We start from the raw sequence: 104672 nt of genomic DNA, 5'->3' as shown, positions 1-104672 counted from the left end.
GGTTTCGGTAGGAGTAAGCAGATAACCGTGCTCAATACTGTCTCGGACAGCGCCCCTTTGGCTGAGGCCCAAGTGTGCAAGGCCAAGGATACGCAGCTACAGCTTTCAGAGCGTTCTGAGGCCTGAAGCCTCTTCTCGGCTCTGGCTGGGCCACAATAATGGAAATGCAGGAAAACATGATGCAAAACGTGTAGGCCTCAGAGCAGATTTGTCGTTTCTCTCATGGGAGACTGGATTATGGCAGGCCACGTTATAGCATAAGCATCATGATAGACAGGCCATGGAGGGGAAATACATAGGTTACATGCATGTGCACATAAGCGTTGGGGGGGCACATGGGGACATATAGGCCTCATAAATTTTATTTTCCTCATTCCCTCCTTGTCCCCTAGTGGACCCCTTATGTAACATCTATTTTCATGAGACAGTCGATCTGTTCTTGCAGCATTATCTTTCCATTTTCAATGCTCTGTAAATGGGGATGTGGAACACATGCAGTAGCACACAGGCCGCAAATGGCCGGGCCACACTGCAGACATAGGCAACAACTGAATATCATTAATAGTATCAACCCACAGACGGTCAACACTTTCCATCCCCAAGCCGATATTAATCCCCAGAGCCAACTGGACCAAGTCCACGTGCCTGGGTCTTGGTGTATGCTTTGGGCAATCTTGTGGAGTCTTGTTATTGCTTTGTATACAGACGGTGCGTTATTAGGAATAAAAGAAATGATATGTAGCACGTCCCACCCCAGTCCAAGGGCAGTTGCACATAGGCTGTCTGGCCACAAAAAAAGTAGGTGTGTCGTGATGCTCTGAAATAGGACTTTCCTTTGTCTTTAAACACTATTATAGTATCACACTCGCTGTGCCCCAAATGTACTGAGCCTTCTTTTCTGACACACAAGTTCCCTTTTACTGGCAGGACTGTAATTGAGGATGGACCTAAATTGTGTATGGGCTTAACATTCAATAAAGTCAAGGGTCGCATTTCTTTGCAGATACTCTTCATTTTCTAGATCTGTACCTTTTCTTTGGGGAAGACCTTCTTCATCTGGGAAACATGCTTTATTCATGACTTTATTCAAGTTACCCCATACCCAGTCGCCTCTACACTCCTTGTCTTGAAATTTTTTGGCATCACCGTTGATGGATGTCATTAAGGCAAACCATGCTCCGCAAGAACCATTATGGGAGAATGGAAATGGGAAAAGAGGCAACACTCCCTTCACATTCTGATACGGGGGAAGTCGGCCACAGACCCAGCAGTCTGTAGCATTGCTAGTCTGATGTGAATGGTGCAGCGTCTGAATAAAGGTATTGTTGCGTAAGGCAAGTCGATATGATAGCTCATGGGATGGCAGATCACTAAATGTGTGCTTTATGGTATCATTAGTGGAGGAGTGTAAGAGTGAAGCAATAGGAGGAAAAATAGCATGTAGTATTAAGCTGATACATATTATCGTGATGCATAGAAGAAATAGAAAACTCAAAGTCACTATACATCTACCACGTAATATTTTACAGTATTTGCTTTTTATCTTGCTCTCTTTTTTTTTTTATGATATTGTCCAAGATCTTATGCAAGCCAGAATACACGTTCAACCGCTTCACCACCTAGTGGACTTAATTGATCAAACGGGTTCTGACTCTTTAGATCTAAGTTTACTCCTGCTGAGGAGTCTCCTCTAGAAAATGGTGCTCAAAGTCTGAAAAGTTATTTTCCTTTGTAAAAGAGTGGTGAAGGTGCAACCATCCTTTCCGCCCTTTGACTTTAACGGCCGTCCTCGTGGTCCAGAGCACTGACTTCGGCGCCTTCCATCCAGGAGCGATGGAGTGTTCCCTGACCTGGGTGTTGTCAGGGAAGGCGGCAGCAACCTGCGAACGACAAGAGAGTAGTGCAGACATCAAGGAAGCCAGGTAATCTGTCAGCATGTTACTATCAACATCAGTAATCTTTTTAGGCATTGGAGGGAGATAAGCCTGTTCTAGAATGGGCTACCATTCGCATGTAAAAGAGGGCAACCGGCAGGGCTACCATCCAATCTACACCTTTGTCTGCGCAAATCTTTGCTAGTTTTATCTTGAATGTCTGATTATGTCTTTCTACAAGGCCTGCTGCTTCAGGATGTCGCACACAATGGAACTTCCAGGTATACCCTAACAGAAGGGACACCTGCTTCATGAGTACCAGGACATATTTGTAACCTCTACATCTGTTCATTTGGATATAATCCATTTGGAGCACTTCAAAAGGGTGGTCAGGTGGATGGAATCCACCTTGTTCCATCGGAATGCCTTTACCTGGATTGAATTGGCAACAGATCATACATGTTCTGACCTTTTGTTTCGCTGCTGCACGCAGGTGCTTGTTGAACCATATATTCTGTAAGCTGTCTAGCATTGCTTTCTCTCCTAAGTGTGCAGGACTATGTGCGGTATTTATGATCACTTGTACCATTGAATCAGGAAGAAACCATGTTTCTTTGCCCTTAGTCATCCAACCCTGATCAGTCAGTACCCCTCCTTGTTCCGACCATTTCTTTAATTCGTCTAGAGTAGCATGTGTCTGTATGTCTTGTACATCCCTGGAAGGATCCCTAACTGTCATGGCTTTGGACAGTGATAGTATCTGTGAGTTCGTCATGTCTAGTGGGGTCGGAGCTGTCTGTTTAGCTGTTCGGTCTGCCAGATCATTGCCTTGAGAAATGGTATCTGTGGCTTTAGTATGTGCTTTGCATTTCAGGATAGCTATGGCTGTTGGTAAATGTATAGCTTCCAGAAGTGCTTGTATAAGGGGGCCATGCTGTATCTTGGCCCCATGAGAGGTCAAGAAACCTCTTTCTCTCTATAGTACCCCAAAATTGTGAACTACCCCGAATGCGTACTGTGAATCGGTGTAAATGTTTACTCTCAAGTGCTTAGCTCTTCTGCATGCTTGTGTGAGAGCGATGAGCTCTGCTGCTTGTGCTGACAGTATGTCTATTCTTTTAGTCTCTATGATTTCAGTAGCAGTGGTCACTGCGTATGCTGCTACTAATTCTCCCGCCCCCGTCCTTATGCATGAGCCGTCAACATAGAGTGTTAGGTCAGGGTCTGGGAGTGCAACATCTGTCAAGTCTTGTCTTGGCTTAGTCACGGTATGTATTACTTCAACACAGTCATGTGGTGGAACGTTTTCTGTACTGGAGGGCAAAAGAGTAGCAGGATTCAGTATGTTGCATCGTCTGATCTCTATGTGTGGTTGAAATAACGTCAGCTCATAACCTGTCAGTCTCGCTACAGTCAGGTGTTGCGTTTGTGTTCGGTTCAAGAGAACCTCCACTGCGTGTGGTACTTGTACTGTCAGGGGGTGGCCCAGCACTAGCGAGTCACTTTGTCTTATGGCTAAGGCTGTTGCTGCAACAGATTTTAGGCACGCAGGCAAAGCCTGTGCTACTGGGTCCAATGTACTAGAAAAATAAGCACAGGGCTTGTGTTTTCCTGCATGATCTTGTGTTAGGACAGAGAGTGCTGTTCCATCTCGCTCTGTCACAAAAAGCATAAAAGATTTGTTGTAATCAGGGATTGCTAAAACTGGTGCTTGACATAAAGCTCTTTTTAATTCTTCAAATGCCACAGTGTGTTCTTGTGTCCAAGGGAGGACATTAGTAGAAGCTGTCTCCTGTGTTGACAACTGTATTAGGGGCTTGGCTATGTAAGCATACTGGGGCATCCACTGCCTGCAATATGAAGTGAGGCCAATGAATGCACGTACCTCCTTTTGTGTCTTGGGCTGTGAAAAACCAGAAATCAATTGAATACGTTCCGGTGCCCACAACTAATTCCCCTGAAAGATCACAATAAAACATGAGAAAAGGGGAAAGCACCATACCTATTTCCTCGGCTTAATTTCTAAGGGGGCTAATTTCTAAGGGGCTTAATTTCTAAGGGGCTAGCGGGAAGCGAACCTCCTCAGGGAGCCAATATTCTCCTCAAGAAGCCAATATTCTCCACCTTCGGTGCACCTGAAAACTTGTACTTGTATGCATGCTCTTGAACATACCGGTCTCACAAGAGAGACACGTCTTTACCGTGTTCATTAAATGAACCCGTCTTGATTGCAACCCCCATGAGAAACTCACCGGGAAGCAGAACTTGAACTTGAAGGCCTCGGATACTTGACGCTGCGCAGGGAATGGCGTATCTTGGGTGGATCTCTAGAAACCTCGGACACAGCTCTCTCGCAGGTGGGCTCTGGGTTAGGACGATCCGCGATCCTCACCGCCTCGTATGGATGCCTGGTCGCAGTCCTCCTCCTTCGTTGGCCTGAGGGAGTTGGCGGGAAAACCCGCGACGTGCGCACTTGAAGTCCGTCACGGCTGTGGAAGGGGGCAAAACTGGACCTTCATCTCCGGCGCGTGGGGAAAGAGATTGAACTGTTCGGGCGCCATTATGTCGTAAATAAAATATTACGCTCTCATAATTTCATAATATCAATAAGATCATGCATAAAGCAAGAGGCTGAGTCTGTGGTATCAGGTTCAAAAAGGGCTTTATTCCAATAACTCGAGTCATAGGGAGAATAGTACCATCACCACAAGGGATCAGGAAGGGTCTCAAAGTATTCTCAGAATATTCTCAAACTTTATTCACAGAGTACAGTATATATACATTTGATATTATACGTAAGCAGAAGAGCAAGAGAGAATGAGATAAGAGCATGTGGGCGTGTAAGTAGGCGTGAAGGTGGGCATCCACTTGATGATAATAGGTAATTTGTCATAGGTGGGTGGATGCCTGGAGGGGGTTGCGTGATCAGCTGGAACTTTACTGGAACTTTGCCTTACTTGTGCTCAACTCGAGCATGACGTGTAACTGACGTGGGGAAGGGTTGCTATGCAACCAGGGAGTCTGGAAGTTAGGCCTTCAGTGTCAAGACGACCAGCACATCTTGTATTGTCTGATATCTAAAGTCTGGAGCAGGGACTGATTCGTGACATAGGTTGCCCATCACCAAGAGCCGATGTGGCATCTATTTCTTCATTTACTTCATTTACTGCAGAGGCCTTACATGGGGGCTATGGGCTTTTTACTGACGTGAGCTTTGCAATCTCACAGAAAGAGACAGAAAGGCTTTCTCCTTTGCAGATGGGTTATGTTATGTTTATCCCTCCTTCTCCAGGCAGGAATGCGGTTTCGGTAGGAGTAAGTAGATAACCGTGCTCAATACTGTCTCGGACAGGGCCCCTTTGGCTGAGGCCCAAGTGTGCAAGGCCAAGGATACGCAGCTACAGCTTTCAGAGCGTTCTGAGTCCTGAAGCCTCTTCTCGGCTCTGGCTGGGCCACAATAATGGAAATGCAGGAAAACATGATGCAAAACGTGTAGGCCTCAGAGCAGATTTGTCGTTTCTCTCATGGGAGACTGGATTATGGCAGGCCACGTTATAGCATAAGCATCATGATAGACAGGCCATGGAGGGGAAATACATAGGTTACATGCATGTGCACATAAGCGTTGGGGGGGCACATGGGGACATATAGGCCTCATACATGTTATTTTCCTCATTGCCCCTTTTTACACCTTTCTGCAACGCAGCTCTGTGGCGCTACCTGGAGATACCTGGTGGGCTAGTTGGATCCAAGGGACACTCAGGATTCAAGGGGACTTTATCCTCCAAATTAACACGGCCACAGGGTGTGTTTGCACACATGTAACCTCAGGCTTCCCCCTCCCTTCACCAGTGTGCAAACGCGCCCTGTGGCGCGTTTTAAGAGGTAGTTTTAATACCCCTCCCCTCATGTACTAGGGGCTTACAGAGGAGGACATGGTAATCGCAAGGGTACCCCGACGCATAGTGTTCCCTAGTGTATGTAGGTGTTTTAACTGTATTCTAAGTGTCTTTTAGCATAGCTCTGGCTCTAGGACTGGTTAGTCAGAGTAATGTTACTTCCAGTACCCGTCTGAAAAAGTTGAGGGTACAGGATGATTTTGCAACAAGCCCTCTTTCTGCTCCTCTGTTTTTTCTTTCTGCACGTCTTCCTTCTTCCTGCACTTTTCTTCGTCTTTGAGGACTTCTGTTGCTTCTTTCTGCATTTCTTTTGCTTCTTTCTGTGTGTTTTTTCTTCTTTCTTCACATGTCGTACCTCTGTAGGCATTGGTAGAAACTAGCATTTAAAAAACCTTAGAAATTCACTGAAAAAAACACAGGTTTCAGGCAAGTTATAGTTACAAATTTGGATTTAAAAAACCTTTGAAATTCACTGAAAAAACCATCGGTTACAGGCACGGTATAGTTAGGAAATTAAAAAAAACTTTCAGGGGCGTTATAGTTAGTTGGACATTTCACTCGTGCAAAACCATAGAAATTCCCCCGTTATAGTTAGTTCAGCTAACTATACCTCGCGCGCCCGCAATGCACTGCTGATGACGTCACATATTACATCACTCATGACATGATCAGTGACATCACTCATGACATCACTGATGACATCTCAAATGACATCAATGATGACATCATCCTTGTGATAGAGTGGCAGACCTCCTCTCACGCTAATATGACCTTTGATACACACACTCAAAAATAGAAACTAACATTTTCAAAACAATGGACATACCAATACCACTTACAACACACCTATTCATTAATTCCAAGATCTACACACACATCCACTCATTCACCAACAGTCCTATACAGTCACTCATACATGTACTCACTCATCATATGTACTCATACACTTACACATCCTGTTACACAGTGACACTCATCCATAGAGTTACTCACACACATAGTCACACATGCAAAGTATGAAACATCCATTAAATTGCATATACAGTTATACACACACCACCACACTTACTGCTACAGAAACTTACACATACTTAGGGGCATATTATCAAGCCAGGCGATAAATTTATCGCCGCTTTAGTGGCAGAAAACTGCAGCTAAAACGGCGATAATGGGCTTGTTAATATGCTCTATGGAATTCCAATTGAAGCCCATGTTAGATGTCCTTCACATCTAACATGGGCTTCCATTGGAATTCCATAGAGCATATTATCAAGCCCATTATCGCCGTTTTAGCGGCAGTTTTCTGCCGCTAAAGCGGCAGTTTCCTGCCGCTAAAGCGGCGATAATTTCATCGCCTGGCTTGAAAATATGCCCCCAAATCTCTTAAGCAATCACTTATAGAAACACATACTAATTTATACAGGAACTCTTCGAATCTCTCACTCTCACATATTCCTAATTTCTTCCTGGCTGGCTTCTAGGTTCACCTGAGCGAGCTTCCAGAAGCGGGAAGTTTGGTTTCGGAAGGCCAGCATGGAACTAAACTCCTCCTGGGGAGTTTTCCTGGGGGCTGCCTCCCAGCCTTCCTTTACCAAACTCAGAGGTCCTCTCACAAGGTGACCATACAGAAGCTCACAGGGACTGAACCCAAGAGACTTCTGTGGTACCGTCCTGTATGCAAAGAGAAGGCACGGCAAGAGGACGTCCCACTTACGCCTCATGGGTTCTGTTAGACCCTTAATCATGCCTTTCAAGGTCTGGTTGAATCTCTCCACCAGTTACCGCTACCTTGGGGGTGGTAAGGGGTGGTGAACTTGTAGGTTACACCACACTCCTTCCACAGGGATTTCATATACTTGGATATGAAGTTGGTCTCCCTGCCAGAAACCACCTCTCTGGGGAACCCTACTCGGGAAAAGATCCCCATTAACGCCCGGCCGACCACTGGCGCCGTCGTCCTGAGAGGGATTGCCTCCGGGTACCGGGTGGCATGGTCCACCAAGACCAGGATGTACCTGTTGCCCATGGATGTCTTGGGATCCAGTGTACCCACAATGTCCATCCTTACCCTTTCAAAGGGCGTTCCAACAACTGGGAAAGGTTGTAGAGGAGCTTTGACCTTCCTCCCTTTCTTACCACTTGCCTGGAAAGTTTGACAAGGCCTGCAATGTCCATCTGACTGCCTTCACATTTGGGGCCAGAAGAAGTGGGTGACAAGCCTGTCAAAGGTCTTGTCCTGCCCTAAATGTCTTGTCGTAGGCACATAATGAGTCAGACCTCATAGGAAGGTCCTGAAGCGCTGGGGTACCACCACTACACGGGCTGACCCAGGCTCAGCGACCTTAGGCTCGCTGTACAGGAGATCATTCTCCCAGTAGATCCAATGTGATCCGGACTGATCACCAGTCGCCTGGGCTGTGGCCTGCTGCCGCAGACCCTCTGGAGAAGGGGACTCTTTCTGCTCCTTGCAGAATTTCTCCCTGGAGGGACCCCCTTTTTGCTGCCAATGGGTCAGCTCAGAGATGTCCCCCAGTTCAGCTACCTGCTCCCCTGTAGGCACCGGGGCGTCCCCCTCAAGGTCCTTTTCCTCCCGGTCCGTGGGAACTTCTGGGTCCGGTTACCCACGCCCCTTGCCCTTTCTCTTGGCAGGGACTTGGGTCACTGTTTCAGGCTCCAAGTCCTCTTGATCACCCTCTCTGGCTGCCATTGACCGAGTGGACACGCATGCCCACTCTGGCAACCCAAGCATCTCCAAGTGAGACCTGAGCTCAACATCCCTCCAGAAGGTCTGCTCCAACTAGCAGACAATCTACAGGCATGGAAGGGCTCACAACCACCCTCAAGGGATCTGAGAGCCCCCCCCACTCGAAGGGAATCTGCACCACCAAACACTGGCACTCTGAATTGTCTACAGCAATTACTTGGTGGAATGACCCTGGGACTACCTGCTTCTCGGAGACCAGGTGACACCGGACTGAGGTCACACTGGCTCCAGTGTCTCTGAGAGCCTCTACCCTTTTCCCATTGATGGTCACCCAGGTGCTGTATTTCTTTGTGTTAGGGGGCACCTGGTTTCCTGGGACCATCTCACTGTCCCCTTTGAGACGTGGGTCATTTCTGCAGGATCCTCACCCTCCTGTGGGTACTCTTCCTCCCCAAGTGCTACACTAGCCAACGCCTTGGACTGCTAACCGGTGGGTGGCTGTGCCCCCTTAGGGCACCTGGTGTCCCCCTTCATGTGGCCCACCTGGTCACATGAAAAACACTTGCAGGGCCGGTCTCAGCAGGCTTTCCTGAAGAGACTCCTTACTTCTTATCTCCGGGGGGATGGGATCCTTTACCCTACGAGTTAGTTTGGGGCCCTTTAGAGAACTCCTGTGCTTTACCCTTCTCCCCCCCACTTTTCTGCTGGGGACCCTGCCCACCTTTGGCTGAGTCTACCCCAAATGCTTTCTTGTGGACCCGCGTACTCACCCAGCGGTCCGCCTCCATAGCAAGCTTCCTGGGGTCAGTCAGCTTACTATCAACTAGGTGCTGGCGCAGATCTGCAAAACATAGACTAGACAAGTGCTCCCATGCAATTAAATTGTAGAGCCCTGATAATCCGTCACATTACTGCCTCTCACCCAGCCATCTGATGACCTGCAGAACGAATCTACACATTCCAACCAAGTGTTGACGTCAGACTTTTTACTGGACCTAAACTGATCCCTGTACTTCTCAGAAGTGAGCCCATACCTGGTGAGGAGAGCGTCCTTCATGTCAGCATAGGTGCGGTTCTGCCCCTTACCAAAAGCTATCAGGGTATCCCTAGCTTCTTCCAGAAAGAGAGTCCACAACCCTGCCCCCCAGTTCCTTTCAGGGACCTCATTCATATGAATAGCCGCCTCGTACCCTTGAAACCACCTTTGTATGTCATCCCCCTTCTGGTACTCTTCACCTACATTCTTGCGAATGTGCACAATCCTATCGGCCTGCACTGAACAGTTGCTGCCACCCTCGTGCTGGATTTGCTTTTCAATTCCAGCTCCTTGAGCCCACGCTCATGGTCTAATACCATCCTCTGTGACTCCATCTTGAGCCTCTCAAGCTCTATCTCGTGCCTCGTAGCTTCCCGTCTGTCCTCCAGCTCCTCTAGGGACAAACCACTGCTCCCTGGCCTGGAGGGATTCCACCCCCTCCCAAAAGCACATCCACCCTAGGAATAGGCTCCTCCGCCTCTCCACTGAGAATACCAGATTGCTCGCTGGCATGTCTGTATCTCCTCCTTCCTAGTGAGACCTCTGACTTGGACTTTTAGGTTTTTCCAAATCGCTCTCAACTCCTTCACGTTGTAGGATTCCAACCTATCCTCCTCAAAGGCAATTTCCATGGATGTAACAGATGATGCTCTTGATTCAGGCATGATGAAGGAGCAAGTTCAAGCTAGCAAGGTCAAAAATAGGCCAAAAACAAAAGCATGTGGTATGTAATGGTCTGCGATATGGTAGTAGTGCACACCAATCACTGTAAGTCAAGTGCAAGTGCAAGTCCTATCCTCACCGCTGACAACCAATGTTAGAAATTGGATTTTTGGTAGACTAGGGCATGTGCCGAAGTCAGGCAGAAACTACCACTCTAGTCAGGATAAGGGAGTTACATTCCTAAAATAACCCCTGCTCACCCCCTTGGTAGCTTGGCACGAGCAGCCAGGCATATCTTAAAGGCAATGTGTAAAGCATTTACAAAAGGACACCACACCAGTTTAGAAAAATATTCAATATTATTATATATTTAAGACAAGACCAAAAACGATAAAAATCCACAATACAGTACTTAAAAATCTTCAATTATCAAAATATGCTTTAAAAAATAGTTACTTGATCTCGATAGCTCCGTCCGGGGTTATCACGGCATCGTAAGCAAACAAATCCAAACAGTTCTGGTTTGGCACGAGCAGTCAGGCTTATCTTAGAGGCAGTGTGTAAAGCATTTGCACATAACCAACAGTAATACAGTGTAAGCACTACAAAAGGTCACCACACCAGTTTAGAAAAATATCCAATATTTTTATATACTTAAGACAAGACCAAAAACGATACAAAAATCCACAATACAGTACTTAAAAATCTTCAGTTATCAAAACATGCTTGAAAGACAGTTCCTTGATGTTGATAGCTCCATCCGGGGATACGTGGCGTTGTGAACAACCAAATCCAAACAGTTCTGGCTGACCGCAGCGTTGCTGGCCAGCTGCGGTGTCGGGAAGACCCACAAATAGTACCTTTTCAAAATGCAGGGCGTCGGCGACCTCTTATTGAGCTTCCGAAAGCACGGCGTCCGCAGGCGTCGGTGCAGGAGTTGTCGGGGCCCTTGAAGTCACACGTGTTACAGATCGAACTTCTCTCTGATGAAGTCAGGAGCGCTGGCATCAGCAGGCGTTGAGTGCTGCGGTGCGAAGTACAGCGGTGCGGTGCCCTCAGGTCACGGTGCGAGCAGCGGCTGGGTGGCAGCGTCAGATGACGTCGTCCGTGAGACCAGGGTCGCGGTGCGAAGTGAATGCGGTGCTCGTCACGGTGCTGGCAGGTCGCGGTGCAAGCAGCGGCGTCGTCGTTGCTGAAGCACTGTCGTCGACTGACGAACTGGAGTCGATGGTATCGGTGTCAGTAGGCCAAGGCTGCGGTGCGGGATGAGGGCAGTGCGTCGTGTAACTTTACGAGTGGAGCCCTCGAACCACGGTGCAAGAAGCAGCGTAGATTTCGGCGTGGAGCGGTGGGGATACCCAGGAGTCGTCGTGAAGTGAGGCGGTGCGGAGTGCGGTGTCCACAGGTTCGAGGTGCGAACAGAGGCTCGGTGGCGACGTCAGCAGGCGTCGTCGGTGAGCCAGGATCGCGGTGCAGCGGCGCCCTTTGTGGTGCCTTCAGGGCACGGAGTCGACAGTGGCGTCGTAGACGTCGTCGAGTTGCTTTTCTTCTGTTACAACACAAAACACACAGTTCCCAGTGCTGAGGGCAGAACAACTTGAAGTCTTTGCTGTTCCGGAGACTTTGTGAACTGGGGCAAGCTCTACCTCAAGCCCTTGGAGAAACTCACGAAAGTAGATTGCAGAAAATCCAGTCCAGTCCTTTTACTGCCCAAGAAAGAAGCAGCCACTGCAGGCCAACAAAGCAAAGCACACAGCAAAGTGGTAGTTCCTCCTCACAGCTTCTCCAACTCTTCTTCTTGGCAGTCTTCTTGGTCCAAAAGAGTTCTAAAGTTCAGGGGTCTGGGCCCCAATATTTATATTCCAGAATCCTTTGGTCTCTGAGGCAGAGAGTGTCTGTACCCAGCCAGAACCAGTTCTGCCTTCTCTGGTGTGACTTTCTGGCAGGAGGTGGAGACGGCATTGTCAGAGGCAGACCAGGCCCTTTGAGGTGCGAGGAAATCTCCTCCCCCTTCCCCAATTGCAGCCCAGGTCTATTCAGCACTTTCCTGACCCACCTAGACTATCTGGAGCCACTTCGGCTCCCCAGCCTTTTGTCATCCAAAACCCAGACAGGCAATCCACATTCCAGCAGAGGCACAAGGGGTGACTGAACAAGAAAATACCTACTTTCTAAAAGTGGTATTTTCAGAATGTAAAAATCACCTTCACTAAAAGATGCATCTTTGGATTCTGAGTTCAGGCATACTAAACTTCATCTTCCTACCTAGTTCCCAGGGCCAGTTATTTTTATAGGATGTTATAATCAAACTTCCCATTCTGTCATATGGGGAACAGGTAGCCTTGCAATAGTGAAAAATTAAATTGGCAGTAATTCACTATCAGGACATGCCACACACACCAAGGCACGTCCTACCTTTCACATACACTGCACCCTGCCCACAGGGGTACCTTTGGCCTACCTTAGGGTTGGCTGACATGCAAGAAAAGGGAAGGTTAGGGCCTGGCAAGTTGGTGCACTTGCCAAGTCGACATGGCAGTACCAGACTGCGCACAGGCAGGCCAAAGTCACATTTATGGGCTGTTTGGGTGGGTGGCACAATCCAGTGCTGCAGCCCACCAACAGCATTTGATCTACAGGCCCTGGCACACGCAGTGCACTTTACTAGGGACTGACACATAAATCAAATAGGCCAATCATGGAAACACCAATCCATAACACATTGTACCACAGGAGCACTTGCACTTTACCACTGATCAGCAGTGAGAAAAGTGCACAGAAAAACGAAGCCAGCACAAACAGAGTCAAAACTGGGAGGTCAGAAAGGAAAAACTCAGGGGAAACACGCCAAAAGATGCAAAGTCTAACACTACATTTATGCTTGGCATGAGATAGAGGGTTGGCAGTGACTTCCAGGCCAGCCCTAAACAATGGGGAAAAGGTTCCCAGCGCCAACCCTACCCTTATGGCAGATGTCTTCAGCCACATTCAACTTGGGCTCTGAGGTCTCGGGGGGTGTGTGAGGGGAGTGTACTTTGGTAATTCTAGTGTATTCTCACATCTAACAATAAAACCAAGTTTGGGGCAGTCACTGTAACCCCTCCCTCCCCCATAAACCCTGACCGAAATCTGGTAAAAGAAAACAGGGTATTTCGGCAAACGAACATGGATACACATGAATTGATTAGGCATTCTGTTTTTGCCCTTCAAAGTGTGACAGAACTTTCAAGTACGCCTCAAGCGTTATAGGTAAAAACCCCAGCAGACCAGTCAAGCAGAATTTCATATCCAAATGACACTGAATTGTCAAAAAGAATACTCACAGCCCCACCAAGCATAATCGGTCAGGTTCAGAAGGGTCATCTCTGCTCAAGGTGCACACTAAGATATTGGAGAAATGTAGGGTTATATGTTTTAGCCCCCCCCCCTCCCAAATATGTACTTGAAAACGAAGTGTAAAACTAAGAAGCAATGATGCTACCTCTGTTAAGCTTGAGACCACAACGGTTTCTTCATTTGGGCTTCAAACAACTGAAGTTGATGTTTCTCTTACGGAAAAGAGGAGTATAACATTGTGAGCATTCAACGCAACTAAAGAGCGCTTTGCAACTCAGTGCAGAAATGTGGAAATACGCTATTTTGTCAGTGCTTTTGTCAGCAGCCGGTCTATCCATCACCTTGAGAATACATTACTCAGCCATTGGAATTTGTGGAGATGAGTATATTTCAGCATGCTTAATGACCAAGAAGCGTGATGGTGGTGGAAACATTTGATCTCATCCCAGCCTTTTTCACAAGGTGTACTGCTGAGTACTGAATAGGGTTCTTGTAGCTTCTGATTGGCCGGAAGACTATGTGACACCTTCCTGCAGACCTGACTTTTCAGCCAACTCCAATTTAGGAAGAATCTCCAGCCTCACCAATGTACACCGATGGTCCACGATAGAACAAGATACTTGCCTTCAGTAGCGGTTCTTCTCTGATGGCTTCTCCATCTTCCAGTAAATTTACCATCCTTTCAAAGGCTTACAGGTGCAAGGAAGCATCAAGAAAGATTTTCAGTATACAAAGGAGATCAAAGTCGGTACTGGCATCACGGCTCTACCGGTTTTACTACAACAGCACCATAAAGGCATAGCATTGCACCCATGACATCAGTACAGAATAATTTTTATGTACCACAGAAAGCAGGAGAAAACAGCTAAGAATAAAACATAATAAGAAAAGATTTAACAAGAAATTTCCCTGAAAAAGTGGCTCGATTTAAATAACTTCTAATGGATACTTCTCCCCAAAGATTCCTCATCCTTTGACTTACTCCATTAACAGTTTCACCAAAATTCAGAGGAAAACACAGTTTGGCCAAATTCTGAGTTAATCGCCCTGAAGAACAAAACTGCCAAAAAGATTCAACATTGGAGATCTTGTCCAATATGCCACACAGCCAGGGTATATAGTGCAAGCACCTGATCCTCCTTTGAATAAATGAGGTTTGATAACACCAGGATGGCCATTTTTCAATTAATAACACGGACATACATTACAAAAATCAGCTTGCTTAGATTTTGCCTGATAATTTGCTTAGCTATTGCCTGTGAATTTACCACCTAGCCATTTTTTTTGAGGCCAGAGAACAAAAACATGTTTTTTAGTCCTGCCTTTCTAAATGTCCACTCAAAAAATGCATTTGCCTGGATGGAAAGGTCGCCTGCATGGCTCCATAGTGTACATACCTGTGAAGAGTTCCCCACAGTGGGTTTCGGCTGCTTTTTTGCCTCAGCCCACACAACAATCATGCATGCATGCTAAGATTGCCACTGGAGTGGTTGGCAGACGTAGTGTGGCCTAGGCAGATGGGCTACTCTATAGAGCCTGTGGACCTGGGTGCCAGCTAGAGGCTGGTAGTCCCACAAACACACAGACGTTTTTGTTGTTGCTAGTTTGTTAGTGGGAAGGTCAAGAAAAGTTTAGAGTCTTTTTGTTTTACTGGCCAAATGTGGACCAAGATGTAGAGAAGTTCTGCAGGATCATTCCCAACTTGTCAAATGAGTGGCAACTCTATTTAAGAACTTATAGACCGCATATGAATCAGGACAGTGGAAGCTTCTGTTATACTATGCTCTAAGAAGAGTGATGACCCAGACGTGGGGCACAGCCCAGGAAATGCCTGTTACATTGACACAGAGTGTAAATAAAAAGGGACTCGCAGGACATTGCGAGAGAATGCAGGCGTGCAAACGGGGGCGCTTGAGGAATGGTGGGAGTATAGAATAGGGAATGAGATGCCAAACACTACATGGGCAAGTTGTGGAAGCACAATGAAACAGTCCTCAAGGAATTCCAAGTTCCAATTCCCTCAATTTAAATCAAGTACGCCATACTTACTTGGCCCTGAAAAGGATTGATAAAACGTACATGGGAGCCGTCAGACTTGCGGCGTGCAGGTCCAACTGCCATATCACACCTTTGGCGGTTGAACCACCATTGCACTGACGCAGCAGACAGGGACCCGAAGTTGTGGGGCGGCAGTCAGGGCCTCAGTAATATGCTGGTGGTGTAGCTGCGGCACTGCGATGTATAATAGGAGTTTCAGGATCGCCAGCAGTGTCATGGAGGTCTGTACTCCAAGAAAAGGCTGGCGGTCCTAAAACAAAAGGAGCCCTACAGGGCTCCCTGTTCCCCATTTGCATGGGGATGCATGCAGGGAGGCACAACATGTGCCCCCCTGTGTGCATGCACCCCAGTTCCTGCACGGCATGGACTTTATAGTCCATGCCGTGCAGGAACTTTTTTGGACTTTCTCATTGCAGTGCCCATTTTCAGAGGCACTGCCTTTGGATCATCAAAAAAAGCCAGCCAGACACAAGGAAACTGGTAATCTGGCAGACGGTGGGCACACGGGTTTGGTGGTCCCCTCCTGCACTGCCAAACTCATAATCAGGCCCTAAATGTCCCAGATGTACAGAATAAATAGCATATTTATATCTTGTGACAGCCCAGTTTTGAACTGCCGTAATATAGTGTGAGCCAGAGGTGATCACTAGCCCTCTCCCTAAGAACCCACTTCAGTGCTTATTGGACATCCACCCGGTCACGAAAAAATACAAAATGCAATTGTTTTCCAAGTCTTCTTTCTTTAGTTTCCTCCAGATTTGTGTGTTTGGATTAAAAGCTGCAGGGTTCTGAAGAATGTTTTATTTCTGATCTTATTTTATTCACTGTAGAGAATCCAGGAAGATTAAAAACGAATTTGTTCTTTTAGTAGTTTAATTCTTCCCACTGACTAGTAAAATGGCTGGCTCATGTCTCTTGTCCTATATGTAATATCACATTCAACCGCAGACACATCAGCTCCACTTTCTAACAAGTTTGTATTGATACTAAGTCAATTACCAAGGTTTTAAACATTCAATGTTATGTGTATTTGTAAAGTGCACCATTGCCCGCGAGGGTATCTGGTGTTGAGTAGGTGTGTGTGCCTAGCCTTACCTATGGTAGGTTGGTTAATTGAAAAGCCCAGTCTTCAACTTCTTGCAGACTTCAAGAAGAGAGGAGGAGGCTCTAATGGGGAGAGGGAGGCTGTTCCCTGCTTTAGGATCGATGTAAGAAAATGCTCATCCTCCTGCTTCGGTTCTGTGTATGCGTAGGATGTTGGCAGAGTAGGAGTCCTGCAGAGAGGAGGTGTCTGGATGGTTGGTGGAAGGAGACGAGACTGTTCAGGTAGGTGGGGCCAGAGTTGTGCAGTGCCTTGAATTTCTGTGTGAGGAGTCTGAATTGAGCGTGTTTGTGTATTGGAAGCAATATAGTTCCCGGAGGCATTGCGTAATGCGAGCTCTGTGTGCGAGGTTGTGGATGAGTCTCGTTGCCGTTCTAGATGGTCTGTAATCTTCTAGTGAGTTGCTTACCGACCCCGACATAGCGGGTTTTCCCATAGTCCAACTTGCTGGTGACTAGGGTGTGAGTTTTTTTGTGTGGCTCATAAGCCATTTGGAGATCTTCCTCAGCATCTTCAGGGTGTAGAAGCAGGATGCAGTAATGGCTTCGACTTGTGAAGTCATGTCGTTGGCTGTTCATGATTTTTCTGAGGTTCCTGGCATTGGGCAGAGTTCGGCCGGCCATCAGTTGAAGTCTCATGGGGAGGTGTCCTTGCCGAAGATAACTACTTCAGTCTTGTCTGTGTTGAGCTTGAGACAGTTGGCTTTCATCCAGTTCACCTCAGTCATGCAGGCGGTGAACTTGTTTCTTGTGTTGGGGGTCTTGTGCAAGAGGAACAGTACGAGTTGCTTGTTGTCTGTGTATGAGAATTTTGATGTGTGCGATGATGACTCTGAGCAGAGGGATCATGTATGCGTTGGAGAGGGTGGGGCTTAGTGATGAACCTTGAAGGACTCCGCAGATGAGTTTGCAGGATTCTGAGGAGTAGGGTGCAAAGCTGACAGCTTGTATTCTATGTTTTAAGAAGGAACAGATCCAGCGGAGAGTGGGACCTTGGATGCCAATCTCGTGCATTTGATGAGGCCAGGGAAAGGCTGCAGAGAGGACCAGGAGAATGAGGATGCAGAGAGGTCCAGGAGAATGAGGATGCAGAGGAGAATGAGGGCTACCGGGTCTCCTCTGTCAAGGATCATGCAAATGTTTTCTGTGGCAGCATTGACTGCTGAGACTGTAGTTGGGCCTAAATCCAGACTGAATGGGAGCGAGCATGGCATTGAGCTGGTGGTTAAGGTGGTCAGTGTGGCGTTGTTTGATTAGCTTCTTGAAGACCTTTGCCAGGTATGGTAGAAGGGAGATGGGTCTGTAGTTGAAAAGCATGGCTGTGTCAGAGGATGGTTTCTTGAACAAGGGCATGACTGTGGCATGTTCCAGGTTTTTGGGAATGTGGCTGAGTCAATGCAAGGTGTAGGTACAGGTACCTGTGAAAAGAGTACCCATACACATAAGATCATGGGGGAGGGGGGGGGGGGGCACAAAAACCTTTTACATACCAACCAAATTCATAGCTGCAAGGTGTCCCATTTTTATGTGCGATACACTTGGTTAAACCTAGCTTTTTACCCATTTTTATGTGCGATACCTTCAGTTAATCCTGCACTTTGCCATTTTTATGAGCCCATAGTAACAATGATGGAAGCAAAATTTTAAGTCCCTGAATACAAAGTGATATCTGTTAAAGGGTCAGGACTGGCTTACAGTGAGACATTTGCCATGGGGACACTTGGCAGCTATAAAGGTCCGCACAACTGTAGCGCCACCTTAATGTAGTATGGCGAAAAGTGCAGCAAAGTCAAGCATGCGTAAAGCATCATGTTTCAGGTGCCTTACAATACAGGGTTACAAAATAATCCGCTGTAATTCAAATGTTTAAAGGTACCCCCAAGGTACTTTTCTGCAGGTTGACCACCCCTACAATGTCAATATTCAGTAATGAGTTGGTGAATGACCTCTAGCTGTGTTCAGGAATTCATTTATTAAACATTTGAATAAAGCACACTCACTTTTTCAGTCCATTAATGGTCTCATAATTGGGGGGTTAGGCAGCTGAAAAAACACTGATAAGTACAGATTTCAAAAGGTTTGAAAACCAATCAGAAAACACTGAAATCTACAACAATAACCCCTGAAAACATGACAGCCTAAATACGCACAAAAGTGTTTGAGATGGAAGATGAAGCAGGGGCAGCCAAACACTATTCAATTTGTGTCAAACCCTCAACCTAATAGCTGGACAAACCAACTTTTGGAGGTTCTGATGAGCTTTCATGGACAATGTAATTTGGCACTAAGCAAAGCCACCAATGTTTAATGACCGAGGACAAAGAGAACATCAAAATCAAAAAGACAGGATCCGGACGGGGTCTCACTAAATGGCAACACCCGTTGCCCAGACACTTCACATTTGTTAGTTGGTCTTTCATATTCACATTTGCATTGGCCAGTGCAATCTCCGATGACTTCAACACGAGCTGATGAGAAAAAAAACTATGGGACATCATCTCATGGGAGGCGTTTAAGCCACTGCCATTTTTTTGACTGCAGTAGCAGAGTCAGGCAGTGGGAGCAAACTGTCCACATCTGAATCATAGTCCTCATTCGAGTAAACAAATGTGGGGACAGGGGCACTATGAAATTCATGTCATATATACCCAATACCCGAATGGATCCTCCAACCGTCACATAACATTCATGTCATATCTACCCAATACCTGAATGGATCCTTCAACCATCACATAACTTGTTGAGCATGTACTCCCAAAGTGGTCTTCTTCAAAAGCTAATAAAGCATCACATGGATTTGCAAATGCAAGGCCTAACCTAGCCTCCGTGATGGCGCCACTGCAGGCAGCAGGCAAGCGATCAGAGGCTTCCAGACATCTGTGGGAGTCACTTTTTAAAATATGATTTGATCAAATTCATTTTCACAGAAACTGATTTCACTGGTCATGGGCACGGTTACAATTCTATAGAAATGAACAGTAAGGGTGTAGACTTTATTGGGTGCAATTAAATTGGGTTATAGTAAGACGACAGTATCAGGCACTGGACACGTTATTGCATTTTCTTAAGTGAGGTCTTCAGGGGGTAAAGTAGAATTTCTCACCCCATGCCTTCCTTCTTGGTCCTTGGAATCCCCGCCAACAATAAAGGCTTGGTCTCACACTTCTGGATGCTCTTGGGGTGAACCTGAGCCATGCTTAGAACTCAGACACCACATTTGGAAACTCACATATCCAACCTGCATCTGGAACAGAGTTTAAAATCCGATTCAAGGGTAAAAGGGCATCAGGCAAAAATGCTAAAAAAAAAAAAGTCCAATATGTGTTGCAGGAACAGATCCACGATGTCAGAGCGGTTACGGACTTGTGTTTCAAGATAATTTTCTTACGGAGCATGGTTTTCAGCAGTGAAGTATAGTTAACCATGTGGCCACAGGCTCTTTGACACTTCTGGTCACCAAGAGAATAACAAAAACCAGGCCTTTGACTGCTATCCCTCAGGGATGTGCAACACCATCCCAGATGAGACCTTCTGCATACAAACCTCTAGGGAAAAGCTCTTCAGGTAATATAGCATTGATGTGTAACCACGTGTCACCTCCTTATGAAGTGCACTCCCCCCCAGAAATCTGTAAACTCTCTACCCAAACTTTACTTGTCATCCGCATCCCCCACACCATTGCCTGCATAGTTGCATGTTTCTATCCCCCTTCATCTACACAGTGTTTTGTTGCTTGTAACTAGGTCCACACTTTATTCATGAATCCACATATATTCAGCTATCTGTGAAACTTTCTAAACATATACTCTGACATCTGGGGTACTGGCCCCTCCAGGTCCAAGTATGTTTCTTCAAGGGAAAGGCCCTGTTCATGGAAGTGGCCAAAACCGGGAACACAAAGCCCCCCCCCCCCCCCCCCCCCCCCCCCCCATGCGAGCTGAAGTCAAGTTCCCCATTTTTAAAACAACTTAGATATTGGCTTTTTATCTACTAATTTCCAGATTTTGTATTTTTAATTCTCATGTCTGGATTGTTATGCTTTACAAAGCCAAGAGGCTTATATGAGTGTGAGCTCTTCAAGTCCCCTTATCACAAAACACTTCAAACAATGAGGGATCTTTATTATGAATGTGTTGGTTACATTCATCGTACACACTGGAAGGAAGGGTTTGATTGGGAACAACCAAGAAGAGCCCAATTTAGTTCTCAGGCGTGTTGGAGCAACGTTTGTTCTTTGCATACAGAGTTCATTTGTTGATGCTGAGAAAGGTCTCATCACTCAAGAGAGTTGTCCGTTGGGGGGGAAAGAGTACGGCAGTCAAAAAGAGGATTTTAGATGTGCGTGCCTGTATACCTTGGCTAAAATCATTTACAGCTGGCGTAAAAAAAAGCATAGCACTGCCATTTTCCAGTCTCCCACCAATTTCACCCTTTGAGCGAGATGGCAGTGATCTCATAAAAACATTGCACTCATCCCACAAGTGAAAGTTAATATGGTCAATGTATCATTGTCTTGTCTCAGAGGAAGTCCTCTTTTCCAGCAGTTTGTGATCAACACCTTTCCTTATCTGGTGTCCGAAATGACTACCACTATCTACCTGTGATAAATCTGAAAATGGCATGTACACCACTGTTTTTTTTCTAATGAGGAACAGTGAGCTCAAAGCACAATGAAGCAGATTATGGAAACAAAGTTGGGGACACTGAAGACGCTCCACAAAAGCCTGTCGTGGAGGACCGCAAGCAAGGTGCCATCAACAAGTTGAGTGCACGGATCAGTGGTACACCCTTGTCTTTAGAATCTGTGAAGGGTGGAAGCTAGATGCAAAGATGGTACAGCGAGTGATTAATAGCATCCTGAGAAGCAGCTGCTGCTCAAGCAGTGAAGAGCACCGACATTGGATCAGATTCTAGCACCCACTTCTCTACTCAGACAAATACTCCACGGGACTTACAGCAAGGGGCGTTAATCTATTATCCGTTGTTGGCACGGTTAGAGAACATGGGATACTCCTCTACTGCAGCATGGAACAAATCTTGTTTGGAGACAGGAAACTTATGTTTGGGTCAGCTTGATACCAGCAGCAACATTCCTTTCTTCGGTGGCAGAGCCTTAGACCCCATAACAGAGCATCCCAGAAAATGTATATGACCTGTTAACAAACCAATGGAAGAGCTGCATCTTACCGGGGTACCAATCTACATACTAATCAATGTTATCCTCCAGCATGCATCCTGGAAAGGTTCAGGACATGGGGTTATTGTTGGCTGCATTTGTGGCAGAAAACACAGGGACGAGCTCAGCTGATAACTAGCTTCAGACCTTAACCTTGCAATAGGAAAAGGGTAGGAGTCTGTGTTAAGACTTAATCATGAATCTAATCACAGCTATGAAAGAGTTAGATAGCTCAAGCAGTCTGAAAGAAGGGGCAGCCCACTAAGGTTAACTGACCGGATTCTGAAAAGATGACTCCACGGACTGATGCCAAAAACAACAATCACAGCATAAAGCTGAACTCACTGAATAAAAAAAAAGTTAGAGACCTGGTTTTGGCAAATATTTAGGGCTTCTCAGCCTCCCCCAAAGGCCATATCTCACTCCTCAAGACACCTTGCCTGTCTTTGCAAATGTAGAACTCTCACAATCAATATATTTCACATAGGAAATGCTACACATTTAAAGAATTTCTGTACACCTCTACTTGATGACAACTCAGACTTAGCGACTTCCTTAATCAGAATTACTCCGTAGGCGCCAGCTGCTCAGCACGGCCTTGAACACAGCCGACCTGCGATTAAAATACCGGTCTAGTCTCAGAGTCAATGATACTAGTCTCTGTTGTGAGCAGTTGCTGCTGGCACCGGGTATTTCCCCTTCCTCTGTGGTGCACAGCACACTTTTTGCATGAACTAGGAGGAAAAGAGAAATTACACAGAGACAGATGGGTAACTGCACATAATAAAAAATATTCAAATGCAGGAATCTAAAAAAATAAAAAGACTCCCTGAATATTGCAAAAAGTACTGGGCCTGAAGACTGATACTGCAAGGCTAATACGAGGGGAAGTATAAAGGTTAATGGTGTGATGTTGGCAAGGTTAATTAATGGTACAATGTGGTGGAATACAGACTATCCAAAACAAGCTTTTCTGCTTCCCATTGGTGTCCAGGGCTTGTAGCATTTCCAGAACCCAGAGAAGATCTGAGGGAATAGCCCTACTCTCGAGGACCATCTGCGAGGCCTCATAGCTATGTTAGATAGCATACCACTTATACACTGGCCTTATCCATAGCCCTTTTTCATCGCTTGCATTCCATTGCCAGTAAGAGCAGTTTGATTGGTAAACACCGAGGTTGGCGGGCTGCGAAAGCAAGTGATACTTACACAGGTTGGCTTTCTAACAACTCTCTGGCTTACTTCTCCAACCAGTCGATCTCAAGCTACCAGTATCTCCCAAACACCTTCAGAGGAGCTTACAGCCTTGAATTCATTTTTAATTAAGCACATGGTCACAATTGCCTTTTAATGTTTAAGGAAGACTGTTTATTTTACATTATCATCATTAGACTGCAGCTAGGTGAAGAACTGAAGCACTGAGGTATTTAACTATTAAACAAAAGTCCTTGTCAGCTCAATATTGGAGAGTGAGAACAAAATGTTTCTGAATGCTTTTAAATGGGAGAAAATTAGAATGTAAAGTTACCGTACGGATTAAGTTGTCTCTTCATTAATTTTTTCCCATTTCAAAGAGCTGTATTTACAATCAACAGGCCTCCTGCTCCCAGTGGGCACTGTGCCATATGTTTAACTGCAAAAAGCAGTAATTCTTTTAAATGTACAGAAAAATGTTCCATATTTGAAACATTTTTGCAGAACATTTTTCTGCACTTCATGTTTTTTACATGGGAAAAATTTTAAATGCAGAAAAATGTTCTGCTAAAATGTTCAAAGTATGGAAAATTTTTCTACACTTAAAATTTCTACCATTTAATAAAATGGTTGTATGTTTGTGTTATACATTAACGGAGCCACATATGGTGATGGGTATGTCCTGTGCCACAAGTACATATGATACAGGCTCTCAGTCACCCATACACATAGCACATTCATTGTACACATTTTTATACATCCCATAGACCACGCTCTCACTGACACACATGGCAGTCCTGTCACAGTGCCCTAGTCAAAGTATTTTGTTCAAACCATATATCTTGCTCTATAGACATTAGCCTTAAAGTCAATTAAGCTGTGTGGGGGTGTCTGGTAACATTGTTTAGACTGCAGTAGCTCACTATGGTTTTCACTGATCAGAAGTAGCTGTAACTACAGAAAAGGTTGGAGACCGAGAGTCTAGCACAGCCCTCTCCCACTCACAAAGACAGCATTTCAAGGACGTACTGAGAAGGCGCCATACTCTAAACATGTACAGAGTTGGCTAGTTGCAGGGAGAGAATAAAGAACATGTATTGGGTTTCAATGGCCTAGGTATGTCAAAACGTGAAGCAATGTAAAAGATAATGCATCAGGCTGAAGGTAATTTAGCAAAAACTCAAGAACGTCACTGTGCACACAGTTGTTAATAGAAGCAATTGTACAGAAGTGTCCTCCCACCTCAATAGAGGGAAAGGGTCTGAAGGGGGGAAAGCAGCAGGAGGAAAATGTTCCTTACATAAAACCATGGCTTTGCAGCATGCATTTTGTAGATACAAGTTCAGTGGTATGACTTTACAGCATTACCCCATCTCCACATAAGGTGGCAGGGCAGAAACTAAAGCAAACATCTTCAGAAAAGACTGACAGTCTTGTGCTTCTTGCCTGTCAAGTTTGTGGAACTGCATCAAATAGTACTGCTCTCCAAATTTCAGTGAAAGGAATGTTTCTTGGGAATGGCATTACCACCAATCCAAGGGAGTCGCTTACTAATAAATCAGAATGGATCTACGTGCATATGGCTGTGCCACATTTGCAAATGGGTTAGCACCTAGATGGGTGGAGAAAGTGCAACAAAATGCTGTTTGTCTGCGGTATAGATTAAGCATCTGCTTTACTATTGGTGGATGGAGATGCAACCGTATTGTAACGTCATGCAGTCCATACAGTTGCCACATATCCCATCCACTTTATTACAAGTGCATTATGCCAAGACTGGATATCGGTCAAGTTGGTGACAAAGCACATTAGGATAGAATACACTTGAAATTCTGCGGACAGGATATCTGTCACATTTGTGATGAGAAACATTAGGATATAATGCACTTGTAATAAGGTTCATGGGACAGCAGTCACATATTTGACAGCATAACCGTCAGGCACACTGTAAATTAGGCCCAACGTTAAGTTATAATTTTAGCAAGTGCATGTAAAGCTCTTTAAGCTAAATTCTAGTAGTTGGTAAAAATGCACGCACTTCAATAAACAGAATAATGTTCAAAAACCAAAACCTTAAAAGCAATTGTGTGCATGCGTAGAAGCAGAGTCTATAAACTTGTAACGTATGGCTCGTCAATATAAGTCTTATATTTCAGTGACTGTGTAGAGATGTAATTGTTGCCAAGAACACAAACTTCATGGTAACTCTTGCAGAGCACATGCATGCATTGATTCAAGAGGTGGTCCCATGAGTTGTGCGAGAACAATGTTCAATCACATGTTGATGCTGGACGTGTCCTTGGTGGAATAACTGTCTACCTACAACAGCTTTAATGATTAGAACTCTAAAAACCAATTCATACTGTGCTTCGTAAGGAAGCTGCAATTGCACGCAAATTAAGTTGTATTGATGTGCAAGTCAAGCCTGACTAGTAAAGATTGTACCTGACAGTATCTCATATCTAAACATGAAGAGGATCAAACTTCACTGCAGCACAACAGCCATCAAATAACATCCACTTTGCTGCATAAAAAGCTATTGTAAGGGAGCGCTCTTTTGGACTATCCATGCATTGGTTGGGGAGCTGCGAGAAAACACTTTCTAAAGGGTATAGTTTTGTAACATTCATAGAACGCTTACTATCCCTATGCAGGGGCTGAAGTGCTTACCAACATGGGTAGCACACTACACCATGTAAGGTGGGTGGTTGGAAGAGTGCTGCCTTTGTTTTGATCTTCAGAAGTATTTCCTTGTGCACGAAAAGGCCAAGGTGCAATCATGGTGTTAGGGGGATGATGCGCCAGATGGAAAACTGAAAGCCCCTTCAGTTGTTTTTAATGATTATAGGCCACTTAACTGGCTACTTCACTTGTTGTCAATTCTGACATTTTGTTTAAAATGTATGGTACTAAGCAGGCATAGGTTGGAGTGAACTGGTGGAGCGAAATGCTGGCCTGATCTTTTGTCAATATCATCCCATTTCCGATGGTCATTGTGAGATGTCAAGCAGCAGTCCTAGTGTGTCACGTGTTAGGACCCCCAGTGGTGGACTAAATTACAATCCTCTGCTTACGGGTGGCAGATCTCTTCTGCTATTTCATGTCTGTACATCTGGTGATGGGTGGTTTATTGCTGTGGATCAGTAAACTAGTGAACAACGAATATGACCCATAGCAGTTTGTGAGTGTAAAAGTGTCAAGAATTAAATGGGTATTATAATGCCGAAAGACACGGCAGGCACGGGATGGGCATTAAGGAGAGGGTCACTTGTAAGAAACAGAAAATATATATGTTTATGTGGTGTTCAGGGAAGACAAAGGAAGCTTTTTTGAGACAGCATGCAATATGAAGATGCAAAACTGTAGGAAGAAACATTTCAATGTGAAATAGTACAGTAATAGAAACAGACATACAGTCTACCCACTGCTAGGCTCTCTAGACCACTGCTTCAACAAGGACAGCTAATCAGCTCAGGGGTTGGAATTGTAAGTTAAAGACTGCCTGCATAGTAGTTCGATTTATTTTTGAGCTGGACACTTACACTAGAGTTCACCTCTCCAGGTCACTCATCCATTGGAGCCCAACACTTTCTTTTGTTGAGGCAGCCTCATTTCCACTGATTGTAAGAGGCTAAAGACACTGGTTGTGCCAGTAATTTTGATTTAGGGTGTTGAAAGTCCTAATTGTTTCAAATGTCTTCTTTATTTAAAGGTGTCCCTACCCTAGAAACAGTTTGTCAGTTTGGTAGAATTTGAATACTTACTTGTTAGACCTGGCACCTTGGCGTGCGTCTCCCTTCTATTTTTTTGCTGTTGCCTCATGTGTTTTTGCTGGTGTTAGATGCTTTGGGCACTGTGCCACTGCTGTCCAGTGCCACAGTGCAAGTGCTCCCTACTGTAAATTGATATATGAATTAGTGATTCCATGATTAGCTGGTTAACCTGTCAGACCCTAGTATAGTGTACCAGGCGTGCCCAGGGCTGGTAATCCAAATGCTGCTGGTGGGCTTGCAGCACTGGTTGTGCCACCCACAGAAGCAGCCTGTAAAATTGTGTCCAAGGCCTGCCATTGCAGAGCCTATGTGCAGTCTGGTACTGCCATGCTGACTGGGCAAGTGCACCCACTTGCCGGTCCCTAAACCTTCCCGTTTCTTCATATCAGACACCCCCATGGTAGGCCCAAGGGCAGGGTGCATTGTAAGTGTAAGGTAGGACAAGCCCTGGTGTGTGTTGCATGTCCTAATAGTGACTAACAGCCATTTTCGTTTTTCACTATTGCAAGGCTACCTGTTCCCCATAGGCCAGAAGGGGCAGTTTGATTACATCTTATAATCCTAACTGACTCAGGGAACATGGTAGAAATTAGAGTTTAGTATGCCTGAACTCAGAATGATAAAATACATATTTTAGTGAAGTTGGTTTTAACATTCTGTGTTTGAAAATGCAACTTTTAGAAAGTAGATATTTTCTTGCCTAACCATCCAAACCTGCCTCTGTCGACTGTGCATTCCTTGTCTGGAGTTTGAGTGCCAGGGGCTGGGGGATTCCAGGAGACAGGGTGAGTCAGCACAGGGCTGAATAGAGATCTGCATCTAGATGGGTGAGAGGAGTTGCACCTGAGACCTGAATAGGGCTGTGCCTTCCTTCCACAATGCTGGCTCCACCTCCTGTGGTGTGTCTGATGTCTCTGCCCTGCACTCTGAAAGGAAAGAAGGAGTCTTGTCAACATAGTGCTCCAGGACTGACCAGAACTGGTTTGGACTAGGCAAAGGCCTCTCTGCCTTCAGAGAACAAAGACAAACTGAGTAAAAATATTGGGACCCAAACCCAAAAACTTTAGATCACTTTGGGAAACAAGAAGAAATCTTTGCTGAGGAGAGGAACCAGAAGAGACTGAGGAGAGACTATCCCTAAGCAGAATGGCTGCTTGAGGGAGTGGCCTGCAGTGGTTGCATGGCTGCCAAAGTAAGGAGAAAGGAACTTTGTCTGTACTTTATTCAACTTGTGAAGGATCTCCAAGGCCTTGAGAAAAGAGTTTGCCTCCTGCTGAAGTCTCAGGGACAACAGACTTCAACCACCAGCTCCCCAGAGTTCTTTGGAAGTGCCTGCAGCTGTATTGGGGCCTTCTGAGGGACTGCGTGTCACAAGGAGCTGGAAGCACGACTCATGAAGCGTGACGCATCACTGAACAAGGGTATCGCCCCTGTAGCTGTCCCATCGCATCGTAAAGAAACGTCTCACAACATCGAAGTAGCATGTCGCCACTGCAGCGGTCGCATCGAGCCGAAGTCTCTCTCATCACCGGAGAAGCGGGCCGCCGCCGCTGTCGTATCACTGGACAAGGGTGTCGCCGCTGCAGCATCGAGCCGAAGCGCCTCGCACCGCTGGAGAAGCATGCTGCCACCGCATCACTGAACAAGGGTGTCGCCGCTGCAGCGTCGAGAAGTCTGGCATCATCGGAGAAGTGTGTCGCAGGGCCTCTCGCGGCTCAGAAGAATCGTTGTCGCCGCACGGCCGTCGGTCATGCACACATCGTGTCACATCAAGAAGACACCATCTTTGTTTCATCGCACCGGATCTTCATTGCATCACAGCATTGCGGGCCGCTTTGCCATGGAAGCACAGTACAAAACCGACGCATCACCAATCCTGCGTGTAAGGAACAGACGCAACACTTTCGTTGTATAGCATTACGCATCTTTGTCGTTCGTGGTCTTGTGTTATATCTATATAAAGAATACTTATTTTTTTATATAAAACTTGTGTAAATGTAAATGTAAATGTAAAATCCACTTTTATAGCGCAACTATCACTCCAAGGAGTATCTTGGCGCTTACCCAACTCAGATGTACGAGACAGGGGGAGAAAGTAGACCTCATTTGCACAGAACACCACTTCTCAAACCATAGCTATGCAGGCTGACTCCGTCATAGCGTATACCCAGGTTTTTAATGCTTTCCTGTATTGGGTTTCATCCGACATGGAACGCAAGGGGAGAGGGAGCTTGTTCCAAGCCTTGGCGCCCAACACGAAGAGGGATTTGCCCCCTTTGGTCGTCAGCCTAAATTTAGGAATCACTAGCAGATTCTGGGCCACAGATCTTAAGCAGCGTGCCGGGAAGTAGCGTTTAAAGCCTTGGGTTAGATATTTAGGGCCACGATGATGGAAGGCCCTAAAGGTAATCAAGAGAACCTTAAAGAGAATTCTTTTTGCAATTGACAACCAGTGTAAAATATCTATTGCTGCAGAGGCTGAGGATCTGCGGGGCCAGCCCAAAACCAGGCGGGCTGCTGCATTTTGGACCAATTGCAGTCTGTGAAGGACTGCTCTGTTGGTACCCGCGTATAGGCTGTTGCAGTAGTCCAGCCTAGAGGTAATTAGTGCTACTGCAACAGTCTTCCTAGCTGACAACGGCAAGAGATCGAAAAACTTTCTCAAAGTCTTGGATAGGTGGAAACAGGTGCCAGCTACCGCAACAGCTTGTTGTTTGAAGGACAGCTGATTGTCAAATTTAATGCCTAGGTTCCTGACGGATGTGATGGTATTGGGAGGAGTTGCCTCACCGTCAGGCCAGCAATCTTTTGGAGAGAATAGATTTGTCTTCCCAACCGGCAGAATTTCCGTCTTATCGGCATTACATTTAAGATGATTGTCTGTCATCCATTTAAATGTTGCTGCTAGGCACTCTTTGAGATTTTCTTCGGTGTGGTGTCCATCTGTAGTGTTGTCACTGGATTACTGTATGTGTTCACAAATGCTTTACACACTGCCTCTGAGATAAGCCTGTCTGCTCGTGCCAAACTACCAAGGAGGTGAGCAGGGGTTATTTTAGGAGTGTACCCCCTTACTTTGACTAGACACAAGGGTCCCTATTTGTCGAAGGTACCTACCTCTGCCAACTAGAGACCTCCAAATCTAACATTACTTGATCAGACACTTCTGGGGCTTCCAAAAGCAACATGCTCTGATTCTCTGTCCACTACAAAGCCCCACTCCCTTAGACCTGTATTCCTCATTTTAGTGGCATAATCAATCTCTTCTTCAAAAGCCTTTGCGATTTACTGGAGTCATTTCTGTATAACCTGTGGCTCGGATGGAAACAAGGTTTTCAAATAAAATGCTTGCTGCATCATTCTGTGTTGCATGACAGTGCTGTCATCACCTGCCCGCAATACTGAATCAGAATACAAGTGATGTTCCTGGCAAAGATTATGGTTAAAATGTAGCCACCACCTGACCCAGCATGCTCCTCCCTACATTGTGCGACACCTACTCTCAAGAACCAATCGAGACCTGCTCACAGTATTCTTAAAGCGTTGTTTTTTGTGACAGCGTTGAAATCTTCCCTCAAAATCCATTCAGGAGACAGAAGCAGCTTCAAGTCTCTATATCCTCCTTCTCATTGGACACCAACTCACTGCAGGACATCCCTATTCAAGGATGTGACCAGGGCAGACACCAACAAGCAAATCGTTTTTTTGTTGGACTAGATCCAGGACCCCAGACCATTATGTAAAACATTATGCACCTCCAACATATAGAAGCACTTCACATAGCCATAATCAGACCATGAAAACACAAATACTTTCTAAACATCTTCCACTCCCAACCTTACCCACATACCACTCACTACAAGAAATGCATCACTCATAGCATAAACACTAATTTGGGATAATCAATGCTTACTGTCAGTCGCACAGGCCTAGAACATTACTGACAACACCCAACACAACCTTAATGCACTCTTCATCACAGAAAGATGGCTCTTACCCACCTCCATACCAATCGGAGCTGTTCTTATCCCTGTGGTTAGTAGCATCCGATAGACAGACCGTATCTGCAGAAAGGGAATTGTCATTCACAGGTCATGTTGGCTCTGCATACTCGCAACAACAAAATTGTTCCAGCTCCTCTACCACTTCCTGCCATCAGCAACTCATGGTCTCCTTTCATCTGATCTAAAGAACCACCAGCCACGACAACTATATAGAAGAAATCTCAGATCTCACCCGTTCCGTCCAGCACATCCACCATATACTCCTTAGAGACACCAACTATCCAGAAAGGACAATGAAGAAACTAATCTACAAACGCCTCATTACTCTGGAAGACAAGAACGCATTACTGAGCCAATACATTCCACAGTCATTAAACCTGACCATATCCAGTTAGCATCTCCCAGCCTACTGCTATGCCCCAATATCCCAAGACTGGACAGACCAATTTGCAGCCTATTCTCCAGCCTTCACACCAAACCATAGCAACGAGGCAACATGAAAGAAAAAAAAAACTAACTTTCAATCTATCTATCCTGCAAAGGAAAAATCAATCTCTACTCCGCTATAAAAGCAGATCAGCAAGAACACAACTAGAAACTGATTTCACCTAGTGCCTGAAAAGCAGCCTGACAAAGAGTTCCTCTTGTTCTCCATCCGTACCAAACCACCAGAGTAGAGCCTTGCTCGAAGACTGTAAGCTGCAAGACTTAAACTCAAATCTGACTAAAACGCCTTTGGATTTACCCTCAACACAGACCTCACATTCAAAGAAAACATCATGAGGAAAACCAAAAGGTCACATTACCAAGTTCCTCCTAAAGAAATTGAAACCACTACTTGTAGAAAGTTTCTTCCAGACCATTCCAGAACAACAGTGGAAGCCTTGGTTCTTGCCCGTATGTCTGGAAGCAACATTCTGCTCAGTGACCTCACAGATGGCACTTTGGGACCCCTGAATGCCATCCAACAAATGAAAACCCATCTCAACGGTCTGAAGAAGTTGTAACCACATCAACCCAATGTTGTTCACTTAGAAGGCCATCAGTCCCTACACCAACATTCATGGTTAAGAAACTAACCACCTCTGGTGGACATCGCCAAACTAAAGTTGAAAAGGAACAGAACATAAAAGACCAGTTGGAAGGCCTTCACTACAGACCATGATCTGGAAATTATTCTCTTTGAAGTCAGACCTGCGATTTGGGAAGAGTTTGTAACCACATTTCACAAGGAATCTTTCTCCTGCCACCAGCATAGTCCCAATGCAACCACGTTTCCATTTTTTGCAAACATTTGTATTCTTCCCTGGATCTTGCCCTTGACGAGTGCTCCATTATTTTCCAGGTAGGTTTCTACATACATAATCAATGACAATTTAGGACCACAGTGTAAGTCTGTGTCCCTGTACACTGAGTGGCAGGGGCACGTTTATATGCTATTCAAGGAATAGCAGAAACAAAGTGAAAAACAAATTATACTCATATTCCATAACTAAATGGTAAGAGAGCACAGTATGCATTTCCACAATATATGGGTTACTTAAATATGGTGCTATACAAATACCTCATGCATATACATATATGGGTGATCAAGGCAGTAGTGTTGAGGTGACACCCATGAACTAAAGATGCCAATGTTTACTGCTTTGCAAAATTCTCCAGTTGCCTCTCCTTCCAGAGTGAGTGTCACACGTACTGCGGAGAGGCAGCTCCGGATGTAGGATTAGGTGTTTAAATTCAGCATCAAGTGCTAACTGAAGCTTACCCATAAAATGAAGCAAACATTTTTTAATAAAAATTATCACAACAGTGGCACTTCACAGGGATTCTAGTCAAAGGAAATTCAGAGGCTGGTAAATAAACCATTATTTTCCACAAGATCACTGCAACTATGCCCAGCCACTTTACAATAAACAAGTGTTAGCAAAGGAAATAGGAATCTCCTTTGGACTTTTTTTTTTAGCTTTGCTGTACAGGATCCCCAAAACTGTGGGTAAATGGCATAAACAAAAATAAAAAAATACTATACTAAAAAGCCTATGACAAGGCCGCTCGCATCATTTTGTAGGCGCCGCACTATGAATGCGCATGATGACAGAGAAGCTTTGACTATATTATTTACCAATCAAAGGTGGATGGGAAAATAAAACTAAAACATGCAATAGCATTTTTTGGAGTGTTGGGAGAAGCAACAAGAGTGGAGGATGTACCATGGGTTAATGGGGGAAGCAACAATGAGGGGCAGGTGGTGTTCGGAGAAAACCAAACAGGCAAGAGAGAGCAATGTGGAGCGTGGTGTGGAGAAAAGCAAATGGGCAAGAGAGAAGGAAACAGAGCTTATTGTAGGCAAAGGACCTTCGGGCGAGAGCATCATGGAGACAAAGAAAAGGGCGAGAAAGAGCATTAGCTAAAGTGGGGGGAGCGAAGCACACCAGTGTGACAGCTGGAAAACACGTGCACTCTTCGTAGAGTGCTCAAGAATAAAGTTCCCTAAAAGTGAGCAGTGAAAGGACACATGCAAGGGACAAACCGAAGATGAAAAAGGCACACTATTGAATAAGAAGCAGACACATAGGAGAGAATACATCCTACCAATGATAAGCAGTGGCTGGCTGCAAGCCTCTCTAGGTTCTTGGTAAACCACAATATGTGAGGTCTGGAATGCTCAAAACTGAAATAGAAAAAGCATATGTGCACCTAAAAACAGGCCCTCAAACCAACTGTCTGTGTTATTTACAATGTTTATTGAACTGATTAGCAATACCACTTGGTGCGTTACAATAAATTAGTGAGATGGTACATTCTAATCATAGAAAGGATAAAAAAAATAGACAAAAGGAGAGAAGAAATACAATATATGGAAGAACACAAAGCTGACAAGGAAAATAAATGTTTGCGACAGTAAACTTGTGCAACTGTATTCATACTATACATAAATTAATGATCAAACCAGTCATTCTAATCTCGCAACTTCTTTCAAAAAACAAGGACGAGGGAGGGTTTGGGAAGGAGGCCAACAGATGGAAGGGATTGTCAAAAAAAAGGAAAATATACATATCTCACTCATTTCAGGTAACCATGAACTATTTCTTGCACAGACTCCACAAACAAACACTCCTGTATTCCTGGGTCACAGATGGGTAATGTAAGGTGGTCTGGCCTCCTGTGTCAAAGACTTAAACTGCCTGACAGTTGAAACCCACAGTCTAATTTATCAACCCACTCGCGGCTGGTGTTAAAAGAAAATTAAAAAAAAAAAGTGCAAAAAAAAACAGAGCTCCTAGTACTAAGGATAGCTGGTCAAAAGCTCCAGTGATCCCCCAAATAATCCAGGATAAGAGTGAGTGGCAGCAGGAGAGCCTTTCCCCTGCCCCAACCCCCTATAATATAAACAAGCGAGAAGAAGTACTCTGTCTATTGCTACTGAGGCCTCAAAGCAGGGAAACCGATCCCATATAGCAGATCAAAGCAGCTTCTGGAGTGGCAACAACCTCAGTAGGCCGCACCGCGTTCCCAACCAGGGCAGACCGTATGAAGTAGGTTGCCAGTCACTGCGTGCCACATTCGCCCTACTGCTGGGCAGCTAGGGTCAGGAAACAAGATTGACAGGTTGGTGCGAGCTGACATCGTTCTATAGGCAACCTTATTGCTGCCTGCCAGCACGGCTGCAAACATATTTAGTGGCTTGGCAACAAAACGAAGATCCTCATAACAAAAAGTAAATTTTACAATTCTTAAATAGCGAATAATAAGGATTTGCTATTTCAAAATTGCAAAAATACCAGGCCACATGTATGAAGAATACATTCGGTAAAAGGGGTCACACTGACTAATGCATATGTACAAATAGGTTGGCTAAAAAAAACATACAGACTGGTAGTGTCCAGCAATTCGACCTACCTCAATTCATTAATATGCATGAGGTAGGTCGTAAATTGCAACCAAGTACTATTGGTTACAATCACAGAGACTGCAGCCTACTATGATAGGGACTCGAGACCACCGTGTTGGACTGCTTTTTGAATAAAGCAAAAAAAAAATTCTATTGCAGCCCGTTTTCATAAGAACGGAACACAATGCATTTATGAAAATAAAAAAATTAATTTATACAAAACTGTTTCTTAGCAAACTGCGCTTCTGTGTAACACTGCCTACTCCCCAAAAATTTTTGGTAAAAATTCACAAAGGGGAATGAGTCACTTCCCGTTTAAGGATGGGTGTCCAACTCCATTGTGGTAGCGGTTAAATATTAATGTTTTGCGACAGGATTTTGGTAAAAAAACATTTTGTTTCGGCTTCTCGCCTTAATCAATGGCATTCATTGATAGATGAGAGAAGACGAAACGGGTTGGTCTTTGTTTGAATAAATTGAAATTCAAAACTATCCTCGTGAGTGCACGACAAATCGGGTTCTTTCTGGAAACCTTGTGAATGTATATTTTGCATGCACACGCGGAGCCAGGCACTTAACTCGTAATCAACCTACAAAACTATTACAAATGTTTTTACTCTGGTCGTTACATTTCGACTTAACCTCATGCCTATGGAGTATCCATCAAACCCAGAACGTAAACTGAATAAATTCTGCTCACTGTCTGGGTTGGTCTTTAGGCCGCCAATAGTGGGAACCCATCCATTCTTTTTCCAATGGATTTCGGAGCATCAATAGTAACGTGGGCCAGGGGTTGCTGGATAGGTAGCATCTGGCAGCCTGAGTGTTGAAAACAGTTATTGGGCAATTTAATGAGTCTTCTAAGAGCAATCCCACTATCACAATCTTCTCGTGACACCAGCTTGCTTTGTATGGTTCCCAAAGGCTCCCATGTGGCACAATTATTTAGCTTAAACCACCACACTCACATAACAGTATTCATTAATGCAACATTCCATGTTACACACGACAGACTTATCTTCCTTCAGACAACTTCCCCATTAATACGAAAGGCTGGGTGCATCATCTTCAATATGCATCAGGCAGGTCTTGAGCTTGCTTCAACTTATTCAAAAACTTTCCAGTCATTAATGTTCTTTGGTCCTCTTACTTTAGCTCCCGAGTCGATCCCTTTCACCCAGTACACCACCAAAAATCTAAAAGTTTCTTCGGGCACAAACATTCCACTGCATAGACTTCAATGGTATTAAACATTCTTAAACTCAAATTACGCCTAGCCCATAGCCTTTGAAACCAATTATCTACACTGAAAATGCATCTCAGAATACCATGAAATCGTCATAAGGCAGAATCATACAGGAAATATCCACAAAGTTGATGCTGCTCTTAAGACATCCTGGTCTCATTCAAACGGTGTCTCCCAAAAAGTATGAAACACTACAGTTAGGAGGAACTGTGACTTTATAGCCAGAGATAACATGTCGGTTGCACCCGAAATCCTTCAATGCTCTCTAACACAGCACAATTTAAATTTACAATGCTCAGTGAATCTCTTAATGGTACATTTCCCGCATTAGTCAAATGGATTTCCAATCGCAAACCTATTAGGATCCGGATTCCTCCTATGAAATGAATCCTTCACATCCGCATCTGACTGAATCACCTGATATTAGTTCCTTTGAGCTTGGGGCCCAGATTATGGAACTTGATCAATGAATCTTGTAGACTGCAGGAGAGCCAGTTACCTAGGGGCCCAAGCTATAACAATGTTCACTTCAGAGTCTTTGATTAACAAATCCTTTTATTTGCTCACTTGCCCTTTCACAGGTTTCCGGCCTTAGTCACTAGATTTGCAAGTGTCTCTTTTGGACTAGAAGCAAACAGTATCGCTGGTCTCAACTGACGGTTTCATATAACTTTTTAAAGGAGTTGCAATTACAAAACAGGAGTTACTAGTCCCAGAACATTGTTAAACGGCAAAAAATAAAATATCTGAAGCAGACAAAGAAGCACTTTGTTACAGCTGGATTCAATAAACACCAAAGAGAATAAACGAGATCTAGCAAAGTGAACTAAAAATGTGAGAAATGAAATAAGTTCTAGGCTTTTAAATCCAGGACGTGGGCAGAAGAAAAATGTAATCTAAATGTCTACTGATACCACAAGACAGTATGGTGCCTTGCATTATCGATAGTGCCACAAACCTTGCATCCTACCTGCAGATATACATTAAAGGCAAGGGGCCATGGAGCGCCTCACAATGGTTTAACAGCTTTCAATGTCAGAAAGGACAGATTGCACTAGTAAAAGTATTTTGCCAAACGAAAGTTTAGGTATTAATTGACTGACAGAAAAACCAATGTAGTGATCAGTTTCATGAGCAATGCACTTTCAAATCATTCCACTGGCCAAGATTGACGAATCCTACATCTATTGGCAAACATTGTGATCACCTTGATGACGCCAAAATTAAATTCTGCATAAACAGTTCAGGTAAGAAGTTTTTTCCTATGTGGATGGCAACCACTGCCACATGAGGTTTCCAATCTCGACTTAAATATTGGTTTCAAAAATGTGGTTTCAGTGGGAGTAAAAGGATTACAAATGGAGCTAATAGCTCAAGTGCTTCCCACTTGAAGGGAGGAAGTGTAGGTCAGCACAGAAACAAAATGAAGAGATTTTTAATCCTCCGTGGAGGCAGTGATGGTTTCAATACAAACAAAAACAATTGTCCAAATACTAGCTTTCACTCTTAAACTATATTTTAAACCTAAATATTCTCCATTTGTGAGAAGTAGAGTGAATAACAATTTATTGCATTAACACTAATTTTTATTGAGCTCCACTGTTACGGTTAAATTAATGCCTAAAAAAGAAAGCAGCAAACCTCCGAAGGAAAGGTGGTGAAGGGACTGGTGTCGCCTTAAGCTGCAGAGCAAAGAAACATCTTTTGTAGGCAAGTAAATATCAATCTCCTCGTATTAACCACTCGAGTCAGAGTGCAGCCATTCTTTCCTCCCCTCTCCCAGTAGCCTTGCCCAGTCAGTATGGATCTGAACTCCACGTACATGAAAAATTACATTCTTTTGTAACCTGAAAGTACTTTGAAGTATGCCAGGCACAGTTCATTCAAATTTGTGAGTGCGCCTGCAAGCTTCCTTAAGTGCTAGAGGAGATGCAAGCCCACACACTAATGGGGAGATCACCGGTCATAACATTAAAACAAGGACCACTGGATGGTCAGAGGAAAGAAGGACTGCAGCAGAATAGAGAAAGCAAAGGCAGTTTTAAACTTACTGTCTGGAAATAGCTTAGTAGCTAATGTGATGCAAAGCCTCCTTAGACAAAGGGATGGCCACCCAAATCCTCAACAAACGATATGGCTATGTCTGGGTAATTACTCTGGGCAGCATTTTTAAACTGAGCTATTGCTTATTTTTAAATTAGGTATGGCCTGTTTGCGCCAATTTTACCTGGAACCCTTTATCACTAAACAAAGGTCTTTTTCAATAATCCATGGTTTAGAGATCATAAATGTGTGCAAAATCACTGCTTTCCATTTAAGCAGAAGTGTACTTGGCCAATATTTGAGAAACTCGAGAATAAACTACTGTAATCAGTAGAACGTGGAGAAGCCACTACAGATGGAATCTGGTGCTGGGGAGTTGCTTGAATAAGTATTGTTGTGAGACAATTGCTCACCTTCTTTCAATAACTCCCTATGTGCGAAGCCAAGGTACACACTCGGTCAGACTCCGATCAGCTTAGTGACCCTCGCCTATATACTGCAGAAAAGAGTCACGCCACTCATTATGAGGACGTGAGAACATATTAGATGCAAAATACTTTCTAAAAAGAATCGTGTACAGCCTGCAAATCTCACCCTTTAAATGACCTGTCACAGAGATCACGTGTTTTGGCATCTCAATTTTTTTCAAGTATTGCCATGCAACTACATAAAGACTGTCTCGTGTAGGATTTCCTGCTGAAACCAACTTATGTGGAACTGCATACGTAAATCTCATCTTCTGTTTGTGGATCTTGAACAAGTGGAGTTCCTCTTGTGATAGGAACACTATTCAATCTGTAAAACAAAACGAGTAGATTCAGCAGTGCAGCATTTCTGGTTTTAGCAACAACAACAAAATCCAACTTCTGTAAGACCTCCATTTGCGCCACTTGATTTAGTGATATACTTTGAACAGGATAAATTATTCCCGTAAGCAATTCGCACAAGTCAGAATATAAAAAGACAACCTTCGGTTTATTCTTTCTAACCATCACACAAGCCAATTACGAAAACCCTCCCTTAGTCACTGTCAGTTCCGTGGCTTGAACTTGTATTCAAGTAGTGATGTCCACACCCTCAACAAAAGTCCTTTTCTGTGTGCACTGCTGCAACGCAACATCACCCAAAGTCCCACAGTGGGTCTGGTTTCTTTGAGTCCTCAATTACAGTGGACCAAGGCGAGTTTCTCCTTTGGTGTGCAGCACCTCATGATTAAAACATCTTTTGTCGACTGGGCAAAATGGCTTCTTTGATGAAAGAGAAGATGAGTAGGATTCCAGAGCGTTTACCCCTCTTCCCTTTCGTGAAGTAGTTTGATACAACATCATCTGTGAAGAGAGATACGTAGGTAATTTAAAGATCTGAACCCAGTGAAATCTGTGCAGAGCCACTTTCCTACACCAGGTTAAACAGTGTAAGCACTAAACCAAAACACTCGGTTGACATTCGCAATTCCCACCATAAAAAGTATGAGAAATCAAGCCCAAAGTCATCATGCAGATTATCGTCTACCAGCGCTCGCTAGAAATCGGGACCAGCAAACTTCATAACCAAACACGTAATTTTGATTGTGTTTAAAGGGACAGGAAAGTACGCCAACAGCATGGTTACCGCAATTACTTTTACATCTAGGATTGACTCAGTCAGCAATATTACAAAAACACAGAGCATTCATAAGTATTTCCAGCAAGACAATGCAATGCAGTAATCTGCTTTAACTTCTCATGCAGAGAGTCAGTACTTCACAAGAAGGTTCTGTCATTGAGAGGCTTCAAAATGAAAACATTTTATGAGAGCCAACATGAAAATGAGTTTCCCAATGGGTATGAGTAAAATCCGAATGCAGCAAATTCAATTTGAGTTGTGTAAAAAAATTGTTGGATATTACATCCATGAAGGCAGTGGTAAAAATGTATATTTGCAAATTTGGAGCATCGAGTTTTACTCTATAAATAAAAAAAACAATTATCCTGGACTTACCTCCTGGCTGCACTGTGGATGGAAGGACATTTTCACCAGCAGAAAGTGACACAAAAAATGCAAATGGAGTTATCCACAAACAGAATGTGAAATATGCCAGAACCTGCCAAAAGAAAGATCACTATGAATGCGTAGAAGCAAAAACATTGCTTATATACGTATACACTATAGGTTAAATGTGACAGCCTAGTTTCAAAAACAAATGGCAGCATTTGATGTCACGACTAGGGCTGTGAAAACTGGTTTCTTGTGACGTGGGTACGAAAATGAGAGGGAACCTAAAGTAGTGTGACTTGGTAAAAAGAAATTACAAAAAAATGGTGGAATTCACCCGACCCAGCAGAGGCCTTTTCCTGTCTTGCAAGATGGGCCTACCAACCCCCACAAGTAAGGTACAATTTTTAAGCCAAAGAAACGTGGGACACACTTGCTAATGGGATGTTTGCCCAAGGTAATTAATGTGGGGGGTGAGATCTTTCCACAAATTGTTGACGTTTGCGTGGTTAAAATAGTTGGCAAGTCACACTTCCTTATACTCAAAAGCACTGGAATTATGCGGCAGGGTTGACTAAATAATGTGCCAAGAAAAGGCCAATTATGCGGCATAATACAGCACAGCTTTTAATAGTACTTCATTATTTGGGAATTTTTACACATGGTAATACTGACAGGGCAAAGAAGTCCCCTCATTAATACCAGTTTAACAACCATATACAGAAACAAGCAACGGAATGACAACCAGTTAACTTTTAGTGCAGCACCTTCCACTGTATGCAAACACGGCACCTTTTGGGCAACTTTAGACCCGCTTTAGCTAGAATTTTTTTTTTTTGTTGAAATCTGTAGTATATGCAGCAGATGATGCATTATGTGGCAAATACATAATTAAGCGAAGAAAACAGTAGAAATGCACAATTCCAGTGGCCCTGCTTATACATTCCAGAGTTTCCACATTTCGAAAAGGTGCAGGGATCGTTTTTTTGTGGCAAAGCAACCACTGCCACAAAAAATGCAGATGTACCACTTTGCTAAATTCAATGACAACCCACAGATCAAAATTTAATGGAGGCGATTTTTGCCTGTTCCATCTATACTTGTGATATAAACACCCACACATGGATACCGTAGGGGTTTGGGGTGATGAAGGGCATAGCAAAAACCAAAGGAAATGATGGACGGAGTGTTGAACATTGCTTTGCTCACCATAAGTTGGCAGGGTATGCTCAGACGTGAGTACCTTGCTCACTTTGCCAATGGATTCAAGCAAGCCTGGCTGAAGACGGCTGAAATGCCAGAAACCGGTCCTAGGAAGCTTGTTTCCGGTCCAGGGAAGACATGGCTTGGCAGTTCGGGCTGGACTGTTCCCATGAGGCACAGGGTCAGACTGATTTGCATATGGCCATGTCTGAACTGGGGTGGCAGAGTGGGCTAAAGAACGGTGATGGATTAAACCCAGATCAGTTGACTGGGGGTGAGTGCTTGCAATGTTCAACACTCCGTCCATCACTTCCTTTGGTTTTTGTGATGAAGGGCATACCTATGCTAACTGGAGCTAATTCTATGAACAAGCGATGAGGGTATATAGCTTATTAAGATTTAAGCGCGTGGAGGTCTAGTGATGGGAGGCAGTTCTGTGAGGATTATGGAAATCAATTGGGGCCAGATATAAGAAACCCAGATGGCTTGCAATGCATGGTCGATGATTCCATTGATTGTAATAACTCTTTTCTTTTAACAGTTGACGAAGTGCAGACGGCAAAGCCGCAACTCTACCTTGTTCTTCAAGTTAATGCAATGTAACCAAAAGGCCTAAACTTGAAAGGACTACTTCGTATCTGGTTTCCATCCTGCGTGTTAGGTTTTTACCCAGACAGGCCATTGCTCACCTTTCTTCACCCTGCCATGATCCCCCAAAAGGAAGCCCAGAATCAACCATACAACCAAGAGCTTTTCTTAATTTCATAGAACATTAACTGGACAGGAAATTTAAATGACGTACTGAAGCTTTTAAAAAATAAAAAAGCCTGCGTTACGTCAGACACACAAGTGAATATTTTTGTTCGGTCATCCAAGCTGCACAGCAAAACCAACAGCACGTTAATGTCATTAACATCAGATGCAGAGATAAATTTGCCTTACCTCTGAAAATGGATAATATTCCTCTGCAAAGTACTGGAAGGCTAAGTAGTGATTCACCACGACCAACACTGCAAACCAAAAATAAATCTTAAATTACGAGGCGAAGGGATTAAGGTTTACATTTGTTTACGTCTCTTCGAGCGAAAAGCACCATAAAGATTTTGTCCCTACACTAACCAGATACTCCTCTGTAGTTTTGGCTGCCCCATGAAAACTTTGATGATCTCAAATCTATTTAAAATAGGCAAGGCATTACAAAGGTTAAAAAGGCAGGGAGAGAAACACATTAAAGGACATTTAGATTTTCTTTGAGGGATATGGTGGGGTAAATACGTTAAGTTTGAGTAGTTTTAATTCATAACTTGTAAGGTAGCAGGGAGGCAAACTTGAAAATTCTACCAATGAGAACTGTACTATGCATACAAACGTCAACATGCAGGTCCATACACATCCTTGGTGGCTTAAATAGCCCAGGATTTTTGTAATGGTTTTTTCCCCTCCAGGGAGAACATTCCAGAATGCAAAAAAAAGTAAAAGGAGTCAGAGAGATGTTCTATACATTTGAAGGAAGAGAACGCTAGAACCTTGCTAATACTCTTATGAACATTCCCATACAACAGTTCTCAGAAAAGACATAAGGAAACATTACATTTTATTAATTTGCTGCCTTATATTGTGAACGCCTGCTACTGCGCTAACAGTATAAAAATCCTGTAACAACAACTAGGGTCCTGCATGATTAGGTCTGTGACCCAACTAGGATCACAAACGTGATTCACAGCAGCTCAACTGAAAACTCTACAGCATCTTGAAAGGTTATGCACACCACCACACCTGGGACCATATAAAACGCAGATGACTAAGAGCAAAGTCGGTTAACGTCTAATCCTGTTCATCTAACAGGCAGCCACAGTATTTGCCTACCTTGGAGTTCAGCAGACATGGTGTGCAAACTAATGGGATTTGTATGTTCAATGGAATTGCAGACCATCTGTGAGCGCCTCTCTCTCCCTCTAGAGAGAGCCTCCACACAGGTCTTTTGTTACCCGGGTCCTGCTTTCTCATGCCTAGGCCGGTCATACCTTTGAGTTGGCAGAAGATGCGGAGGTGTATCTGCTGGTCATTGCAGGACTCCCAGATTGTCTGGCGTTGTATCTAGCTGCTACAGAGGTGCGAGCTAGATCCCTGAACAGGGGAATTGAGAATATGACAACAGAAAAGTGGGAAAAGAGCTCCTATCTCTAAGAAAAACAAGTAGAAGCCATGGAATGGTCAGGTAAAACCAACCTAAACCTAAAAAAATAAAGGAATTTACAGGTAAGAGCTTTCCTAAACTAAGCTGCAGTGCTCTGGAATCCTTGCTCACTGAACATGAAAAACTGCCTGGCTAACTCTGTGGTACAGGATGGGATAGTGCAGTCTCTTGCACTCTTTAAAGTGGCATTTTTTCAAGTGCATTTATTTAATTTTCAGTTTAAAATTCACTTTGGGATTTTGTTTAATTGGCTTCAGAGAACAATGTTCTTGAACACCTATTTAGTTGGTCAAGTCATTTTGAATTTGAAAAATCTATTTTAAAGTGTGTATTGGGAAAGCAGCTGTAACGGATTAAGTGCTCTTTCCATAGGGCTCTAGACATTTGTGCTCTAAAAAGTACTCATTTGAACGGCTTTCAAATTTTCTTTTTGGCGTTAACGGACCCTAAAACTGCCACAAATGTCAAGAATTTATCTTACTACTTTTTTTCGTGATCAATTCAACTGCTAGGTTTTAAATTGCACTGGCTTAATTGTCTCGGTATATATTTATCTTACAGTACACTTTACCCATATTACAAGCTACACTTATAACAATCCAGAGATGTGGAGAATCTTAAATATTTCTATTTTCTAACCAGAAGTATTTTTCTCTACTGTATTTAACATTTATGTTGAAAAGTAAAGATCGGTCTGGATTTGATACTTGCACCAATCATTGTTGTAGAATGTTAACATACATTGCCTTTTACAGAATTTAATGCCAAACATACTGTACAATGTGTGGCAGTTTATTACGTTTACTGGGTTGCATTTCCTGTCCCTTCTGTGTTAGGTTATGAATTAATTCGAATCAAAACCACCACTCATGGTCAGAGAAAGAGTAGTACTGATTTTAGCAGATTTTTCCAGTACACCTCACTTGCACACTACCATATGACTTGTTTTTTGGTTCCACTGGGGTATTGAAGAGATGTTCTTGCTGATTCAACCACCCTCCAACTTTTTTCCCAAAAGAAAAGACTTAGTAGTCCCCAGTCCGCAATCATCCTAAACATATACCCGCTTCAGCCTCCCCCTTCTTAGTACAAATGTACAGGGTAAATCAGTCTGTTACAAAAAACAGTAAAGTATTTTGGCAGTTATTTATTTGCCACAGTACAGTCTTTTGTTCTGAGCAACGTGTATGGTATTTCAAGTCTTTTTCCAGTTTTTGTCTCCAAAGCTCCTCCAAATCATTTTTCGTTTATTAATAGCTATCCTGGAAAATTACCAGACTGCTCTTGTTTCTTTAGAGAGTTTCATATTTTAATTCCTGCTCATCTTTAAGCTTGTGCGCGCTTTGTCTGTCCCCTCTTCACATGCTAGAGGGCCCAACAGACACTTCATGGTATCCACTAACTATCTTTAGCTAGTCTTGGGAAAACGTCTCAAAACATTAGAAACATAGCATAGTCAGAACTTGGCCGTGAAGGCATCTGCAGGACTCTTTCACATTACGTAGCACATGTAGGATATGACTTTACTGAGAAAGAGCGGTCCCCTCTCAATATGCAGTGTCGAGTGTGTCTCTTGCTATTGATCACATGTTGCGGATTGCATGCTCAACACCAGCTTTAGAATTGAAATGTTCTTCACATCTGGTAATCACTTGCTGCTGCTCTGAGGAGACTGCGCTATCGGGTGGAAAGCATCTGGCTTGTGCTATGCTGGCAACCCGAGACTGTCCATTACGGTCCTTTCACTGCACAGCTGGCTTTACTTGTGGTGGCCTCTGCAACTTTATAGATCAATTCTAATGAAAACGGTTTGCCTTACCAAATGTTATTCTCAAAAACCGATTATAGATTTTGAGGATAGCAACCTGAAGCAATACTGTGGCGAGGAAGCACTTTATAAGTTCCATAAATAAATAATTTGCTCCTTGATTGTGCTAGCTCCACCCTGACTCTTGGAGACATACAAGCCCCACCCCCCCACTCAATCCCCATTTCTTGCTGAAGCATCATGACAAATTACATGAGAGTAAGCTGTAGACCAACAACATTTCTCAGTTAAGGCCTTTTCGAGTCGATCTACTAGTTGGGCCAGACAACCACCAATGTTTACAGAAACTCTCACCAACTGAAGAGTAAAGTAAGCAAGGACACACTGATAAAAGGTTAATGGCAACCTCCCAGACTGAACAACGATGTTGCCTCCTTTCTTAACAGACTAACTTTTGCATTCAGTCAACAAAAACTGTGGCTTAGACACATACACAATATACAGCTACGGAACACAGATGGTTAAAAATAACATTAGACACCATTCCGACTGGGTCCAAGCACACTAACGGACAAACTATGCATACTCCAAGCACTCAATTGTTAACTGGCATGCCATCTTGAAGTTTCACTGACAAAGGTTACGATTCTGTTATAAATTCATATGGCTTATGTCGAATAATGTTTATAATTTCAGTCACAAAGTAAATACAAAAGGTTCAGTGCTAAGCAATTTTAAAAGAATTCACACACTTTAACGAATTTACCACACACAATCAATGTCTAAATATAGTCCTCACTACACTAAGCACTGTAAAATTACATGTAATTCAGCATGTTATTACATAAAAAAAGAAAATGCTGATAGTTAGGCTGTACATCATTCTTATCTTAGGCAAGTAGTATTCTGGTTAGCAGAGAGTGAAATAATTCACTGAAGAGCAATGGGTAAAATTCGCCCTTGAAGTGTGCCCGTGGACAAATTAATTTTCCAAAACCACTAAAATTCACCATTTTGGGTGAACTTCAAAAAAGGGTGATTTTGCACCTGAACACAGAAAACTGCCTCCTTCAGGTACAGAACGACACTTTTTTGCCTTTTTAATTGGCTGCAAGAAGCAAAACAAAATGCTCATAAAAACAAACCTTTTCCGACTGGTTGAAAGGCAGGCCAATTTTCAGCAATCTGATAGCCCACAATTTCAACCAAACAGAATAAGGCCGGATTTTGGGACCATTTTGTTTGGGACAGGCAGCCAATCGGAATACTTTTGGATAAATTACCCATTACTCGCACGCGGACCGGTAATCTGACATCTGTCCATTAACCGATGCAGGATTCCTCCTGCTTGTTATATTTGACTTCAGTTCAAGCCAAGCAGAAGATAATCTCCGAAAAAAGGTGTATTTTCATACGCTTACTGAGTACTACAGAAAACAAATTACCCAGATCAAGTAGCAACATTTTAAAGCTGAAATGCAACTGTATAAATGAAAAACACATTTCAATTTCGGCTTCTAAATATTTATGGTTATAATTTCAATTTTAAAAAAAACAGCAATTTTTAATCTGCAGAGGAAATTGGCAATATCTTTTGCTTGAGCCATTAGCTGAACCTTACCACATGATAGTATGAAGTTTGGAGACGTCAACATGATGAAAGGGAAAGTCCGCAGCAAGCCAAAATATACCAAGTTTGTAAAGAGGCCAACGCCCACCATCAACGCAGGGAATTTCTCAAAGAGGTACAGGCCTATGAGGACTGCTGTGGAAAACTGCAAGGAAGGGAAACACTTGGAATGAGGAAATCCTTCAGATTCTTCCAGAACAAAGGACAAACCTTTCGAGAATGTCTCTGCTGAACAATTTTCTTTCAACACTTTAAATTCTTTCAGGACTTGGACTTCTCAAGATTAAATTTACAATCAATAAAACTATCAGAAATCCCACACCTGTGAAGCGCTTAAACCCCCCCCCCCTCCCCCGTTTGTTACTATGCCCCACTATACTCCAAGCATTCAGAATGCAATAGGTCTCACATTTGCTAGAGTTTACGCGACTGGCATTGTTAATGGCAATGCCTTTTTATTTAGGTTTAAAAACCAAAACATAAATAAAAGACAATGCCAATAGCTCAAACTCGCGTAAATGCGAGACCTATTGCATTGCAGATGGGCGCAGTGCTACAGAATAAAGTGTCATAAAGTTTATACTTCAGCAGGGCGCCCGCTTTCGTATCATCAGTACAGGTGCCCCGTTTTATAAAAGCATGGAGCCAGTGTTAACATGAAGGCGTGCTCTGTGCTGAAGAAAAAACTTTATGAAACTTAATGCTGCAGCACGGGCCGCGCTTTATTAAAGTGTGGTGCCAAGTTGATAATATGAAGGCGGAAGCAGTGCGGAAGCATAGAGCAGGGCGCCCGTGTTGATAATAGTAAAGTGGGCGCCCTGCTGTGAGAGAAAGAATCGTCGGCGGAAAGGAGGAACGGCGGCGGCAACGTAAAGTTAAAATTTAAAAAATAAAAGTTTTCCCATGCTGCAGCTGAAGACCTAAAGCGTAAGTAAACTGTACTTTACCGGTGCGCCTCAGCCTTGAAGACCGGTGACGTAACGGTAAAGACAACGAATAAGGAGGAAGCAAAGGAGGACAGTGGAGTGAACCAATGGTAGGTAGCTGGAGGGGGAAATGTCAGAGTATTGATTACAGCAGGTAATGCAGACAGCGCAAGCCCTCTAGCTCGAGCTAAAAAATACTTTAACATACAAAGAAACAAAGCAATAACCCAAACAATTGATCCATTATCAAACAATGGGACACTGCTAGCCCAACTTCATTAGCTATGCTCCCAGTGCAGCACTTGTTTAACTGTGGGTCCTTGTATGTTAGGTCACACATAGATACAAGACCACAGAAACATTTAACACACCACGACTTACCCATATTATATATTTGATAATTCGGCTAGTAGCCACTGTATATTCTTCGATCAGTTCTGCCAAATAATATAGCCCAGCCGCTAAGCAGAAGGGGGGAAAAAAAGGGACAATACTTAAACAGTGCAAAAATTTAAAAGTTGCGAGTGAAGTTATGTATCACCGTTGTTTTATAAGTATACATCAAAGCAGGAGATCCAATGAACGAACTGGTCATTAACCTGATTTAAGAACAAACAAGCACTGGCATAAACAGGTTCTGCCTTGACAGAGCTATTGTCTTTGACACTTTTTCTCTTAAAAAAGGTGCCATGATGTATACATACATGCTCATGCGTCATCACACCGCTGCCAGTAAACGTCATGATGGTCAACAGTCCTAGTGTTACCATGCGTGGATGCGCAGGCGTCATGAAGCTGCAGCCATTTCGTTCTTATTCATGATAACTTTCCAAGAAGGTGGACAACCACCGTTGAGCAGTAAATAAAACCACAAAAAGTGCAAAACCTAGAAAATGAGCTGTTGCAATTTATGTACAAAGTAGCAACCTGGGCAGCTTTCAGCTCCTCCACCTTTGCCCCACAAATAATTTTTATTTTATTAAAGACGGAGAGGTGGATGGGAGAAAGGCGGTGGTGGAGGGTACAGAGGGAGGGTGGCAACGATAGGGGGAAAAAAAAGCAAAGAAAAGACAGAGAAACAACCCAAGCAGGACAGGGAAGAAATGGGGAGCACCAAGGAGAGAGTGGAGGGAGTGGAGAGAAAAGCAACAGACGAACTGGGCAGGTGATTGAGGTGTATCACAGAGCTCAGATAGGGGATGAACTTCAGTATCGAAGAGGCATACAAAAGAAAGCGCAAAAAAACATGCAATCGCAGAGTGCTGAAAGAAAAAAAAACAGCATTGGCAAAGGCAATTGGTTTTGCATTTGCTGACAACTTTTAGACTCAGTTTTGTCCTGAATTTTGAGAAACGTTCTTGAGGGAGCTGCTAGGTCCTCACCAAAATAACAAATAAAAAATAAAAATAAAGAAAAAAACACAATGGTTTAAAGCCAAATCACTATTGCTCTTTTAAAGCACACATTGCCACAGTGGTCCCTGGCTCTAAAGTGAACTACTTTCTGCGCAGAGGTGCCCTTGTGAAAGGCCAGGATGCGATCACTCACTGTGAAGTTAGTCAATGGCTGAAATGACCCATCACCACATGCTGTAGCGTGGGAAGAAAAACGTGACAGACCAATGGATGAATAAACAACATAATAGAATATACATGTATCCCCATACAGAGACTTTTCTTTTACTAAAAACGAAAAGTTTCTTACCTGTCGGTGTAGTTTTGCAGCTTGAAGATCTTTCTGGATTCACTATGCTGTGCATTATTCCGCGATCTTGTGGTTGGGTCCGGATTCGTAGTCTTTTCTTTGTTTTTTTTTTTGTAGCCCAGGTGGGCGTCGACGTCCACCATTTGGTGCACCTCCCGTGACGTCGTCGTGCTTCCTGCGGAAGTCCCACCTTTGGGGCGCCATCTTCGGGTTCTTTTTTCCCTGTTTTTTTTTAATTTTTTTTTTTAACCCTAGGCGATTGATTAATCCTTTTGTCCATATTTCTGTACGTATCCACTTATTTGATCCTATCCATTTCACCCCCTCTTCCTCCAGCCTCATCTTCCTGGCGGAGGTGGGTGGGTTCGCTAGTGAATCCAGAAAGATCTTCAAGCTGCAAAACTACACCGACAGGTAAGAAACTTTTCGTTTTGCAGCGTGAATCTTTCTGGATTCACTATGCTGTGCATAGACTTTGTAGCGGTTTTCCTATTTTTGTGGTGGCTGGGTGGAAGATGATCGCTGGTCGTTGAAAATGTGTTGTAGCACCTTCTGTCCGACCTGTGCTTCCTTATTCATTTGAATGTCCATGCAGTAGTGCTTTGTGAACGTGTGCACAGATGCCCAAGTTGCCGCGAGACAAATGTCCTGGATGGGCGTGTTCGCCTGGAAGGCAACGGTGGCCCCCTTCTTCCTTGTGGAGTGAGCCTGGGGCCCCTCCGCTAGCTCCTGTCCAGCCTGTTTGTGACAGAATTGAATAGTGAGGGCAATCCACCTAGCGATGGTGCCCTTGGTCACTGGTCTACCCATGAAGCTAGTAGCAAAGGACACAAACAGCTGCTTCGACTTCCTGAGTTCCTTGGTTCTTTCAATGTAGTGCATCACCGCTCTTCTGGCATCGAGGGTGTGCAGGGCCTTTTCTGCGTTTGTAGTCGGGTTTTGGAAGAAACTCGGTATCTGGATACTCTGATTCATGTGGAACGCCGACACTACCTTGGGCATGAAGTGTGGGTCCGTCCTCAGGACTACCCTGTCCTTGTGAATTTGAATGTAGGGCTCCTGTAGCGTTAGTGCTTGAAGCTCGCTCACCCTGCGTAGTGAGGTTATGGCCACTAGAAAGGCAGTTTTCATCGTCAACATTTGTAGATTGGCCTTGTGAATGGGTTCAAACGGCGCCTTCATGAGCTCCGTCAGAACCACGTTTAAATTCCATGCCGGCGGCGGCAACCTTTTCGGGGGTGCCAATCTTTTGGCTCCCTCCATGAATCTCTTCACCACCTGCGAGCTGAAGAAACTTCCACCCTTCTCACCTCTGGTGTAGGCAACGATCGCTGCTAGGTGCACCCTTAGGGAGCTCGAGCAGAGGTTACTCTTTAGAAGGTGTGTGAGGTACCTCAGCACAGTTGAGTCTCTTGTCATTCTGTTTTGCAGGCCCTTTTTCCTGCACCACACCGTGAATCTCTTCCACTTTGCGCTGTAGCACTTTCTTGTAGTAGGTTTCCTTGCCTCCCGTAGCACTCGCATAGTGCTCTGAGGTAACCTTAGGTGTGCGAACTCTAGGTCTTCAGGAGCCATGCTGCTAGGTTGAGGGTCTCTGGCTCTGGGTGCAGGACCTCCCCGTTTTGCATTGAGAGCAGGTCTTTTCTCCTCTCGAACCTGTACGGATTGCCTTGCGCCATTTCTTGAATCTGTGAGAACCATGTCTGCCTCGCCCACTGTGGGGCCACCAGGATCAGAGTCATGTTGCTGGTTCTGCACTTGTCGAGCACTCTGTGCAACAGGGGTATCGGTGGAAAGGCGTAGGCAAATGTCCTCCACCAGCTTATCCATAGGGCATTTCCCTTGGATTGCTGATCTGGTTGCCTGGACGCGAAGCTTTGGCATTTTGCATTGTGGCGTGTTGCAAATAGGTCTATTGTGGGAGTCCCCCATCTCCGGAAGATTTTCTCCGTTTCCTGGCCATTGAGCTCCCACTCGTGCGATGCTGACGTCTGCCTGCTCAGCCAGTCTGCCTCCACATTGTCCTTCCCTGGTAGGTGAATTGCCAGTAGATCTATCTTGAGAGGTATGGCCCATCTCCAAATCTCCTGAGCTAGGGATGAGAGGGGAAACGACTGTGTCCCCCCTTGTTTGTTGATGTAGAACATCGCCGTGGTGTTGTCTGTCTGTACCAACACCCTCTGGCCGCACAGGTGTCTCTGGAATGCCTTCAGGGCTAGCAGTATCGTTTTCAACTCAAGGTAGTTGATGTGGCGGACCGCGTCTGCTGGAGCCCATAGACCCCTCACTCTGAGGTTGTCCATGTGCGCTCCCCATCCCTTCTGCGATGCGTCCGTGGTAATGGTCACTGTTGGGCTTGGTGGTGTCAGGCTTCTCCCCGTTGTTATGTTGTCTCTGTTCCACCAAGTTATCTCCTCCTGCACTGCGTGCGTTACAACCACTAGATCCTCCCAACTTCCGTTTGCTTGTGACCATTGCTGTTGCAGCCATTCCTGGAATGGTCTCATGTGCAGGCGTACATTCGGCACCAGCTGGATACAGGACGCCATCATCCCCATCATCTTGCTCACCGCCCTCACTGTCAGAGCTCGCCCCTTCTGGTAGAGCTGCGTCTCCTTCAGTAGGGCATCTGTCCTCCTGTCGCTGGGCACTACTGTACTGTTGAGGGAGTTGATCTTTGCCCCCAGGAAAATCTTTACCTGTTCCGGTTCCAGCGATGATTTTCCCCAGTGGATGGAAAATCCCAGATTTGTGAGGGTGTCTGTTACGCGTTTTGCGTGCCTCTCGCACTTCTCGCGTGAGTTTGCCTTGACCAGCCAGTCGTCCAAGTATGGGTATACGTGTATGCCCTGCTTTCGTAGGTGTGCCGCTACCGCCGACAGGCATTTTGTAAAGACCCTTGGCGCTGATTTTAATCCGAAGGCCAGGGTTGTGAACTGGTAGTGTTCCTGTTCGATGTTGAATCTTAGAAGGCCCTTGTGCCTTCTGTTTATTGGGATGTGAAGGTAGGCATCCTTGAGGTCCACGGTGACCATGAAGTCCCCTTCTCTTATCTGTGGCAGTACCTCCTGCAGTGAAGTCATTTTGAACCTTTGCGTTCTTATGAACTTGTTTAGGTAACGGAGGTCCAGTATGGGTCCGAGGTCTCCGTCTACCTTCGGAACCACGAAGTAGTTTGAGTAGACCCCTTTGTTGCGTTCCCCGAACGGCACTGCCTCTATGGCTCCCTTTTGTAGGAGTTTCCGCGTTTCTTCTCTGAGTATTGCCAGTTCTTGGGCCGATCTCTGTCTTCCCTTCGGTTTCCTGTTTGGAGGTCTTTTCTCCAAGTCTACGCAGTATCCGTACTGCACGATGTTCCGTATCCACTTGTCTGTGGTTATACGCCGCCACTCCTGAAGGTAGAACCTCAGCCTTCCGCCCACTGGTGACGTATGCTCGTAGGCTCTTGAATCTTCTCTTCCCCCTGATGCCACTTTTTTGCGCCTCACCCTTGGGGACCTGACGAGGGTAGGCGTCTTCTTGCGTGCTGAGTCACTTCGAGGAGGGCTGATCGCCCCCTCTCCTCCTTTGGCCACGTCCGTTCCCTCTCCCGCGAAAGGACTGGCCCCGAGGTGGATATTGCCAGCTTTGCTTCTGCTGACTTTGTCCGTGACCTTCGCCCTGCTGACCTTGTTGGAACGCCTGGTGCGATGTCCCTTGTTGGCTTGCACCCCTACCGTAGGGTCTCCTCGAGGGATTACCTCGTCTCATTCCCCTCAGCTGTAGGGCCCCCATGGACCTCGCTGTCTCGTTTTCCTTCTTGAGCTGGGTGAGCTTTTCGTCCACCGTTGCTCCGAACAGTGTCTCTCCGTTGAAGGGGGTGCCAAGGATGTTGTTCTGCACTTCCGGTTTGAATCCCGAGATTCTTAGCCATGCATGCCTCCTCTCTGTGACCCCTATGGCCATGAGTCTTGCTGAAGTCTCTGCCCCATCCAACGCCGTTTTTATACAGGAGTTGGCGATGTTCTTGCCTTCATCTACCAGGTGAGAGGCTCTCTGGCGGTATTCTTCGGGGAGGTGCTTTACTAGCTCCCCCATCTCATCCCAGTGTTGGTATTGGTGTCTATTGAGGAGTGCATTCGAATTCGCCATGCGCCAGTGCATTGCGGCGTTCCTCTCGACCTTTCTGCCTGTGAGGTCGATCCTCCTGCTCTCTTTATCCGGAGGCGGGCCCGAAGTTGCTGGAACGTTGGCCCTTCTCCTGGCCGTGGAGGCTATGATGGAGTCTGCGGTGACGCTACCCTTGATGTAAGGTGGGTCCAGGGAGGAGTGCTTATATTTCTTCTCTGTCCTGGGCGTGATCGACCGGCAGGTGGCAGGCTCCTTGAAGGCTTCTCTCCCCTGGTTCATCACGCTTTGTAGCATGGGGAGGAACTGACTCCTAGTCTGGATGGGGAGCAGTGTTTCGACGAGAAAATCGGCTTTCGGCCTCTCCTCGTCGAGTTTGACGCCGAAGGCCAGTGCTGCGCTCTTCACCACCATATTGTATACCCCGATGTCGTCGGGTGGCGAAGGCCTCGAGGGGTACGTGTCCACGGGCTCCTCCGGGTTTTCGGTGTTGAGATCGTGCCATTCGACGTCGTTGCTGGTAGATGCCGCCGATTCGAAGAACGACTGTTGGTCTTCTTCCTCGGCTTCTTCCTCATAATAGGGCTCCTCTTCTTCTTCGAGATCCCTTGTCAGCCCTTCGGCGTCGAATTCGTCTTCGACCTCGACGACGTCCGCCGATGAAACCGTTGGAATCTTGAATTCCTTCATCCTGGCGTCGAACTCCTTCTTCCTTTGAAGGATGTTCTCCATTTCGGCCTCGAGCCGCCTCTTCTTTTTCTCCATTTCGGAGATACTTTCGGCGTCGACCGCGGGTCTTTTCGATGAAACTTGCGTCGACGTCGAACGTTCTTTCTGCGTCGATCGGCCCGTTTCATGGGATGATTTCGACGACCCTTGCCTTTCGGCGTCTTTCTGCACCAGGGAGTCCTTTTGCAAGGATCCGCTGGGCCTTTTGTCCGAAGTCCCCCCTTTGGACGTCGAAGTTTTCGGCGCCGGGGCTCCCTTCGTGGACCTTGACTCAGTTTTCCTCGAGTCACCCTCGTGTTTGAGGTGTTTTTTGATTTGCGCTCGACGATTCTCTTACCTCGTCTTCTTTTTTCTTGTCGGTCTCTACGACCGTGAAGTTTTCGGCTGTCTCGGCGACGTTGTCCTCGTCGTCCGTGTCGAGGCCCAGCTCGTAGAGTGTCGGGGGGTTTCCCTTTGCCATCCATGTTGGCGTTGGCTCTTCTCTGCCTCTCTCTCACCCTGAGTGTCTTCGGCGCGAAGGCTGAGCAGGCGTTGCAGTCGATACTCTGGTGATCCACCGGTAGGCAGAGGTTGCAGACCGGATGCTGGTCTTTCTGCGCGAACTTGTGGTGGCAGTTTGGGCAGAACTTGAATGGCGTCTTGTCCATTTCGCTCAGGGTCTCTGAGCGTGCATTCTCCAAGGCTGTCGAAGAAAAAGGCTCGCTGGTCCTCTTTCTTCGCGCTCCTGATGAAATCTGTTCTATTCCGGATGTCTTCTCTTGATTCTATCGATGAAACTCGCTTTTCTTCCTTCTTCCTCCGAGTGAATTTCTGGAGCTTCCCGATGACGATCCAGACCCAACGGCGGAAAAAAGAATCTGAAGATGGCGCCCCAAAGGTGGGACTTCCGCAGGAAGCACGACGACGTCACGGGAGGTGCACCAAATGGTGGACGTCGACGCCCACCTGGGCTACAAAAAAAAAAAAAAAACAAAGAAAAGACTACGAATCCGGACCCAACCACAAGATCGCGGAATAATGCACAGCATAGTGAATCCAGAAAGATTCACGCTGCAAAACTTAAAGATTTAAAAAGTAGTTCCATAAATAGTAGTAGGGCGGAACAAACAAGATAAAGAAGCAACTCCCGACAATAGTAGAGGAGACCTAAAAAGGCATGGACCCACAGAGACAAAACAGATTTGAGTTTGTGATGGCCAAGTGATCACAAATGGCATTCGTTTGTGAATGCTTGTACCATTCCATTTTAACAGTAACGTTATGGTCACTGTTGTGTTTTCTCATTAAAGTGTACCCTATTTGTGAGCACTGATTTATTGATTGTGACTAGTATATACTGTGTATACTCGGGAACCCTGGTTTTATCATTGCACTATGTTACCTTAATTTATTGCGCCTTGTGTGTTTTTTACTGTTTGACCTCATAACTACTCAAATATATTTATATAATACACAGCACTGCAATCTCTGCATAAAAACAAATTTAAAATCGGCGAATTTTGATGCACCCAGTCATCGATTATAAAGAAATTATATCAGAACACAAATGTAATAATAATTTGATACAGTGGAGTTCTGATGTCCCAATGTCTGATGCCAGAGACATCAGTGGAGGGGAAATGCAGTCAGATCACCGAGCATAATTAAAGAGCAGTTTAAAGAAGGAAAAACAAAAAACATTCATATATTTTCTTTCTACCATTTTATAGCTGCAAACTGATAAAAATAAAGGCGATATTTATGGCAACATGTTTATTTTTTGCACTCTTTGGGAAATTATAGAAAAGTTAAGACTCTTTATGCATATTCATATGATTTTTTTTCCCTTTTTCACAAAAACTAAACTTGTATTAAACTGCTCTTTAAATCTTTTTGCAACAATTATGAAACAGCTTTTTAATGAGTTTACTTTTGCACTAGATTTTATTTTTTATTCTTAATGTTTGCAAAGATCCTTTTTCATATAAAAGAGCTACGCACCAAAGTTGTAAGTGTTTTGTACGAGACGTGATGGTATGACCATGTATTCTAAGGAATAAAATATCCCAGCGTAAATGATAGGGATATTGCAAGTCACTTCGGAGTTCCATAATCTTATAAAGGTTATATGGTCATGGAACTCCGCAGTGACTTACAATAGGTGACCTGTGACGCACCCAATCACCTATTATAAAAAAAATATATATATATATATATATATATATATATATATATATATATATATATATATTATCCGCTCAACAATAACAACTTATTACAGTTGAGTTCTGGTGTCCATACCAGAGCTAGCAGTTGAGGAGAACGGTACATCAGGTGCCTAAGCATAATCAAAGCATTAGTTTAAAGGATAGAAACAAAACATGGCTTTTCTTTCTTCTGCTCCGTTTCTGTCTAGCTGTGACAAGAAGAAAAGAGATATTTATGGCAACATGTTTATTTTTGCACTCCGAAGGTAATCATAAAAAGGTTAGAATCTTTCTGCATGTTTCTACACATTCCGATCAATTATGCCTTTTTAAAAAAACAAATGGCAAAATAAACAGATTAGAATATGTTTTCAACATAAATATCTGCAATATGGATTCTATGTGTATTTTTCATGTTTGGAAATCTTTTTCTATGAAAGAGATGTGCACCAAGGATAAGAGTATTATGGGTGGTGTGACCATGTATTACAAGGAATAAAGTATCCCCTGCAGTACATGACTGAGATACTGAAAGTAAACTCGGAGTACCATAACATTATAAAGAAACTCTGCATTGGGCCACATTCCACTATATTGTCATTGAATTCTTTGGTGACTTGCAATATTCTTATAATCTAAGGCAAGGGGTACTACTCCCCCCCATCCCCCATGTATATTACAGAGTTGTGTACTGAAAAATCCTCACCTCTGGCTAAACAAGATTATTGTTAATCATGTAGTACTGTACTCAGACTAAATTCTACATCACCACCATCTGAGCTATGAGTAGAGAAGCCCACTTTCAATGGACGAGTAGCTTATGTACCAGCTATTGGGAAAAACCAATAGACCTACGTTTAATGGTATATCATATGTATATATCAATGGCTGATGGGGCAAAGAGGAAATGTTGGAAAGGCAGGTTTTGCAAGCTCCCCCCCCCCCCCCCCCCCCCTTCACAGTTACTGGCAAGTGGGATGTGTGCTCCAAAAAACATACGTGGGACAGGGAGGCTCTAGAGTTAGTCTTCCCTACTGTCAGATCCCCTTCACCCCAAAACCATATCCTTCTGGTTGTGAGTTTTTATACCTACAAAGCTAGGCGAAGATAACTAGCACTAGCAAAGCAAATGGGTTGTATGGGAAATATTGGCCAATAATTTTCAGCTATATTGTGCAACATTGCTAAAGAGGAATTGAAATACATAAGTAAAAAAAATTAAAAATTAAAAAGGACTGACACCGCTATGTTTTGTGGGGGCACTTTTTTCATTTCATTTGGTAAATGAAAAGAAAAGTGTAGAAGCAACATGGCGGCCGCAGGCAGAGGAAAACAACAAGTTGGCTGTGGGTGTGTTTAAAAGCAAATGACAAGGAGAGATAGCAACGTGCAGCACGGAGTGGGAGAAAAGCAAACAGGCAAAAGCGCAAGGTGGCGTTCTGGTGAGCAGCACATGGGGAGCAGCACTCCAGGGCAAGTGCATCATGGGGGGGGGGGGGGGGGGGGGGGGGGAAGAAGAGGCATACAGGCAAAGGGGCAACACAGTACAGCAGAGGTGGGGAAGGAAGTACACTAGGAAGACAGCCAGAAAAACATGCATCCTCCGCCGCAGCTTCGATGGATGCGGGGAGTGTGAGCGAGGGAGGCAGAGCACTGGCGTTTGAAGGGTTGGTGGTAGTTCAGGCGGTGGTTGATGTAAGCAAACACAAGGAGATGGACGGAGCGCTGAAACTTTTCAGACACTCACCCCCAGTCACAGATCTGGGTTGAATCCATCATCATTCTTTAGCTCACTTCGCCACCTTAGTTCAGACCCAGCTATATGAAAATCAGTCTTGGCCCTGTGCCTCATGGGAACAGTTTAGCCCGAAATACCAAGCCAGGTCTTCCCTGAACCGGAAACAAGTATCCTGGGACTGGTTTCTGGGTGACACCCTTCATCAGCCAGGCTAGCTTGAATCCAGTGGCAAAGGGAGCAAGGGACTCACGTCTGGGCATACCCTGCCAACTTAGGGCAAACAAAGCAAACACAAGGAGATGATGGACGGAGCCAAAAAGAAAGCATTTAACTAAGGTTCGGTTCATTCTTCTGGAATCAAACTTTTCACCTACAGGTTAAATAGCTCAGCCACCCACGGTGCTGTCTCAATAGTGAACAGATGTACTGTGCATGTGCTCCAGCATTTATTGTCAAAGCATATTCTTTAGGTGTGTTATGGGCATTACTTCAGAGGGTTGCTGCAAGTGAGGTAAACAAAGACGGTCTTTGGAGTAGGTTTCTAAAATTTAGATTTCTCTGCTGTCAAACTTGATTTGTTGATGTATGCCGGTTCCTGGTCATGAAGGTCGTTGAAGGTGTGTATCAGCATTTTGAATTATCTTTTCTGGATGGAGAGCCAGTGGAGGTTCCTGAGGTGGGGGTGCTGTGGGTCCGTTTGGGGAGGACAAGTCTGGCAGCCGAGTTTTGTATTGTCTGGAGTCTCTTCAGGAGTTGGGTGGCGATTCCTGCATAGAGCATGTTGCCGCAGTAAAGTTGGCAGGTTACTAGGGCTTGAGTGACTGTTTGCCTGGTGTCGACAGGGAGCCATCTGAAAACCTTTCGGCGCATGCGAAGGGTGTAAAAGCAGGCGGAGGCGACTGATTTTCTCTGGCCGCTTCATTTGGAGTTTGCCGTCAAGGATGATGCCAAGGTTGCAGGAGTGGTCTGTGGGTGTGGATCAGAGTTTGGAAGGCCACCAGGTGTCGTTCCACTGGGAGGTGTCATTTCCAAAGCTCAGAACTTCCGTCTTGTCTGTTGAGCTTCAGGCAGTTGGTCTTCATCCAGGAGGCAAGACTCATCATGCAGTTGTGGATGTTGGTCCTGGTGGTGGAGGGGTCTTCAGAGTTCGAGAGTATGAGCTGGGTGTGGTCTGCGTAGGATACGATGTTGAGGCCATGGGTTTGGACAATGTTGGCCTGTGGCACCATGTAGGTGTTGAAAAGGGTGGGCCAGAGGGATGAACTTTGTGGGACGCCAATGATGATGTTCTTGAGTTCAGACATGGAAGGGTAGTAGGTGGATTTTCTGGGTTCGTCCGTTAGGAAGAATGTGATCTATTTAAGGGCATCTCCCTGGATCCCAAAGTGGCAGTTTTTCTCGAAAAGTGTGTAGTGGGATACAGTGTTCAATGCTTCTGAGAGGTCTAGAAGGATCAAGGCTGCTGTGTCTCAGAAATTTAAATACAGGCAGCGGCGCAGTACAAGAAATGAAAAGGGTAAAGTGCTGCTTTACAAAGATCACAGGAGCCAAGGGATCCATGTAGGTAAGTTTTACTTCGAGCTTCGTACAACACGATCAGCAGGGCAGCTAGGATGAAACAACTGCTCACATTTAAAGAGATACATTCCACCCCTACATCCTACATTCCACCCCTACATCCACTCCAACCTTCCACTCGCGAGGCACCAGCCAGACCCAACACATCTTCCTCCTATACAAAAATAACAATGTACAATATTATGTGGAAAACAATCAATCTTATCCTTTAAAACAATGAAGACATTTTCCAGTAGAATAAATCTTCACGTTATATAGTCAAGCAACCAAACAGCTGTTTTCCTTTCCTTCAGAGAACTTGTACACACCCGGTTCCTGTCATCAGAACCACCCCGAGTTGCTTCTCGTTTACATCCAAATTCTTCATGCTGCGTGTAACCACTGGTCCTTTTTGTACAGCCAACTTCTCTTTATTCCACCATTTACCATCCGCCAACCGGACCACACACTCCTTCACACATACCACTTTCTTGGGAAATGAACATTATGACTTCCCATTGGGAATTATACCAGGCAATCTGACTCACTCAATCCCCTTCTTTGACTTTCATTCGCGCACATTACTCTCAGAGACATATTTCCTTTGCGCATCCACTTGTTTCTTGCACACACCTTTTTTTCCGCTGACACTTTCAAACCATTCATCCACAGATGCACCAGTTTATTTGCTGCCTCCCTTCTCTTGAGTAAAGCAAAACGTGACATTCCTGTGATCGCACTGGGAGTCGTACGCAACTCCCACACTAAGTCTTCTAATTCTACTTCCTTTTTCCACTCTAATCCATTCACCATTGACAACTGTACATTATCCTTGATTACACATTTGCACCTTTCTGCGAAACCGTTGCTCATGGCATGGTACAGGGAGGTAGTCACATGATTTACCCCTAGTTGTTCATGAACTTAAATTCTTCCTATGTGAATTGCAAGCCATGGTCAGTAACTAATTGAGAGGACCCGCCTGCCCCCCTCATGCGTGAATAAATCACGTAAAAATGATACCACTTCCCCAGTGTTGGGTGACCCGACAAACTACCTCTGGCCAAAGAGAATAATAGTCTACTAACACAACACAAGATCTGTAGCTCTCTTTCAGCATATTCATAAACCCAATGATGTCCACGCTCAGTTTGACGCACGGTTTCTCTGGCACAGGCATCGCTTCTGTCAGACACGGGACCATCACCTGTGACTCATCGCTCACAGCACACGCTACACATACTCTTACCCAATCTTAGAAATCCCTGTCCAATCCAGGCCACCAAAGAGTGTCCCCGATTCTCACCTTCAGAGCTCTGATGCTTACACATCCCTCATGAGCCAACTTGAATACCTTCCCTCGCACACCTTGAGGCACCACTAGTATAGTAAACTGACAGTCTAAAAACACACTTAGACATACTCAATTCCTCCTTGAACATTTTCAGAGCATCATGAAACTTTTCCCTTGGCCATTCTTTATCCAACAATAAAATTAAACTTAGGTAGCACCTTATCCAGTTGTAATGCTTCTTCCCATTCTTCTTTCCTTATACACCCCTTCTCATCCGTCATGGTACCCGCCACCACACAAAATTAATCTTCTTTGCCCTTCACTACACTCAACACCATGGGTAAACATGAGATCAAAAATATTTTTTCCCCTGGTATGGACTCTAGCTGAAATTGAAATTCCTGAAGCCTGTAATGCCCTTTGGCAATCCGAGGAGTCGCCTTACAAGCTCCCAGAGTGGATAATAAACGGACCAAAGGTTTGTGGTCCATTCGTAATGTGAACTCCAAACCCCAAAGATACTTTCCAAAATAATTCACACCCTAACACCACACTAGGGCATCACGCACAATAACAGAGAATGTTGCTTCAGCTCCCCCTTAATGCACGTGACGCAAATGCCACCACTTCATCCTTACCATTTCTTAACTGCAACAGAGCACTCAACCCGTATTGACTGATCAGTCACCACTCTGCTTGGAACATGTGTATCAAACTGCTTAAGTGTTGTAGCATCTGCAACTTCTTTTATCACACAAAATTCTTTCTCCACCTCTTCTGGCCACTCAATTTTTTTTTTTTCTTTTTACAATGCCCTCATACTTTATCCTCTCAGCACACTTCGGTACAACCCTTGCGTAAAATTCTAGCATGCCCAAAAAAATATAAATAATCCTTATTCTGGTGTGCAGGATAATCCTAAATGGCCTTTACCAAGCTTTCTTTTAGTTTTACACTTTTTTCTGATACCCTGTGACACTGGTCACACCAAATTGGCACTTACTCACGTTCAACATGACCCCTTTATCCTTCAATATAGCTAAAACCGATGCCAAATGTTCCACCTCATCCCCCACAAAAAAACAATATATCGTCCCGGAAGCATTTCACCTGGTCAACACCCTTGAACATGGCCTCGATCACATGTTGAAACACAGACGAGGCCGAAACTAACCCAAAGGCATGCGTTACTTTGAACCTAAATACCCCATTGGGTGGGACAAAGGACGTCAAATGACAAGAGTTCCTGTGCAGCACAATCGGATAGTACTGGGAAGACATATTGAGCGTAGTAAAAACTTTTGCCCCTTTAAGCATGGTTTGCAGGATATTGGGTAGAAGAGGTCTATCGACCCATATCCTCTCATTAAGGTCTCAGGTCGCTATACATCTTCAAGGTACCATTAGGCTCCCTGGCCAAAACCACTGGGGAAAGACACTCCAAACTCTCTATGGGTTCTATTACGTTCTGTTGACATTACTTCTCCAGTTCTTCTTTCAACTCCTCCCTCATGGCAATGGGGACAAACCATTGAATCTGATGAAGGAAACCTTTCATTTTACCCAATCCACCATCAAATACTTCTGGAAAGACTTCCATCCAGGCACACTTCTTTTCAGATATCAGTCCCACCACATCCTTCCACAATATATCTTGCTCAAGGTTGTTGGGATCTAGCATGATACCCAGTTTCCTCCCAACCCAGTAGATCTGAACCATCTGCTGCTACATACACTGTACTCTCCGCCTTATTCCCTTTAAAATGTAATCTTGCACCAAACTCCCCCACCACTTCAATGGGCTTGCCACCTTATGCTACAGATTTCACTCAGAACTTCCGTAACAGTACAATGTGTAATCTTTACCGTTCTTTCACACTTCAATGTGAACAAAGAACCAGAGTCTGCCATCATATTGATGTTCGTTCTGTTGACCTCAGTTACACAATGACTTTTCCTAATAGCATTTTCACTCATTAATGACACTTTCTTATTCTCAAACAAGAGTTGGTCCTGTTCCTTTTCACCACCATGAGTACTACACTACCCCAATCTGAATTAGTTTGACAGTCCAGATCAGGACTGTTCCCCAGAGTATTTACAGTTTTTCGACCTTTTCCTCTTGTCCTACTTTGCTCTACACACTTTCATTAAGTGTCCCTCTCCTTCCCTTTTTCGGTCTCGCCTAGGCAGTGCGCATGCGCTGCTCTAGGAGATGACCTTTAGAAATCGGGCATCTCTTTTCAGGCACTCGTGCTTGTGCTGGCATCCACCTTGCGGGAGCGAGCAGTGGCACGCATGCTAATTGAAAACAGATGACCCGCGCGCCGCTGCCCGCTCCTGCAAGGCAGATGCCAGCACAAGCACAAGTGCTTGAAAACAGCTGCTGCTTGTTTTAGGTTTCTTTCGGTTTGTCTCTCAGCGCCGCTGGTTCGTCCGCCCTCTCTCTTTTTTCACCCTTTGCTTAGATGCTCCCCTGTGCACATCTTTCTAAGTCTGTGTCTCCGCCAGTCTCTCTTGTTGTGCCGCTCTTTCACTCCCCCTCCATCTCTCAGACTCTCTCTCTATCCCTGCAGCCCTCACTTCCCTTTGTCACTCAGTCATCCTCGCACTTTCTTCCTCTCTCTCGGTCGTTGGATGTCTGCAACTCTGTTTGTGACTTTCAGATGCTGCATCCGCGTGTTTGCTTGTCTTTTTATTGCCTTACCTGACTATATATTTCAATGTAACCCCGTCTTTCTTGTTCGCGCTCTCTTTCTCTGTGTTTGACTGTCCCTGTCTCATCCAGTCTATCTCCCTCGCGCTCTCTCCCTCTTTCTTGACTGTCTCTGCAGCTGTCCGACTATAGCTCTCCGCGTGCCTCTTGACTCGTTACTCCTTCTGACGCTCTCTTGACCTGTGAGAGTGTGTACGTTGTGTGTGTGTTCTTCTCTCGCAGTATTTCAAGGCGCCTGGCTCTCTTTCTTTAGATGTATTTCTATCTATCTCCCTCTTACTCTTTTTCACTCTCTATCTTCCAAAATCTTTCTCCCTCTTTCTATGTCTCTGACTTCGTGACTTCCTGGCTGTTCTCCGACATATTTAGTCTTTAACTGTTGATTTGTTTGCATATTTCGGGTCAATAGAGCTTCGACTCTGACGGCCGCAATATAAATGACAGCGCTCACCCCCTTACTCAAAGTTTCTTTACTTACATTCGCTCTGTCTCTTGTTAACTCATCGCGCACTCACTACCTACTTCTCGTTCGCAGTGTCTTTTTCCCTCTGCCATTTCTCACTTACCCTCTTTCTTCTCTGTCTCATTGTTTCCTGGTCTTCCTCTTTTGCTTTATTCCAAAGCTTCTGTCTCAATGTCCTTCCCTTCGTAGCTCTCGGACTTTCCCTTTCTACAGGTCTGTGCCTACCTTCATTCCCTGTTTGTTTGTGTCTCTTCCGATTGCGACCACTTCCGCCGCGTCACCCTTTCACCTCTATTTGTCATTTTTTAACTTTCCCGCCTCGTTTTGATTTCATCTTCTCACTCCATTCGTCTATACTCCTTTTTTCTGTGTTGGATTCACCCGTTACCTCTATCTCAGTGGCACTCTCTTGGTCTCTTTTTCTGTACCTCTGTCGCTGCACTTTCTTGGTCTCCCTCAGTTTTTCCCACCATCTTTCACCTCATGGATGTATGGCACTCCATCTCGGCGGCGCTTTCTTTTTCTCTTCCGTTCTACTTTCTCTGTCTTTTTCTCCCACCTCGCTTCTTCTTTACCTCCTGTCTCTTTCTCACTCCACGTGACTGTGAGAATCTCCTTTCTCTACATCTCTCCAGTTGCCTCCCTTTCTGTGTGGCTGACTGTCACACTTGCTCTCTCACTGTCCCGTACCTGCCTTTGTGTCCCCGTCACCGTCTCTTCTCTCACCTGCTCTCCCTTCTCCGTCGGTTGATCTTTTTTGCTCCTCTAGGAATGTGGCCATTCTGGTTTATTATAACTTTTCAACATGCTGCACAGCAGCCACGCTGCTGTACTACATAGCTTAAAAACAAAATGCCAAGCCAAAACCTCTGGCTAAGTACTTATAAGGTCCCAAAGGCGAGACCTATTGGCTATGCCAATGCCTGTTTATTTTTACACTTGCCACACCACTTATCCATAGCAGGACACATCGGAGACTTCCCTCCATGGTTTTTACTCCCACAGCAATAGCACTCGAGATTTTTTTTCTTTCTTCACAGGAGGGCCATTTTTGCCTCCTTTTTAAGTCGAGCCTAGCGCAGCACTGCACTAGGAGATGACCTTTAGAAATCGGTCTGCCCTTTTGTTACACTCGTGCTTGTGGTGGCATCCACCTTGCCAGAGCGAGCAGCGGTGCGCAGGGGCCATCTGTTTTCAATTAGCGTGGCCGCACGCGCGCTTGTTGACACTTCACTACTCTCGCTCCCCTGCCTGTCTCACCCTGTCCCTGCCTTCCTTTAACAAACAAATATTAGCACGTTGCATGTCTGTAACCTGCCAACGTATGTAATATCTGCCTTCCTTTTAAAACTAAATATTAGCCCAAGTTGCATATGATTGTGTTGGGGCCAGACTGCTGCGTGCCTAGAAGCTGGCGAGTGGGGAGAGGCTGGCACATCTTATCTTTCCTGTCTGGGCCTCGTGGCTTCTTTAAAATAGGAGAAGGCGGCAAATGGCTCTGATAATGCCAATGTTGTGAAGGTCGTGACTTTGGCACCATGTCAATCTTGCGCATCACTCTAAATGGCAGGAGGGTGAACTAGATTCGCACGAGGAAATAACGTAATTTGTTTCCAGAAGGCTTAGAGTGGGCGTGGCGAGAGATGCAAGTCCTGCTTCGCCTTTTCATGTTGCAGCAATGGCATTATCACGAGCTGAAACCCCGGCATCGCGCTTCACCCCCAAAATCGCTTGATTCTGGTCAAATTACTTTACCTGCCTATGATGCGAACTTGTGAGTATATTTACTAAAAATGTGGCTGATGTGAATATGTAAAATAACAAGCATTGGCAAAGCCAATAGGTCTCGCCTTTGGGACCTTCAAATCAAATGAAAGAACTTCCTGCTGCCCCGAGAAGACGGAGCTGTTTTTCATGTATTTTGTGTTTGAAGATGCGCAAAGGCGCGCTCAGCCGGGCATGCAGTACAGACGAATGAAAAGCAAAATAAGGAATAGAAGTAAAAAAACAAACCAACAAACAAGCATTGGCACTTATAAGGTACAAGGTTTAGCCATGCAACAGTTGATGTTGTTGCACCAAGGATATTGTGCTGCATAACTTAATACTTATAAGGTCCCAAAAGCAAGACCTATTGGCTATGCCAATGCTTTTTTTCCATTGTCTCGAGACTGGAATACATGCACTTGCGTAATCACACTCATCTGTTCCAGAGATTTAGCATTTGCTTCAATACCAGTCACAAGTTCTGTAGCTTTGTCTAAAGTAACGTTTTCAACAGTTGATTTTTCTTCTACTTTTTACTACTGGATTTTTCCACTACCTGGTCTCAAATCACCTCATCCTCAAACACTTTAAAATATGTGGCAGCCAAAATTCAAAGATCACTAAAAATAAATTTTACATATTCTCCGAGCAACTAATGCCTTCTGTAAAATGTATGTCATTTCATTATAAAATTTCTTTTCTTCTTGAAATGTAAATCCAATACCTTTATAGCCGACGCAAACTCATCCACCTCTTCATCCTCCACCAAATCAGGTGATGCTCAGATGTTTCAGTACTTTCCTACCCTCGGAAACCTAAAGAGTGCTGCAACAAAGCAAATTTCTTCCTTTGGCTAAACAAATCACCTTCAACGGCTTCTATGTATGCCTTAAAGCCTTCTTTCCACTGTAACCAATTAACAGGAGGCAAACCAGGGGATGCTGAAATCAGTACAGGAGGCATAACTGTTGCATGACTGACAAAAAACTACAAAATATGGTGTAAATATGCTTTACATGAGATAAGCGCCTACTGCATTCAACCAAGTGCCACAGTGATAATATAGAATTGTTCAGTCACAATCTCAGTGCGTGAATCACTGATGAACCCCAAGACCTTTACAATAGGTTTGTGATTCATGAGTTGTATGGTATTAGTAGAAGATGAATGTGCAGATCTCCCAGATCACCACTGTAAGGTGTGCGAATCACCGGTATCTGGGATCCCACCCCACCGCCAGAAACCAAGTACAGAACGAGGCGCTGGACAACAAGAAGCAGAAAGAACATTACCTTACAGTTGTGGGATCCGCGCATCTACAGCTGCGAGATAGATTACTGTTGGAGGGAGGACTACCGGGGAGTCGGGGGGGGGAACTACTCCGGGGTCCCTTCCTACCGCAAAGTTATAGCCGAGCGCCGCCTCCTAGGAGAGGTCCTTCTCCTATGATCGTACTAGGCCCAGTAACACCACTACACAGGACTCCGTATCAGTTGCTTATCTTGGTACTTTATCAATGGTAGCACATTCAATATATTTACAGGGGGATCGAGTGATCCAGAAGAGTCTCAATGTCTTTGTGGGGGTAGGGTAGCGGGACAGTCTTAGTACCAGCCTGGTACGGGAAGGCTCTGCGTCAGACCTTGCGTGCTGGTCTCAAAGCAGCTCGGACGTGGGGAGCCGCGACGGTGTCTGCAGGGCTCCGGTGGTAGGTCCGCTTCGGTCGAGCCGCGACTAGGTCAGCTAGGCTCTGATGGTAAGTTCAACAAGGTCGGGCCGCGACAGCGTCAGCAGGGCCCCAAAGGTTCGTGAAGGTCTTTTAAGCACGATGGAGCCGCGACGTCGTCAGCAGGGCTCAGAGTGTAGTTTCAGGAGGAGTCTTTCTCCGTAAGGTCAGCCGCGATCCGATCAGCAGGGCTCTGGACTCCGGGATACAACTGTCGTCTTGTTGCCGGGTCGCCCCAGATATAGGTCTGGAGCCCTTTGATGTCCGGACCCTTGCGCCCGGGGGGGCGGAGAGGCCGGGTCAGGAGCGGCCAGACGCCCAGCAGGAGAGGCGCCAGGCCCAAGAGAGCTGTGGGCCGATCGCACCTAGGTGTGGAAGGACGGTTGGGGGTCCCATCGATACTGCCCTCCGCCGGGAGTGGGGAGGTGTTCACGTGGTATCCCCCTGGCCAGGGGTTGGCGCCCCGATGTCGGGCCTCGCTGGGACCGAGGCCGGGTGGAGCGGGGTCACGCAGGTGGTTACGTAGTCACGTACAATCCAAAATGGAGGAGCCCCGAGGTGTATGGGACCTCGTGCAGCTTAGCGAGGGGGAACAGGACCACGCCACGAGGCCAGCTCCAACACGCGTCCCCCCCAGCTGAAGGCAGGGAGAGTCACCCATCTCCTTGGGGGTTCTCCTCGCCGAGGCGGAAGAATCGGGACAGGCCGTCGGCATTGGCGTGGTCGTTGCCGGGCCGGTGCTCCACGGTGAAGTCTATCCCTTGCAGCAAGATGGACCATCGCAACAACTTGGGGTTCTCGCTCCGCATTTGCATTAGCCACCGCAAGGGCCGGTGGTCAGTTTGGACTCTGAAGTGGGTGCCGAAAAGGTAGGGTCGGAGCTTTTTGAGAGCCCATACCACGGCGAAGGCTTCCCGCTCGATGGTGCTCCACCTCTGTTCTCGTGGCAGCAGTCGGCGGCTGATGAAGGCCACAGGTCGGTCGTGGCCCTCGGCGTCCATCTGGGAGAGGACCGCCCCGACCCCGTACTCCGAGGCATCGGTCTGAACCATAAATTCCTTACTGTAGTCAGGGGCCTGTAGCACAGGGGCAGCACACATGGCCGCCTTGAGGGCTTCAAAAGCGGTCTGACAGCGGGGCGTCCAGTGCACCGCCTTGGGCTGTTTCTTGGAAGTGAGCTCTGTGAGGGGCCCCACAATACTGCCATAATCCTTAATAAATCGCCGGTAGTAGCCGGTGAGGCCTAAGAAGGCCCGGACAGCGGTTTGGGTCGCGGGGGGCTCCCACGCCTGGATGGCATCGACCTTTAACTGGAGGGGCGCCACCTGGCCACTCCCCACCTGGTGGCCCAGATAGGTCACAGATCCTTGACCGATCTGGCACTTGCTGGCCTTAATCGTGAGCCCGGCCCTTTGGAGAGCGGCCAGGACTTCTCCGAGGTGTCCTAGGTGCGCGGCCCAGTGGTTGCTGAAGACGGCAATGTCGTCGAGGTAGGCCGCGCTGAAAGCCTCTAGCCCAGCCAGGACCTTGTTCGCCAGCCTCTGGAAGGTCGCTGGGGCGTTCTTCATACCGAAGGGCATCACCCGAAAGTGGTAGTGCCCATCGGGGGTGGAAAAAGCGGATCGTTCCTGGGCGCCGGGGGTGAGCTTGATCTGCCAGTACCCAGCGGTGAGATCAAAGGTGCTTAGGTAGCGGGCGGCCCCTAAGCGATCTATGCTCGTCTGCCCGTGGCAGGGGGTGGGCATCGGTCTTGGTGACTGCGTTCAGGCCCCGGTAGTCTACACAAAATCTGAGTTCCGGGGGGGTGCCGGGGGCGGCGGCCTTCGGCACCAAGACCACAGGGCTGGCCCACGGGCTGTCGAATGGCTCGATGACTCCGAGGGCGAGGATCTTGGAGACCTCGGTCTGTATGCAGGCTCGGACTCGGTCGGGTACTCTGTAGGCGCGGTGTCACACAGGGGGGCTGTCCCCGGTGTCCACGTCGTGGACGCACCAGGGGGTCACCCCGGGCGTGAGAGAGAAGAGGGCAGCGAAGGGTTGCAGCAGCTTCCGGCAGTCATGGCGCTGTTCTGGTGTCAGGGTGGCAGAGAGGTGGACGCCCTCCAAGGAGCCGTCTTGGCCCGAGGACCCCAGGAGGTCTGGTAGGGGCTCGGAGTCGCTTTCGCCCCCATCGTCGGTAGCCAGCAGCAGGCTTAGTTCAGTTCGGGCAAAGTGGGGCTTGAGCCGGTTGGCGTGTAGGACCCGGAGGGGGTTCCTCGGGGACTCCATGTCGACCAGGTAGGTGACGGGGCTCTTCCTCTCGACCACCTTGAAGGGCCCGGTTCACTTGTCCTGCAGGGCGCAAGGGTCCACGGGCGACATGACCCAGACTTGCTGGCCCGGCTCGAACTCGATGGTCGAGGCGTTTGTCATACCAGCGTTTCATGTCTTCCTGGCTGGCTTCCAGGTTGGCTTCTGCCAGGGCCCGGAACTTCCGGGTCTGGTTCCGCAGGGTCAGGAGGTACCGGTAGACGTCGGGGGCGGGGGGGGGGGGCATCTTGGACGTTCGCCTCCCAGCCCTCCTTGACCAGGCTGAGGGGCCCTCGGACGGGGTGCCCATACAATAGTTCGAAGGGGCTGAAGCCCAGGGATTTCTGTAGTACCTCTCGATAGGCGAACAGGAGGCAGGGCAGCAGGACGTCCCATCTCCTCCTCAGGGGCTCCTCCAGGCCCTTGATCATCCCCTTCAAGGTTCTGTTGAACCGCTCGACCAGTCCGTTCCCCTGGGGGTGGTGAATTTGTAGGTGACCCCACATTGTTGCCAGAGGGATCTCATGTACTTCGAAATAACGTTCGTACCCCTGTCGCTCACCACTTCTCGGGGGAACCCCACCCTGGAGAAGATGCCCATCAGGGCCCGGCCCACCACCGGAGCTATCACAGTGCGGAGTGGGATGGCCTCGGGGTATCGGGTGGCGTGGTCGACCAGTACCAGGATGAAGCGGTGTCCCAGGGCGGTTCGGGGGTCGAGGGGCCCCACGATGTCGATCCCTACTCGTTCGAACGGGGTGTGGACGGCTGGAAACAGTTGGAGGGGGGGCCTTGACTCGACCCCCAGTCTTTCCGCTAGCTTGGCAGGTCGGGCAGGACCGGCAGTGGTGGTCCACGTCTCTCCACATTCGGGGCCAATAGAAATGGGTCACTAGGCGGCTGTAAGTTTTGTCTCGCCCGAGGTGTCCGGCGAGGGGCACGTCATGCGCCAGGTTCAGGAGGAACTCTCGGAATCGGAGGGGAACCACCAACACTCGGCCGGCTCCCAGTTCGGCGACTTTCTGCTCGCTATACAATAAGTCATTGTCCCAATAGACCCAGTGGGTTCCCGTGGGGTCCCCCGAGGCCTGGGCGGCCGCTTGCTGTCGGGCCCCCTCGAGGGACGGGCAGGCCTTCTGCTCTTGCTGGAATTGTTCGCGGGTGGGGCCCCCGTCGTGGCGCCACTGGGCCAGCTCGGGGATCTCGCTGAGGGAGGCGGCCTCGTCAGGGGAAAGTTCGGAGGGTCCGGCCTCATCGTCAGGTTCCTCCGTGCCGGATGAGGGTGGCAGTTCTTGACCCGTAGGCTCGTCGGGGGCTGCGGCAGCCAATGGTTGGGCGGTCATGGACCGGGTGGTGGCGCAGGCCCACTCAGGCAGTCCTAGCATCCCCAGATGCTCTCGGCGCTCCACCTGGGCCCAGGGGGAGCTCTCTAGGTCGTTCCCCAGGAGGCAGTCCACCGGGGCGTCGTCGCGGACAGTTACTTTTAGAGTGCCTGACACTCCTCCCCACTCGAAGGGGATCCTGGCCATCCGGCACATGCTTTCGGTGTTGTCCGCGGTCCGGACAGGGCATAGGACATGCGGCAGGATTTGTTCTGGGGTCACCAGGTGGCAGCGGACAGCGGTCACACTGGCCCCAGTGTCCCGGAGGGCTTCGGCCATTTGTCCATTGATGGTGACCCACTGCTGGTACTTCTGGGTGTTGCTTGGGATGGCAGCTCGGGGCACCATTTCTCGGGGGCCCAGGCATACGAGGGACATAGCAGCTGGTTCCCACTCGGGGGACCCGTCCTCGCGGTTTTCCTCCTCTTCCTCTCCTTCCCCCAGGGCTGCGGCGGCTATTTGTCGGGGAGGGGGCCCAGCGGTCCCGTTCCGTCGGTTCACAGGGCAGGCCGGGTCGCTCGCATAGTGGTCCGTCTGTTGGCAGCCGAAGCAGGTCACTGTTGGTCGGGGTCCAGGCCTGGCGATGGGGGTCCCTCTTCGGACCATGGTCGGGGACGTGTGGTTGGCGGCTTGGCCTCGTGGCGGGCTTCTGGGCGGCCCGGCCGGGAATTCTCGACTGTGGTGGGACCCGCCTCCTCCGCCCCGCTGGCGAGGAGGTCCCGTGGTACTCCGTTGGTAGTCCCCCACGGGGTTCCGGGTGTTGACCCATCGGTCGGCTTCGGCGGCGAGCTTCCGGGGCTCGGTCAGCTTACTGTCCAGGAGGTGTTGCCTTAGTTCCACAAAGCAGTTGTTGGCGAGGTGCTCCCAGACAATGAGGTCGAACAGTTCGTTGTACGAGGTGACCTTGCTCCCTTTTATCCACCCTTCAAAGGCCCGGCTGAAGAAGTCCACGTATTCGACCCATGTGGTACCGGGGAGCTTCTTACAGTCCCGGAAGCGCTGCCGGTACATCTCGGCTGATAGTCCGTAGCGTGTGAGTAGGGCTTCTTTCATGTGGTCGTATGATGTCATCACCGCGTCGGGGAGTTGCAGCAGGGTGTCCCGGCCCTCGCTGAGGAACCTCCCCCATAGGCCGGCACCCCAATCCTTCCGGGGTACCCGATGGGAGGTCATGGCTACCTCGTAGGCTCGGAACCACTGCTGGATGTCGTCGTTTTTGTAGTATTCCTTGACGACATCCTTGGGGATATGAACCTTTGGTTCGGTCAGTGGCAGAGCGTCCCGTGCCCCGGGGGTGCTGGTCTCCCCCCGTTTTGGATTTTAGTTCGAGTTCCTTGAGGCCCCTCTCGTGCTCGAGGGTTAGCCGTTTCTCTTCTAGTTCTCGATGCCGTTTCTTTTCTTCGATTTCCTCCTGCAGCCGTAGTTGCTCCAAGGCTAGTTTCTTCTCCGCCAGCAGGAGTTCACCGTCCAGCCGGAGTCGTGCGAGGTCCATTTCGTGTGTCCGGACCCTCTCCCGTTCTTGCATTTCTTCGTGGGATAGGCCGGCTTCCGGGATGCTTCGCCCCCCATCTGTCGGGGTCATGGTCGGTGGCAGGTTTCCGTCCCGGGCCGTGGTCTCTTCGGCTCGGGATGGAGGGGTCTCGGATTCTGCCCAGGCTTTCAGGGCTTTCTGCATTTCTTCCTTGGTGCCCAATCCTGTGGTTGGGATCCCTTTGTCCTTGCAGAATTGTTTGTTCTTTGTGGGTGTATTCTTCCAGCCTTTCCGGCTGGAAGGTTGCGGCCACGGTTGCTTCTTGGCCGTTCATGGTTCCCTTCTTTCCGCCTGGTTAGGTAGTGGGTGCGTTACTTGCGTTACTTGCCTGTACGATTGCGTCTGGCACGGATCCCGTCGCTGGCCACCAAATGTTGGAGGGAGGACTACCGGGGAGTCGGGGGGACTACTCCGGGGCCCCTTCCTACCGCAAAGTTATAGCCGAGCGCCGCCGAGAAGCCTCCTAGGAGAGGTCCTTCTCCTGTGATCGTACTAGGCCCAGTAACACCACTACACAGGACTCTGTATCAGTTGCTTATCTTGGTACTATATCAATGGTAGCACATTCAATATATTTACAGGGGGATCGAGTGATCCAGAAAAGTCTCAATGTCTTTGTGGGGGTAGGGTAGCGGGACAGTCTTAGTACCAGCCTGGTACGGGAAGGCTCTGCGCCAGACCTTGCGTGCTGGTCTCAAAGCAGCTCGGACGTGGGGAGCCGCGACGGTGTCTGCAGGGCTCGGGTGGTAGTTCCGCTTGGGTCGAGCCGCGACACAGTCAGCAGGGCTCCGGTGGTAGGTCCGCTTCGGTCGAGCCGCGACGAGGTCAGCTGGGCTCTGATGGTAAGTTCAACAAGGTCGGGCCACGACAGCGTCAGCAGGGCCCCAAAGGTTCGTGAAGGTCTTTTAAGCACGATGGAGCCGCGACGTCGTCAGCAGGGCTCAGAGTGTAGTTTCAGGATGAGTCTTTCTCCGTAGGGTCAGCCGCGATCCGATCAGCAGGGCTCTGGACTCCGGGATACAACTGTCGTCTTGTTGCCGGGTCGCCCCAGATATAGGTCTGGAGCCCTTTGATGTCCGGACCCTTGCGCCCGGGGGGGGGGGAGGGGGGGGGGGGGGGCGGAGAGGCCGGGTCGGGAGCGGCCAGACACCCAGCAGGAGAGGCGCCAGGCCCAAGAGAGCTGTGGGCCGATCGCACCTAGGTGTGGAAGGACGGTTGGGGGTCTCATCGATACTGCCCTCCGCCGGGAGTGGGGAGGTGTTCACGTGGTATCACCCTGGCCAGGGGTTGGCGCCCCGATGTCGGGCCTCGCTGGGACCGAGGCCGGGTGGAGCGGGGTCACGCAGGTGGTTACGTAGAGTCACGTACAATCCAAAATGGAGGAGCCCAGAGGTGCATGGGACCTCGTGCAGCTTAACGAGGGGGAACAGGACCACGCCACGAGGCCGGCTCCAACAATTACCTAAAATGCAGCACACAGGCCACGGAGTCGATTGCCAAGGGAGCAGCTGATTGGAACAGGAATAAAGGACACAAACTGCACTCCACTGACATGCTGTTAGGCGATGGTGATTGGTAGATGCGTTGACGGCAATAGAATGCACGTCCCTCCGCATTTCTCTATGGTGCTCCGTTTCAATCCACCGACGTTCTGACAATGGAGCGCAGTGCCTAGCAAACACGATGACGGCAATGGAACGCATGTTGCCGTAAGCTGAAACGCACCATGCTACAGTGACTAGCCACCTCCCAGACGTAGAAGCCGGAACAGCCAAAACCAAATACTCTGCCGTTCCTAGTCACTTCAACTCTCCTCTGATAACACGCTCAAATCCTGCACATGTTCTCCGGTACTAGTAGGTACCATTGCAATGCTCCCACGGCGAAGACACTACAATGTCCTCACTGCTGTGTAAAAACAAACCCGCTACCCCGCTGGTTGCGAAAGCGTGAAAGGTTCACCGAATTGTCCTAAATGCAAAGTGCTGCTTTACAAAGATCATAGGAGCCAAGTGAATCATGTAGGTAAAATTTGGTTCAAGCAACACAACAGGCAGCAGGGCAGCCAGGAATAAACAAGTGACCACATTCAAAGAGATACATTCCACCCCTACACTCGCTTCAACCTTCAGCGTCCCCCCCCCCCCCCACTCCTCCTCCCCCCTCATGAGCCACCAGCCAGGTCCAACGAAAAGTCAAACAGAAACTGAACAGATACGGCTGAAATTAACTGGCTACTTTACAGGAGACAGAAAATTCAAATACAGGCAGCACAAAGCACATTACTGACAGCAGAAATGTGTGTCAGAGTTCAGGAGACTTGCTGCGGCAGCGCTGGGGAGGGGATCAGGGATCCAGACATAGCTGGACTGCCTACCAAAAGCACTTGCTTTTGGGACAATGCCACCAACATAAATGGTACTGTAAAATGGGGGATAAATAGTTCATAATCCGTCCCTTTGGAATTGGTACCTAATAATTCGGACTACACTGCAAAAATGTTCCCAACACCACCTACTTATCCTGAAAACCAACTCAAATGCCAGATTATTTACTGCAAAAAGTATATAATGTGTCCATTTTGTAGGAATCAACAACTGGAGAAATGCATGTTCTCCCTTGTTTTGTATCTCTGCTTTTAAAATCCCACTGATGCAGTGGGTACATTTCTTAAAACCTCTTTAGCCCAACTGGTAGTAAGATTCTAAACAGAGTTCCTGAAATGTCAAAATGCTTAAAAGCTTTATTGACAAATGACACTCAAGAAAATAAGTGTGACATATTTTAGGGGAGGGGGGTAGTCACAGAGTAAAGCAAGATTTTTGGTAGAGACAACGGTTACTATTAGATTTCCCCCAAAGGACTGTCACAGACATTATAAGCTGATTTACTCTTTCAGTTTGTGGATTCCTTTAAGTTTCCAAATCCTGCTATCGATATTATAACATGAGACAGCTGAATACAGGCCACTTCAATCCAAGTGTTTTTACAGCAACAGGTGTCATGAACATTAAAAGCAAAATCACGTCAGCTGAAAGAATTAAAACATGGAACTCGTACAATACACTGACATATGCTCCTGCTGGAACACTAGTTGAAAATCAAACCAATTCAATCTTTCTTTCGGTCAGTGGACCATAAAAGAACATTCACAAACACATACAATATACAAAAACAGATAAAGCTAAAACCCAGATAAAACAAGATAAGATTATTGCAGTAACAGTTAAAAATCAGTGTTAAATCCATTACTGGTTCCTCAAAAAGCCTTTCGATCCCACCACACAGAACTTTAAAAAAGATACAAGCACAAACAATTGGCATTTGAGTGCTGTATTTTAGGAGCCTAAATGCTTCTGCACAGCGTTGTGTACCTAGGTTCCTGCACAATTGCACCAACCAATCTGGACTAATTTTTCGATATCCAGGACAGAAAAAGAATACGTGAAGTTCGGTTTCCTCTCCCCCACTGCAAGCTGGGCACCCCATGGCAGAACTGCCAGACTATTTGTTAATAAATGCACGCAGTGGGAGAGGGCTGTGCCTGAACTCTACGTACAGTTTCCTAGCTAGGGATGGTTGTATTTCATCTAAGCATAGCGCCAGATTATATGCATCCTTTATTACCAAAAACTTTGCTGTAAGAGAACCAGTGGCAGAGATTTCATAGAGTTGGGCAAGTGCCCCCCACCCCACCTTTAGCTGCTAACTAGTTGTTTGCGCGAAAATGCAGCACAAGCTATCTCCGGGTTGCTCCATAGAGTGTCTCTAACTCTAGTGGAACAAGTGGGGAGCTCACTGGTAGACCGGACAGCTGTCTGAGAAGAATTTTCTCGGTTTTAATAATGGTCTTAGGAAGACGATGCCCCCCAGAGTCCGGCCCCATACCAAACAGCACTCCTTAATTTGGTTTTATAGATCTCTATAACCGATCCTACAGGATTATGAAAAGAGTTTCTGTATAAATTGGCCAGACCACCAGCACTCTGGGCCAACTTAAGACTTGACTTATCCGTTTGAGGCCCGCGGTCAATTTTTTCTTAGGGTGAGACCTAGGTAGTGAAAAAAACAGTTATTCGCCCAAGTTGGATACCATTCATGTGTGGGTTGGGGCGGGTTGAGCAAGCGGGGTTGAAGACCATGTATTTTGTCTTTTCTATGTTGATCTCCAGCCCCCTAATTCTACAAAACTCACAGAACCCGTCAAGGATTCTCTGAATACCCATCTGACATTTAGAAAGTAGGAGGGTGTCATCTGCAAACATTGCTGGGATTAACTTGTGCGCTAATTATAGCACTGATCAAAGGCCCAGCACCATTTTACAATAATTAACTTAAAATGATGTCTATTAAACTTAAAATAATATTCTTAAATTCCCTACCTAACGCTCTATTTAGGCAAGGTCCTACGTTTTGGTCCAGCTTCTTATCCCCCTTGTTTTGCAACAGCTTAAGGACCGGGAATATTCCTGACTCCTGGAGGGGCAGCATCCTTCAACCGATTCACAAATCAGGGACTCGCTCAGACCCAAACAACAATAGGTTAATAGCCCTAATAGACGTGGAGGCCAAGAGCTATGCATCCAACCTACTGGCAGACCTGGAGACTTGGGTCAGAAGCAAAAACCTAATCCCAAAGACACAAACAGGATTCTGGGTCGGCATGGGCACCCTAACAAACTTATCAGCACTAACTCTTCTAGCTAAGAAAGCAATTGACAACTAACATCCTATATACATGCTTTCTAGACCTCAAAGCAGCTTTTGATAAAGTGCCAAGCGCCAAACTATGGGCTAAAATGAAATCTTGGGGCACCCCTCCTAACCTATTGGGAGCAATCATCAACTTATATTTGCATACAAGGGTCCAAATAAAACAAGCATTGGCATAGCCAATAGGTCTCGCTTTTGGGAGCTTATAAGTATTTAGTTATGCAGCACAATATCCTTGGTGCAACAACATCAACTGTTGCATGGCTAAACACTTATAAGGTCTCAAAGGCGAGACCTATTGGCTATGCCCATGCTTGTTAATATTTATACAATCTTTAATGGCTTATTAAACATAAATTAGTGTCTAAGTGTTTCTTAAAGTATTATGGTAATTATAAATATCTTTAATGGGTTTTATTATTTAATATACATTAATTTTATGTTATATTTATTCTATACTACATTTATTTGAATGTATAATTTAATATTAGGTTTTATTTGTACATTATAAATGTTGCATTCATTTAAGAATTACATTTTTAAATACTTAAATAGGGTTTATATGTCATTTATATATGTTTATTTTAAAAATGCATTCCTTTTTTCATTACGATAATGTTAATTCTATTTACATATGTATACTTGCCAATGCAACATTGATATTTTGATTCTCAATATTTTTGTCTATATTCTTGTACTTTACATGACATGTAGGTAAAGTTGATATTTTGATTGTAAATATTTTGCCAGTTTTGTATTTGCATCGCAATTATTTATGGTTTATATTTTATCATACAACTCGAGGGGGACCGTAACACTATTACCGGCCCATCAATTACTGTTTCCCGGTTAATTTCTCATTCGTCTGGAGAACCCCAGGGGTCAATTTGTGATCCCCATTACCTCTGCTTGCCCTAGAATTACCGGGACACCTGGTTTCGGTAATTTGGGGAGAATTGGTAGGAGTGGAACTGATGAGGTTGCCAACTTGAATGAAAATTTGACCATGTGAGGAGGGGGTGGGGCTTGGTGCCCAGAAATACCCAAGAGGCACCCCCCCGCACCCAAGCCCCCCCCCCCCCAGTCCAAAAACAACAAAAAACCTTGCAGAGGCTGGTGCCGATGTCCTGGGGTGTTTTCACACCCCTAAATGGACATGGGAAGATCGAAACCTCAGAAAACAAGCTGGAAATTCACTGTCTACAGTGGTTTTCAGCTCATTTCCCCCTCTCTCTGTGATATTGGCTCCTCTCTGAGTGACAGGAGTCAATATCATGTGTCACACGGTACCACCCTGTGAGTTGGCAGGTCTGTGGCTGGCACAGGGGACCTGATAATGAAGCCTATGTAGTGTCACAGAGGAGCTAAAAAACGATGGATGGAATGCTCTCCAGAGGAATTTCCAGCATTAGCGGAAGTGCTTTCCTTTTTGCTTTCTCATAGAAGAGACAGGCCAGGAGGGAGCTGAGAGCCCAGTTTCTGTCAATAGATGACCTCTGGTGCTCTATGCTGCACGTGGGCGGAGGGAGATGAATTAAAAAACCTGGATGAGGTTTGTGACAAATCAGTCAAACATATGCAGGTCACAGGTGAACGAAACAAAGCTTAATAGGAGAGCAGTCAGGACAACACCTGGTGTAACAGCGACAGAACGGTGTTTAGGGTACAGCGCCACTGACAGGGAGCTGGCAAGCGATGCCTGCTTCTGGTGCAGTACCTTTTATACAGAGAACGTGCAATGGCAATGCTGCCGAGGATTTTCAATCTTTGCACGAAGAACAGTTTAGTATTGTTGGGAACAGAGCGAAACGTGCACGAGCAGTTTTAATCAGCTGCTGCATCCCCCTAGAAGGATCATGCCAAGAACTATAATGGGCAGGCAGCGAAGAAAGGAGCAGAAAATAAAATGAGCAAACTTGGTGATAAAAACGTGGCCCTAGGGATCCGGGTGATCTGACCTGGAAGACGACTGAATAAAACGTGTGCTTCAAAGCAGTTTTAAAAGACTGTAAAGAGTGAAAATAAGACAAGCAATGGCAGCGCGGCCGCGAAAGTGACACGGCCGCGAAAGTAATGGCGAGCGATGCGGCAGTAGAGATAAAGGCAGATGGCGGCTGCGCGCGTGAGTCCAGGAAAAGCTTGTGGGTAGCGCTTTGAAAACCCCCTTACTAAAAGTCGAGCAAGCAGCGCATGCGCTGCTCTAGGCTCGACCTAAAAAGGGGACGGTCGGCGCCTAACAAAGAAATTTCCAACAGTAAATGGGCTAAAGCAAGGATGCGTGCTGGCCCCTAGCCTATTCAACATCTATAATGCCGACCTAGAGCGTAACCTACGCACAATCCATGGTGACCCAACAAAATTGGGACAAACCACCATAGCGAGCCTGCAATATGCAGACGATATCGTGCTTCTCTCCCAAACTCCACTTGGCTTACAACAGCTGATTTCACAACTCGCACTGTACATCTCAAACGCGCATTTAACATAAACCTCAGAAATCTAACGTCCTATGCTTCTCTAGGACTCGCAAAAAACGATAAAAATTTGTTTGGGGGATAAATTCTTGTACTCTAAACGAAGTTGATAACACATATTTGGGCATCCTACTAGACCGCCAATTAAACTATAAACATCATTTAGACCTTGGGAAAACAAATTCAAAACAACTACAATTCGCTTTCAAAACTATACAAAAATAAATAAGTGGAAGCTCAACCAGTCACTTACTAAAGGTTGTAGCAGCAAAATATCTGCCCTCAATCACATATGGCTTGGAAATGATGGACACCAAGGACTCTAAAAAGCTAAAATCTTGCCAATTCAAGATTGTTCAAAAAAACTGTACTTCATTCCGCGCCATATTTCCCAAGCGCAAATACGCCTGGAATACGGTTTAACAAACCAGATACCGGCCAGACAAGGGGTCCTGGCCAAATATTACTGGCGAATGAGGGCCGCTGAAGACAACACGCTAGCCAATCACTGTTGGGAACAGGTCGAAAAACAGGCTAGGCAGACCAATTCCACATGCAAGACTCTTAGGCAAGCGCTTCTATCGCTAAACTTGGAAAAAGCTTGGCATTCACCAATGTCGTATCTTGCTTTGAAACAAATCACTAACAAAGCCATTAAACAAGCATCACTGCAAATAGACATAGCATTACTAGCTGGCAAAAGTCATGCCTGGATTGTGATGCCAACATATAAACAACTGAAACAACAATCCTATTTACAAGAATGCTTCAGGGATCACTATAAGCTTACTGAGATTGGGGTGGTTTCCGATCAAAGACCTTACCCCAAAATGATTACGGACTTGGCCATCTCTGGATTGTCGCCTCTGTGACAAGGGAGAAGAGTCGCTATTACATCTATTATGTATTTGCCCGGCCTTACACAATCTAAGGAAGATCCTCCTGAGGCCAACCCTAAGAGAAACACAAGTCAGGACCTGCAGGGCGGCTGTGATAAAATGCCTCAGTGGGTCTTCGATACAACTTTCCTGTAAAACGATAAAATTCCTGACATTTGCAGCTCAAGAGCACGAAAAAAAGGCAGCAGCAAAACAGTAACTGGGACATATGGACACTTTGCAGCCGGACCCGGATCCTCCTCGATCTACTTCACAGACTACTCTCCTCCCTCTTCGCTTTTATTCCAAGACACTGCAAGCACTTTACTTGAGACAGGGAGGACAGACACATTTAATCAAATATAAGCCCTAACGTGTGCTGCATCCCATGTTAGAACAGTCATTTGCTGGCCCAAATCTTCTAATGAGAGGATCATTGCCTTATAAAGTGCTACTCCTGTTTTTATTGTTCTTGTATATTTAAAGCGATAGCAAAGGGGATGATCCCCTTTGGTATCGCTTGTATATTTAAAAGCGCTCTCCCTGTTATTACTGAACATGTATATTTGTGCAATGCTGCCCGGCACACGGGGGCAGGTTTTATTTTATATGTTGTTGTTTACCACATGGTGGTATGTTCCACTCTTTTACGATTTTAACAAATCAAATAAAAGTATTTCTTTCTGCTAAATTCCCTATGGCTGTCCTGATGGAACCACAGAAAAGCAGGGTACTCTTAACCTAGACACATTCCAGTCTGGCTTCCAACCAGTGAAGGTACCAAGACAAACATCCATGTTGCATTGTCCAAGTGAACCGGCTTTATAATACTCTCCATCCTTAATCTCCGAATACAGCCCCTGCAACTCCTTTAGCATTTGATTACATACACACTATAGCCTAATCTAATGACTTCTGTGGACCCTCACTTAATCATTAGAGAAACCTAGGATCCCTAAATTAATCATTACTTGAAGCCGGAGACCTGCACCGAGTCATTGTTGGAAGCTGGGGACCCCAGTCAAAATATATTCGATGGGTTTTATCGCAAACAATACATACCAAATACAGGAACTGGCACTTAAACAAATACAGGGGGGAAAAAAAACAGGTCGGGGCTTTTCTAAATTAAACTAAAGCCATTCCTCTATACTATCATGTTTGATGCATTTGCATTGCTCCCACAAATTAACGAGGATACTATAATTACTTCACATTTAAAGAACTTCTTCAAATTGTCGCTTGTACATTTAGCTACTATACATACACATTTTATTAAATCAACAAAAACTGAAGTTTAAGTATTGGTGGACCCCCTGAAAGGGCTACGCAGACAACCAGGGGTCCCAGGACCACAGTTTGAGAACCAATGCTCTATGGCATTTTAAACATTGCAGTTAGGTTGTGCCTTATAACTGCTTTAAATTTCATCATGCATACAGGCATTACTATTATGCATTAGAGTCACAAACAAAAAGGTAATCTTTACTCTTTAGAGCTCATGAGCAAATGCTTATATTCTTTCTATGAAGCATCAGGATGCCCCAGGCCTTGAGACCCTCACAGGTGAGTAGCGCGCTTACTATTCCCTGATTGATTGATCTGTTACTTAGGTGCAGATTATTCCTACAAATATCAGCCATAAAATACAATTATCATCCCAGGTGCAAAATAAACTTCTCTACCCCCTGTAAATCACTTGGGTGAAACTGGCATGAGTTTTCACTAACCTAGGGAATATATTCCACATAAGTCACTTCTGCGTGGACAAAAACATTCACAGAAACTGAGTACATGTTTGTATTGCTCGATTTCCCCGGCCTTTCTGTGTTAAAAGGGGCCTAATGTGACTTCAGTCTCTTTCCATTCAAGTCTAAGGGTTAGAGTAGTGTATAGAGCCTATTTATTAGGCACTTCGACATGATCCTGTGTTCTTCCCCATAGATCAGGGTTTGCATACATATCCTAGGGGATAGATTCGTTAGCATTAGGGGTAATCTGTTCTGTAGTGAGGGTATTTCATGGAGCCGTGCTGAATTCAGGCCTGGTAGGCCTTAAACGGGAGAGACTCCATCTTTCCTCCTGCTCTGGCAGCTTGGGAAGCTTCTAGGTCATAGGCAGTGTTTTAGTTAGGAGGTGTTATTCGCTTGGAGAGAACCGGTTCAGGCCGGCCCTTATCGAAGGATTGTATTCTTCTTCATGCCGAAGACACTACATCAGGCCGGCCGGCTGGGAACGTGTCCTTGGCACGGGGAGGTACAGGAATTTAGTGGGCGGCAGGTTACGTGCTGGAATTTTCCATGAGAAAATGCACATCTATATTAGTGAAAGTCTGAGGCAGACACTGGCACTTGCTTTTAGTCCGTAGGCGGCACCTGGCCGTTAGCAGTAAAGCTACCATTTATTCCAGGGAAGACAGATGATAAACTTGAAGGTGGAGGAAAACCGAGAGACAGATATTCTTCTAACACAGCAGCCAAAGAGAAGAGAGTAGCCAATGAGGAAGAGGTCCCAGTGACTCGGAGAAAAGAGAAGGGAGTAGATCTGTGACTGCAGAGGTGTGACTTCCAGGCGAAGCCGAGGCGCAGACGGGAAGGAAACCTAGATGACCATTGAGTGCAGGCTACATACGACCAAGGTGATGTCAACCCCTTTTTATTAGAGTGTACAACTTAATCTTTCACTTTCCTTTGCAGGTGGTATATGATATGTATCCTGTGAGCGTGTATGTAGTGGCTAAATAAAGTATTCAGTTTGTAGTGAGTCAACATGTGCTGTGTGTTCTTGTCAGTCTTTGTGTGATCTGATGTTATAGTGAACCAACATGTGCTCTTGCATGAGAGGGTAGCCTATTCTTCTAGTCAGCTGTTACTTGACATGAACAGATGTTAATCCTGATCAGGTAAGTGGTAACTGAATGAGGGAGGAAGGAGCCCCTCGAACTGAAGAACAGGTTGTGCTCAACTAGTGGTCTTTGTGTGATCTGATACATGGTAACCCTGATTCCCCTGTCGTGTATTATGGTAATAATAGGATGAGCTCGTGCTAAGGCTGCCGTCTGGGCAGGAAGTCCTGGGTCTGTTTGAGACCGCGAGGCTGAGGCTGCCGTCTGGGCAGGAAGTCCTGGGTCTGTTTGAGACCGCGAGGCTGGGGCTGCCGTCTGGGTAGGAAGTCCTGGGTCTGTTTGAGACCGCGAGGCTGAGGCTGCCGTCTGGGTAGGAAGTCCTGGGTCCGTTTGAGACCGCGAGGCTGAGGCTGCCGTCTGGGTAGTAAGTCCTGGGTCCGTTTGGGACCGCGAGGCTAAGGCTGCCGTCTGGGTAGGAAGTCCTGGGTCCGTCTAGGATCGCGAGGCCGCCACTTGTATTATAAGAGGTCTTGGTATATATAGTAGGAATTCCCTGTCCTTAGGTGGTATATATATATATATATGTGGTTACTTATTGTGAATAGGCCCTAGGGAGGGGGTAACGTTCTGGCTGGGTTAGAGAGGCTCTGTTGAGCGGGTTCTATCTGATCCAACAACCCAAGCAGAACAATGTTCTAGCCTAAATTTTGGACCGTAAGGGTGGTTTTCTCCAACTGCTCTGGGCTCTCAGTTTAGGACTTGGCAGACACAGAAAACTGCCTTCCTACTCTTCATACACTGACGTTACTTACCATTTACAATGACAGAACCTGCCTAAGCTCAATTACACCAGTGGCAATGTGATCTACCAGGGGATTGTGATTACCCCTCCTCCCACCCGCAGTTCACAGTAACCATCCCTCCAACGATCGTTCACATACAGCTCACCCAAGGAACCCATAGGCTTTTCTTTCATTTGCTTTAAAATAAGGAGGAATAGTAGAGTTATATGACGCATTTAAAGCAACAAATGGACCTCTTGCACAACTAGCAGACAGTGAGAACTCTTGCAGTGCCACACAGAACTTCAGTTTAAGCCATCTCAATCCTAGAGCTTAACTTAATCCCCAATTGTAAATTGTAATGTTGCTTTACATCCTTTCCCTTAATTACCTGTTCCCAGCTACTCAGCCAGTATGAATGTGATGTGTGGAATGTTAGAATGCCTGATGAGGTGGTGGAACGCAGGAGTTCCTGTGGAGTGGAGAGACTGTTGAAGTGTATGGGTTGAGCAGCAAGGATGCTGCTCCTGGTGGGGCTCAACTTTATACCTTCTACTTATGATCTAGATCTGACCTGTACCAAGCTTAATAAACCTCTTACTTGCAACCTACTACATGGCTACCTTTGGACCTCTTTTGGAGTGCGACAATGGCGACGATTTTGAGAAACAAAAACCTACGTGTTCTTAAAGATTAAGGGCCTCATGTAGGTAGCGTACCAGTTACCACTTCTTAAATACCGAGCCGTACCGACTCGGTATTTAAGAAGTGGTAACTCGTATGTAGGTAATGAGTCGGTAATTATTACCGATTCGTTACTAGTCGGTGATTACCGAATCGGTATTTACCGATTCGGTAATGAGGCATACCTTCCCATTGATGGGAAGGTATGCCTCATTACCGAATCGGTAAATACCGATTCGGTAATGGGGGGGAACACATACAAGGGTGGCAGGGTGTCACATTGACACCCTGTTGCACCCCTGTTTCGGCCATGTGTGCACATGTGGCACACATACATGCCCTAAGGGCATGTATGTATGCCACATTGCACACTGCTACGCGGGTAGAAATGCATGAATACATACATTAATTATTTACCACCAACTAAAAGTTGGTGGTAAATACCGACTCTAAAACACACCCACACACTCCCCCTACATCTCGATTTTGCTTTCGGAATTTACCGAATCGGTAACATTACCGATTCGGTAACATTACCGATTCGGTATTATTACCGATTCGGTAATTTTACCGATTCGGTAAATTCCGAAAGCAAAAATTGTCCCCCTACATACCATTAGACAAAATACCGGTCGGTAACGGTAAAATTACCGAAAATCGGCCGTTACCGACCGGTATTTCGCTACCTACATGAGGCCCTAAGTGTACCTGAAGCTACTGAAAGACCTGAGGTGAAGATACTTGAAATTTAAAAGAAGAAGATGAAAATGAACTGTACTGAAAACTACAAGGAAACTTGAGGTAAAGAAGCTTGAAACTTGGAAGAAAAAGAACGCCCCCGCTAACAGTGTCCTTTACCACCTGGACAGCCTGCCCGGGGCATTTGACCTTTCTTACATCAAGGGATCTTATGAACTTGTGGCTACAACCTGATGCCGGATTCCTGTTTACTCTGTTGTGCTACTACAAATTTAAATGAGTAATTGCACATTTAATGAACTGGCTTTATCTGCAGAAACTGGCTGTGTATTTGAACAGGCTTCCTCTACAGAGGCTTGCGGTGTATTTGTAACAAGCCCTACGGATGCGGTGTATTGTATGCGGTATTTATAAAGCGCAACGGTCACCCAACGGGTATCTCTGCGCTACAGTACATGGTTCGTTATCGGGTGGCTCGGAGGGAACGGAAATGGAACAGATGGAACAACAAAGAGAGCTAATAAGATCTAGGAAACAGCCATGTTTTGAGCTTTCTTCTGAACTGCAGAAGATCATGAGATTGTCTGAGTTCCAAAGGGAGGCCGTTCCAGAGCTTAGCTGCAGCAAAGCTAAAGGCCCTACCCCCTGACTTGGCTTTTCGAATCTTTGGAACTTTCACCAAATAAGCAGTGGCAGAACAAAGACACCTTGTAGGTGTATATCACGTAAAGGTCTCTTGAAGGGGTATGGGTCCTAAGCCATGCAAGGCCTTAAAAACCAAGCATAGGGACTTAAATTGGATCCTTTGCGTTAACGGTAGCCAATGAAGCTCTGCAAGGGCCAACGAGCCTGATGAACGCCGCGGTTTCATCACAGCCAGTTTAGCTGCCATAGTTTGTACTTTCTGAAGGCGTTCAATCAGAAATTTGGGGGCTTCCAGCAATAGAGCGTTACAGTAGTCTAATCTACTGAGGATAATACCGCCAGTGACCAACGCTCTGGCCGCCTCTGGTAGTAACGGGAACATTTTCTTCAGGGCTTTAATCAAAGAGAAACAGGTCCCTACCACCTTATTGACGTGCATCTCCAAAGTTAGAGTGGCGTCGAGCAGGACTCCCAAGTTACGTACAGCTTTAGCCGGTGCCAGAGGAGGAACCCTCCCGGTAGTGCAATATAAAACCTCAGTCTTGCCTGAATTAAACTGAAGAGAATTTGCTCTTAGCCAGTGGGCAGTGTCACGCATACAGTCATGAAAGGCTGTCAATGGAATCGACTGATTTCCCTCTAAAGAAAAGAAAATTTGTGTCATCGGCATAGTTCCCAAGTCTCACACCATGCGTCTTTATGATTTCAATCAGGGGTCGCATATAGACATTAAAAAGAATGGGGCTTATCGCTGACCCCTGTGGAACGCTGTGGTGGACATTAGAGAACTTGGATTGATACGGCAGAAGGGAGACCGCCTGACACCTATCAGAGAGGTAAGAGCGAAACCATTCGAGAGCAAAACCAGACACCCCGACTTCTTCCAACCTGGTCAGCAAAATGTCATGATTGACCGTATCGAAAGCGGCAGACAGGCCAAGTAAAATTAGAATACCGGATTGCCCCATGTCTGCCCGCAAACGAAGATCATCCAGTACGGTCACTAGGGCAGTCTCAGTTCCATGGCCAGGTCGAAAGCCAAACTGGACATCATCCAGCCTGGAATTGGATTCTAGGAACTGAAACAAGCTTTTGCTGACCAGTCGTTCAATGATTTTTATCGGGTAGGGAAGAAGAGAGATGGGTCTATAGTTAGCCGCACAAGTCGGGTCCAGAGTCGATTTTTTCAAAAGTGGAGTAACCACTGCTTTCTTCCAGCAAGCTGGCACTGACCTGGAGGCCAAAGAGCTATTGCAAATCTGACAGAGGAAAAAGTTCGGAGCCCAACTCCCTCCAGATTTTATTAGGAAGGGGGTCTTAAGGGGACCCTGAAGACACACTTCCTGCGATTCTATAAAGTGTCCTCCGAAAATGGCTCAAAGTGGTCCAAAATGGACGTTAGGCCCATCTCCGTTCCTTTGGCCCTTCCCGGCTCCAGTACCTCTGTGAAATTGTACATGGAGTCTTCACAACTAGGTGGGTCAGTTCTCCTTAATCCATCAATGATGTTACTTATTTTTTCCATGAAAAAAGCAGCTAAGCTGTCACACAGAGCTTGGGCTGGCAGAATTTTAGATTGTATACATTCCGGGACAGTCATATCCTTCACTATTTTAAAAAGTGTTCGAGAATTATTTTGTTAATTTAGAATAATATTGGCAAAATATTCCGATTTGGCCAGGTCAATTTCCTTCCTGTATTCCCTGAATAGCACCTTCCAGGCGGACTTACCCTCGTCCAAGTAAGTTCTTCTCCATTTCCTCTCAGCCTGCCGACAACCCAATTTCAGGGATTTAAGATGATCATTATACCAACTGGCAGACGATCTACCTATCTTTTTACAATTTTTTTCAGGAGCGATTTGGGCAAGTAGACTTTTAATCTGAACACAAAAAGCCATGTAGTTGTCTTCCACTGTTCTTCTATTATTAAAGTTGTCCTTAAAGGAAAATACGGGAAGGGTACTAGTCTCTCTCTTAAGGAGTCCCTTCCAGTCTCTACTCCTAAACATCCTTGCCTCTCTAATGGCGGGCTGTGTTCTTCCGAGGTCAAGTATCTGAAACTTGGCCAGGTGGTGATCGGACCAGCCAACCGGGAGGATCTCTACCACTCCCAGAGCCTGTTCCTTGGAGAAAATTAGATCTAGTATATTTCCTCCTATATGAACGGCCTTACTGACTCCCTGACATAATTCCAGGCTCTCACAGGCCTGAATAAGATTGAAATAGCCAGAGTCCAGCGTTCCGTTACACCATAGGTTAAAATCACCCAATATATACAGATTAGAATGGGTGATGGCCATGTTGCAGATGATATCTATTAGACCCTGCAGGTGAGATGATCTCCCTGCTCCTGGCGGCCTGTAGCAGACAATACCCGCCAATACACAACCCTTAGGGTCTTTAAGTGAGAAACCAAAAAGTTCGAAGCCCTCTACTTCATCTATCTCTAACTGAATAAAATCCAGGGCTTCTCTAAAAATAATCCCCACTCCACCTCCTCTTCCTTTGTTTCGGAGCTTATGTAAAAATTGTATAGCCCAGAGGGCATGCCAGTCCTAACTCTACCTCCGGGCCTGAGTGGGTCCAGGTTTCTGTAATGAACAAGACATTTAGATGGTGAAATTCAAGCAACAGTTGGATCTCCACCTGGTGTTTTGGCAGAGATCTAACATTAAGCAACCCTATCAATAAAGCCTCTTTCCTAATGAAGTCGGCCTTGGTACCAGCTGTACCCTCCCAGTGGGGCATATTAATCCTATCATTTACTGACTTACCAATCCGTCTTAAAACCTCACTAGAGTAGCTAAGTCTCTTATCGCAGTCACCCCCCTCATTGTTTCGAGCAGTATGGCTGGCGCTGTGCGAGGCCGGTGCGCGGCGGGAGCAGACGGGCTTGCCTTCGGCGCGGTGTGACTTGCTACAAGCACTTCGAGAATCTGTGCTTGGAGAGGCGCTTTGGAGGAGCCAGTGGCGGCATCCAGTGGCAGACTGTTTGGGACATCAGCAAGGTGGCTAACGGTGAGTGGTGAGGTGCTCTTTAAAAATTAATCAGAGAAGTGCGGGCAGTTTGTCGTTATTCCATACAGCATTTGAATGGGCCGTGGGCTGCTAGACTAACAGAATTGCTGGGGCGCGCACAAGTTACCGTTCTCGCTGGTGTCGTGTGAAGCCCTTCAGCAATGGTCAGTTTGCATCTCTGAGTGCGAGCTGTCCCGCGACGTTGTGCTGTCCCACGATGTTGGGGGAACGCGCACTCGTCCGTTTGCTGCACAAGCTGCTGTCTCAGGACTATAGGTCTGAGTCAGAAGCTCATGGTGGGAGGAGCTGTAACTACCACGTGCCGCATCATCAGTACGCCCTTACTGGCTCATACGAGCCCTATCTCCCACTGAATCTTACGTACTCCTTCTGACGTGGAGGCCATTTTGAATCCTTCCCAACCTCGGGAAGTCTTACAACATGGCTTGTGGCTATTTTACAATGGCGAAATAACTATTGCAACTAACTATCCTTGTTTGTTAGGCTGCTCACTTGTTTGCCTCGGTGACTCGCACACCTATTTGCACGCAACGAAGACTATTTTACTTCAAATGTGCACAACTATATTACGAGATGTACCCGCTCCTCTGTGACTCGTACAGAGTGCATCGCTGGGCTCTACGCTGCAATGGAAAAGAAACATGTGCACTGCTCTGATTTTCTGCAAAACGTTACTCTGATTGGAGGAGTGAAGTGCTGTGGCCGTCTGGAGCTGCTCGTCTGCAAGTGCGTGTCAAAGTCCCAGTGAGGTCATTTTGGTGCTATTTCTGCAATGGGTCGGGTGAGATATCGCTTACCAAAGTTGCATCAGAGATAATACAGAACTATGATATTGAGAACTGTAAATGTTTTTCACCTCTATTGTGTTATCTTAGGTAATGCTGACGTATAGCATGCATATAAGTTTTAGTCATGTGCCTTGTTCAATTTAGTGGAGTTTGCTGCCAAATATGCCATGTTCTGGCTGGGTGTGTTGTTGCTTATGCTACGTGCTATTGTGTGGGGTGCTTAGTTTGCTCTCTTGTACGCCATATTCTTACTGAGTGCGGTTCTGCCTATGTTGTGCTGATCTAGTGAGTATCATTAATTTCTAACCTATGTGTATCGTGCGATGATTGGGTGTCTGGTCTTATAAGTGTGTAGCTTTGCCTTTGCGGAATTCTTTTTTGTCGAGGGTCATGTACCCTGTGAAGTTATTTTAGCTTGGTGTACGTTTAAGGGTTGTGTACCCTGTACTGTTTTTACCTGGGGGTGTTTTGAGGGGTCGTGTACCCTGTACTGTTTTTACCTGGGGGTGTTTTGAGGGGTCGTGTACCCTGTACTGTTTTTACCTGGGGGTGTGTGTTCTAAGGGGTCGTGTACCCTGTACTGTTGTTTTTACCTGGGGGTGTGTGTTCTAGGGTCATGTACCCTGTGCTGAAGGGTCGTGTACCGTGCTGAGTTTTCAAGTGTCGTGTACCCTGTACTGTTGTTTTACCGAGGGGTGCGTTGAGGTGTTGTGTACCCTGTGCTGAAGGGCTGTGCTGTGTTTTCACCGGAGACTTCTTGCTCTGTCAGGTGAGCTATGTGTGGTGTGCAGAAGGGTGAGAGTGATGAGGGAGTTACAACTTGGTGGTGTTCTCCATTCTCCTAGACCTGCATAATATTACCATTGTGTACTTTCTATTTTTATTCAGTATTGTTGGAAAGTGGATATCCTCCTATCCTGAGTTCTTTCAAATTTGCAATTTGTTATTTGTAAATTGTATATTTCTTTCATATTGATGTTATCAAATGGTGTGTACTTCCATTGTATATTGTTATAAAAATGATTGTTTTCCCTAAGTGAAGGAGATGTGTTGTAACTTGTAATGTTGCTTTACATCCTTTCCCTTAGATACCTGTTCCCAGCTGCTCAGCCAGTATGAATGTGATGTGTGTGTGGAATGTTAGAATACCTGATGAGGTGGTGGAATGCTGGAATGCCTGTGGAGTGGAGAGAGACTGTTGGATTGTGTGGGCTGAGCAGCAAGGATGCTGCTCCTGGTGGGGCTCAACTTTATACCGTCTACTTATCTAGATCTGACCTGTACCAAGAGTAATAAACCTCTTACTTGCAACCTACTACATGTCTACCTCTGGACTAAGTTTGGATTACATCAGAACACTTGCCTCCACATCCACACACCCCTCTTAAAAACTTTTAAAAGCAGAACTCTCTCACGTGGGGGGGGGGGGGGGGGGGGGGGGTTAAATAAAAAAAAAAAAAAGCTCTTGAGCCGAGGTTATTGGGTGGAAGAGGAACTCCGCGAGTAGGGATATGAAGATGGGAAACAGCAAGAAAATCATGCACTCCCATGGCAAGACAGCCAACCAAGGATAAAGAATGGGGTTACACAACTCCCATTGTATGTTGTGGTATTGTCCACAATGGCTCTTTCGAACACGGTTTACGATGTCTGTAGCCTAGCGTGACAAAATGCCCCGATTTCCAAGAAAGTCCTGATTTTTCGTCATTTGCCCTGGCAGCCAGACTGTTTTACTTATAACTAATAAATGGCCCAGTTTTGGGGAGAGGGTTGGGTAAGCGTGCACATTAGATTTCAAATATCGAGTGCAGGCTCACATTTCCACCAGCCCTCGTGTTAAGTCAGTGAGTGGACAGAAGATAATCATTTTAGTTTTATTAAAGACTCCTCTGCTGTGCCGTACTGTCTCAAAGAAACAGCTCAGCAGGGTGTTAAAGAGGCAAGTCAGCTTCTGAAAAGGTCTTCAGCTTACACCCAACATCAAGGGCTTTCCTCCCAGCATCATTACAACATGTGGGGTGTAGGATGGGGTTATTTATTGAAAACACTTGTTTGCATTACCTTGCGCTTGATTAACAGAAGAGGGCACAACTTTAATATCATACCGTGTTTTAATGAGAGGTCCTCTTATATGGAATTTTGGTTTCATATTGTAGCAAAGGCAAATATTTTTATGGATCCTTGTGCATCTCTCCACCACCTTCTCTTCTATCGCAGTCACATTTCTCTTCTGAAGTACTGCTTTATAGTGTGCTTTCAGTTGTCTTTGTACCTTTATAGATTCAAAACAACAAGTTCCAGATTGCAACCAGGCTAATGACCTAATCATGGGGCAACTTCAGAACTCTAATGTCTAAAGCTTAATTAAATGGACCAAATTGTGCAATCTGTAAAACGCTGATCTTATTTGCCGTTCTCACATAGTCTGTCTTACAGGTTTACAGAATGCACAAGTGTTGCAGCCCCTTCTATGACCATAAGTGTTGTCACTATAGTTAATGAGAAAAGAGTTTAATGTATTTCGTTGCAGAATTCTTTTTTTAGCCCTGATTAGAACGCAAACTAGCTAACACAGATAATACTGAGCATACAAGTTGTATTTAATTGCCCCTAGCGCCATACTGTCTCTTTTTCCTATGCTGGATCAGACCTGTCAAGCATGTAAGGCCGTCAGTCGATGGAAAATGATGGTCCTACTTCTATGTATGTGGAATATGCCAGTTTTTGTTTTTCAAAATCTGGTGGCCCTAAGTGAGACCTAACAATAACTAAGTTGCTTGTATATAGTATCTACTGACAGTCTTGGGGTTCCTTAGTAGTTAAGGAAGCGTATGTTACTATAAGCGACAGCAACGGTACCAAGTTTAAACATTAGATTGATAAAAAGCTCACAGGTGAACGTACCTGTGATTCTGGGATCGCCGAAGGATCCACAGATTACAGTTAATGGATTACATTAAATACGTAGAAAATAGAGCTTACATTGGCATTTCTTAACATTAGCGGCAGCACGGTATGGCCTGCATAAGAGTTCAAAACAGAACCCGGTTACCTACTTCCCGGCTGCTGAGATCGAGTAACTTGGATTTTTGGTTCTGGTTGATTAAAGGCTCTCGTAATACACCTTACAGGTGCCTATGTGTTATCTATTTCTAGAGAAAGCCGCCCTAACCTGCTGTCGGCAACAGGAGGTCATATATTTTCTTTAGGCACTACGAGGAATTAACTATGCCCTTTGTAAAAACATACTTCGCAGTGTCCGTCTGATGGGACACATTAACAGTGCATTTTAAAAGAAAGCGGCGATCTCTTTCCCACAAGCTATAGTACGATATTGCAGAAGGGTGCCTTTTATTTGGGGAGAGCATTTAGCACACTACTGCAAGTGAACCACAATAGACGAGGCTGACTGCTGCCGGGCCCTGCTCTAGGGTGTGCTGTTCATCTACAACTCCTCCCCCACCAGAGCCTGAGGGATAACATCCACGTCTACAGAAAAGGAAGGCGTGCGAGCCTATGCCCGCCCCCGATTGTGCGTTTCCGTGATTAGAGAAGGCATGAACTGTCACGTCACTGGCCGTTTAAAGCACTAGAAAACCGATGAAATCACATGAAACATCGCCCACCACAGAGTTAACCAAGGAAGACGAAACTTGTGCCATTAGGGGCAGGCCGCAGCTCTACCCAATAGTTACCAAGGGTGGGCTGGAGCTCAAAGAAAGCGAAAGTAGGGTAGCAACTGGAATTCTTCGGCTATGTAAACTCAATTGAAGGCAGTGTTAGTATCAGGGAAAATGTAGAAAGGGTGCGGACACCTCCGGCATCAGAGAGCGGCGATTAAAAAAAAGCCCACTAGAAAATTAGAAAGAATTATAGGACAAGAAAAGTGCGGGGTAAGGCGCAGGATATAGGCCGCCTTACCCTACCCCATGCCATGCCTGTCTTCTTATGTCCTTTGGAGTCTAACCAAACTTTGAAAGTTGTGGTAACGACGCCACTGTCTGCGGTGGGCAGGAGGCCAGGTCAGCAAGGAAGCAGAACTTCAAGTTTTCCAGGGGCATCCATGAGTAGTTCGCCCAGTCCAAATTCTAACGTTGCATTCTGGGACTTGCAGTCCCGTTTGTCCCATTACAAATTCAGGACTATAAGTTCGACAACGGGAAGCAAAAACATAACTAAGTGAACATGAGAAACGTCATCATGAGAGGGTAAATAGATAGTAATCTTCAAAATAAAGTAAAGGGGTGTTTCTAATGCCTAATAAAGAGCTTTTAAAGAATACAAACTTTAGGGGTCGAAAGGTTTCCAACGACCCCCAAAAAGACTTAAAAAAACCCACAAAATTGCCTATAGTTACATGGACGCCAATAAAGGAGAGGAGGCTGAGGTTTAAAAAAAGGAGGGCAGTAATGGGTTGATTTTAAATTAGGGGGTGGGGGGAAGCCATAATAGGGTTGGGGCAAGCATGGGGCACAATACTCCCTGAACCCAAGAGAGGGGGAACAAGACCCCTTAGAACCTGGGCACTCACCGATCGCCAGCGTCACGAAGGCCACCTGTATGAGCAGGGACAGCCAGCTAAGCAGGTAGATGAACCACATGCTGCAGCCGGGAGAGGCTTAGGGCGCCTGCCCCGGGGCGCCCTCCCCAGCCCCCGCCGTGCAAAGCTGGAAGCGGCCAACGGGCTCCCGCTGCGGTGCTGTGCAACTTGCACCGGAACCAGAGAGCCGCTGCTGCGTCTTCCGGAGCCAGACAAGCGCCGTTAAAGCTCCGTGAGAAGCCACAACGCCACCTGCAGGCGGGAGGCTAGACAAGCAGGACTGTAGCCTCTGAAGTGTCCTCATAGAAGAAAGACACCGTCCCTGTAGCCCCAGCAGTCCGGGGGTAGTCATAGGTCAAACTCATATGTCTGAATTATAAATTTAGGGAACTAGCTTGCCTAACGCGATAATGTTACATTTTCACTTGTACAAGCAATTCAAATTTTTTCATGAAATTGTTTTTTATTTTGAAAACTTTGTTTTTAGTTGGAATACACGTACACAATATTGCATGTATACATTCTACTTCTAACAAGCTAATCAGATTATTAACTCACGTGACAGTTTTAAAAAAAATGTCTTTGAACTGTAATGAAGTATGTAAGTAGCATGCTTATTTTTAGGTCTCGCCTGACCCAGCGCATGCGCTGGTCTGGCGAGACTTATGGAGAGGGCTCCAAAAAGTGCTACCAGGCCAGCCTAGAGCTACAGTGCATGTGCGCGGGCGCGCGCGCGCTCGACTGAGATTACTTTCACTTTCTCGGCCGCTTTAATGTTTGATCGCGATCACTTTCGCGGCCGTACGGCCGCTTGGCATAGCCAATAGGTCTCGCTTTTGGGACCTTATAAGTATTTAGTTATGCAACTGTTGCATGGCTAAACACTTATAAGGTCCAAAAGGCGAGACCTATTGGCTATGCCAATGCTTGTTTAAGTCTGGTGTTTGTAATGGTGCCGAAGCAGAACCTTTTGATTTTACAAAAAAAATATATATCCCGGCATGCCAACCCTGCCGATTCAGACGGGAGACTACTGATTTCAAGGCTAGTCTCCCGCCTCTTCTTCATTCCTGCATGCAAAAGCCCAGTTACTCGGTGGACTTCTGTCGAAGGGCCTGGTCTTGTGTGCCTTGGTGTATGTTTATTAATCAAAGGAGAGTGAACCCTCAACCAGTACTTGCTACTGGTGGTGTAAGCTTAGCTGCCAAGGTTTCAGATTGCTATGTTTAACATTTTCATAATTTCAGTGTAATTATGAGTGACATTGCAACAACTATGAGTGACACTTTCTCGCGAGCAAAATGAAGCAATAAAGATGAAGGCAGCATATAAATATCAGAAATTACACCCACTTCAGCAACAAGAAACTAAGAAGATCTGAAAACTACTCCAAAGCACCAGAAATGGAAGGGCACCAACCTAGTACTCGCGAGCCGCCGCAGACAGCAGAACGGGCATTGGCAAGCCTCAGGAGAGAGAGGTGCACACATAATAGCCAGCCAGGACGTTGTTTATTTCAGAGAGTACTGCTTAGTCAACTCTAATAAAAATGATTACTGAGCAGTGCAGCTGAGCGGTGTCTGGCCTAGTTGGCGCACGACTACCTGCCTTACCCTGCAGCACCAGATCACACCAACAGGCTGTAACTGTTACAGAGCTACTACAAACACCGGGCTCTTAAGTAATATCGCTGCTGGCTGAATGAATGAATAATAGTTTTGTAGAGCGCAAACTTTGCCTAAAGGCGTCAAGGCCCTAGGGACAGAGTCTTAAGTGGGAGGGAAGAGATTTAGCTGTTAGAGTACGAAGAACCATGTTTTTAAGGACTTGGAAAAAAGTGGATGCAGCTCTTGACAATAGAGCGTTGAGAGAGAGTGTTCCAGAGCTTGAAGGGGGCAACGGAGAAGGTTCTTCCCCCCCACCTGGCCCTCCTGAACCTAGGGACTACCAGCCAGTTTCTGTTGGAAGACCACAATTGTTTGGAAGGGACATACCGTTGGAAACTTTTTTTGATGCCTTCGGGACCAGAATTATGAAGAGCCCTATTGACAAGTGTTGGAAACTGGATTATTGGTAGGGGCAAATGTATGTCTGCCCTGGCAATAATATTTTTATCTTTAAAATGACACCAAAACAACAAAAATCCAATGTAGGAACCGGAGATATGAATTTTCAAAGATTTAGCATTATATAGCACTTCGAAACATATAGCGCCTTATTGGGATATCTGGTCACGATAGACCGGCTCAAAGTCAAAGATTCAGGCCGACTGAGATGGAGTCCTGGGCGGCTACCACTCAGAGTAGGTCCCGGTCACAGTTTTTATGTTCGGACTTAGAAACTTTTCTGGAGCTTTTCTTCCTGGGGTCCCTCAAAGTTCTCAGCCAGTCAGGATTCAGTGAGGGTTCGCCGGATTGCCTTGCGATTAGCTCCCGGTCAAACTTATGGAAGTCCGACCTCTGGAGCGTTCCAGCGGAGCAAACCCAGGATCCAGGCCGACACGCGGTTGAAGGCAGGCGGCTTGGCTTTCGTGGTTGCTCCGGGTCACCTTTTCTTCGTTCAGACAGAAACTTTTACGGAGCTTTTCTCACTGGGTCCGTCGATGCTTTTCACCAGGCCGGATTTGGTGAGGGTTCGCCGGCCTTGGATTTCTTCTACTCCCAGTCAAACTCTGGAAGTTGGACATACGGAGCTTTCAGCGGGACGAACCTGAATAGCTTGGCCGGCTCGCGGTTGAAGGCAGGCGGCTTGGCTGGCCAGGTCGAGTCGGTCCTTCTATGGAGCTTTTTTCAAAGTTGCTCCAAAGTTCTCTAAACTTCTTGAACTTCTTCCTGAAGTTCCTCAAGGGGTCCCAAAGTGTCTCAAACTCACTCCAAGGGTCTGGAAGCTCCAAGATGGTTCTTAAAAGTTGAGGACTTCAGTTCCCACAATCCACTTGGACAAAACCATTACAAATCCTTCTAGCCCTCTCCCATCAAGAGTCATTAGTTAATAACTTCCTACCATGCTAACCCATGTAGTAGGAGATTTGCAATGGGAAAAATGACTTGGGCCATATTTCCAGCACCAGGACTTACAAAAACATATTTTATAAGTACTTGGCTTATATCTACAGGACCCCCACCCCATGGGACAACTAGGGGATACTTTAGGGGTCCTGAATCTGTAGAAATATTGCAGATCTTCCCTCCACAGGGCTCCTAGCATCAGAGTCGAATTTGGGCAGCACTTTATCACAACGTGGGGAGTGAAATTTGAAATTTCACTTAACCCAGGGCATATAAAACTCATTTTATAAGGGTCTACCTTATAACTACCTGACCTCCCACCCCTGCGACACCTAGGGGAGACCCTGGGGTTTCTAATATGCCAAAACATTGTAGGTTATCTATTTTTAAGTGCCCCAAACCCCAATGTCGAGTTTGAGCACAATTTACTTTTTAAAAGCAGTCCTGCCACCCAGGGCTACTTTTAAACTGATCCCAGGCCTCAGCAGTGCACACATGCAATTGCAGAAAAGCTACTGGTCTTCAAACTGCCATGCCCTATTGTGGGTTAGGGACTCCTAGGTAGTTTTAATCTTCCTGCCTAATATTTAATAGGGTCTGATAGGGTAGGTCATGCCAACCACAGTGGTACCCCAAACCGTAGGGTACCCTAGTGTATGTAAGTGTTTTCACTGTATTCTAAATGTGTCTCTTTCAGCATAGCACTGGCCCTGGGCCTAGTTAGGCAGAGCCCAGGGTCAGTTAGAGTCAGTTACCACCAGTACCATTAAGGAAAAAGTTGGGGGGTGCCCAGGGCAAAGGATGTCTTTGCAACAACAAGACATAGGGCCTTGAACAGAATTCTCTTTTCTAGAGGAAGCCAATGTAATTTACGAATTGCTCCAGAGACTCGGTGGAATTTAGGAAAATCCATCACAAGTTTTGCTGCTGCATTCAGTACAAGTTGCAGTTTATGAATAGATCCCTTGTTGATGTCCAGATAGAGGGCATTACAATAATCGAACCTGGACAAGACCAGGGCAACAACTGCCTGCTTTCGAGAAGAGAGAGAAAGACATGGAAAGATCTTCCTCAAGATCCTGATAATGCCAAAACAGGTGAACGCTGTTCTATTTATCTGAGGGTCAAAAGAGAGTGAGCTGTCTACTATTACACCAAGATTCTTTGCAGATACAGCAGGACAGGGGCATGGGCCGAGCATTTCAGGCAACAAAGACTGGGACGGGACCATATGGATAGTTGACTGCCAAAAATCAGGACTTCCATTTGGTCCCCAATGAGTCGTAGGTAGTTGTCTGCCATCCAAGCGGCGATGGCTTACATGCAGCTTTTAAAATTAGCTGCAGAAGCCTCAATGCTGTTGGTAATTGACACAATTATTTGTGTGTCATCCGCATAGGACAAAGCCTCCAGCCCAAAAGGCCAATGGAGCGACATAGATGTTGAATTATTTAGGACTCAATGAGGAGCCCTGTGCACCCCACAGAAGGTGTGAGTGGAATCAGAGTAAAATTGGTCCAATTTTACTTTTTGAGACCTATCTGTGAGAAATGAGGACAAAAGCTCCAAATTCGTTAAGACGGCTGTCCAGCCTTGTTGGCGAGATGGTATCGAAGGCCGCAGAAAAATCTAAGATAATTAGTAGAGAAGTATTCCCAGCGTCTATTTGAATACGTATATTATTTAGTGCGGATGTTAGGGCAGTCTCAGAGTTGTGGCCACTCCTGAAACCATACAGTGAGCCATCAAGCAGGTGATGGTGCTCTAAGTAGGTGTTAAGGTGGGTATTTAGATGCTTCTCTAAGATCTTTACTGGGACTGGTAGCAATGAAATTGGCCGATAATTTTTGAATTCTGAGGGGTCCAGGTTGTTTTTTTTATAACAATGGTTTAACCACTGCTGTTTTCCAGTTGAGTGGGCACTGCCCCAATGAAATGGCCAAGTTAAGCGTGGTCGTTAGGTGAAGGACAATCATCTCCCTTCCTAATTTCATAGTCTTCTGGGGGCAGGGTTCCAAAGGGGACCTAGATGTAGTTCCCCCTAAGAGATGATCCATAAGCTCATGGGACAAGGATGGGAAGGCAGATCGTTTGGCTTCCCACCTCATTAAGTATAGGAGGGCTATGAAAAAGGGCGCTAGTAGTTTGAGCTGTGTTAGACTGCACTGAAAGTTGGACCAGCACCATTACTGCTCCTCATTACCATAACAAGGTATCAAGTTCATGCTAGGGGCCAGATTCACTCCGCTCGGCAGGCATGAACAGAGGCTCTGGGGAAGTTGCAGCCCCTAGTGACTGCTCCCCAGGGCTCAGATTCTATCTTGTTTATGTGTAGGCCGCACTCACCTGCAGCAGCCTCCTGTGCAGGGGGTGTGCTCAGGCACTCCTATGCTGAAGGGAAGCATGGAAGCAGGGACACTGGGTGGAGACGGGGCAAGTGTAGGGTTTTCTCTGGTGTTTTAGGTGGGTGTGGGGAAGAGATTACTACTGGTGGTGTAGGCAGGTTTGTGCATCGTGCCTTACTTGCTGTGGCACTGCAGAACACTGCTGTTTACCTGCTGTGAAGCACCGGCAGGGCAGCATGCCATTTGTGGGGTTAGGTGCTTAGTGCAGACCCCTTCACTCCCAGTGGAGGAGTGTGGGGTTCATTACCTGCTGACTGCATGCAGGGTGGCATGTGGATAATCCCTAACTTGTTCGACAAAGAGTGACCTCTTTTACCTGCCGAGAGGAGCAAGACTCCTGCACCTCTGCACCGACCCGGGGAAGCTACTCTGGGCCCACGTGGAATGAGATTAAGTTTGAAGGTAAGGGGGCGGATTCCTGTACCTGCTGCCGGCACTGTCAGCTCCCGGAAGCCATCCTCACTGTCTGAACTTGCCATGGCATCTTCGGAGGTGTGTGTGAGATGATCCAACACTGCCATCATCCTCTGTCTGCTGCTAGCCTGGCTAGAGAGGGGGCGACAGCTACATCCTTGGAAACAGAGGTGTGGTGCAACCACAATGCAAGGGTGCTGGTTATTGACTCCCTCTGGGTGATGCTGCCCCCTTCTCGCTCTCTCTCCATCTCTCCATGTGTGCTGCTGCCTTCAGACTCCTCGCTCCATGGGCTCAGCTGCAGCCGCCCTCCCCCAGGAGTCGAGTCGACAACTCCTCGCCAGCCACGGCATGCATTCGGAGATGCCAGGTTGCCTGTTAGACTCCATCACTCTAGTGGTGGTCCGGACTGGGACAGGGCCTGCCTCTGGTCAACAGACTTGAGTGTCTATCACATTATTCAGTCTGACTGAGTCACTTAACAAACATGCTGTGCGAACAGCTGCGACTTAGCACAGTTCTAAAGCTGACACACTTGAGTCTGCCACCTACCTGCTCGGCGTGCGGGTCCTCCTATGTGTAAAGAGGGCGAGTCTCACTCGGTAGTAGCCATTGCTATTTTTCAACACTGACTCACTGTGACACTCCGTCATGTGAGTGTATTGTAATTGTATTGTAATTGCATTTATATAGCGCTTACTGCCCCTGATGAGGCGTCAAAGCGCTTTTTCGGCGAGTAGCACGCTACTCCAGGACCCATAAAGGATTAGTGTTGAATTAGTATAGTGAAACATGCAAGTACATTTTAAGTGGTGGATAGGTTAGTCAGTTATTTGGATTCGGAAGGATAGCAGAAGGATTGAAGAGGAGAAAAAAAAAGGTTTGTATTTATATACCTTTTGTTACCCCTGATGGGGTGATGAAGCATGCTACTCCGGAAACCCATAAAGGATTAGTGGTGAATTAGTATGGTGAAATATGAAAGTAATTTGAGTGGTGGCTATTAGTCAGTTATTTGGAGTGAGAAGGATAGCGGAGGGATAGAAGGGGAGGAAAGGTTTGCATTCATATAGCACCTGTAAATGCTCAATCTCTGCAGGCTCTACTGGCCAGGGTAAAATCTGGTTCACCAAGGACTGCTGTCCCCCGCACATCTTAAAGGACGCATTTTCGGCCTTTTCTCCCCCTATCCTGACCTTCCTAAACGAATCCCTATCTCAGGGTAGGGTTCCCAAACCTTTCAATGATGCAGTCGTAGTCCCCCTCCTAAAAATAAAGGAGCAGACCCCCAAAATCTCTCTAACTACAGACCCATTTCTCTGCTGCCCTATTTGGCGAAGGTCCTTGAAGCTCATGTAGCAACGTGTCTGTCTAAGTTTGTCGAGCAGTCTGACTACTTAGACCCCCACCAAGCAGGGTTCCGCCTTGCTCACTCCACAGAGACAGTAACTCTCGCAAAACTGGATGCCTTACGAGGTAATGCTGATAAAGGAATCCCTCAGGCCTTGGTCCTTCTGGACCTCTCGGCCGCGTTTGACACGGTCGACCATGTCATCTTAATGGACCGTGTCAAACAGGCCAGCATCCGCGACTCGGCCCACAGTTGGATCAGGTTCTTCCTCAGCAACCGCACTCAAGCGGTACGCTTAGCCCCCTTCACTGCTCCTAAGCTACCCACAACATGTGGGGTCCCTCAGGGATCGTCGCTGTCCCCCTTGCTGTTCAACCTGTATCTGATACCCTTGATTCAGTCCTTGAAGGAACGTAAAACTATCACCTTTAACTATGCAGATGATCTCCAGTTGATCTTCACAATAGACAACGCCCCTGAATCAATTCGGGATTTCCAGGGTACCATGCTTCATATTCGGCAGTGGATGGACCAAAACCATCTGAAGCTGAACAAGACCGAGCTAGTCCTGAACGGGAACAGCCAAATCCTCTGGGGCCCACACTATTGGCCTACAGAACTTGGAGCTCCCCCCATCCCATCCTCCTCGGTAAAAAGCCTAGGGGTGATCATCAATAATGATCTATCTCTAAAGACCCAGGTAGGCACGGTGGTGTCCTCCTGCTTCTTCCAGCTCCGCAGGATCAGGAAGATCAATCGCATGTTCATCCACTCAGCCTTGATTCAGGTTGTAGTAGCCCTGGTACTGTCATGCCTGGACTATGCCAACTCTATATACCTGGGCCTTCCACTCTTCCTCAGCAAACGCCTCCAACTGGTCCAGAACCAGGCAGCCAGATTGATCCATCAGCAACCACTATGGCAATCTGCTAGACCCCTGCTAAAAAAACTCCACTGGCTCCCCATCCCCCAACGTACTGCATTTAAGACGGTCTGCATCATCTTTAAGTCCCTCCATGGCTGCAGCCCCAAATTCATCAAATGCCTTCTTCCTAGGTACATTCCCTCCCGCAACCTCCGTTCCGCCAACCTCCAACTGCTGGCCGCCCCGTCTTTTAAGCTTCAACGCCAAGGCGGACGCAGGTTTGTGACTCTGGCTCCCAGACTATGGAATTCCCTTCCGTTGGAAATCCGTTCCTGCAACAACCTCCCAAGCTTTAGGAAAATGCTTAAAACATGGCTATTCACACAGGCCCACGAGTAGCTCCTGCTTGGTCCCGGCACACACTAGCGCCATGAAACGTCCCGGTGAACGTGCGCTCTACAAGAAATTATTAACATATTAACCTGTTACCCCTGATGGGTGTTGAAGCGATTTTCTGGCGAGTAGCACGCTACTCCGGAAACCATAAAGGATTGTTGTTGAAAATTAGTATAGTGAAATATGAAGGAATTTGAGTAGTGGATATGTTATTCAGTTATTTGGATAGAGAAGGGTAGGTGGCGGGATAGAATAGGGAAAGAGGTTTGTATTTATATAGCGCTTGCTACCCCTTATGGGGTTTTGAAGTGCTTTTTTGGCGAGTAGCACGCTACTCCGAACCCATAAGGATTAGTGTTGAATTACTATGGTGAAGCATGAAAGTAATTTGAGTGGTGGATATGTTAGTCAGTTATTTGGATTGAGAAGGGTTGGGGAGGGGTAGAAAAGGGAAAAAGGTTTGCATTTATATAGCGCTTGTAACTCTGATGGGGTGTTGAAACGCTTTATTGGCGAGTAGCACGCTACTCTGGAACCCATAAAGGATTAGTGGTGAATTAGTATAGTGGAATATGGCATTTGAGAAGTGAACATGTTAGTCTGTTATTTTGATTGAAAAGGATAGTGGAGGGATAGAAGCGTGAAGGATTTTGATTTTGTTTTCTTTTTTTTTTTAGGTCTTAGCAGTAGGAGTAGGCTTTTGGATGAGTAAAAAGGGGTCTTGGAGGGGAAGAGTCAGAGGGAAGAGTTTAGAAAGGTTTGTTTTGGGGGATCGGTATAGTAAAAGAGGTGTCAGATGATGCAAGGAGGGGTAGAGTAGGAGAGAGTCTAGAAAGGGTTATTTTGGGAATCTTGGTACTGGTATGGGGTTTGGGATGAATGAGAGAGTGAAAGTAGAGGATATATTGATAGATGTATAGGGTGAGCGATAGAGTAGTGCATTGGAAAGAGTAGTAGAAAGAAGTTTGAGATGGCTCAAAAAGTTGGGCTAGAAGATATATTGAGAGAAGTATAGGCTGAGAAATAGGGTAGTGCATTGAAAATGCTAAATTAGAAGAAAGTGATAAATATATATAGATCCATAAGTACATTGAAAGTATATAGATGCATAAAGGAGTTAAGTATATGTAGATTAAAGATATTGATAGAGGTACAGGGTGAGAAATAGGGTAGTGCATTGGATATGCTTTTTCAGGAGAAAAGTAACAGACACACAGATCCAAGTACATGGAAGGTACATAGACGCACAATGGAAGCA

The 104672-nt window shown here is 46.0% G+C and overlaps 1 protein-coding gene across 1 annotated transcript; it reads right to left on the bottom strand.

Moving 5' to 3' along the window:
- Positions 1–36493: 36493 nt before the first annotated feature.
- TEX261 (testis expressed 261) lies at positions 36494–95174 on the bottom strand. The gene is made up of 6 exons (XM_085642706.1): positions 94967–95174; positions 48079–48158; positions 46763–46916; positions 42119–42186; positions 39980–40082; positions 36494–39327 (listed from the first exon to the last, which is right to left on the bottom strand). Exons 1-6 carry the CDS (start codon positions 95034–95036, stop codon positions 39212–39214), a joined length of 591 nt encoding a protein of 196 aa, XP_085498832.1. The 5' UTR covers positions 95037–95174; the 3' UTR covers positions 36494–39211.
- Positions 95175–104672: the final 9498 nt, after the last annotated feature.

This window comes from Triturus cristatus, chromosome 2_2 (assembly GCF_964204655.1).
Source record: "Triturus cristatus chromosome 2_2, aTriCri1.1, whole genome shotgun sequence".
Lineage (NCBI taxonomy): Eukaryota > Metazoa > Chordata > Amphibia > Caudata > Salamandridae > Triturus > Triturus cristatus.
This window is presented reverse-complemented; position numbering and strand designations above follow the sequence as displayed.

Bases quoted from the DNA above. Each gene is read 5' to 3' on its own strand.
- TEX261 (XM_085642706.1), bottom strand. From the start codon at position 95,036: ATGTGGTTCATCTACCTGCTTAGCTGGCTGTCCCTGCTCATACAGGTG. The intron at 46,917-48,078 runs GTAAGTCGTGGT...CCTTCCTTGCAG, and splicing joins TTATCAAATATATAATATGG to TTTTCCACAGCAGTCCTCAT. The intron at 39,328-39,979 runs GTAAGTCCAGGA...CTCTCTTCACAG, and splicing joins ATCCACAGTGCAGCCAGGAG to ATGATGTTGTATCAAACTAC.